Source organism: Falco peregrinus, chromosome 7 (genome assembly GCF_023634155.1).
Source record: "Falco peregrinus isolate bFalPer1 chromosome 7, bFalPer1.pri, whole genome shotgun sequence".
Taxonomy (NCBI): Eukaryota; Metazoa; Chordata; class Aves; order Falconiformes; family Falconidae; genus Falco; species Falco peregrinus.
Genome location: NC_073727.1, coordinates 68312741 through 68456919, shown reverse-complemented (window position 1 = coordinate 68456919; position 144179 = coordinate 68312741). Strand labels below are relative to the sequence as shown.

The 144179-nt window shown below is 39.4% G+C and overlaps 3 protein-coding genes and 1 long non-coding RNA gene across 10 annotated transcripts; 2 read left to right on the top strand and 2 right to left on the bottom strand.

Moving 5' to 3' along the window:
• Positions 1–36202: 36202 nt before the first annotated feature.
• On the bottom strand, positions 36203–86475 carry SH3YL1 (SH3 and SYLF domain containing 1). Of its 3 annotated transcripts, none has more exons than XM_055809592.1 (10): positions 86331–86475; positions 73939–74049; positions 72823–72936; positions 72273–72337; positions 69475–69587; positions 66799–66927; positions 64834–64996; positions 64087–64159; positions 63313–63369; positions 36203–36794 (listed from the first exon to the last, which is right to left on the bottom strand). In XM_055809592.1, coding segments are annotated over exons 1-10 (1026 nt in total). In that variant the 5' UTR covers positions 86332–86475; the 3' UTR covers positions 36203–36594. The 3 variants fall into 3 exon arrangements, with proteins under 3 accessions (XP_055665567.1, XP_055665569.1, XP_055665568.1); XM_055809594.1 differs by having other exon boundaries at positions 64852–64996; XM_055809593.1 differs by lacking the exon at positions 86331–86475 and adding an exon at positions 85690–85924.
• On the top strand, positions 86028–111786 carry ACP1 (acid phosphatase 1). 4 transcript variants are annotated; one of them, XM_055809596.1, is made up of 6 exons: positions 86028–86239; positions 97073–97146; positions 97427–97540; positions 101978–102039; positions 104298–104403; positions 105301–111786. In XM_055809596.1, the coding sequence occupies exons 1-6, from the start codon at positions 86059–86061 to the stop codon at positions 105376–105378; spliced, it is 615 nt and encodes a 204-aa protein (XP_055665571.1). In that variant the 5' UTR covers positions 86028–86058; the 3' UTR covers positions 105379–111786. The 4 variants fall into 4 exon arrangements, with proteins under 4 accessions (XP_055665571.1, XP_055665570.1, XP_055665573.1 ...); XM_055809595.1 differs by lacking the exon at positions 97427–97540 and adding an exon at positions 97258–97371; XM_055809598.1 differs by lacking the exon at positions 86028–86239 and adding an exon at positions 86570–86724.
• ALKAL2 (ALK and LTK ligand 2) lies at positions 108835–124314 on the bottom strand. The gene is made up of 6 exons (XM_055809599.1): positions 124029–124314; positions 122808–123132; positions 120309–120362; positions 120117–120197; positions 117706–117772; positions 108835–109763 (listed from the first exon to the last, which is right to left on the bottom strand). The coding sequence occupies exons 2-5, from the start codon at positions 123064–123066 to the stop codon at positions 117708–117710; spliced, it is 459 nt and encodes a 152-aa protein (XP_055665574.1). The 5' UTR covers positions 123067–123132; positions 124029–124314; the 3' UTR covers positions 108835–109763; positions 117706–117707.
• Positions 124315–124390: 76 nt separating this feature from the next.
• LOC114012372 (uncharacterized) lies at positions 124391–131417 on the top strand. Of its 2 annotated transcripts, none has more exons than XR_008748259.1 (4): positions 124391–124438; positions 127230–127366; positions 129968–130048; positions 130926–131417. It is a non-coding gene; the product is annotated as an uncharacterized LOC114012372 (long non-coding RNA). The 2 variants fall into 2 exon arrangements; XR_008748260.1 differs by having other exon boundaries at positions 127230–127379.
• Positions 131418–144179: the final 12762 nt, after the last annotated feature.

The following is a 144179-nucleotide window of genomic DNA, read 5'->3' as shown; positions in this document are numbered from 1 at the left end:
TCTCTCTGGACCATCTCGAAGGAGGGCATATCTCAAAGTGCAGCAACTGGAATTTAAACAGTGTTCCAGATGGGGACTTAATGCACGTTGAATCCTTTGGAGGCTAACCTCCTGTTCAAACAGGAGCTTGCTTCCCTGACAATGGCAAGACACCACTACCTCAGCCTGTGAGCTGCTGAAGCCTCTGCTCTACTTTTGCAGGACTGCTGCATAGCAGCACAGGGCCTCACCTGTATTTGTGGACCTGGTTATTTCTGCCTCAGTTCAGGACCTGAAATTTGTCTTCAGCATTTATACAAACACTTTCCAGGATGTGTTACAGGTCTCCAAGGTTAGATGCTCGGTTCACAGGTAGCATGAGGCCCAAAGGCACAGAGATTTAGAAACTGCTTTTTGAAAAATGCTCATGAAAAATGTTGGTGAGGGGCAGAAAGGAGGCAGTGACAAAAATGTGTAACAACACAGACTTGTACTTTTGCCTTTATTCAGCTGAAATGTCAAAAATCCTCCCCGAAATATTACTCGGGTTTAACAGTAGCTCCTTGCCACGAAGACTTTTGATGCTTACCTCAGCACAAGGTGTAGACAAAGCATTTCATCTTACTCTAAGCATGCCTAAATGGAGTGTTTATTATTGGTAATATAGGAAACAGTATTAGTGCTGAAATAAGGCAACATGAGCAGTAGTTTGGCTTGTATGGGCAACCACCGCAAACATCTTCTGCCATCACAGCTTTTGTTAGGTTAATGGGAAATAAGATGCCACAGGAACTCTGTAAGAGGCAGGAATGACCTGGGGCTTTCCGTGAGCAAAAAGTCAGAAAACCAGGTTGATTACTATATAGCCAAGAGATATGATTTTCCTTTCTTTGGACTGATTTACAGTCATCTTATATCCACTTACATTACATAGTAACATAGAATTATCTTAGTCTGTTTAAGATAATGAAAAGGAGGTCCAGTGCTGACTTTGCAGCTGTGTCCGTGTGATTATTCTTATCTGTAGATGCTATAAAACAAAAAAGTTACCTAAATGAGGCAAGATTTTCTGCCCTAATAACACCATATTAAAATGACCCTTTATTGGGGGGGGGGGGGGGTGTTCTCACTTTTATGCTTCCTTTCATTACATATCTATAATTGACTGCATACATTTTAATCATTATATTATGTATATTTTATATGCCATAACTATATTGCAGTGTTCTTTATTTTTTCATTGTACTGTATATTTAAAATATGAAATACAATTTATTATATGTACTACCAGGAAACTTTTAGGACAGATTTCCTGAACCTTTTGCATCCTGAACTATGTGCAGAAGATCAACAGAATGAGATGGAATGCAAGAACAAGGTCTGAACTTCTTTGGTGTTACCAAAAAAATCTTGTATTTATTTTGTATGTAGAAGACTGAGTTCTGGGGAGGAAAGTCTCCACTCATATTCAAGTGTCTGTGACTGGTTGTTGTCAGAGAACTGGATGTAAACGTGCCAGAGTGACAACTGCAAATACCTGGTGATCTTTTCAAATCACTCTCCAGGGGTTGGCAGCATTCACCAGCTGGCAAATGCATCTCAGGTTTCTCACATAATCTCATTTTTCAAACATGTACACACAAATAATTTTATGTTCATGAAGTTACCTAACTGTATGCTGGAGACTTAACAGTTTCATTTCTCTGCTTTGCAGCTTTTCTTGCTTGCTCAGACTCATAACTCAGATCTTTTCAGATCTCCTGGGAATATATAGGTGTCAAAAATCAATACAGCCCTTCCCTTCTTCCATCTTCTCCCTTAGTCATTGGGAGCTCATCTTCCCTATCATTCAGGCCCGTTAATACCCATTTTCTTCCACAACTTTGGATCCATATGTTTATACTGAGCTTGTCCCTGAATTTTTGTGACTCTGCATCTGTAAGATAGACCTGTTGTGTCCATCCTTCCAGGTAAGATTTTAATCCAGCTTCCTACTATATCTCAATTATTACAACACTGTCATCTTTAATACATTAGTAACATACTGGTTCTTCTATGGCCTTCCTCAGCCAAAAACAGCAGTCCTCATCACCTGCTTTTTATATTTTTAAAGCAAACACTAACTCATGTTCTCCTGTGATACCTTCATCCTACCTTACCAAGACTCTCTAGAAACCCTCAGACTTGCCCTGTTGCTCATTAGATGCTTCATGAGTGTTGCCCCAGGGACAAACAGGTGAGCTGTCAGTATTAACAGCAGCAGAGTATCTGCAGCTGCAGTGCTAAGACCCTGAAGACCTCAGAGCTTATTGGGTTGAAATGGCTTTTTGTCCTCTGTAGAGCACGTAAAGCAGCTCAGTCCAGCTTTGTGCCTGGGTTCTTAGGTGCTGTTACACTACAAAAAATAACTACTCTTAATAATTGCAGTGTCCCAAGGGCATGATGGCATGAAAGCTATAAAGCAGAGTCATGCTTTGTGTATACTCCTGCAGCACTAATGTTTACAGTAAATCAACGCCTATGAATGTGAGTAGCTTTGATTTCCTATCATTCTCCCATGCCTACTTCTTCCCAGCCATTTACTGTATTGTTTTATTTCCGTTTGATAAAGAAATAATACAAGAACTATGTTACGTTGCTCTAATTCTGTCCACCTAGACACAGACTTGTCAGAGACAAACTTAAAAGCTTTGCTCCAGCAGGGCCAAATAAGCACAACCAGAGGTAGCTGAATTATGGGTGAGAGATAAAGGAAGAAATGTTAAAAGGGAGCTAAACTTGTGCCATCCCAGTATCCTGAACAGAGGGCTTAAGTAGTCAAGACAGTATAAGTTCAGGTATGATTTAGTATACTCTACAGAAAGTTGCCAGATGTCCTGACCTTGAGAATAAATCTTCAGACTGGTGTGTTTTTCTGGCAGAGAAAGCAGCACCGTCTAACAGGGAGCCTGTAGCAGCAACAGCAACACCTACCTGGATTTGCTGGCGGAGCATGTTTCTGTAAGCACAAACCCCATGAGACTTATTTTTTTTCTGCTCTTCTTTCTTACTTTACATGTAATCTGTTCTCACTTTCAATTTTAAATGCAATCTCTTTCCCACTTGGGAGGATTTTCAATATTTGCAAGTTCTTTTCATTTTTATAAGGAAAAAGCCATTTGACTAACAAATTTAATGCCGAAAAGATCACTCCTTTTTGGGCCGCTTTGGGAGCCCAAGGAAATGCTAGATGTCAATAAGTGATACCAGTTTACAACATTCCAATGTAAAGGCAGATGATCAAAAACATCATCTGTCACATCTACCCTTGAAAATCTTCCCCACAGGACTACTGTTTTAGTTAACAGGCTGTTTGTCAAAGGCAGCCTAACTAAAATTCTTGGTATGAAGGGGAGTTCTCTGCAGAAAATACATTGAAAATATACAGATATAATTCCACAGAGAATGCAATTAAAACAGGTGGGCATAGCAAGCTTTTTAGAAAGGAAACGTTACCAGGAAACACCAGGGATTAGCTGCTGGATAAATGAAGTGTTGAAAACATGCTTGAAAAAGAACGTAATGATGAACATGCATGGTTATACATAGCCTTTCCACTTCCAAGCAATGAAAAGCTTTAAAAGTTTAATCAACTTTTTAAATAATTCAGACATTCCTCCCTCTATTTTATGTATTCCTTGTTTGGAAAGCACAAGGAGAAAGTATTTCCACAGCTATAGGAGTAGCAGCGCCAAGTCACGGTCTCACGAACAGCAGTGCAGTTACCCACCCTGCTCATGTTTCAGAACAGTTGCTGATAGAATTTTGGTCTGGATCAACCAGAAATCTTCTAAATTATTTTCAGGAGTTGGGGCGCTATCACCAGCTGGGGGATGCTACCAAACAGCAGCTTGCGTGCACTCTTGGTGTGTTGGAGAGAGCAGAAAGTCTGGGCATGGTTGGCTCAGAGCATGGTCCCAGCAGCTGTAACTGAGGTGCTGGGGCTGGGTGGAAAGCACTAGCATATAGCACCACTAACTTACTGATTTTTAGAAGTAATATGCTTACTGAGGTGTTTTGTGCAATGAGTTATATCTAAATTGTTCCACAGATAAGCAAGGAGGTGAAAAAAGTGCTACATTATAATTCTGATACTCATCAGGTAGCCATGGTACTGAAGAGACTGCCTAGGTCTTACCTGAGCTGGTTTCAGGTGGTAATAACAGGCATCCCCCATGGCCACCACCCCAGGAAACTAAGGCAAAACTCAGACCAGATTTAAAACCGAACACAGCTGCTGGGAAGGGCCATGGCTGGTGGCCCTGGCCACTGCTCCCACTGCGCTCAGCCCCCGGGGGCTCTTACAGGACTGGGCACCTCTGAGGAGGAAAAGAAGGGCAGGAGGTGCGGGCAAGCTGCAGTGGAAAAGTAACTCCATAAAAGAGAGGGATTTTCAGAAGCACTGAAGGGACAGGAGTTCTCCCTCTCAGCCGAGAAGCTGCTGGGCCAGGCCCTGGGTCCCCGCCGGCAGGAGACACAAACCACCTGGTGGGTCTGATGGAGCTTGGAGCAGACCCAGCCGTCCCCACTGACAGGCTCTAGCTTTCCTGATTTTCAATATGCTATTTCAGCACTGAAATGTAAGGAATAAATTAAAAAAAAATTTTTTTTTTTTTTTTTAATTGTAGTTTTCCAGCCGGTAGGAATACACCGGGTCTCCGGAGCGGAGCGCTGGGCTGGTGCGAAAAGCCCCTCGGCTGCTGAGGAACCAGCCGCGGTATTTAGTGACATCTAGGGACTGTCTGACAGCACTGCAGCTCCGCAGTGTCACCGGCTGTCCCCAAACTGCGGCCGGAGGTTTGAACTCTGAAGGCTGCAGATGGACATTTCCATCTCTGCAGGGATGAGCGGTGAAGTCGGTCATGATCTGTGGGGAGCGACAAACCCCGAGCCACTACTTTATGTTTTAAACGAAGCATTCCGAATGACTTAAATATCGCAGGTTTTGACCAGAATAGGTTTTTTGCTATAATTCTGTTTACACCCTTTTTCTCCCATGAAATTACATGCCTTTCACTATTTGTGGTTTATTTTCAAAAAAGTGCCATGATAGTGCATTCTGACAAAGGCTGCACTGGCAATTTTTTCGTAGGGATGAACATAAAAATAGATCACTTCTCATAAAATGCTAAAACTCTGTGGTGATGAATTAATTTTTTTCTACAACTAAAACTGCTACCAGAATTTGGAACTGCACGGGCATGCTGCTAGGCTAAAAACACATATCCAAATATTTGGTTACGGTGCATCCCTATGGAGAGTTGCTATTGCCTTATCTTTCAGTGCAGAAAACAATACTACTAAATGTAATGGTCTTGAGACATTGTTTGCATTTATTACTGTGCTAAAGAACAATCATTATTTATTTTGTTATATTAATTAGGTGTTATTGACTTAGAAAGTGTTGCTACGTTAGATACTTCTAGTGTAAGATTGTAAGGACTAATCAGCATTCAACCTATATTTAAATCTACACGACAGTTATTTAAAAACTCACAGTATTTTTAAGAGTGGCAGTCTGTTTCTAGGAGCAAAATAAAGACCAGTAGCCCTTAGATCTAACGCCAGTGCTACTGGTGATCTTGCTAGACTGTGAGGATGACATTTAACCTTTTTTGCCTAATGCTGCTCTCCTTGACATGCATGTCAGAGAACAGGAGCCAGCCAAGTGTGACTCAGAGGAGGGGACGGCGGCTAACTGCTCAGATCCCCCAGTTCTGCAAGCTGGAGTACTGTGTCTCTGGGTGGGTGTCAGTGGTGGCATCTGACTCTTGGTGGCTGTGGCTGGCCAGGCAGCCCCCGCGAGCAGTGACTCAGCCTGGACAGCCCAGCCTCCAGTGGGTTTGCCCGGGGCTGTATTCACCCTTCCACCAGGCACTGTGGGCAGGGGGGGACTTATTTACTCAATACCTGGTAAATATAGGGTTCAGGGAGAGTGTGCTTGATTACATTTTAGAGTAGCTAAGTTATGGAATAACTTAAGGCATTATTGGTTAAGAAGCAAGGTTCTTGATGCATTTCTCATTTGTGTGTATCCAAGGATTGTAAGTGAATAAACATCAGTTTCTTATTAACCAGCATTTCTACTCTTTCAATCCCACTTTGAAGAGCTGGGGAAGCTGTTTTTAATTCAGTTTACCCTTTGAGTCCCCTGCCATCGGAATTTCTAGGCATCAGCCACTCGGGAAGCAACTGCTGAGCCGGAGGACCATGTCTGTCCACCACTTAACCTGCAGCCTCACACTGCACCGCCAGCTCCTTCAGACAGCACGGGAGGAGTTACGCTGGGTATTTCAGGGCAAGAGGGAAGGGCTAGCACTTCATACTTAGAGTAAGATGCTTACTCTGAGTGGTGGTGGGGCTGCTGGGGGACCCAGCTGTGTTTGTCATGGGAGTGCAGCAGCAGCAGATCATGGGCAGCACAGGTGTCGGGGTGCCATCAGCACCTCCCTTAAACCATGTGGGAGCCAATGTGGACAGGGCAAGGTATGGCCCAAAGTAAAACACCTCTACTGAAAATTCCTCCTTCTCTCCCACCCAAACCCATTTGGAATTACAGAAATGAATGCAAACCCCAGAGATCTTTAGTCATACTGTTCTGCACAAAAAATACTCTGGAGGTTTAGCTCTCATGACAGGATTCTTTCAAACTTGGGATTGCTTTGCTAAGAAGCCAGCTGCACTGTAAATGCAAACACGTCCGTGCTTGGAGGACTGAACAGCAGGATGAGCCACAGTGGCATCGGGGGACCTTGCAGTGTCACAGTAATTGTGTTGCTAGCACCTGTGATCCCTGGTAATCATTCCAGAGGCGGTTCTTGCTAGGAAGTCTGCTAGTTAAATAAACAGAAAGAAGGGCAATAAGAGGCACAAAAGGACCTTGTAGTCTAAGGTCCCAGAGTGGGCTCCATTTAAGAGCACTAGAACCCATATCTACCCTCCTTTCCAAATTTAGTGAGGGATGTCAGAGCATTTCAGTGGTTATTAGCTATCTCAGCTGTGGAAGAATATCCTCCAGAACCTGATTTGGATATGTGGTGGGCAGCCTTTCCTCTGGCTATCAAAGGAGCTCAGCTGAGGTCATGTGTAACTCTGGCACCTCAATCTCCAAAAACATGGAGTGAATTTCAGCCTATATTTCTGGTGTGCACATCTAAATAACCAGCTTTGCTGACAGTTAATTTCTCAGTAAGAGATTATGTACCGAGGGGTGGTGGAAGGCAACATGCTTACTTGTTTATTTCCTTTATTTTTAAACTCAGATGTGTTTTTTGAAGTTGCCTGTAATAGTATGCTGCTGGGAGGGTTCCCAGTGCCTTTCATTCCTTGAGGTTCTCGGGTCTGTGGTTACTCTGCTGGTCTCTGGAAAGCTTTTACTGCACATGCTTATCACTAAGGAGCTGTTTGCACTATTATGAGCATATTGCTGATTAAATAACCCTGATCCATTCTGAATTTCATGTCGCACACCTTCACAGGATTAGCCCAGCTTTCAGTGTGCACCTGGCAGACCACGGTGATGCTGTCCGCTCCTGGTCTACACAGCTAAACAGCCCATACCCCAGGGGTCCGTGCAGCTGTGCGCCCCTTTTGTCCTGCTGCTGCTCCACTGACAGCCCCACCAAAAGAGTGGCTACAACATGTGAGCCTCCACTCTGCATGGATGTGGCTCCTGCACCTTCCCGAGCAAAGCAGCTTGTGCCTGGTTGACCTTGGATGGAGGCAGAGAGGGCATGAGGCTGCTGGCACCAGTCAGCATGGCCTTGCCCTGCTGTTTGGCGGTCACTTGAGGTTCCAGTTCTTCTCCCTTCTGCCATCTGCTTCATGTAGGCTTTTCTCATGTTAATTACTAACCTACTTATTTGCTTATGAATAGGATAAATTATGTTTCTCCCTGGAGAAATCAAGTGCTCCCACTCTGAGGTTCCTTCAGAGAGAAACCTGTGCCCAGGCTCAATAGAAATAATTGCCTTTGCCCCAGTGTAATGATGAAGAGATAAGCAATCTTGCAGCCCAGCAGTTTAGTGAATCTATCTTCTCTTCCTAACGGCTGGATTAGAGGCTTTGTGCTCCCAGGCTCTGGAATAGTTTCCATGTCTCAGAGAATACAAATAATTGCTAAGAACAAACCATGCTATCACAGTTGTTATATATTTCTTGGTTGAGTTATCAGCAATAACTTATCTATTATCTGAGGTTTATTGTTTTGGCACCTTTGGGAAACATATATGAAGCACAATGAATATAAATCACATTGCATTTTGACAGTATCTTAAGATTTATGGAGAAACAAAAGAGAAAACAGACCCACTTTGTATGTGGAAAGGATGGGAAAATTATTGATTCAAAAAACTCTTAGAATGGTCTCAGTCTGGTAAGACAATGAGAGCATAAGTTTAACTTTAGATCCATGGAATAATGCCAGTGACTTGAAAACAGTAAGGGATTTTCAAGCAGCTTACTGATACGGGGCAGGAAGGGAAATGCTTTTGTTTTCCAGAGTCACAGATAGACTGACAGAGAATGCTTTTGAACATCCTGCCTGCAGTTTGTACTGTTTATAGTAAGTTAACAACCACGAGAAAGTCTTCTCTATTCAGTTTTCAAGGAAAAATGTTTGCCACCAGAACAGGGGGAACAGCTGAAATACAGGGAAGCCTAATTACACTCATGAATCTGTTCAATCCAGAGACCCTGAAGCAACAACACCATTGCCATTTTCCCTGAAAAGTATTTGATTTTCAGTCTCTTGTACAAATTATTTATTTCCTCCTAGGTCCTGTAATATGCCTCTAATCATTAAGGTGATTCCCAGAGCATGGAAGTGAGTAACCTAATTCCTTATAAACTTTATTCAGCCCACCTGAGTCCTAGGCAAAATTTCAGTTTTGAATCAGATGGAAAATACCTTGTGGCAGAAGTAGCCGCTTCTGTTGCCCCAACGCAATGAGGACAAGTTGTCTGTCAGTCCTGCCCCTGGTTGCTCACCCAACTAAAGGCACTGGTCTTGTGACATCCAACCCTGATGGCAACACAAATCTGCATCCTCAGAAAGACATATCTCATCCTGACATTGACATCTTACTGGAGCAACACCTAGAATATTAGTTTGGTGCATTCTGATGAATTAAAATTTGATTCCAACTGAAAAATGCCACCATGATAAAACTCAAATAGTTTGAGACAAATTAAATTGCTTTAGATTGGGTTAATGCCTAGTTTGAGCAAAAGTGTTATTAAAAATATGCCAATATTTCCACCACCACATTAGTAATTACATTAGCCTGGCCATAAACTTTCATCAACCAATATTTTAGAGGTCATCCACTAAACCAAGTTATTAATTATGCACATAGACATAATTCTTAGTTACTTAAATAGTGACAAAGTAATTGGAGTTTATAAAAAAAGCAAAATGAAGAGACCTTGATTAGGAAATTCCTAGAAAACTCAAATTGGAAGAAACAAATATCTTAGTGATGTGATTTTCACAGAAAAACATAGTGAAAAATGACAAGTCCAAAAGTAAGAAAGGATACAAATCAAGGAAAGCATCTGCACTAACAGATAACAGGCATGGGAGATTATTGTGCTAATAAAGCTTTAAACACATATACTTCTATCTTCTGTCCTTTTAAAAAATACTGATGATCAACAACAGAAGAAGTGACATTATGGATTTCTGGCTAAACAGGCACAGAAGCATATGTATTACTAGGTATGGGACATCAAATCCCAGTATAACAACTTGTCCAAAGGCTTTTGTGGTGCATGAAACTAGCAGTTTAGAAACACAAGACTAATGCTCCTTCGAAAAGAGATGATGATTGATGGTTCATTTAATGTACTATGGGACCAGATCTTTGATCATCAGTGACAGAAGGTACAAAAGTTTTCATTGCCTATAAAGGACAGCCTTAAACATCAAACATCACTTTGCCTACTCAACGGCAGCTCTGTTTATAAGATTATTCCCATTATTTCCACTATTTTATAATCCTTAGGTATTATAAGAACTAACATCTAGGCTTATCTAGGCTCTCTTTCTCACGGAAGATTGGACCAGATGAACTTTCAAGGTCTCTTCTAACCTGGGCTGTTCTGTGATTCTATGTTTTTATGAAAACATTGTTTATTCATTTTTGTTCTTATATGTTAAGAGGTCCAGTGTGATATGTACTATTAAAATAACGATATTCCTCAAAAAAATGTAAAGATTCCGGTTATGTGGCAGTCTGCAAACCTCTGCACAGGTGAAACACACAAGCAGCACTTGGGATAAATAACCCTTCTTTGGGTCTGAGGTAGGAAAAGCAAATCTGAAGTTGAGAGGTCAAGAACAGACTGAGAAAGGCTGAGAACAAAACAACTGTTCTGAGTTTAATTTAATTATTTTAATGCATTAGACAATTTGAAAAAACGGAGTAGAATGGTAGAGGATTTTAAAAGAGGGTAGATGAGGTCAATAGTCCCAGTGGAATAAAGAGACATTCGTGGAAGAGAAAGCTTAATAGGAAAAAGATTTTCTGTTGTCTATAAAACAAATGAAATAATGAATTTTAATTTTCCAGTTCAGCTTTTGAAGGGGAACAGGGCAAAGAGCTCAAACTTGAAGTGTCTGCTTTATGAAAAATATTCTCCCAATGCTAACCTGATGCTTATGTACATTAGTGATGATGTGTTCAACTTGTATACAACTTGGTTAATTTTGTCCTTGTAGCACCATTCTCTACTTGATACCTGGATGAAGCACATCACATTCAGAAAAGGACCACTGAACTGTCTATACATTGCGTTAGCTCTGTTGGCACGGGACCCTTACTGTGATGGCTGCAGAGTGGGGGTGACTGGTTTTAACACTTAACAGGCATCATTTGGCATATCAAAAGATAGCATCCCTGCCTACAGATCTTGCCTCTCCTCTGTCTTCAGACTGCTAGGGCTGTTACAATACAAAAGGCCAAAATGAGAGTAAGTTATTTAGTATTTAAAGAGAGCAAACCCAATTATTTTCAGACACAGCAACCGACTTTTGGTCCTTCTGCCTCACACAGGCAAAATGAAATGTGATTTCACCTACATATTGGACTTTTTTAGCTTTCGGCATACTTACACCAAACTGTGGGAGCTTTCTGACTCACTTTACTGCTTGAAATGCAGTTATAGGACTTTCTTCTCATACACAATTTACATTGTTAGCAGCAGAAGCAGCCCAACTGGGAAACTTGGTCTAAGAGGCTGCCACACTTTGCTGGTGGTCACTAAAGCTCAGAAAGATGCTTCAGGGCTGATTATGATGGGGGGAAACTGTTTATTGCCCTGTGCTAGCCTTCTGAAAAATGTCTTTGCTGTTCAGCTCAGACTGATAGTCTTGTCTACTGGAATCCTTACTGCACCATCTCCATTGAAGTCAAAGGCAGGCATTAATATTTGAGTGGAGCCTGTGTTTGTTAAGCACCCATCATCGTTAGCCCCTGCGTCTTAAGCTGAGGTCATTAGATACTTCAACCCATACAGAGTGTCACATATAGCTCCAGCTGTGTGTGCTCCCTGCACCTCAGCTCCTTACTGTATAAAGAGCTCAGGTACGTGTAGTAAAGTTGCAGTGGCTGACACCCACTGATGTTACACTGTTGTTTCTGTCCCCCTACTCCTAGAGGATTTGTTGCAGGTACCCTGTAGTGCCATCTCCAGCCGTTTGATCTCTTCTTTTCTTCACCTATCCAAGCCACCTGAGCCACTGGGACCTTGGAGAAAAGACAATGGGTGGCATTAGGCTGCCCTTACTGGGTGAGGGTGTTGTCAGCATTGTCAGCATCTCACTGTGTCATCAAGGCATTCCAAAGATGATACAGGAGGAGCCAGGATATGTCCTTAAACATTTGGTTTGTTCCTAGAGAATACAATAATTAAAGTAATTAAAAAGCAAACCTTAATCTAAGACAGCCTCATACACTGTCTCGTTGTTTTAGGGGAAAACCATATTTGTAACCCTTTTCATCAACAGTTTTAGTTATAATGACTGCACGGCTCTTCACTAAACCCCACACGATCTATGCATCCCATGGAGACTGGGTGCCTGTTTAAATAGCTAAATCTTTCTTTCCACTAAACAGCGCTAGGGAACCATGCTGAATTTGAGATAAATGGAAACTAGGATATATAAAACAATTACTATCTTATATTTTAAAAAGAAGAGTTTTGCAGTGGGGGAAAACCCAACCAAACATAAGTGGCGCTGTTCAGGGTAGGCTGTACATTTCTGACAGAAACACTGTCCGTTTACTTGTAAATCTTATCAGAAAATCCTTCTTGTGATGCAAACACCATACTTTTTAAGTAGTTGAAGCCTTTTATTTACCTATGCCCACAGTATACGATTTTTTTCAGTCTTTTTTGCACCTTCACTTCCATTAAACTGTGGTCTCAATTAATCCTCCTTAATTTTAGGCTGTCAATCAAGTGAATTAAGAACTAATGTCTTGAGATGCTCTGAGGCCACTGCAACTGCCCTCTAGACATGTCTTTTTCCCCGTGAGGCCATGGAGGGGAACTCAGATGCCTCAGACACAAGCCCAAGCAAAGCTGGATGACCGGTTTAGTGTTGAAGTTACAAGGGAGGAAGGGCTGGGGGTTGGGGTTTATTTCCATTTTCTACAACAAAACTTTTCCTTTGACACTCTTGATTAACTCTGTAGTTGACAGCAGACAGCATTTTCCTTCTTTAGACAATCAAAGTAATGAATTTCATGTGATCACTGATACCTAACTATTTGTTTTCCTTCATTACCTCTCTGAAATTCGGACTCCTGATTTCTGCTGGAAAGGAAAAGGAAATGGTGAAGAAGGGGGAAAATTTAAATGGACAGATGACTCTAAAGACTTTTTATATTCATTTTAACTTGACTCTTTCCAGATTAAATAAAAGGCTACAAGGTAGTGTTGACTGTGTCTGCATACCAGCCTGCAAACTTGCAACTTTCATTCAAGCTATGAATCAGATTGTGAAAGCTTATGTTCACATAACTAAACGTTCTCCAAGCCAAATGCCATCTGTGGCTGTTGCCTGTCTCAGCTTGCTGTGCTGGAGGGGATATTCATAGCACTGACCCCAGGAGGGGCTTGGGGGAAGACACTCCCCAGCAGCTGAGGAATAGCAATAAGAGAATTTCATGGCATGAACAGCAATGTTGATGCCTTAGACCTCTGAAAGGAGGGAATGACGGTGAATTTCTGTAATATTGGGTCCATTATCTTCTTTCTTTGTGACCTGCATTTCCTCCCACTTACAAAAATGATCTGAGAATGGAATAGCAGTAAAGCATTGCCATAGCTTGCCTTCTGGGATGGGTAGATTTGGGTCTCATTGCCCAGAACCTCACATTCTGGATGCGGTGTTAGCAGTGCCTACAGTGCCCTCTGTGCTCAGGAGCTGTTGGCAAAGCATCACCAAAAATACATAGGATTCAAGCATGTGATACAAGTTCTCAGAAGTGGTCGTGATGCTTTGGTGTTCCTCTGTGCCTGTGGTTCCTGAATACTCTCAAATGTCAGGATTCTCTTTGTTAACGTTCCTTGTTCTTGTTGAGGGGACAGGAGGCAGGAATTCGGGGTGCAGCCAAATGCCTGAACTATGCTTTAAACTAAGGTCATCTGAGTTAAAGCTAGGTAAATAAACTGTCTGAGGCTGCTAATACATCCTTTGAATTTTGTTTATTTACCGCATTCCGGTGGTATGGCTTACACACTATCAAATCTACTTTTGTCAAATGCAGGAAGAAAAGAAAACCATTCTCCTCTGCACCAAGAGTCTGGAAGCCAAGTTTCTGTCTGGAACAATCTTAAAGGGCTGATTTATATAGACATCCAGAAATACAGGTTTATAAAGAAGAGGCAGAATGTCCCAGTGCTGTGCGTGAAAGTGGGGATTGCTACATTGCCTTAAAAAGCAGAAACATACACAAACCAAAATCCTCTAGAAGATGATAATAATAATTTTTTAATCTGTTCTCTTTGAAGTAGTTCTTTTCCTTAAGTGAAAACATGTGTGGGAGATCCAATATCTTACTAGGTATCAAGCTTACCTGTCTGAAGAGTATTTTAATAAAATTTGTGTTAGGGTTTACATATCCTTACAAGTGTAACTACTTTTCTCCCCAAAGTGCAGTCTTTGGTAGCAGTCTCACACAATTCCATGAGATGGTGTACGTGAACATAAATTCAGAATTTAATTTTCCCATGTTGAGAAATTTCTACTCCTAAAATGAAGTGGCTCATTACTTTTCAAGGGGAAGATTTGGTAGAAAATGGGGAGAGCTGACTTATGGTTGTGAACATTACTGTATAGAAGATGGCAGACAGTCTTAAATAGTTCACCACAGTTCAGCCAGAGGAATCAGATGATCCCAGAACACTGAGAGAACTGGCACACAGAGCTGGAAGTCTGGTAGAAACTGTTATAAATATACCCATCACACTGACTGTGGTAGCTTTTGACTAGAGAATAATAAACTCACTAGCTATATTTAATGAAAGAAAAACATAAACCAGGCATCTACAGATCCATTTGTCAGTATTCGTAATTTCAGAACAATTTTGAAGAAAAACATAAGTAAAGATGTGGAAGAACTGCAACAATACTTACCAAATAAGGGTTATGCAAGGCTTATCTGGCAGCTTTTGTGATAAGCTATTCCTGGGTAAGGGTGATGAACCAGAGCCAAACTATCCAGACCTGTCTAAAACACTTGCTATAGCCTTTGATCATCTCCTACGTGAGAACTGAACTGAAATGAAGAAGATGAGGAAAACGGAAAGTGATCCTCAGGATGGAGATACTTAACAGGGAACAAGGGAGGGGTTTCTTCAAGCACATATATCCGGAGCTGAAAAGGGCGCTTTTTTGACAGAGATCGGTCATGAGATGGGGCTCATTTAATATTTTATTGATGGCCTTCCCACACAAGGTCTTACAGACTTTGCTAAAAAGCAGAGCACTAAGAAGCATTACAAGCTCACAGGGGGGTCAAGATCTGGACAGTCTTGAGCCCTGAATTTATAGAAATAGGGTGAGAGTTAACAGCACAGAGTAGAAGTTAGAGCACCGGGGGATTATGAATTAGCTTCAGAAGTAATGTCTTCTACAAATTAAGCAGTGGAAGGCCCCCAGTGTTCTGATGACAAAGTGTAAACTGACTTTAAAAAGTCCAAAGGCGTGTTTTCTTTCTTGCCCAAACTCTTCTCAAAAATGTGGTTTTGCTGAATGAGACTGCATTTCACGATGCATTTACCTGCTATCCTACTTTCTTTCTTCAGCAGTGGGTTGTTCTGTTTCTCAGCTTCTGAGTGTTTGCAAGCTATTCTCATGGCAATCACTGGGAAGGAAAATGAAACCCACAAAGAAATAAGAGGAAGAGCTTTTGTGTTTCAAGACAGCAGCAAAAATTAGTAACCTGCTCACTGAATTTTCCTTTGCCTTTTGGCAGGATTATGCAAAAGGAAGAAGAGAGGGATATTTTTAAGAGGTAAGGCAGATGTTTGCTAGAAAAGATATCTCCTACACGGGGTTTCAGACAGCTCAACAGGGTTGTGCATTTTGTCTGATGCACCAAAAGAAAACCTCCGCAGGTATCAGTAACAGAGTTACTGAAGGATGAGGGCGCCAGCGATCACTGCTGCATGCATTTGGCTTGCAGCTGGGCTTCAGCAGCAGCCTGTGCAGGGTGAGAGTGAGGAGGGGGGATGCTCTGGCCGCATTGTCCAGCTCTTGTGTAACACAGTTCCTGGACCTCACTTGTGGGAAAACTAATTTTTGGGGGTACCCACAGGCAGTCAGGAGGATTACACTAATCAGTGCAGGTGCAGGGGACAAGGTCTGAGTAGTTTATTGAAGAACAGGCTGGGGAAGAACCAAGGGGGTGTGTTTTCTTCTGGTGGAGATTTTTTAAGGGCAGCCTGCCAAGCATTTCAGCAGCTAATTATATCAGGAGTTTATTTTTTGAAGTGTTTATAAGTGATCCAAAAAGAGGGAGGTTTGATTCTTCCACTTGACATGTGCCAAATATAATTGGAATGATCACACACTGGTCAATCTGTGAACAAATTGGATTTGCAATTTTGGCAATCACCCGGCTTTTGAAAGGCCCTCTGGAAATCAGGATGGTTTGTTTCATACAACGCTGACAGTTTGTGCACAAAAAAAGAACAGAAAAATAAGCACTTTCCTGATAGGCAAATAAGACCTAGGATGAAATCTTATTCTTTTGAAGTTGATGGCAAAATTCCCATTGGCCATGATTTCACCTCAAACTTTTCAGCAGTGAACCTACTAGTTCCTAGTAGATCTGCAGAAAAAACACTATGAAAAGCGATCAGATAAAGTTATCTTTTCTTCTTGCAAACATTCCCAACTGTAAACACTGTGTATGATCAAGCTGACATTATCCTACCTGTAAAAAACCCATCATTTATAGAAATTAGGAAGTGAGGGAAGTCATTATTTTCTTTAGGTCAATAATATAATGGCAGGGGAATTTCTAAAGATGCTTAAAACAAAGGCTGAGGACTTTTCCACTCCTATCTTCAATATCCTTTTCTTGTCCATCTGGTCCCTTGACTTTATCAGCCTGTTATTCTGAAAGACTGGCTCAAGGTCAGTTGCTTCTACTAATTTGTTTGTACTTCTTATGTATTCTTCTAAATTGTTTTCATCTTTCCTGTTTTCAAAGTCTGTGGGGCTTACTTTTTAAAAGCCTAGAAGGAGAAATGGAAAATAAGTAAGAATTTCTTGCTTTGAATTTTGCCATTTCATCTTTTCTCCCAATTTATCTCTTTTTTTTAATTATTAAATTTTAGAACTTTCCCAATATTTTAATTAGAGATGAAAAAACTAAAAGAGAACCTTTTTAAATTTAAATTTAAAACTGCTTCATTTAGGCCCTAATTCAGTAAAGAAACTTAATTCCCTGTTAAATTTAAGCATTTCCTGAAGTTCAGTGTGACTTAAGCATGTTAAATGTATTTCTCAAGAGAAACAGAATATATCTATATATATCTTTCACCTACACAGCATGAGACCGTGTATTTGAGATTGCCACTATCACTGTCCAGTAACCTTCACTTCAGGTTCTCCTACTACCAGCTCAGCCATTTTGACTCCTGTGGGAGCAAGATACGTTTCTTTCGTTGTTTCTCTCCGTGTTGGGTGTTAGTTGTTAGAACTTGTAAACCTTTCTCATTGATACATATTCGTGTTTGAGACAAAGAGCAAAACCTCAACAATTACTTATCCTTCCTAAAAAATGTCATTTATACATGGTATGTTCAAAACCAAAGAAAAATTACAAGAGTTTGTTCACAGAAATAAAAGGATTCCAAACCAAAATGCACTGTTGTAGATGCTGTGTATGCGGATGCAAAATTCCTTTCTAAATCAGACTTTCAGTTTCAGTGATCGTAAGCTTTGGGCAATGTAACAATGGATAAAATAATGCTTTCCAAACTGTTTATTAACTCAACTGACTACCAAGAATCTCTATCTATCAAAATCCAAGTTAGCTATTGCTCTGCTGGCTGCCACTGATGACAAAGTTTAGACTGCCTGAGAGCAAGACTCCCACTGAAACGAACTAAGCCATCAGAATTCTGCATTTTTGAAAGGCAGCCAAAATATACTTAAAATTTGCTTCTGTCATGAAGACTTTATCCATTCTATATACTATTTCCTTGGTAAATTTTATCCCATAATGTGAAGTACAGATACTCAATTAATGACCAGGTAAATGTAAAATTTTAAAAGCATATTAAAGTCTATGGAGCTCATACTAATGTTAGCATTTTAACATGACATAGATTTGCAAAAAGGACTATCAGGTCATGTAAATTAAAGTACTGTGTCAATTTTTTGTAGTTACAGAATCACCTGAAATGTCAAGCTATTCCTTGTGTTTCTCTTTCAAAAAAAAAAAAAATATCTGGGTAGCTAGGTGTGGCCCATGTAATCACATTAGTGTATCTATGAAGAAAAGTAACAGTAACTGTGGTTTTCCCCCTCTCCCGTGCTAAATTTTGTATTGAGCTTAAAAGCATATTTTTCTTTGATTCTGCAAGGAACTGAGTTGATGTACCAAAAAGGGGGATGGGGGTGGGAGTGGCAAATTCCAGGACAGTGAATGTGAAGGAATAATTTTTGTACTTAGTTTTGATGGGTTTTGGAAATCACACGCATTAGGGACAGATGCGCTAAGGCCAAAAGGAGAACTGCTTCATTGAGATTTGCACAGTCCATTGCTTACAGATCTGCTCACAGCTGAACGCTTTCTACTTACTGCTCATGCCATTGCCGCGGCAGGCTCAGCCTGAGACCAGCGCTTGGGGCGGCTATTAATAATCCGCAGGAGGGAAAGTTTTGCTAATAAAAATTACAAACAGCTTAGCTTGCAACATGATGTTTCTTGAGAGGGCTTCCAAGTTTTAGCTGTATTTCTGGCTTCGCAGAACACAGATTTTTGTGTAATCCTTGGGTGGGGGCCTTGCTAATATTTGTGTTGTGCCAATTTTATGCTTTTGGCTTCATGGGAAGAGGACAAGTAGAAATAAAAAGATATTTAATATCATTGGGAACTCGATAGAACAACAGGCATCTCTTCCATTTATCGTTAGTTTACAGGAGCAAATGGACTGTTCAGTTCTGCCTTCCTCCTCAGGCCTTAAAGAGGACTCTCAAAATAAAAGGGGGCTGACACACCAAACACAAAACATTTGGATGAATTAATTGGTGGTGGAAGTCTTCTGATACAATTCTTTTTCACTCTTTCTATTCTACAGCTTCTTCCCAAGTTCATGCCTTCCCTTCTTATCTTGCCCAGCCTCTCATTTTCTCGCCAATTCCAGTGTTGACTGGTAGTCCTCTTTACACCGCAGCTCCTCTTTACTGAAGCAGACCGATAAGACCATGTTAGCTGGTTAGATAGTTATTTATCCTCTCTGTTTATCCCCTCTATTTATCTGGAATTACAAGATCTTCTTCCAGGAGTGACATATCCCTTGCTCCTTTCCCTTTGCTCCACGTGACTTGGGCTTTGACTCTTCCTGCTCATTGTACATGAAGAAACCGATACCTGGGCAGTAGTGTCTTGTATGTCGCACAAACGCTTAGCAAGAAGCCTTGATCCGCTTCTCATGTTTTCCCAATTATAGTAATTTGATTTAGAACATTTAAAGGATTAGGAAAAATACCCCAGAAGATAAGAAAATGGTAAACATGGGTACTCTTGAGCTAATATAGAGCCCACCATTGTTCTTGCTGACATTGATCGCAGAATCATAGAATCACGCAATGGACAGGGTTGGAAAGCACCTCTGAAGATCACCTAGTCCAACTCACCCTGCAGGTTCAACTACAGCAGGTTGCACAGGGTCACATCCAGGCACATTGTGAATGCCTGCAGAGAAGGAGACTCCACAGCCCCTCTGGGCAGCCTGTGCCAGGGCTCTGGCACCCTCAAAGGAAAGAAGTTCTTCCTCATATTCAGATGGAACTCCCTGTGTTGCAGTTTGTGCCCGTTGACCCTTGTCCTGTCGCTGGGCACCACTGAAAAGAGCCCAGCCCCATCCTCTTGGCACCGACTCTTAAGATATTTGTAGACATTTGTTATCTCCCCTCTTAGTCTTCTCTCCAGGCTAAACAGGCCCAGCTCTCTCAGCCTCCCCTCACAAGGGAGATGCTCCAGTACCATAATCATGTTCATAGCCCTCTGCTGGGTCCTCTCCAGTAGTTCCCAGTCTCTCTTGAACTGGGGAGCCCAGAACTGGACACAGCACCCCAGATGCGGCCTCACCACGGCAGAGCAGAGGGGCAGGATCACCTCCCTCCATCTCCTGGCCACACTCCTCCTGATGCACCCCAGGGTCCTACTGATAGCATCTTTTAATCTGTGATCTGCCTGGGGCTATGTCCACTGTAATTCTATGGATGTTGACACACTAGCTAACAGCTCTATAAATTAAATGCCCTTTACCTCAGACTCTTCAAATATGTTCAGTGAGGCAGCTCATTTCTTAAAAGAATATCCTTAGGCATTCAATATAAAACTCTCTGAAGTTAATTCCTAATGATTTCAAAAGCAATTGGATCAAACCTTTTTAGCATATAAGCTATTTTGATCTGGTTTCCTGTGGGTTTGGTTTGATTGTTTGGGGTTTGTTTTGGGTTGGGTTTTGGTTTTGTTTTTTGGGTTTTTTTGGTTGGTTGCTTGGGGTTTTTTTGCATTTCAGCATTTACTAAAGGACTTGGACCACAATGGGAAAGCAGTAAAAATGACCCTTTTCTTTCTTACATTCTTTTTAATTGCAGTGAGAACCTCCTATTGTGTATTCATCATTCATGCAATACTTCTACTTTTCACAGCTGTTTCAAGTCAGATAAGATATATAGCATCTGTATACTCCCACCAGCAAACAGCCAGCACCCAAACTTGCCAAACTAGAAGGTGCATTTTCTTGGCCTGGTCTCCTGTTGGCTTTGGACCTAGTGAGCACAAACTATGGCCACTTTTAGTGTCTCTAAGACAGACCCACTTGCTGTCTGTTTGCTTTAGGGTAAGCCAGGCAGGTGTTCAGGTGACAGTGCCTTTCTAAACAAAAAGGACATGTATGCAACAGAACCTTGCACAGACTTCCACCCTGCTGCGAAAGAGAGCTGCTGTCTTCACCACTCTTCCCCCACCGTGTTCCCACAGTACAGATGCTTATTTTAAACTTTTTTTTTCCTTTTCCCACATTCTCAGTTCTTTTTGATAACATACATATAATTGTGAAAATATAAAGGGGCCAAAGGTTTGCTTTTGGAGCAATAGATGCCCAGGACAACCAGGGTTTACCCAAGATTGCAAGTCTTCTCTGGGATACAGCTTCAATTATTTTCTGGGTGCATAGCAACATTACAACTAATTTGCTTTCACTTTCTTTAACACCATGGAGACCACAGGGAGTTCAGCATATTACTGTGCTGTCCGCTATAAGTGACTAGTCCAAAACGACTGCACACAGGCAGTAAGTTGAACAGAGCTGCAAAGGTTTCAAGATGGAGAATCTAACAGAAGTGGCTTAGAAATATACTTCCATCTTTCAAATGTAGCTGTGCTCCATTCCTGCTGTATAACAGTCCTGGAAGTGTTTTAAACACAGGATATTCTTCACATTGCACATGGAAGAGAAGTGGGAAAGGCTGGCTCAACCAAGAGATTGCATCAAGCAAGTGGCAGATGAGTGAGCTGGATGGACACACACAACCAGCTTTGTCTCTGCCTGCTGCTTTGCCATTTTCCTGGCCTGGCAGTCGGGTCCTTGATCACCTCTGTTTCCAAAAAAAGTGTGACCAAAACTTTATCTTCTAGTTTAAAGAGATGACACTTTATCTTATGCCACTGTCTCTGATGTGAAAGCTGTCTGTAACACCTAAATTCAGGAGTATAAAAGACAAAGTTGTCAGACTTTGAGAACAAACTTACATACATTTGCCCAGAGAAGACATCATTTTAACAGGGGTTACTTACGTGTCTACGCTGACCTTAGGAAATCACTTTATTCTTACTCAAAGGGAAAATTTTTCTGTGCCAGTTCACTCCTTGGCCTCCTTGCTGAGTGTGCTAACCTGGAAGTTTGTTTCATCTATGAGTACAAAATATACTTTTTTAATGATAGGAAGCAATATTATTTGGTTTGGTCCTGTTTTGGATTCATGGGGTAACATCGGTGAAGGAATCATACCCAGGCACTCAAATTAAAATCAGGCCTATATCGTATCTGCACCCCCCGAGTTATATTTGGCAGTGTACAAGTATTTTGAAAGTCATGGGAAGTGAGCAGACCTTGAAAAAATACGGATACTCCAAATGTTGATATCATTGCTGTAAACTGTTTCATGGCTTTGGTATTTGGAGTACTCTACACTGTTTAATTTGGGCTATTAACATTCCAAATGAAAGTAGCAAGAACTCTACCAGAAGTTTATCTTTCTTTGGCTAATCTTAACATGCACCCAAGTCTCTGTCTAGCTTTCCAAGAACCACATGGTATGGTTATATTTCAGAAGCACATTATCTATGCTGCCTGCCTTAGCTGTTTCGCTGATACTGCCGCAGTGCCCCCCCCGGAAGCACTCACCTCTCTCCAGTGACTATGTAGGGAGTCTGCTCTTCTAGTTTTTCTTTCCTGAAACTAAACAAAATTAGATCTTACAGTAGACTAAATCAAAGAATGCCTATAAGTCCACCAGTGTCAAGTTAGAGTTTTGATCCTTTAAATCTTATTCAGGCAAGTAAATCAGCAGTGCTGCTTGTGGAGTGGAAGAGAAGCAAAGCTATGTTATTAATGGTCACAGACCAGGGCTTCAGAACATCTACGGCTTTTGCTCCACTCAGCCTTAAAATTCCCATGCTCAGATCCCTCCCTCCATTGCTGTATTTCAGCCAATTTCTAAGTAATATTCCCAGCACAATATAATCCTGAACTTCAAAGCAGACTCTTAGTTTTTTACAGATATAGTAAAAGCATAGTTATGAAAATAAACATTAGCTAATAATATAATGATGGAAAGCAAGACACAATATAATCCAATCAAAGAGGTTCAGTCCAGCATTATTCCATCAAATACTACATATAGATATGCACACATGAAGAGGCACTCATAAAATCTGCTGCACAGGATCTACCTTTAGCTTACCCAGACCCTCCACTTTATTACCTACTGATGCAGTAAAGCCTATTGGAATTAACTTAATAAGCGCAATGAACAGATACCAAAGAACAGGATTTGTAAGAATCTTCTTTCTCTGCAACCACAGTTTCAGCTGGCTTCAAGTGTATTTTCCTTTAACATTCAAATCTGACACATCAATAGGGGAAAGTTTGCATTTGCTTTACTACAGACAATTACTAGACTGTTGTACTGTTAGTGCAAGAAAAATAAGGCCAGGTGAAGAAAAAAGGAAGGAAAGGATTATAATTATACACTGCATATTTAAGGTTTTCTCTCTCTGATGAACACATTCTACTGCAGAGATTCCAATCTCCTTTTCTTTCAGTAGTTTCTTTGCTCTGAAAGGCCATGAAATGCATAAACACAAATGTAAGGCAATATGTAGGAAAACTACTGAAACACTGTAGGATGACATAACTACTGGGAAAGTAGAAGAAAAGTCTCAGGGGGCTGGAACACCTGAAACACACTTGAAGAAAATTTTATTTTTCCTGATTTTTATTGAAATTATCCTTCAACACCCCCACCCCCCACCCCCCGGTTTGGGATGAAAAAAATAAATCTAAACATTTTCTATTTCAAACAGTTTAAAAATTGGACAGTTCTTGTGAAAGGGAGTATTTCATAGATAATTCCATTCTACTGAAAGAATTAATTTTGTCAAACCCCGCCCCCCCCCAGCTGTGATTCAAAGAATTAGAGAAGACCACATACTAGGAGGAACACATTGCCCTTTCAGCACCAGAAACTGGGACAATGGCCTCCATACACTTCTCGATCCTGATGCAAGGATAATCCCTTGCTGCCATCATTTCAGTTATGCAGGTCTGTACGTGGCACGTGGATAGCTGTACGTGCTTAGGTGCTTAGGTAAAATGTAATGTAGGGAAAGAAAATTCTTAGGAAAGCTGTGGTGCTTAGGTAAAATGTAATGTAGGGAAAGAAAATTCTGTGGATAGTTAGTGTAAGCGCTTATAGGATGATGGATTTGTAATTGTATAGTCTTTATTCTGAAGGAACTAAAATTTGTGAGCTGGAAAAAATAGATCTGAATAAACATTAATTAATGTACCCACCTTTCCCACATAAATAGAGGAAACTCATACTAACATACTTGTTTCACGAAGCATCGATACCATTGCCATCCTTATGTGTGCAATGCTTCACTTATGGTTATCTTGTTCCACTACCAAGTCCTGTAAGAGATTCTGCATAATCTTTTTATTTAAGTTTGGCATTGTTTGAGTGGTACTTGGGCAAGTTTCATCCTGTTTCAATAAAGGCTAGCTGTTTTGTACCTCCTGAAGCACGTATAGGAAGAAGATACTTCCAGCTTCCTTGCATTCAAGAGTATCTGCTGACCTCCTCTGCTGCACTAAAGACCTATTTAAAATATATTGTCACTTGGATTAAAGCTAATTCTGACACAAAAGAAAATTATGCAATATCCCCATACTATTTTAGGTTTATCGAATTCATTGATCTTACTAGGAGCTGGCCATCAAATTCCTTTCAGCAGTAGAAAGCAGTGGGATGCCCACAGCGTTACTCTACACAGTAGGCAAATGCAAAGGTTTTGTAGTGAAGAAAAGATAAAGACAAGTATAGACAGTTTAAGAGAGTTAAGTGCATTTGGTAGATTTAAAAGGGCAGATGCTGTTTCAGAATGCCAGACATGTTATCCAGCTGTTTTTACAAGACAGGAACGCAACAGTCGAAAGGATAATACAAAATCCCCTGGGGAAAGCAAGGTGAAGTGAATGCTTGCCGGCTGCTTGGGAGCAAGCGGGAAGCACACTGAAAGAGCAGGGGGAAGGAAAAACCGCGGCCAGGCAGCCTGCCAAGCACAGAGGCAACACTACACAGACTCTGCAGAACATACAAGCACAGAATAGAGATATAGTTGAGAGATGAATAATGATTTCTTGACTTTTTAACCCTTTCCTGCATGTATTTCTGAATAATAAGAGACTGAAGAAAGCCAATTCCGCATCACTGTTGACAGTTTTCTTAGATGAAGGGATTATTCTTGTGGTGTCAAATACAGTTGAGTTTATCTTGTTGTACTGTCTGGAAGCAAAGAAGTGCAACCATGAAATTCAGTTTAAGATTAAAAGAACTGGGATGATATTGCTGGCTACAAAAGGATGACAGTGCAGACCCATTGTGGAGCCCTGACAATTTTCAAAAGCTTCCCACCATTTTCATTTATCACATTAAAAGGTTCATTGTTTCCTTAGACTTTCAGGTTTCAGGTCATGCTCCAGAAGAAGAATTCCCTTTTCCTTCCTTATTCCAAAAATTACTAAGGGACGTTATATATATTCAGAAGCCAAGGCACCAGGAGAGACTAACCACATTGTTAATGCTTTCGGTTGATTCTACTCACCTTTCACTGCACCGTGTAAGCAAATATAAATACAGGTTGCAAAGGATGGACTCTATGATGGAAGGCAGACCCTATAGGCAGTTCCTCAGCCTCAAAGAAAACAGCTGCATAGGAAGAAGATATCTTTGTGGTTCAGTAAAGCATTAAGTTCTCAAATTTTTGAGCAGTGCACAGAACAACTACAGAAAGGACATATAGACCTCTGACAACCCATTTCCAGGAGGAAAGGTCTTGAGAAGAACCTGAAAATTTTATTTTCTTCCAGGAAATCAGTTGGAAATGTCTTCAACAATTTTTGAAATAAACTTTGATGTGTTCCACTGCCCCAAATCACATTTCCACTGAAGCCAATGGCAATATTCCTGCAGATTTCAGTGGCTATAAAATCAAGACGTCGCTGTTGATACAGAAAATAGTGCCTCATAATTCATTTCATGCTTAGATGTCAGAACAGATTTGTTAAGATGTTTTAATTCCTCAGCTGTCATTGAACTAAGTAGAGGCAGGCACTATAGTAATACTCTTCTATAATATTTGAATCAGAGGACTTAAAGCTATTGCATAAATCCATACAATCAACTAATACTTCAGATCACTTAAACTGATCATGTTCATATTTTTAATTCAAGCAGTAGCCTCAAATGTACAAAGATTTTTTTTCATCTTAAGTTATTATGTTTGCTATCAATTGGTATCTGGTTTCTTGGTTTAGCTTTTGCTACCTGCAGAAAACTCTGAAAAGGAAACACAGCAAATCTGTGGAAATTATGCATTTTAGACATGTCAGAATTTTAAGGCTTATTACTCTGCTAACTCCATTACCCTTTACTTATCTCCTAGTCTACATTGTTCAGACACCTATTCTGGTTTTCACAGCAGCTTGTAAGACACTTTCACTAGAACTGAGAAAGGAACTCTCCATCTATCATGGAGGTGTACAACTTTCTTTAAAAACAACAGCCCAGGCTTTTCTAGGGCAGAATGACTTTTTATCTGTGTGACAGAAATCCCAGCTGACAGCCCTGTTTATGCTACAGAAAATAATGACTGCTGACAGTCTCAAGGACCACCCGGTGCATTATTTACATTTGAAACATTTGAAATCAGCTCTGTTTAGATAATGCTTCAGTTTTGCATCTGGCTTGCCTGCACATGTTGCTTGTATGCTGTTTTAAAGTTAGTACATCTCATTTGAACGGTAATCAATAATGTCCAAGTTTCATACTGTCAGCCAGGATCTTTTAACGTGAAACTGCTGAGTTTCATGTTAAACACTTTATTCATTTGGATTTTGGAGCCCAGCTGTTAACAGAAGACTGTCCATGTTTAAGAAAACTGGCATTTTAAAAATGTGGTGATTAATGTTTAGGCTTTTTATTCTGACATCACCAGCAGGAGAAGTACATTAATATAATTATTTAATATTATAACATGTAAAAGATAGATATTCCAGGCTACCTGAGGTTCTTAGGCTTGGTATGTACACTGTTTTTAGATATAATCAACAATTAGTGTTGTTATATTAAGAGCCCTAGATTAAGATGTATGATTTGAACAGTTTTAAAAAATAACAGCCTTTCATAAGATCTGTGTTTTCTTCAGTTCAGGAAGTTCTCTTTTCAGCTCACTATTTTTCATCTCTGTTTTGCCGAGAATATTTCTAAACTGATCAAAAGAAGAATAACTCGAAGGGTGTTCTGTTAATCTAAAACAATTCTCTGAATATGAAGTTGAATAGATATATATTTTTGTCCAGCATTTGTCTTAGTACCAAAAAAGGCAATGATGAAATAAGCAGATAGCTTGAGTGTGTCAAAAATAGCAGCTAAGATTAATAACCCTTATTAATTCCTACTACCGAAGTAAATATGAACTTATATTGCTGCTAACTGTATCTTTCCCTTGCTTAGATTTTCCATTCTTCATTCACAGTGTCAGTGATCCATAGTTTCAGTTCATGTTCCAGTTTGGAAACTTTTGTTAATAGGATCTGAAATTGTGTCTTCTTGCTTAATTTAGTAGGTCATAGAGAAATAATCATACTTATTTCTGAAATGCAAGAATAAAGAATTTATATACAAAGAGCATCCTGAAGGATTGCCAACAAAATGACATCAGGATGACAGTTTCAAGGAACAAGCTTATCTTCTCTACTACAGACTCTAGCAAGTACCCTGGAAGGCATCTCATGCAAGCTACCTTTCTTGACTGCTTTGGAAAATGCAGACATCTAGCTTGGGAGGATTCCTAAACTTACCTGAACAGGTACATGAAAGTAGATGGCACAAATCTAGGTATATTTTAAAAACTAAAAAAGCTCTTTGGATGATGTGTCGTTGATGCTGAATATCCTTCCCCTCCACTTTTGGTTGTTTTTTTGCATTTATCAGCAGCGTGGTAATGGGTGCTACTCTACAGAAGGGGACTTCTGTGTATCACAAGAAAAAGCCTTGCTACAAAAGGAAAGTTCTTGACATCATGAAATACCCTAACTTAAGCTAAGGTGATGTTCCAAACCTTGATAAAGCAAAACAAGGAAATAGCTAGAGGATTTTACCTTTTCTATAGCAAATTGTTCTTTATGCTATCCAAAGAGCAATTGTGATCTGGGATCTTCAGAAAGACAGGCTGTTTCCTTTGGCTGCCATGTGCATGACCAGACTCCAAGGCATCTACAGGAAAAGATGCTGGCAACCCACACAGGAATCTGCAAAGAAGGTCAGGGCTGCTTCAGAGCTTCACTTGTAATTGGCTTAAAAAACATGAGATGTATGCGGTGGCTGTTTAAATACAGAAGTAACTGACCAGAAGAACACACAGATGGTAATATAGGAAAAAAAATACTTAGCATGGACTGATGCAAAGTCAGTATCCTTTCTGCTAGGAATGTGAGCTACTGGAAAACTACACTAAGAGTATGTATTGCTTGAGTGTGATGCCCATGAAGAAAATACTGACTGAATTGTTTTCAGAGGCATATAAATACATCCATAATCTCTGTCTTAACACTGTAATGTAAGCTCAGCCTGGCTCCTAGCCAAGGCAGCAGAGTAACGCAGTTTTTAAGTAAATGTAGCACCATTTAACATTTAAAGTCTACCTCAAGCTACCAAAAGAATCCCACTGATGTAAAATCAGCTGGAACAGGCCCAAGCATTTTCAGCATTGCCAGAAGGGAACAAGGGGTTAGTCTGAAAAGCATGAAATCAGATATGCAAAAGAAGCGATCCAAAACACATCAAATACAATCTTCGGCTGTGAAATCTTAAAGCAGCTTGTCCTGGCTCATGTTTGTAAGAATCTGATGGCTGACAAGAAACCAATTACAATAAAAGACTGCTGTTTTGAGTTTCTGGCTTAACTGTGGCCTTAACTTTGACATCAAATATGACAGAAGAAAACCGGGAACATTAAAATACAAGACACGTTAAAGAGAATAGCAGGTTGAGAGCAAGTAATAGCCTGAGGCAGGTTTTAAAAGGTAATGGGCGGATCTAGTTTCCAGAAAAAAAGACCACCACAGAATGTATAATTGAAATTAAACCCATTATTTTAACAGACATCACCTCTGCTTAAAAAATGTTCATTTTGTCCCAATTTTCTGCAGTTGATAAAATATTACAGAACAGCACCTATTTAAGTGGCTTGATGCTGTAGTAATCAAAACGGTCTCACAAGCAGCTGGGACTGCTGATCAGCAACAACACTTTTGCATCCAGTTGCTTTATTCATTTCCCTCAACAGCATTCTCTAAATTTACTGCTAGGCATAACTCACATTTAATTGTGTGAGTATAAAATGATTTAAAACCCTTGGAGAAAAAGGATTTGACTAGCATTTGCATTTGGAAAATAAAATTGATATGTCTGAAAGCATAAAAGGCACTGCAAATACGGTGAAAACAGAGGTTCAGAAACCCAGAATTTTAATGAAGTTTGTTGTGACACCATGTATCTGATCTGACAGAATAACAACTTTCATTTACAGGAGTGACGTGAGAATTTAGGCTGCCAAAGCCAGTTACCTAGTCTCTTCTCTTTTTTTGCACATAAATCCCCCTGCCTCCCCCCCGGCCCCAACTCACTCTTTGGAACAGTAGTTAGCATTACTCAGATGTTTGAAGGCAGGCCACAGGAAGGTTAGGTTTAATTGCTCTGGATGCTGTCAAATACAGTCCTCGAGCATTGCGTTTACCAAGTCAGATACTTAAAGGCTGTGCATAGCACAGGAATAGTGCAAGACTTGAGAGGGATACACAGGTGGAAGAGAAGAAGAGCAGAGGGGAAATTATTTGCTTCAAAAATTCTTGAGCAATAAAATCACTTTGACTATGATTATTGCTTTTGTGAATGGAATCAGTTGTATTCAGGTAGCTTATAGAAACACTTCACATACTTAAAATGACCTTCAGGCTCATTATTACCACTACAGACAGTGTTCCCAGGTTCAACAAGCAAGCAGCTCCTAGACAGCTACGTTTAGCTCCTCTAGGCACTGCCCAGCCTGTTTCTCTGCCTCTCATATAGACTTTTATATAAAACAAATTCTCAAGCTGAAGGCTAGGAATACACATGCTAGGAGTATTTGCCTTTTCCATGTTAAATGGATTTGAAGTTTGCCAGGTAAAAGGTTTGAAAAATGTTGAAGAGAACTCCAAAGCTGGTACTACCTATAAGCTTTATAAAGGCAGGTGCAAAGACTCATCTGAACGATGTAGATGGTAGAATTCCTCTGTAGTCTACAGTTACCGGAATTTTTATTTCTACTGTTAAAAAAACAGATGTAGGTAAAGAATTACAGGATGGACTGCAGATATAGAAGAACACATGGATATCAACCGAGTGTTAAGAGTTAGCATGCATTACTTCATACGCTCCTGACATTTAAGGAACTATTTGCACTTAATTTTAGATGAAGTTAACTAAAAACTTTTCCAAAGAATGAAGCTTGCTATTTCTTTTTATTTATTTTTCTTACATTAGTTATGGCATGGGAAAGACCCAAAAGGTTTTCTTTGCAGTATTTCTAATTCAATTAAGAGCAAGAACCAATTAAAAACTCACAAATGGTTTCCCATGAACTTTTAGACTGAAGTGTTGGATATATTTAGATTCTCAATACAACATAATACAACCATCTGATTTCAAAATATTCTGGCCAAATTTTTAGAAATAGATGCCTATAGGTAGGATGCTGTGTTTATATTTAGGTAACACAGAAGAAAGGTCTGCATTTCAAAAGGTCTATGCATCTAAATACCCACAATAAATCAACATAAATAGTTGCAGGTCAGCTTGCTTTAGATCAAACGATTCTTTTAAAGATCTACTGCAAAGGCTATGTAAACGACTTTTTGTCTTCCTTATGATCCTATAGGCATAAACTACGCACAGAATTAGTAGAAATACATGCAATGTGGATTTGAGAATGTAAAGTTTGACACAATTTGTAAAAATCTGGTTTCAAAATTTGTGCAAGCATGATTAAAGCTACTCTAGAAATGTATTGAGCTTTTCAAGGGGAAACTCAGTCATTTTTCAAGGAGATGCCAGTACTCAATCCTAAGGAATTTCTGCCTGCCATCCTACTCCCACTTTATTAAAGCAAATAGAACAAAACATCACTGAGGAAGACATTCAGTCAGACTGTGCTCGTCTTTATCCAAACATGGATCCAAAATAACCACTACCGCGTGCGTGCGTGCACACACCATAAGAGCGAAACATAACAGTTAATCAGGAAAGATCAGCCTGAAACATTTTGGTGGAAGGTTCAATAAATGGGAATGTTTGGCCTGATAGAAGGGAGAGTGGGATTACATGTTTACTTGTTGCTGAAGAGCTGGAGATACTAGCCACTATGGAAATTTACATCTACACCTACCAGAAATATTCTTTTGGTCAGCAATGGCCTGCAAGGGAAAAAAAAGAATGAAGGAAAATGTCAGATCAAAAGTTTTGCAGTTATATTTATTACAACAGTTATTCCTAAAATTATGAGATTAGGTTAAACTACTAGTAAATTAAAAGATTTTTGCAAACCAGATATTACAAAGAACAGAATCCGAACACACTCTAATTGTGGTTTTGGTCATGTACTTAAAAATATTGCAAACATACATAAACGGAAAAAATTATGTAAGCTGTCAAAGAGATGCTAGGAATAAACTGAATAAGGTTTACAAAACTTTTAAATTTCTGAAAGCATAGATACCATTTTAAATAGTTAATTAAAGTGGAGACTAATTAAAATGGATGTGGAAGAAAGATTTGCTAATTACAGTTGCACACTGTCTCTGTCTTAACAACTAGCTGATAAAACAGCTGTAAGAAAGCAAAAAACCTTTCCCCCCCCCCCCCCCCCCCCCCCGCATTTGGTAACTTTGGCTGGAATCAGGTTAAAATGAGTACTTTGGTTTTAAGCTTATCTTAATGGTTTAAAGATAAACTTTAAAATGTACCATTATCAAAAGCTGAACACTTTTCTTATTTACATAACTTGTTGACAGATGATTGCCTAAATATTCTGAATATTCAAAATTGTGGAGCGTGGAACTGTCATATAGTATCGTTCCACCATTAAAAACATTGTGTAAAACTTAGTGTATTGAATAATTATGGGGTTTTTTTTTCCCTGAGTTTTTTTAAATGGATCCTCCTTGCAAAACTAAAAGATCCTGTAGTCAACTAATGTAAATTTTGATAAATACCACTATAAAACAGGTAGCAAGCCTTTTGAAGAAACTAAACTGTCACGTGACTTTTAACCACATAAAACACAGGAGGAAAGAGAGTCTCGATCCAAAAGCTGATGAGAAGATTCCTGTGGAATTCCACTAGGATCTTCCTGTGAGCTGAACTCCTGCTGGATAGACTTGGTAGATCGTCTTGTTACCACCAATATATATTCTCCAGTAAGCTTTTATTGTGGAAAAACAGAATTAACTAGATGACAGTGGATTGGGCAGTGACCAGCCTCACGAGGAAAAGCTTGCATGCACTGAACAAACTTGAGGCCACTGGAGAAGCTACATCACCTTAACATGTCTAAGGCTCCCGAATTACCTTCCTACGGGTGATGGACAGAGCTTAGGAACTAATTCAAAATCAGGTTTGAAAATAAGGGTAGAGGAAAATACAGCTTAGAGAGACTATGGAAACTGTTAAACGAGGAACAAGACTAACTTCTTCCCTTTATCTTTCTCCAGTTTTAAGCAATGAAAGCTATCATAAATGGATATAGATAGTAAGGCTTTAACCATCTTGGACTTACCTTGAAAAAACTTTAGTCCTCTAAACTGTTATGAGGAGTATCTTTGAGTCAACTAGAAACTAAGCAAGACCCAAACTCACACTGAGGGTGAGAAAAAAGTAAGATTTAGTTCTTTTTGTCTTTCAACTCTGACATTTATGCAAGCATCTCAGTTTCTGAAAGGGTGAATAGACACTGACAGCATGGAAGATGCATTCAAATGCTTGCAACGAATAAATCTTTTGATATTTTATAAAAGGCCAGAGACGTGGGGTTTTCTTGAAAGAAAACTCTCTTGCAAACCTGCCATCAGTATGTGTACATGTTAGTGAATGCACACCAGCTCGACAGGTCAGAAGATTCTTTATAGGGCACCTTGCAATATTGATCTGCCACTCCAGTGACCCATCACGAATCATATCCTGAGAAAAATGCTTAGGCATACAACAGAAAAAACTATTTCTGGGCACCATGAAATTCAAAATTTGAAGCCTATAATACAGTAAGACATATTTCCTCCAAAACATAATTCTACCTTGACTATTCAGGATGGTGAAACATTTAATGTGAAGATGAATTATGATTACGTTACCTGATGATGTTGAAAACAGAGCACACAGTCCTAACTATTACCCTTCGGGAATTACTTCGCTCAAAACAGAGCTTATGAAGACTTCCAGGAAATTGGGCTGCCATATATAAAATATAGTCATGAAATAAATAAAGTACCTGTGTTATATATATCAAAATCACCGTTGTCTGATTAACTATGCTTCAGCAATAAAAAATAGTTCTTTTATATGCTGAAGATAACTGCTTGTAAGAGCAAGATGATGAGCAGAACCTTCTGAACACCACAGCAGAAGTCCTTTGCCCATAATCTGTACCTTTTACTAAGTACCCCCTTGAGGGCACCCTATGGCTCTATACCTCATTTTTTTCTCTTGCAGTATAGATACCCAGTGATTTGGCCCTACAGACATCTATTCTTGCAACCCCCCACTAACACCTGGATGCCAGGCACATCATAACTGGTCTACAAACACATTTAATACTTTCTGCTAAAGGCACCATCTTCAATATCTTTGCTTTCTTCTGGATCTGGGCCAGGCACCCTGTAGCAAAGGAACATGTACATGGACTTTCACGAAAACCTCCCTTACCAGTACATAAGCGTCTCTTGGGTGGGCTCTGTGTATCTCTAGGTTTTTTTGCTTGTAGACACACTGCAGAGAACTTGCTGTATAACTGCCTGTTGCTTACAGACCTCTTCGTTTACAGATTTGTGCAGACTGCCTTACACTGTAAGGCAGTAATAAGTTTGGAATTAGCCTAAGCCCACTGACATGAGTTGATTCAGCCTGCATCAAAGGGATGTAGAATCAGGCAGCAGAGTTCTGCAGGGCTTCAGGAAGGTTTGTTTTTGACAGCCAATGGCTTTTCTTGCACTAGGCTAATCCACTGAATATTTTCATGAAGAAAGAAATGTTCCAGGTACGAGATATACTTCCCATTTAATATTTCTCCCTCAAAATGCAGCTTGGATTTAGTAATTAATCAGCGCTATCCTGCAGAGTCTAAAGACTATCATGAACACTTCGATTAGACAACTCTCATTTTCCCCCAAACTCAACTAAGACAATCCAAGAAATTTACATAAACACTAAAAAGATTTTACTGTACAAGTTCATAAATTCTGACGTTTTCATGGAAGAAGACACTTGAGATGAGTTAAGAAGCTTTAACAACCATACATAAAGCCAAGTACACTAGCAGAAAAAGCAGCCAGCATTCTGAGAATGACTAATGAAGTACTACAGCACAATTCTGCCAGTGGACGCTTCAGCTTGCACTGCGTAACTGCTGTGGTTTAACCCCAGCTGGCAACTAAGTACCACGCAGCTGCTCACTTACTCCTCCCCCCACCAGTGGGATGAGGAGGAGAATCAGGGGAAAAAGGTAAAACTCTTGAGTTAAGAAAAATATAATAATTGAAATAAAATAATAATAATAGCAATAACAACAACAACAACAGTAATGAAAAGGAGGGAGAGGGAGAGAAGAATAAAATCCAAAAGGGAAAAAAACCCCAACAAGTGATGCACAATACAAATGCTCACCACCTGCTGACTAATGCCCAGCCAGCCCCTGAGCAGCGACTGACAGGTCTCGGTCAACACCCCCCACCTTCCCCCAGTTTATATACGGAACATGATGTTCTATGGTATGGAATATCCCTTTGGCTAGTTCAGATCAGCTGTCCTGGCTGTGTCCCCTCTCAATTTCCCGTGCCCCTCAGGCCCTCCCACTGGCAAGGTCTCAGAAACTGCTAAGTCCTTGGCTTAGTATAAACATTACCCAGTAACAACCAGCCATGTGCTACCAACGTTATTCTCGTACCAAATCCGAAACACAGCACTGTACCAGCTTCTAAGAAGAAAATTAACTCTATCCCAGCTGAAACCAGGACAATAACTAAAGTGCAGCAACAGGGTGTAATAAATGCAGGAGTGACTCTTTGTGAATATGTGGCATATCTAGCTTCTGGGTGTATTATTATTAATCCTGTTCACTGAGTCTTGATATTGGATGATTAAGTGTTTTCTTGCTTAATAAGTTATAGCTGCAGTTTATGAAAGATAGGTAAATGCAGGTTTTCCTTTCTCATTTCAAACTGGCAGATGCTACAACAGTCCATCTTAAGGCATATATTAACACTTCCACTGCAGCTACATAAGGTTATACAAGTCTTTCCAACTTGCGGGAAAATACCTTCTAAAAAAAGGTAACTCCTCTATACTAGGCTTAACCTTGCCATTCAGATGGGATAACTTAAACAGCATCTGGCAGACTAGTAGATCATAACAGCAGATGAACTGCAACTTTGTTGCTGGAAAGATCATCCATACTGATTTTCCATCTGATACTCAAGGCACTGTTGTAAGAAACAAGGACTTAACAACATACATTTTCAAGTGTGGGAAAGCTGAAACTGAAGAAGCATAATTATCACCTTGGCATTAACTCCATGTTAAGAGGCAAATTCAGCACACCCAGCAACGAGAAGGAAGCTAAACTGGTTCTCAAGAATGCCAAGTGTCATTCTCACCTCTGCTCTGATTTTTCACATCAACTTTCATAGCATAAGCATATGTATCATAAGCATCTGTAAAATTAAGTTGATTTACAAAACACTCAAAAATTAAGTTGAAATCTGAGAATGCTAGTACTATACATTATTACTACATATATCCCACAAGTATCTTCCTTATCTTACCATTAATAATTTACTCTAATTACTCTGTAATTCACTCTACATTGCTCTTTTCTTAAAGAGTAAACATTAAAAAAATCTTACATGGGAAGAAGCATGAAGATTTGTGCAAGCTCACTTGTGAACCAGGCAGAGATTTCTCTATATTGCTTTCCATCTATGGAACAAGTTCCTACAGGAGCATCATAAGCCTACATATTTTCTGGGAGGGACTATTCATGCATTTTATTAAATATTAAATATTAAACTTCCACAAATGCCCTCAAAGATGAGGGCAATATAAGACAAGCTATCAGAGAAGCTGAACTGCTTAACTATTAAACAGTTGTTTATGAAAAGGTCTTTGTACACCTAAACAAGGACAAACATCGGGGACCAGACCTGAAGTAGTTACTAAGAAAAACTGCAATGCCTGAAGTGATTTTTAAAACCAAGTATAAAAGTAATTTCTTCTGCCATACCTGCAAAAAAATTCTGTATTTAGTAAAAGTAAAGAACTCCAACTCAGAGATGGTTTGAAGCAAGTCTGAGAGCATTTATTATAGAAAGAGACCATAATTTATAATTTAATAGAAAACAGTATTTTTTCAGTATGTCTAGTTTTAAATTGTTTGTAATCTGTCCCTCATGTAAAAAATAAACCCATATAAGCAAGACAGAAGTGAAACTAGATACAAATTGGAGTACTTTTTATACGGGAACTTGCTCAGAAATAAAACCTCACCATAAACTATCACCTACTGTTTATTTAAGAAATAAGTTTAAGGGAAACTTAAACTCATTTAATGCATTTTAATTTTGTGTTACAATAGTCTTGATCAAGAATCTCATCTTAAAATCTGAAAAGTTAAAATATATTTTTCAATGTAAATATATTACTGCTTCAACATCTTCTATACAAATTTAGTTGTTACTTATGGCAACGTAATTGGCTGGAAAGATGCCAGTTTGTCCTCCTATTCTTCCTTCCCACCAATCAAACTGGCAATCTGTTTTGCTTGTGACTGTGATTTTGTCTCCAGCTTTGAAAGTCAAGTCACCTGGCTGTTGTCCTTCAAATGAATAAAGTGCTGTGACTTCTACTGGATTACTCCAAGAGTTACCTGAAGTGAAAGAAATTAAAGAAAAGGGAAGTTATTAAACTGCATATACAGTAAATCCTTAAATACAATATTCTTAAATGACAGCAGAAAACAGTAACAAAGACACCAAAATAATTTATCTGAGCATATAAAATGCTGATGAAAAACAACCTTCCATTTCCACTACATTCTTAAGAAAGTGAAATATGAATTCTACCCTATCAGCAGAGCCTATGTAATAAAGTAGTAGTGTATACACAACCAAAGATCAGCATTTTTTTCTGGATGCATAACATGGTCACAGACAGTGGGAACAAAAGCAGTGTGTTGAGGAAAGCGCAAGTGCTCCCTAAAAGACTGCTTAACAGAACCACTTTTGGGTTTTAGTTTTGATATGTGTTCTCTGTGACAGTTTCTTTATAGAAACTGCAAAACTTAAAGCAGGGATTGAATTTTTTTATCAATACTCAGGATATAGGGTGGTAAAATACATAATATCCACAGCACTTCAGTTTCCATAGGGTTTGCAGCATGTAGGATTTTGCTGTATCTTGCGTTTTAAACAAAGCACACAAAACATGCTAGTGGAAAGAACTGATTATGCTTTGATGTAGTGGAAGTGACTTGGCTTGTGCAGTTGTATTTCAGACCACATAGACAAATGGCTTTTATTCTTTTTCTGCCAGTCTCTTACATAACTCTTTCAGTCCTTAGCTGAGGTTGGAATCATGCCGTGAATCTTCTGATCTAGTTTCAAAAACATCTGAAGTCTGAGGCACCATTATCCAGTCTCCATTCCTGTTGACACTTTCTTAGCCAATGTTTATTACTACTGAACTTTTAATCCAAGTGAGTATTTTCAATTTGCTAACAACTATGTTTGCTCTCAGTTTCTTTAACTGTCTGAACTATGCGAGGTAGTTGCATTTGTTTAATGTTGATTTACAAAACAAATCTATTGCATGAATGAATCTAAAAGCGAGAAATGGAAGGTGCAATGGAAGACTGCTTAAAAGGAAATAATGAAGATGCTTACACAGTCAGGTGGAGAAGTTTCAGCATGTATGGCTCATACGGACATGATGGCTGCACAAATGTTCAAGCATGTAAGATTAAAGGCTTTTAGCATTAGCTGTGCCTGCTTGCTGCCAAAACTGTGTTGCAAAAGGGGAAACCCAAGCTCTCGTTAGTCTACATGTTGCAAGTACGGAGCTAGAAAGGATGGTGAGACAAGCATTGATAGAACCCGCAGACTTTTCTTCTAGTTGCTTTTATCACTTTAAAAGAAAGAGGAAAAGATCGTCGTCCCTCAAGCCTCTCAAATACAAATTGTAGCCAAAACAGGACAGACAGAGAATAATGGACTACAAAAGTACGCATAAACAGCACAGATTTTTTCCCCAGTATCTGTCAATATATATGTTCATTCCATAGGCCTCTTCGTTCCCTTCATGATCTGCATTTGTAGCAATCATCAAAGATTAATACAAAATTATTTGGCCACGTGCTGGGAGAGTGCTGGTTGCAAAGAAGTCAAATGCTGTCTTCCTTGATCACACAGTTTCTATCTACTGATATCTATATACATGATCTAAAGTCACACACCACTATTTCTTTGATGTGAAAAAAAAAAAAACACAGACAAGAATACCCACGTTTATCAGGTCTTATCTCCACCAGTTACTCCTACCAAAAAAAGGTAGCAATACAGCTTTTCAAAATATCTTTTGTACTTTGACACCTGACAGAGTATTCAGCAATTACATGATCTTCCCCCAAGAATTCAAGCATTTGATGCAGTTTGGGTGATACAATGAGTGCCTATGGAAAGTGTGGTTTGAAGCTAGGTATTTTGATTGAGGAAATCATAGCAAAAACCACAAAAGTAAAAGATGCTTTGACTTCTTACTCCTAGTATTAATTGAAGAACAGTAAGAAAACACTGTGGCTCAGGACTCTTTCCGTGCTGAGGCATGAAAACACGACTCAGCTGCATATAAAAAGGACGAGGAAGTGTGTTTTATTCCTGTACCACATTCAGGCAGCATGTATGGTTAAAAGTGCATTTTTTAAGTTACGATGATTGCTACAAATTCGTATACCTTGAGTTCTTAACTATATGTGTTTCCATCACCTAAATGTTCAAATGGGTAATCAACCAAGGAGAATTAGTTACCATATATATATATTACTGCCCAAACTATGTTAATATACTTGAAAAATTAGATAATTGACAGCACAAAAGAAGAGACTGGAAGTGCTAAAAGTGACGGTGAGAGCTTCTTTTCATTACATTCATGTCACCGTCACTTTAATATGCTGGACTCATAGTAATGGCAGCAAGTAATAGTTACCTCCTCCATGGCTGAACATGGATTAAGAGTAAGACTTAATTCCTCTTACACACACTCACTGGGTCAGTAAAAGTAGGAAAAAAACCAAAGGGAAACTAGATACAAATTAAAGCAGGAAAAGATGGAACAAAAGAAGTGCACAAGAGATAATAAAGTGTAGGAGTGCATTTGATGCATGTCAATCAAGCCTCCAATTTTTTGCTGTCATATGAACAAGACTGTTTTATGCATTTCCCTTCCTACTTTTTGCCCCTGTGCATATGTATCTTTCCAAACATACAGAAACCTCAAAGTAAAACTGATTGTGAACATCGAGTTCTGTGTCCTTGTCCCATTTGCTACCTGCTATCATTTAAAAGTGTTTTCCAGTTTTATTCCTGCCAGCTATTTCATAACAATTCCTACTTAATTTTCCCTAGCAGCACTTTCCCATACTATAGTTTCATTTTATTTCTTACAAAGATTCTAATCTCTGTACTTTAATTCTGTATTTTTGTAGCATAAACCAGATAAAATGTATATTTATTGCCTCCAGATTGCAGCATCCCACGTCTCATATTTATACAGATCATCCTCACAAATACATAAATTAATGCAGTTATGAAATCTACCACATATATTATAAGGGGGAGCTATTTCATCTTCTTGTTTCCTGATTTCAGTTTTAAATAAAAGGGTTTTAAATAAAATTGTTATAGTCAAGGTGAAGATTGCTGAATGCATATACTGAAACTACATTTGCAGCTCACACAAGATGGTGCTACAGTGCTACATACAGCATAGGATACTGAAATCATCGAGATTTATGAGTATGCACACTGGAATAAAAACAAATTACATTGTGGAAAATCCTTAATTATTGGTATCTGAATACACACAGCACACTTCTACAAACACAGTGGTCAAAGCAGAAATACAGAAATTTTGGCTGAAGATCAATTAGTGCATCAGCCAGCATACATATTCAACGTTTTAGAATACCTGGGTATGGCGTATGCTTGATAACAAACTGCTCTGACCACAATATTCTTTCATTTTTATTCATCTTTACGTACCATAATGATACGAACAACTTTTTGCTAAGGACTACTGCTATGGATTAAGGACTTGATGAGGTGTAAACTAGAATGAATTTATGGCCTCTTGGGCGTGCTGAAGTACCAGCCAGAGAGTGAATGGAAGAGTGATAAAACCATCTTTAATTACAGCACATTTACCATAGAATGAAAGCATGCTGTAGAAAGTTGCTACAGAACAGATACACAAGCTACATTTCTATTAATCAATTGAAGAGTGTCAAGGCCTTTCCTTGCCTTTGAGGCCAACTGGCATAGACTGGCCACATACACACTAGTAAACACCATCCAGAGAGGAGAGCACATCCGAACTACCTACTGGTTTCTATACTGGAGTAACTCCTAAACCACATCTATGAAATATCTGGGAAAGTGCTAGGCAAGAATGACACCAAGGAGCTTTCTAACAACACAACCACATAGGTGACTGAGTTCTAGTGCTTGGGCCCATACCTTCACACTGTTTGATTTACTAGTAGATATAACTACTAGTTTCACAGTTTTATGTGAACCTATACAATAAAAGTAAACCCATAGGCTGATTCTAAGACTGGTTTTTAGAGAACAGGCATTTTACATCATTTTGCGTTCAGCTTTTTATGCTTTCAAAAACTGTAACTGAGCCAGAAGACGGAATAGTAGAGTCCAGCTGTGGGTCCCAAATTTAATTTTACTGGCATAGATAACTCTCTCCCTCCGTAGCCACTGAGCGTCTGATGCCGAGAAGCTTGCAGAAGAATTCTATAAAAATGGTAAAGTGCTGCTTTTGGCCTTTGAAACAGCAGTAAACCTGAAATAAGTTTCATGTGCTTGAGGTTAGTGGTGAGACTGCTAAACATCCACTTTGCAGAATTTGCTGACTGTGATTAGAGAGCTAGCATGATTTTGTGGGACACGTGCACCTATGTCATAGTTTAAGCCCAGATGACAACAGAGAATCACACTATAGAAATAAAAAACAGTCTTTTGCCACCAGTTGACTGACGCCCAGCCTGTACCTGAGGAATGGACTCCCAGTCAGCTTTTCCCCTAAGTTTATACGCTGAACATGGCATCATATGGTACGGAATATCCCTTTGGCTGGTTTGGGTCAGCTGTCCTGGATGTGTCCCCTCCCAGCTTCTTGTGCATCCCCAGCCCACTAGCTGAGATGCTCAGCAACAACTAAAACATCAGTGTGTTCTCAACACTGCTCTCATCCTAAATCCAAAACACAGGACTATACTAGCTACTAGGAAGAAAAACCCTATCCCAGCCAAAATCAGGATGATGCACGATAGAAACTATAAGTGAACTAACACAAACTATACTGCTGGTTTGGGGTTCATCTAAACCATGTTAAAGTTTGCAAAAAATGAGCCCTGTGACTCAACTGTCACCGCCAATGAGCCATCTGATCAAGGGTACTGATGACTGACAGGGTAATCCTGTTTTTCACTGTCCATACATTATGCACTTTCTGCTAAATCTTTCCTTTGGTAAACGGGCTGTGGGTCTGGTTTCTTTCGAAGTTGAAAGGTTATAACATTGCTTCTACTGGGACACAGCACACCATATGAAAATGTGATTGTCTAGGTAGATATATTTTTCCTTGAAACCAAACAGTCTATCTTACTCAAATTTTTGTGCAACCTTTAGAATGCATGCTACAGGTTTTTTTTATTTAAAAATCAATCTGAATGAGCAGCACATTCAACGTAACATTACGAAAGTAACTTCTACTTTCTCTGTATTCTGTAAAGAAACAGAGAGAAGTGACTGGAACTGCCACACAAAGTGTTAAAAGTCATATGAGTTTCCAGCATTAGAGATGACAGAAGTTGTATAATGCTGGCATAAAAGCTCCACAAAAAGTGTAAGCTTACATGAAAGCTGTAATAGAATTCTCACTGGTTAAATAAAACCTAGAAAACTAAGCAACAACAGGAACCCTGTTTGTGCAGCAGAAGTAAGAGAAAACCGATAAACAGACCAAATGATGGAAAACTACTAATGAATCTAGGCAGATGCAAACATCTATGCTTTTAAAAACAAATATATCAAGTATCAAAAAGGTTTACTAGTACATTGTGCAGAGGCATTGAAAGCCTCAGGTATTGCTCATAGGTTTAGGATGAGAGCTGTAATTAACAGTGAACAGACAGAAATCTTAGTTATTTAGCCATTACGGGACACTAGACTTTTGTTTGGAAAGGATTAGTATTGAGTTTATAATTAAAGTTCACAAAACAATCTAAAGTAGGTTAAAGAACTAGGTTAATTGCTGGGTCCTGCAAATCTCTGAGTGAAAAATTATAGTTGGTGTCAGCAACAATAAAGAGTTTATAGGAGATTTTAAAGGCCACCCTTAGCAAATGGTCTGGACAACACCACCTGCTAAGATATGATTGTGAGTGTAAATACCATATGTGGATACATATATTTATATATTATTTATATTTATGTACATAAACTGCCTGAAGGATGTTTGCCCCAAATTATCATATTAAAAAGGAAGACTATTGAGGAAGACAACCATTAGCTTGATTCAACAGCTTTACGTGAGCCAGCAACATGCCATGCAGCAAGAGCAGGCAAACAGTATCCTGGGATGTGTTAGGAAAAGTACTGCCAAGCTCAAGGGGGGTGATCCTTCCCCTTTAGTCAGCACTGGTGAGGCCACACCTGGAGTGCTGGGTCCAGTTCTGAGCTCTTCAGTACGAGAGAGACACAGACATGCTGGAGAGAGTCCATGAAAGGGCCATGGGGATGATGAAGAGATTAGTGCATCTCTCCTATGAGCTGTCCTAAGAGCTGGGACTGTTCGAGTCTAGGGAAAAAAGGCTCATCAGCGTCTACAAATACTTGAAGGGAGGGAGGAAAGAGGACAGAGCCGGGTGCTTTTCAGTGGCACCCAGTGGCAGCAGCATAGGCAATTGGCACAAACACAGGCAGTTACCTCTGAACATCAGGAAACTTCTTTACCATGAAAGTGACTGAGCACTGGAACAGCTTGCCCGGAAAGGCAGTGGAGTCCCCATCCTTAGAGGTATTCAAAAGTCATCTGGACATGGACCTGGGCAACTGGCTTTCTGCAGCCCTGCCTGAGCCTGAGGATTGAACCGGGTGATGTCTACAGGCCCTTTCTAACCTCAATCACTTTGTGATTCGGTGGAAAACTTCAAAGAGACTTTTGAAACAAAGTTACCTTGAATCATAAAAGCACCACCGAAATTCGTAACCGGGAGCTGCAGTGTGGACTGGAAGAGCAGTCATCAAAACCCAATTTGATACAAATGGAAGTCACCTTGCCAGCCTCACCTCCTGTCTAGGCTAGGCAGAGCAGCCTCCCCGTCAGACACTGGGGACTGCCAGCACTGGGTGCACCTAACAGGGTGTCATGGTTTAACCCTGGCCGGTAACTAAGCGCCACGCAGCTGCCTGCCTGCTCCCCCCTCACCCAGAGGGATGGGGAGGAGACTCGGAAAGGAATGTAAAACTCAAGGTTTGAGATAAGAACAATTTAATAACTGAAATAAAATAAAATGAACAACAATAAGTTATAGTGAAAAAGAGGGAGAAGGGGAGAGGAGCAAAATCCAAAGGGAAGGGAGAAAAGAAAACAAGTGATACATAATACAACTGCTCACCGCCTGCTAACCAATGCCCAGCCAGTCCCCAAGTAATGATAGGCAGGCCCTGGCCAACACCCCCTCCCCCAGTTTACATATGGAACATGATGCCCCATGGTATAGGATACCTCTTTGGCCAGTTCGGGTCAGCTGTCCTGGCTGTGTCCCCTTCCCCTTCCCTGTGCCCCTCCAGCCCTCTTGCTGGCAGGGCCTGAGAAACTATAAACATCACCCAGCAACAACCAAAACCATCTGTGTGCTGTCAACACTGTTCTCACACCAAACCCAAAACACAGCACCGCACCAGCTACTACGAAGAAAATTAATTCTGTCCAGCTGAAACCGGGACAAGGGACCCACATCTCTGCGCATATGCGACTTTGTGGTGGGGCTTTAAACATATGGACTAGTGTGTTGTATGTGTGCTTGTGCAGCTCCCTAGCGCTGCAGTACCCACATCTCCTAACAAAGGGTTTGTGCAAGCAGGAGAACCTGCACTGCCAGAATAGACAGCATGTGCTCATAACCCATACTACCCACGAGAGGGGACCGGCATGAATGTTAAGCTTTGTCCACACAACACTTTATGTGCATGCATGCCTGGAAGTGCAATTGAAACTTTGGAGGTTGCATTTAGAAACTTCAGGTGTTTATTAACTTTTTGCAATTGTCATATAGTGAATTATTTGCTGTAATGCTGATACTGAAACTGAACGTATACTTCATAGATTCCTAGCTAACTATCTGTCACTAATGATTTAATAAAGCACTTAGATCTGATTTTGGTCTAAGCTACATGAACTGAGCAGTCCTTCCCTGTGACAGTTCTTGCAAAAGTGTCTTCTCCCCACAGGAAAGATCTGGGTTCAGGCTGAATGGCTCATGGCCATTGATGAGCTTTAACCAATAATTATAATGAAAGAACTTCTTTAACTTCTGGTCTAATAAGGAGGACAACTATGTGTTGTGATGACAAAGCTAGGCTGAGAGCAGGATTTCAAATATGTAATAAAAAGTTATGCTCACTAGCAGTCCCATAAGAAGCTAGGATAACTTCATTTTTTTTGCAAAAATGAATCAGGGTAGTCTATGACTGGCAGAGCAACTAGGTTACTGTTAGGGTTCAGACTAGGATCAGAGTTTAATAAGGGGCTGAAGAGAAAGATTCATTGGTGCAAAAGCAGTATTACTAATGAGATGAGGCATTAAATGGGAAGAGTAAATATCTTGCTGTGCTCATCAACTGATAGAGCTAGATCTGGAAACTAAAAGATAACACTAGATTCTTGCAGGACATGTGAAGGATAGAATAAGAGCAACAAATGACTTATGGTTCATTCTGAGGTAGATACCAGTTACCGCATCACAGTCAAAGTCAGCTTTAAGGGTAGAACCAGAATTTGAGCACAGATCCAGTCAGCAACAGTTGACTTCTACATTCACTGTTAATAGGAGTTTGAACTGGTCCAGTTCCTACAGTGATAACTGCTGCCCCTCCTCCTTCATATTTTCAGACTCGAGGCTTATTGAGCTATATTTTGGGTAGGAACTGCAAACAGCAGAGACACCTTTTCTGCTGGATCCACCACACTGCATCAGAATGTGGAAGGCAAGGAGTGGGCAAAGGAAATAGCACATAGTAAATTCTGAGGGCATCAGGGTAACTATATCTATATATATGATGCCCATATATATGTATGAGAGCATCAGGGTAACTATATATGACAGGGATATCTTCTGAATTAGTGCTAGGGCTCACAATAGTAGGAACTAAAGATGTAAAATTTTGACTTGAGGAATGCGGCAGCACCTGGCCATGATGATGCCTAAAGGCAGGCAGAGAAATGGCTTAAGCTTAACTTTGAAGTAGGTACGTGAACCACTGAATCCAGTCTGTAGTACCCATGAGAACAGGATGAAAGCTGGATCTGGCAGGGAGGCTTTTGGTTCTGTTTGAGCTCAAAAGATGTATTTAACCTGAGAGTCAGTGGAGGAATGTAAAAGATGGGCAAAGTGATAGGTCAGGAAATTAAATCTGAAGCAAGAACTAAATCTAGATGAGAAGAAAGGAATATTGAATTTGCAAAGGTCAGAGAAGGATGCTGCAACAATTGAATCAAAACAAGAAAAAAGCCTGGACAGAAGTAGAGACAGAAAGAAAAGGCTGCATCTGTGAAATGGTATTCAGAGAACAAGCTATAGGACTTACTTCTCAGAAAGTGAGAACTTTCAGATCTTGAGAATCACAGGTGTTCAACACTCATCAGCAGCAAACAGTTCCATATTCCATTTGATCATTTTTAGCTTGAATTCATGATTAGTTAACGAAGGACTACAAGAGTAAGGGAGGAAGAGATGGATCTGGAACAAACGTAGCTGTGAGTTGCCTGTAGAAAACATTACATAGCAAATGAAAAGGGACAAACAATAGCTAGCTGGGAAATCTGAACAGAAAAATAAGAGGGCTGATAAGAATGCCTTCTCAGTGACACACTGCAAATACAGAACTAAAGGCAACTACAGACAGCCCAGCAAAGGAATTCAGGGAGCACAAACATTATCAAAGAAAACAGATGACAATTAATCTGTCGTGTTAAGGGATGATGGAATACAATTCCTAATATGTGCTTATAAAAAGGTCACTAGAAACTTGGAAGTAACATTTACACCAGTGAATGAAGCAGTACCAAGACCAGCTGCCAGTCTGGCCCTGTCCAGTTAGCACACGCTAACCTCCAAACTGCTGAGGACATCCCACTAACTTTCCCAGATCAAAATCATACCAGGAATCCAGTAACAATTTAATGGAATAAATGATAAAGTTTCAGTGCTCAAGCACATTCCCTGGCAATGTTTAATTTATCAGCATAGACAGAGCCAATGGCTTGAACTGGGTGCAAGAGAAACTGCTTTGAAGAGGGTCCAGCATAGTACTGAAGAACTCCAAAACAAGATAAAAGAAGTCTGGGTAACAGCAATATGATCAGCTATGGTCTTTATAAGATGAAAGAGGACGAGATGCTAACAGTGGGAAGAGACGTTGCTGGATGAGACTGAGGGTCAAAAAGAAGCGACAAGATAGAATTAATACCTGGGAGAAACAGAGACAGACGATAAAACAATGAGAAACTTCTGCAACTGTGAAAGCTATAAATTTTACAGAAGATATGAGCTGAGGGCAAGCAGAACCATGATATCTGTATTAGGATCCTCCTGAAAGGTACCCGGTACAGACTGATAAAAGGGGACCGACACTGGCTAGGATCTGAAGAATGATCTAGTAATGCAAGACCTCCATACAGGTGAGACTGGGAGCATGTAACTAAATAAAGCACATTCTCTGAGACTTGGGTGGGTATTTGGTGTGTTGCCAAGACATTAAACCATCTTCTTGGCCACTCCTCTTTTTTCCCCCCATTAGTCATCTGGGAAGACTATTTCAGAGCTGCACTACCCCAGCTGGTAAGATGGTTTTCTTAATGTCCACCTTCAAGTAATTCACTACTAGTTTACATTTATTTTTTTGTTTGTCGATACTGGGCTTTGGCTGAAACCTTTCTTGCTTGGCATTTACCTTCCCTTATGCTTTTTATAGTCAAAAAAACATTTTTTTTAAACTTTCAGACTTACACTAAAAATAACTTAGCTACCTCATATCAGTGGCTCCTTGCTCAGCTTATTGTACTTATTCTTCTCCACAGCTATTCAATTTAACCTAATTTCTCTTGAAAAAGAGTAAACAGAATATTACCATTAGGTAAGAGGTCTGTAGATAACTGACTTCTCACACTCTACCATTAAGCATAGAGCTGTTTAAATAGAAGGATGACAGAACTGAAGGAACAGAGAATTAATTTTGTGGAAATCATGGATTTATTTCTGAATGTGAAAATAAAAAAGAAAAATATTTGGGATGAATCACCACAGGAAACTATCAGAACAGATTTTTTTGATGAGGAGATAGCCATGAATGAAGAAATTAGCAAAGAAAAAATGGAAGGGGAAGGAGAACTGAGAACACTGGAGGAACTGGAAGCCACAGAAAGTTGAGGTACAGGAACAGGAGAGGTATTAGTGACATAACAGAGTCACTCTTTTAGCTGAAGTCTGAGCTGAACCAAAGCTGCAGAACTGGTGATAAAGTTAGAAAACACAGAGCTAAGGGGTCAAATGCATTTAGAAGGATGATAATGAAATTACAAAAACTAGAAAAGAAGATTAAGAGAAATAAAAATAAAGGGGATGTATACATAAAAAAACTTGAATATAGAAAGATATAGATTTTGATTATGAATGGGTGTATTCCAAATCACAGAAATTTAAACTCACAGCCATATTAGAATTCAACATAACACAATATTGAACACACGTTAATTATTAGTCTAACATCAATCTAACAAAAAGTCATTACATCTATAAACTGTTTAAATATTACTAGCTTTTGAAAGGCTAGAAATCTCTGTGTTACAACACCACCACCACAACCTTTAGAATAGGTTCCCAAAGACAAAAAAAAGGAAGCTAGCAAACAGAAGACGAGAGGATGCAAAGTTAGGAAGGAAAATAAAGATTTGTGATTAGTGTCTTTATCTGTTTCATGACCATAAGAAGAAATACCAGCATGTGAATTAAATGGTGCAGCTATTTCAAACAGACTGAAGAAACATGCCTAAAATTGACCTGTTGATATTAATTTAGAAAACAGTTAAGAACAGCATTAATCAGGTTCAAGGCAAAGCACTGTGTGTTGGACTACCAATATGGAGAAAGAAACTGCATGGTGTGTTCAATATAATACTAATTCTTCAGTTCTTTTTTTCTCCAAAGAATTATGAAGCTGAAACTAATAGTCTCAGTGACACAGCACCTTTTTCAAGAAAGAGGAAACCCTATGTCTTGGTTAGGTATGATCAGTTGTACTGGGGAACATCTACCTTTTACTACATCTAAACTTACGCTCTTGGTTTCAATTACATTTTACATCTACTTGTGAACTAATATGTAAAACAGCAGCTATGAAGATAACTGATGAACATGAAGTTATGCCCCACAGAGATTTGATTTTTAGGTGAATTGTGTCAGGGATAGTCAAAACAGCATTGGAAGGGAACTGAGAGGGAGTGTGTGGAAAACGTAAGGCTTAGTTCTGGATTTTTGAGGAAATCACAAATTATTCCTACATACCCTTTCCTACAAGCTGTTCAGTCCTTTAAAATTAAGCATCTTATGTCTTATGTCATTACTAAATTTTAAACTTTTAAACAAGAGTTTTAAACCAAGAATGGCTAGCTTTAAATTCAAGATATGTGAATTAACAGTGGGTTTGATCATAATAATTCTAAGGGGTTAGAAAAAAGAAACAACTGAAGACACACTTTGTTGATATTCTAAAACACAATCTTAGTTGTCTGAAAGCACGTGTGCATGTGACTAAACTTGTCTCCTTAGAAACAAAACAATGGAAACTATTACATCTATGTTATGATAACAGTAAAAAATGCACAGAATACCTCTGAAAACACAGAAAAACACATACTCTAAGATGTAAAAAAATAAAGCTACAAAAGTACGTAATTTTATGATTATTAACTACATGCACACATACAACAAAAAAAATATCTTTCGTTACCATTAATTTTTCCACTTGGAGTTTAGAAAGCAATCAAAAATATTGAAAACTGCAACAGAAATCAGCATTCTGTTATTGAAATAGAAAATCTGTGGCTTGCAACAGATATGACTACCAGTTTGAATATTTCTTCAAGTTTAAAAACCTCTTGCATGTATTACATAATTCCTTTATTAAAAAATGACTGGCTCATTTACTTGCTAGAATGCAAACAACGAAAAAAAATTTCCACAGTGATGTTACAAAATATTGCCTCAAAATACCCACTTTATGGCCACATGCAATAATAAAAACATGACAGATACAGTGTCTTATTCCATGTGACTTTTGGAAAACTGGTATAAAAATTGGAGGTTAAGACTTCATTAGGTATAGTTCACTGGATACTGAATACTTATCTTTGTAATGCTTCATGGATATAAAAGTTTAATGCAATTAACAGTCCATGCTTTGATGACATTTGAAGTCTGAGGCTTTACTATTTGTAAGTACTTTTTAACGAATATTGTTTGGCTCAAAGTTGGGACTCAGACCCACAAAGGTGATGTTGAGTTCACGTTCATGGCTAGGTTGCAAAAAAATTAAGTCAGATCACTGAATTTCCTAGGTTACATCATCATGATAAGGAGAAACAAAAAACTTCATAATGTTAAGATTCACTTACTGGGCACTTATTGGGCAATGTCCATTCTCAGGTTTTATCATTCCCTATGCCTGTCAAAAGGCCTAAAGCAGCAGCATTTTTAGAAAGTGGCAACTGGTCTGTGTTTAAAGACTTAAGATGGAAGTGAAGTAAGGAGAGTCAGGATGAAAGGAAGTGCCATATGAGTTATTAAACAAAGAAGGCGGCAGTATACTAAAGATGTCATGTCTGTCTTCTCTCAGAGAACACGAAACATCAGCCAGTGGGGGTGAGGAAAAGGGGAATAAAGCAGCAGTACTATGTTACACACTAAGAATCTCTGAAGATACTAACTTTTCAGGTCCTGTATGGCAACAAGATACTACATGTGTTAATGCCCACTTCGGAAAAATGTCTCCATGCAACTCTCATTCAGAAAGAAAAATAGTAGACCAAGTGTATCCTAAATACTACTACAAGCCATGAAAATAATTTCAGTTCTTGAGTCACACCACTATACATATCAGTTCTTTTTTCAAACTAACGTGCTTCATCTTCCATATTCTTAGATCACACCTCTCAGCCTTTAACCTAAGAAGAAAGGATTTTATCTCAGCTTCTAGAGGGGAACAGCTACTTACAAATTTTATTTTAGTTGTTTCTGGACAAATTACAAACCAAGTGTTTCTTCAGTCTTACAAGTGAAATCTCAAATGTCCCATCCACGTTAAACTACTAATTTCCTTAATGACCTTTTAGATTCTGTTTTTCAAAAGTAGACTCACCTCAGAAAACCCTCAGTATACACAAAACAACAATCTCAGATCTCACTAACAGATGTCTGGGGAGGCCTACATATGCACACTAGATTTGACATTTTATATCTACAGGTATTAATCTGCTATAACCAGATATAAGCAAAAATCTTTCTGTACAGATACTTGAAGTATGTCATATGCCACCGCTGATCCAATTAATCTCCAATAATGTTAATCTGATCAAAGGCCAGGAGACACGATATTGAGCAAACCATGCTCAGAACAAATAATCTCTTGCTTTAGCTGTTGTTTTGCCTCTAACTATGGCTTGTTTTCGGTAGGTAAACAAAACCACTTGTCTTTCTCTACTTTATGAAAAAAGTTTCTTAAAATTTTCAAAGTATTTAAATTCAACATTGAAATCTGAAAACAATTCCTTCTTCATAATTAAGAAAATGAGGATGGACTTTTTGGGGTAACTGAGCTCCACTGACACTGCAGTAAAGCAGTGCTCATTAAATGCCCCCACAAATGCTGCTTTGTGCAATCAGTTACACAAACCTGCTCTGAACAGGGAGGGCAGGCACCAGTTGCTTTGCTCTATTCTACAATCACTTACAGGCAAAGTAGTGTCCCGCATTGAGAAGATCCGATGTCTATTTTGTTAGAGCAGCTGTAGATTTAAGGCAATTTCAAAATGTTCAAGGTACCTTGGATAACATCAAGGAACACCTGTATCATTCCAGGAACTACACTCTTCAATACCTCTCGGTATTACACATACACCCCAGTCCTAGAAAGGAGTGCAAACCCAAATGTTAAGCCCTCTTCCACTTCCATGGGAACCATCTCAGCAAAGCCCATTTTCTGAATTAGTTGCAGAGCTAGACATTATGTATTAGTTTAACTAGGTACATTGTCCAGGTTTCCAGAGTCACAAAGCCCTCTGGCTGATTTCCGCATAACTTAATAACTAAGTTCTCCATTAACAAAAAATGGTGGCTGGAAAAAAACTATTTCATGTTTAATACTTGTTGTTAAACGACAGTACAAAGCAGAGTCAGCTACAGACATTCTGTACAACATATGCTACCCTTAATTTTGCTCCAGAGCTCCAACAGACAGTAATAATCTGCTACAAATGTGTGTGCATGGAATGAAGGTGGTATACACATATCTAGAATAGACTCACAAAACCCAGAAAAAGGCTCAAGTATTTTTGACCTCTTCCACACAGACTGGAAATGGACCATTTCAGAGCAGCTTCCATGTCACCAACTTGTGTCACTACTGAACAGTGTCATGTCTAGCAAACAAAACTGGTGGGTTTATTGGCGGTTGAAACAGAGCAGACTATATTTAAAGTTTAAGTTACTATGCAAATTAAGCTCATTCAGTATGAAATGTATTTCACTGGGTTTGAGTTTCTGGCCTACCAGGGAACATGCTGGCTCATCATCTTCATCTGCTGATGGAATGCTTTCTATCTTTGTTTCAGCACACTCAGCTTTTGCATTAAAGAAGTGCCTTTTTAGTCAAGCATCTGTGGATGTATTTGATATTTAGGATATAAAAAACCCACCTCCTGCTTGCAAGACTCAATTCCATAACAGTACTTTTGCTGATTACTTTTTGCATTTTTCTGCCTTTAAAAAAAATATTTAAATTTTCATTCAAACTGAAATGGTCCAATAAACTATATCAATGTCAAGGGCTTTATTATGTTCAAGACTACATCAATGCAAATAATGCCAGTGCTGAAATCATACTGCAAAAGCTGAGATGCAATGCCAAGCATAACTTTCATACTCTGAAAAATACAGTACAGTAATGAGAACCAAGCACTGCTTTATTTAGGTAAAACTGATGATTTGCGGACTTTTTATTATGTTGATAAGCTTCTCTGTGTTTCTTCTACACATACTGCGTTAACACCTCAACCTGAAAATGCCGTCTCTGCCTTTCGCTTCTCAAATCTCTGTACTGTGACATTCAAAAGTTCTACTAATGTGTTACTGGCACATGAGCTAGTTCACGTGATAGAAGTCTTAGCTTTTAGCCCAGTCTGGAAAACAATCTACAGCCTCAAAAAAAAAAAAAAGAAAAAAAAGGAAAAAAAAAAGCAGTAAACCCAACTTAATTCTATAAAGTTTCTGCCAGGTTCTTAGCATAATGTTTTGTGAAATACTAATTGAAAATTTATTTCAGCCTTGCAAGGAGAAAAACTTCTCTGCACTGTTTAGAAAAAACAGTTTAAAAGAAAAAAACCTATAGGAGACGAAGAGGTATCTCATATGGAAACAGACAAAATAACATTAGGCACAAGGCCTCATTTGAAGTGTTGTTGGCAAGTCTCGTCACTGATGTTTAAAACTGGATGACCAGGAATAGAAAGCCTTTTTTCAAGGGGAAATGAAAATGAGTTTCACAGAATAAAACTCAGGTGAAAGAGGTTACTACTACCAGACAAAGGAGTAAGACAGAAAAGTATTTTAGCTAAAGAATAGGAAAGCATGAGACAAAACCAATTTAATCTTGCTAAGAATAAATTCAGATGAAAATAAGAAAGAAGTTTCAAGTCACTAAGAAAGATTCAGAAACTGCTTTCTGTTAAAAAAACCTGGTATCTCCTAAATATTTTAATACAAAGTCTAGCACTTTCATGATAACATATTTATACTATGTGAACATCTGCAACATATAGAAAATTCTTGTTAACTTTAGATGGATTAAAGGGCTCAGGGGCTGTTGGAATCTATGCTAGGATTTATTCTTGCCACAATTACTTATTCTCATTGCCGTTATGTTGCTCTGCTACCCATACAGCCACTATTAGCTCTACCTATACCACAGGCTCCATCAGCTTGTAACTTCAAAAGGTATTCAGCAGATGTTCCTTTCCTCTGCCAAATGGTGACCCAAGCAATTGCACTTTCACTTACAGTATCACGGGGCACACGCCTGTGTCATCTGATCACAGTGTAAACTGGTAGGAGAAAGGTAGATACCCCTAATTCATCACTGAACAGTTTCAGTAAGAGCTAGAAACAGCACAGATCCATGAACTAGAGCCTAAACTGGTCAGTGAAAATCTGCAACTTGCAACAACCGCCCTCATGAGGATGAAGTAACTTAGACTGCCACCATCACCACACCATATTCATGTTATGCTTCCCAGGCTAGCACAGCCAGCCTTCACTGAATACTCATTACAGCACCCCGGCCAAAAAGTAGACAGTTATGATAAAGTCCATGAAATGAAACAGTAAACATTCTGTAACTCTCAGTTACAATTTAAGAACAGTATTGACAGTAATCTTCATAATTTTATGAACATGATGCAAATGCTATGTATGCTTTTAGGTCAAGTGAAATACTGGATGTGTAGATGCTCCTTCACAATAAAAAGCTTATAGTAACTACATTTGTGACAAAAAATATGCCTTAGTTCCAGTATGAGGAAATTCTGGCTTGCAGATGGGATTTGGCCACTAACTCTATTTTGTCCAATGTGCAACAAACATGAAGGCGGATATTTTCCCCCCACAACAGTACCTCCAGACTCTCTCTGCTGCCCCAAACTCAGCTGTACCACTGATCTCAAATCCTTCCTCATCCTTCAGTAGTAGTTGACAAATGGCAGAACTGGTGGAAGAAGTAGCAAAGAGACAGTCTGAATCTCATGACAGGGACCAAACCATGAAATTGTGTAATAGAACAACTTCTTCCCTTCTATTTTTTCCTTACAGAAGAGTTTTCTTTTTTCTTATTTTTTTTAATCTTTTTTTGACACCTTCCTTGCCAAATACTGAAGAATTTGCTAAGAACACAGACATGTACCACTGAGAGGAAAGGGAGAAGAGGGGTGCAACTCTCACAGTGTATGAACAATTAATAATACCTCACTTCCAGAAGAGTAGAGTTGAGATTCTTAGAGAAACAAACAACTGGAAAAAAAGAGGGTGTGAAGGTTGCCTAATATAAATAAAATTGTTAATGAGAAAGAGAGACCCAATGGAATATAACCAGAGATGCCTCAACAAAATCCTTGCCAGACCTTTCCATGAACAGGTAAGACGTTTCTTGAAACCATATATTTTCATAAAAGTAAGCATCATTACACCATTTCTAGAACAGCTATTTGTCATACTAATTCAGTTTATATTGGCATTTGCTTTGTTGATTTATTTTTGCAAGGCCTCGTCTTTCTTATTCAGGAACTAACAGTTTTTCCACAAAATGCGAATGACCTTGGTTCAAATCAACAATATCCAGCTGGCTGATCTGCACGATGTAAAACTGAACTAGCAGAGCCAAGATACATGCAGGTCCCCAGGTCCCTCCATGACAGAGAAGACATTGCTTTTTGGGGAAACCATAGCACTTAATTTTACTGCTCGTGGAAAATGTGGTTGTTCCATCAGGGTAAATAAATAAATAAATATATATCCCAAGAAAGGAAAGTATTATCGGTCTTCTTTTAGCACATAGTATAAAGTAGATGTTCAGTATCTTTCCAGGAACAGACATGCAGCATTTCTTCCCATCTCTTTCCTGTCCCTCACCAGAGATAAGGGGAATGTTGGGGACAGGATGTAGTGAAGTTTCTAGTACCTAACTATCAAGACAGATATGTAAAGCACCAGCCTATTGTTACTGCAAAACAATCTCAATTTCTTAGACCAGTGTTAACTTTCATCTCAAGTCAATCAAGCACAGGGTATTTTGCCGCAGTCTGGATAGAAATCCTGTATATCTATCACTTCCTTGAGGTACTTCAATGTTCTGTTTGGCTTCTATTAGTATTAATGAAGCAGAATCTCCCATACTCCCAAAGGCTTTTCTAGATAAAAGATAGGAAAGCAATTTAAACTTGCCTTTGTCCTACTATTTAAACAATACAGAAAGAAAATACTATCTCAAGCAGTTCACAGCTTTGAAACAACTTTTGAAGCATATATTTCATAAATATGCTAAAACATTGAGCCGCATGCTTTACAAGGGCCTCAGAGAAAAGACTTTTAACCTATACTATTTAACAATTTTATATTTACATGAACAATTTCACATTTTTACTGATGCCAATCAGAATTATCATCTTAATAGTGCTTTACACTTAAAAAAATAACTAGAGATTGCATGGAGATTTTTCCTATGATTTAGCTCTAATTTCCTAATTTTTATTCTAAGCCATTAAAAAATGCCAAGAAAAAAATATTGTTCCCTGCATCAGTATATTTGGTTCATACTTAGAATAACAGCTCTCTGCCACTGCACGCAACACATCAGAAAGACCCCAATTTCATTCTAGCACGTCTGACCTCAATCTCTCTGTGCGGCGTTGTATTTTGAGTTAGCTGATTATATGCAGTAAGTTATTTGTTTCAGTGTGACCAGTGAAGTCCTGCATGCTACATATTTTCCTCTCAGCTTGCCACAACATAAGCCATAAGCAGCTTGATTATCTGACTTATTACATTCACAATAGTAACAGTACGATCCTAGTAAAAGTGAATCATGGATAAAAACAGTCTCAAAAATAATTTCCTGGGATTTCCTGGGTTTGGTTAGTATTAAGAAAGAGCTCATAATAGCAAGAAAATTAATACTGTGGGGGACCACCAGATGGATGTTTTATTTTTCTGGTAACTAAATATAAACATGTCACAAGCCTTGCCACGAAAAACACAAAAATAGACCAAGCTTAGATAAAACTCTTAAAAAAAAATACACACAAAAAGGCACTTTACTTTCCAGGGGGTTAACTTCTTCACGTTTACTGAAGTAGTAGACAATGTAATGAAGGATTATGACAGATACATCATATATCTCACTTTGTAAAAATTTTCTAAAACAAATATCTATTAGTCACACTGGGCTGTCTTACTGATTCTACAGTTCATAATCTGCTGGAGTTCCTCCTCAAATTATAGTATAGAAGGAACAGATTACTGCACAGCTTGACAAGGCTTCTTGCTTACAATGTGAAATAGTTCTACTTGATCCTATAGCAAATCTTTGCCTTTCTTGGAAAGGATTCATGAACTTAAGAATGAAAGGTGGCTTTTTTTCAGTTCCAAATACATGGCACAGCACATCCACAGCACCTAAAGGAATATGCACACATGTGATTTTATTGGAGCTTGTTATTTTAACTATTTTATTCAGTTTTCAGTTATTTATTGAAATCAGTATTTTTTATTCACGATAAAAAATGTCTACTCCACTTCCCCATGAAGGCACACAATGGGAAAACAATTTCATTAACCAGGTAACTTTCTTACCTACAAGGAGTAACACCTCAGAAATATCACAGGAAAATACAGGAAATTCAATTGAAAGAAGGGCTTCCTTTATCAGCACTCCATCAGGTGGAGCAGACTATTCCATTTATCTCCAAGTTCTCATATTCCCATTAACGAACACACTTTTAAAAGTGTACACTCTACTGCCTATGAAAATGACTCACGGCCAATATTTCTGAAATATCAGCTAGTCTCAGTGACAGAAATAAATCATGTTTCCATGGATGCTTTCATTTGCAGTTCAAAAGCAAAACACATTTTCCCCCTCATTGTTAAACATGGAGTCTTCCTCCGCTCTTAAAAACAACAGGTTTTGGATCCCTTCTCCCTTCCAGGTCTATGCAGATAGTGTGGTACAAAAAACATTTTATAATCTTATGGAACTAAAAGTTAAAAGCTTTTGATTAATTTTTGCTACAATTCAAGCTGCCAAATAAATCTTCAGAATGATGACACCATTTAAAATCATCTTGATCCAGAACAGACAGAAGCAACAACTGCAATATTGACAATATTCTAGGAAGACAGACATTACACATGTTTTCTGACAACAAAGAAAAAGCAAAAATTCAGGTATTACACTGGGGAAAAAGTTAGCCTGAGACCACAGAGATACCTGAATTTTATTGGCTCCAAAACTGATGAAGTACTTTTACTCTACTATTGTGGCTTTTAGTCTTAATTACAATAAAAATGCCCAATTCAAAAGACACTTATCAAAAGGAGATCTGGGCACACTTACATTTCTCTTACTGTGCAGTTCTTAGTATTTATTTTTGTCAAGGGTATTTCTCAATGTGGAACTGCATAGCTGATATAAATACCTGTATGTTAGATTTCTAGTTAATTTTGAGTTGTTCCAAGTAATACTAGTTTGTTAAAATTAAGTCGAGAAGCATATCAGAAAAATAAAGTGATTGTTGCAATACACATTTAGCCAAGCAAGCCTATTTAAATTTGCATGCACATAGGGTAATGCTCTCTTTCAGCAGCTCTATCTAAAATTTCTATTGTTTCACTACATTGTGTTTAAACAAGTTCAGCTGTACACTTAGAAGTACAGAGGTATTAATTAATGCACAGACAGCTAGAATCACGTTCACGTTCCAGGTTATATTTTGTCTTTTCCCTGAAATTGATCAATATCTTACAGGGTAGCAGCTCTATAAATAACAAGATCATAAGTCAGATGGAAACTGAGCTGCAGAACAGGCATGCAAGTAAAATAAGTGAAACAGGAGGTGGAGTCACAAGTAAGATTATGCTATTGCCCTCAGAGAGCTGCAAGATACATTTTTATTTTTTTTAAAGCTTTTTACTTCAGAAGCATTCTATGAATTCTTAGTTCATGTAATTGTGTTGGCTTAGTTAACATGTTTGTAACTGGCCACAAAAAAACGCAAACCCAGCCACGCACACCACACTGTACTAACAAAAAGAAATTTACACACAGACCCTCAAGTTTCCTTGACAAAAATACACTTAGGGAGGCATGAAAACCTGTCTTGAAATTCTCACTGCAAACATATTTTCATAGATTACTGAACCATCTGGCATTCATAGGTTACCGAAAGAAACATTGAAATCATCTCTGAAATTATAGAGAATTGGGCAAGACCTGACCCCTGGAGAACTGTAACCATGAAAGGCAGCAGCTCTGAGAGGGATTTAGTCAACACAATTAAGTCTACCACAACCTCATGGTACCACCTAATCAAAAAGGGTTGACAGTATCTCAACTGTTTTAACATAGAGTAGCAATATGTAAGGTTAATAAATGAATAAATAAATAATATAAATGGTAAGGACTGGAGTTTAGTCCAAATTCATTATAGCTTTTAGGAGCCCAAACCTTATTGATCTCAGTGAGCTCACATCTAAGTATTCACTATTTGTAGCGCTACTTAAAATCTGAGAGGAAAGAGAAAATGACTTATGACAAAGAGCTCATCAATCTGTTTAGCAATCAAAAGAAAGATCAAGGAAGATCAAAAGGTGATTTGATTACAGCACAAGTGTCTCAAAGGGAACAAGAGGTGAACAAAAAAAAACCCTCTGGGTAGGAAAGGGCTCTTTAATACAGTGAAGAAAGCCACAAACATCACTGTCTGAAAGCTGCAGACAAATTCATATGGGAAGGCATGAATTTTTAATAACGAGTTGACAAATCACTCAAACCATCATTGAAGGAAGGAGGGTTTTTTTGGCTTCTTAAAAACAGTGACAAATTTCTCATCTGCCTCCGTCTTCATCAGTAGGCTTGACATGGCACTTCTTTCAGTATGTAAGAATACAAATATATGCCTAATGGGGCAGTAACAATCTGTTAATATTTTAATATAATTTTCAAAGTGAAAAGTTTCTGCTGAAAAAAATAGTTACAATTCATATTTCGTTTGGTTTTTTGATAAACGTTTACTGCAATCAAGTTTGGGTGTGATGATTTTATGCACAATAGTCCTAAGAGTTCAATGTCTGCAGACAGATAATTTATTCAGTTCAAAAAGTCAAAAGAAAAGGGCTCACATTTTCCCCCAAGATAAAATTTAAAAATATTTGCTTTGAGTACTTGTGGAAGGTAAGAAAACCAGTGTTTCTGAGAGAAATATAAAAATCTCCATTCCTGCCTCAATCTGTTTCCTGATTGTTTCAGCATCTTAGCAGTTTTAAGTGATTCTTTTCCAAACACGTGAACCAGTCCTTTTCTGATTAGCTGAGCTGAAGAAAAAGTGAAAACAATATCTGACTTCTGATTCTGAACAAATTGCCTGTTAATGATTCAGTTCCTGCCACTCTACCTCAGCTCCTACATTTACCAGCAGATCGCTACTCCTGCTACCAGTTCAACTGGCAAATTGCATCACTGCAACGTTTCCAGAATTGTACAGTATTCAGCAGTTAGGAGGACAGACAGGTAAGTCAAGTAACAATTTATCGACATTTTTGATTACTTGCTGCTCCATGGCAGAATCCCAAGCAGAAATAACTAGAAATCATGACACTAATGAAAACCTAAGTATTTAGGATTAGATATTCTAGTGTGACAAACTATCAACCTCATGTATCTAAAAAAATTGTCCTAATAAACTTCTTTTGACTCTACAGTGCCCAAGTAGTCCACTAAAGAACCACAAGTCATTGATGTTACCAAAGTAGTACAGAACTCCACAGAAACCTTCTACCCTGATAAAGCTAGATTGTGGTAATAAAGTTTGGAAGGACATTTTACTAGCTTGTACAACATGGAGGGGACAAGTAGAAAAATGAAGCCAAAAGTCCCTAATTCTAGTAAGGGAGGAGGCATGAACTTTCATACTCATAAGCAAATTTAATTTGTCTGAACGGTCTCCAGAAAAATCTCAACTACTGTAGAAACTTCATACTTCATTGAATCACAATAACTGTATCAGCTATTAGTTATTGTTGTTGGGTTTTTTTTAATTGTAAAAAGTGTCTACATATTATTTTTTTTCATTTTTTTTACAAATATTTGTGGTATTTCCAAGGTTCTGGAAACATTTTAAAGCATTACTGAACCTGATTTTACAACTAAGTGATTTACCTTAAGTATTATTCAGTTATATGAAAAACATCTACTTGCATTTGAGTTCAAGTATCATACTATCAATTTAGAAAAACATGTTTTTCATTTAACATCCTTCTTGCATTTGACATAGGTTATATTACATTACCTATCTAGATAATTCAGGTCCACATAAAATAATTAAAAATGTTTCATCCACAAGTCTAGCTCTTCTTCCAACTAATGAGAAGAATTAATTATTTCAGCCTTTCTACTACTTTTGTTACTGTTGCAAAACCAAAGCCTCATAACACAATGCCAAACAGCCCCCTCTCTGCTCAAAAGCAAGTCTAAGCTAAGACAGTAAGCTACTGGCAACCCAGACAGGCTTGTTACTCAACATCAAGATCTATCCCTGCAGCAGCCACTACACACCAAATGTAGCTTCCTAAAGATTAGTTCCAAGCAGTCTTTTATTAGTTATCTAAAAACTTTTTTTAAAAACTAGAAAGACACAAAAAAATGTTGAACTTTTTTTTTTTTTTTCAAATTACTGCAGAACATCCGTTGCAGCAACTAATCCTGCAATAAAGATTGGCTAGTACGAGTAACAGCTTCTGTTGAAATCATCTGGACTATAAGCAGGCAGGAAGAGATTATTGACAGGAGGTATGGCCTTAAGGCTCCTTGTAGTCTATCACCCAGCATTAATACACCCTTTGTTACTGATGTGAGAGGGACTGCAACCCTCTTCCAGCCCCCCACCAACATGCATGTAGGCTACAGTATTGAGACACTCAGGGGAACTGACTTCAACTTTGATTTTTTCCCTCTGATAGACCAATTCCTCAGCCTTCAGAAACATATACCACTTCTGTGGATTCAGACAGCATTTGAACTGTTACCTATGGAAATAGAGTCTGCCACAGAAAGCAAAATATACCATGCCAAGCTTGTAAGGTCAACAGAAATTTACAAAACAAGATTTCTTGCAGAAAGTGTCATTTACACAAGATCCTACTGCCTCTTACACTGCTGAAAGATAAACTTGTGTATTTCTAGAAATCATTAGGAATCCTCAGTAGCAGACTGATTGAGTCTACATTTTGACTTCAATGAATCTTGAAAGCCATCAACAAATGACACTAGAAGATTTTTACCTTTTTACTTGCACCTGAATGGAAGAACACTCTTTTTAGTATAGCAAATGTGTGTGCAAGTTTTTCCTGCTGCTTTAGAAACAACTTCTCAGTTGGTCAGGTTTTTTTTAAGACTGGGAAAATTTAGTTTTAATGACCAGAAGACCAATTTTTCTTTGTTTTTGGATGACAGCTACTGAGTACAGATCACTAGAATCATCACACTTTTCATGGTAAAAGTGCTACAGCACAACAGCAAATTTTGATTCTCAGGAAGTCTCTGATCTGCAGAAGTCACATCAACAGCTCAGCTTAAGATCCTCCTATGCTGGTGCCCTCAACAGACACACACATCAATGCCACACATAGAGAGAAGATATGAAGGAGAATATAAAGACAATGACATATATAACATCTTAATTTTTAGTGAAAATCTCTATTTACATGAACCAAGAAATAAAAACTGCGTTCATGATTTTGGCCTTCAGACAACAGTGTTTAAATACTGTGTTAAATCACAGTACTCTGCCTGAAATACTCTTCACTGTGATCTATTATCAAGCTTGATTTTAGCTACATTTTCAACAGTAAAAGAAGAGAGGTTTTATTTAATTTTATTTCCAAGTAGTGCATGCAATGTATGAAAATGTGTGTACATATTCACATACATATAAACATATATATAAGTGTAAAATATGGAAGGCCTTGGTCATAGTAGAGACCACTTAGAAGAGACCACTAAAGCATTTATTTATCAAATTGAGAATATATTTCATGGGTGAATAATTTATTTCACCAAATTTGAAACAGCTAACAGTCTTTTACCTGTGAAAGATGAGACTCCTGGTAGGAGAGAACACTACAGCAGCCAAATGAACATAACCACTTTTATTATAAAATTTTCCCTAACAGGTCACAAGTTTGCAGATGATGGGTCTCACAGTTCAAGAGTTACATTACAAATACTACAGAGTAAGATTCTCCTATTAGAGCTGAAACTGCTTTAAGCTTAAGAGAATCAGAACTGAACAATGAACAAGTAGTATCTTTGTAGTATAATGCAGTTACCTCAACTCAATACAAAAACTTCAAGGAGTGTAACTGCAATGGAAATCTATGTTTATGCCAGCATAATCAGATATGACCTGTGGAAGCACTTTTAATTAGAAGAGGAGTCATAGTACCTTGCATAAGGACTTGGACACAAGCTTGTTACATCAGCTTTCTTTTTCACTTCAATTAGGTGGTAACATAAACCAGCATTTTTCAAGCTCACCGAATCAAGCAAAAGAACTTTGCTGTTCAGAAAAAGAACATGGTTGTTGGAATATAAAGCCTGGGAGTAAGATTCACAGTTACGAATATTTTCAGGAAAGCATACAAGGCATGCATCTTATTTTAACACATGGACAATAAAGAAAAACACACATGGCCAGCTACTGTTAGATGTCTTCTACAGTACTTCTACGTCTTCTCAGATTCCACACTGCATTAATAAAGTACGTGTACGCTTAGTACTCACTCAGAGAGGCATAATCATTTGGAAGTTCAGGATACAGTTTGTTTGTATTCTTTTTAGCTGAAAAAGAAAATAAAGTAGCAAGTTATATGATATACTAACATATTGCTTATTTCATATGCTACTTTTCTAATACATGTTCAATAGTTACAAAATTATTGCAGTTATCTAAGGAGCAGTACAGAAGAAACAAATAAGGGCCTTGCCTTATATCCTTGTCCACAGAAATAAATCAAGTTAACAACAAAAGCTGCACAGTAAAGCCTCACTTTCAATGAGAGCACTTAGGTAGACAAGTAACAAACCGTTACAGAGCCAAAACTCTGCCGCCTCTGCTCTACTGGAAGACCTCTACCTATTGAAAGGTAACGACAACCTAAAAGAGAAACTAAGTTTCCTAGAAGCCAGATGTTTCTAGAAATAAGACTAGCAGTTTCTAGTAGGACTACTGTTTTTACTAAGAAGTTTCATTGAACCATGGGGCTTTTACATATTCAATAAACATGAATGCTTCCTTTGAACTATTACATGCTTCTGTAACTATACATACACTGTATCTATAGCAAATCTGTCAGTGAGAAAGTTTGTTAATATGAAACAAACAAAACCTTTACCCTTTATCATTCATGGCACTATTCCAACATGCTTCCCAAGGAAGAGTATTAGCAAAATATTTTTAGAGTTAGATACTACTATAATAATTGTGTAACATTCCTTATCTTTAATGCTTTATTTTTATATAGGGAATAAATTAATTATTATCAAAATGTTTTTAACCTGGTGGTGTTGGTCTAACAGCAGGTTTAGGTGGCTCTGGTCTTGATGATGGCCTAGCAGGTGGGTCATTTACCTAAAATATACAAATTTTTTTACAAAAAGTCGTATCAGACCTGGAAGTAGATTGCAACTTCAGAGACTAGAGGTATGTCAAGTTACACTGAAAAAACCAAAATAAAACCACTTTCTCTACTGAAACTGTACGAACTTGAGAAACATACTAAAGAACTAGTGACATATGCATGACTGTGAAGTAACTCACTACAGGTTTAACAAAGATAAAGGTAAATGACTGCCTGTAAGTAACATCAGCATCTACAAGAAAACATGTTCTACAGTCTTAGTATTGTATTGTAAATGTGATTGAGTGAAAGACAGAAAAAGTAGGAAAATTAAAATATCCACGTCAAACCTAGTATGCTTATTATTTGCGGATTATCTTGATTAGGAATAGTCAAACAAACTTTTCTAATCATCACCTCAGATTTTATTATGCACTATTATAAAAACAAGGGTATACTTTGTTATTCTGGAGGATGCAAAGCAAAATCAATATCATTCATGTCCAGAAGAGCCTACAAGGGCAATACTTGAACGAATGTATTACTCCCATGCAGCATTTGCAATGTGTTCTGCCTTTAAGCATCCAACAGAGATGTTAAGAATGCCACATGAACATCAACATTACTCCTAGCAAGGAACAGTTCAGTAATAGAAAAAGCCTATGTGAAAAAGAGGTGCACAAACCCGTCTTTGTTCCCTTACAGCTTTTCCTGGATTATTTTTTTGCTCTTCATTTTCATATACTTCAGTGAAGGATGCTAGAGTTTCATAAAGATCTTCTGCTTGAGCAGGAAAAGGCACATCACCAAGTAAGATTGCACTAGCACGAATATCCTGTCCATAAAACCTGATACAAAAGAAAAGTATTTGATTATCATTACATTTCAATGTCTAGGTAAATTCATCTCGTGCCAATGTTTCCCCCAGGTCCCTGGCCCTGCATTTTCCTACTGATCTTCTATTGAGAAAAGACAGAACAAGTTCAATGCTGTACATTTGTAACAATAAATAATTGTAGCAAACTTGAATGCCTACCTACCACCTTATTTCAAAATGTTCTTTACGAGTAGTATTTTGCTCCTGGTCATGCAAGTATGCATCAACTAGACCATTTGAAAGCCAATCACAAAGCAAACTGAAGAAACACAGACCACTTTTCAAAACACTGTAATATATTCCTTAATGACATAGCAAAATGCCTTAATGGAAACACTGGAGCCTTAATCTTATGAATGGAGATAGCTAAAAGTTATTAACATGCTGTCATGAAGATCAGTGTTAGTCTTTGCTGCTATTAGCAAAATCAAAGTTTTCATAAACACAGAACACCGAGTGCCAGATGCTCAGAGACTCCTTATATTTTAAACTTACCAGGCTGCACCAAGGAAGCAGCATTCCATAAGCTGGCTATTTTCTCCAGTTCAGTGGCACTCTACACCAATTCTTTTTTTGTTGTTTGTTTGAAAACAGTATTTCTTATTATGCAGTGCATACCTCAATACCTGTCTTCTACAGTACTGTGTTGGGTTTAGATGGCACAGTGTTAGTAAGGGTTAGGAACTGGTAGGGATGAGTAAGAATATGTGAGTGAGACAACTCTGTCAGTGCAAAAGGAGGGGGAGGAGGCACTCCAGGTGCTGGAGCAGAGATTCCCCTGCAGCCCATGGTGAAGACCATGGTGAAGACCATGGTGAGGCAGGCTGTCCCCTGCAGCCCATTGAGGTTAACAGTGGAGCAGTTATCCACCTGCAGCCCATGGAGCACCCCATGTCAGAGCAGGTGGATGACCAAAGGAGGCTGTGACCCCATGGGAAGCCTATGCTGGAGCAGGCTCCTGGCAGGACCTGTGGAGAGGAGCCCACACAACAGCAGGTTTTCTGTGAGGACCTGTAACGCTGTGGGAGACCCATGCTGGAGCAGTCTGTTCCTGGAGGACTGTACCCTGTGGAAAGGACCCACACTGGAACAATTCATGAAGAACTGCAGGCTATGGAAAGGACCCATGCTGGAGAATTTCACAAAGGACTTTCTCCCGTGAAAGGGACGCCATGCTGGAGCAGGGAAAGAGCATGAGGAGGAAGGAGCAGCAGAGACGTGTGATGAACTGATCGCAACCCCTATTCCCAGTCCCCCTGTGCTGCTCAGTGGGAGGAAACAGAAGCTGGGAGTGAAGTTGAGCCCAGGAAGATGAGAAGGGTGAGGAGAAGGTGGTGGGGTTTTTTTTTTGTTTGTTCTTATTTCTCATTATCCTACTCTCATATTAACTGGCAATAAATTAAATCAATTTCCCCAAGTTGAAGGTTTTTTTGCTCAAGACAGTAATCGGTAAGTGATCTCCCTGCCTTTACTTCAACCCATTGTCATCCTATTTTGTTTCCTCCCATCCTGTTTGGAGGAGTGACAGAGCAGTTTGTTTGGTATCTGCTGAGTAGCCAAGGTCAACCCACCAACATACAATGTCTAAACATTCAGTGTCATCTCAATACCCACTGCAAGATGTCTAAATTGAAGAAAACTTTGTCCCTCAAGAAACTCTAAACTCAGCACACTCAGTATGTTCTGACATCAAACTTTTTCCAAAGTGAATGTGTCCTAGTTAATTTTGCCATTATGCCTTCAATGAATGTTGTAGATTTGAAGAGAACTTACTTGCGATTTGTTTCTTTCCTTTCAATTAAACATGTTCCTTCCAGAGATACACCTGCAAACAGTCCTCGAGATTTGCAGTATGTATAGACAGCAGCAGAGCTTCTCAGGGCAACATCCCCTTCTAAGTTTCTAGAAGGAAAAACGTTTTGATTGACATTCTTCAATATGGCTTTGCAACATGAACAGCAATTATCTTTTTGTGTTAATCCTACCAAAAGTCAGCAAGAGCTTTACTTCCCTCTGTTCTTACAAACTCTACAGAATATATTCAAGTGGGCCAGACCTGAAATCTATTTTCAGTTCTTGTTTCAGACAGGACCCAGTTCAAGGTAATTTAAATTGTTTGGTAAGGTTTCCTCTGAAGCACAAAACAATGTTGCCTCATGTGAACACTTCACGTTAGAATTTCTCTTGCATTCAGTAGTCTAAAAATGGTTAACCTGTGTTTTAATATTTTTTTAAAATGTTCTGATTATGTTTGTGGTGACTTGGAACTCTACTCAATATATCCAAATCCTCCTTGAGTTTATGGTGCCCAAAACAGCAAGTAAGGCCTTATCAGACCTCAACAGAATTGGAAGGTTACAAGTTTTGTCCTACATATGATCAGAAAATGTTTTCGGTCTGAAAATACCTCAGGCAGGCAGCCAGTCCAACCTCCTGCTCAAAATGGATACATCAAACTGATATCAGGTTGCTCTGGCCAGTTTTTGAAGACTTCCAAGGACATAGATTTCAGACATTCTGAGCAACCTGTGTCAGTGCTCAATTATACTAATGTTGAATTTTTTTTTCTCTCATATACAGTCAGAACCTTCCTTGTTTCAATTTATGACTACCATCTCTCACTGTCTTGCCCTGAACGTCAGTAAAGAATCGGTGTCTATCTTCTTGGTGATCCCCTGTTGGGAATGCAGTTCTCTTAGAAGACCTAAAGGTCTTCTCTCCTCCCAGGTTAAATAAGTCTCATTGTTCACGTGCTCTGTGTCGCTGGCCACCTTGATAGCCATTCACTGCATGCAATCAAGTTTATAAACACCTTTCTTGTACTGCAGGGCCAGGACTGAGCACAATATTCTAGGCACAGTCTATGAAGTGCCAAGCAGAGGAAAAATCACTTGCCTTATCTCCTGGTTACAGCTCTGTTGATGCAGTTCCTTACACTGTTCACTGCCTTTCCTGTTAGGATGCACTGCTGGCTCAGCTTACTGTCACCAGGACCCCAGCAACTTCCCAACAGGGCAGCCACCCAGCCTGGCAGGCTCTGCCTATGTAACTGCAGAGGGTTCATCCAACCAAGGGTGCAGAACTCTGCATTTGTCCTTGTTTAATTTCATGAGGTTTCCTGTTAGATGTCTCCTCTACACTCTCTAGATCCATAGCTCTGAAGGATGGCCATACCCTGCAGTGTATTAGCTGCAACCCCCTGATTCAGTGTCATCCACAAACTTAGAATATTTTGCATCTGCTCCTCCAGATCACCGATAAAAATATCAAGCAGAGAGGTACAACATGAATCATTTACCACTACTCTTCAGGCCTGATGGTCTGGTTTTTCACGTGTTCGCTAGTCTGCCCCACCCTGACACTGCGGCCACAACGTCCCAGCTTGGACACAGAGATGTTGCAGAACAGCATACTGAACGCCTTTGAAAGGCAGATGACATTCACTGCTCTCCCTGATCCACAGCTCTCTCTCTCATCTGTGGAATAGGTATCATCTTATCCTTTTATTTTGTCAGGAAAGGTGAAAAACTGCCAGTAAAAACTTAATCATTAAAAAAATAAAAGGCATAAGGAAGCACATGTCCCATGAGCACAGCCTGAGGCAACTGGGCTTGGTCAGCCTGGAGAAGAAAACACTTAGGGGGAATCTAACAGCAGCCTTCAAGTAGCTGTGAAGAGGCAACCAAGAATATAAAGCCAGGCTCTGTACAGCAGTGTACAGTAGAAAGATAAAAAGCTGGACATGAATTGAAATGAGAAATGTTTTGACTGGATTTAAGGCAAAACTTTTCACCATGAGGACAGATGAACAGTAGAGCAGGTTGCCCAGAGAGCCTAAGCAGTCTCCATCTCTGGAGGTTTTTAAGACTCACTGAAATAAAGGCCTGAGCAACTTGATCTTCAAGTCGCAACAGACCTTACTTTGAGCAGGAGGCTGGAGTAGAAATCTGATAAGGTCCCTTCCAACTTAAATTATCCTATGATTATATCATCTCATCCTACAAAGCAAGCTAACTTTACCGCTTAAGGTTTAAAAGTAATTATTTGGTGTATTTTATTTACTATCAGGCAGACCTGCACAGACCCATAGGTTAATGGGAATAATAGGTTAGTCAGGCACAGTAGCACCCGTGCTCTTTATTGAGCCTGGCCAAGCAGTCTCCTGTCTCCCGAAAAAAAAAAGACTAAACCTCAGAACACTTTCCTTCTTCTAATAAATGCCTTTATCAGGAAAGTGGAAAAAAAAACAAAAAAAAAGGCCACAAGTGACTGAAAAGGTGTAAACTACAGAAACAGTATGGTCCAGTCAACATACAGGTTGCCCAGGTTGTTTTGTAACATATCCAAAAAAGCCACATCAATACCTATGTATAGCTTTAAAAGCTATCTTCCATATTTAATTCTACCACATATATATATCTACCCTATATTAGGAAGCATTTTACTCACCTCCCCAGAGGTCCAATTGCCACAGTAAGATTTCCTCCAAGTGTAAGATTCCCTCCTTTGGCAAAAGCTTCTACTGCTCTTTCATGATTCAATATTATCACTAAGTCTGAAACCTATAAAATATCAAATAAAAATACTACGCTTTTTAAAGACGACCGTGAGAATGGCACAGGATTTTGCAGGAAAACAGGTGGGAGTATCGAAGATATTCCTTTCAGCAGATGAAAACTAGCTCCAGATTTATCAAGGGTTTAGTTCAAAGAGAATCTCTCATTCTCTCAGACAATTACTTCATTTCTTGTAAAAGTTTCTTTTGAAACAGTTTGATTCTTTTTCTGCAAGGTATTTTGAAACATTTTAAATCAAATTTGACTGAATTTTTTTTCAAGTGCTGATATGGTCAGTATGTGATAAACAACAGCTGCAACAGAAACCCTATTTTAATTCAAAATTTCCTAATTAATTGATTTTTATATTCTGCACCTTTTTCAAACAGTTACAAAGGCATTTTCAGATGTGAAGAGGGATCACAGAAAATAATTTTGATCCTTCCATAATTGAATTAATAACAGCAAGACAAAACTTAGTAAACAGAAATTAGAAACAGTAATAAAACTCTCCTAATACTCTTTTCCCAAACTAGGAAGCATTTCAAAGACTGGAAAAGTCTTTCAAAAACAGGCATGATCCTCTAAAGATCACTCTGTCTTACCTGAAAGCTCAGTAAACACACTACACATATTAAACAAAATAAAAATACTGCATCAGTACCAGCCTGTTCGACAGAGTAGATTACACTTCTGTAGCTTACTGTGATAGATTATCTTTTCAACAATATCTTGACTACCCAAGGACTATTGTGCTTATCTTTCATCTGAAGGACTTGAACGGAAAGCCAGGTTCAGAAAAAACTTTCAACTTACCCCAAATTCCAAACAGTGATAGCAGGGAATAGAAGAGGAAATACCAGATTATTTGCAAATCAAGGCTGGCCCAAAAGTATTACACATAGTGTAAGAGAGGCCGTTGTTATCATCCCCCTAGTAACCTCCACCCCATCCCAAACAAAACATGGTTGACGAGCACTTTCTAAATCATCCAGGGATGGAGAGAAAATTTCATTCAGGATGCTGCTACCTCCCCTTACCCACAGCTAAAGCTAAATAAATCCATAGTAGGAAAACCTTCAAGGAAAGCATTTAGATAAAATTAGAGACCAATTTTAAAATTCAATTACCAAGTTGTTTACTATGACTTCTGAAATCTGTGATTTCCTTCTTGTTGTGTAAAACCACCCATAAGTACTGCTACAACTATGCCAACTATAACCTCTCCTACAGGAATAAAATTCAGCCTGTTTCTAGAAGGTTTAAGTTTATATATGACTAAAAGAATGCTGATATTGGACTCTTGGCTCCCAAGCCACTTAGTTATTTCTGAACAGCATCTCTTGTCTAGAACTAAGTAAGATTGTATTATAATAGTGCCAGCAAGGAAACAGTATTTTGTAAGCTGACTAAAATTTCCAGTGAAGGGCACAACATTGCTCAGAAAAAAACACCCTCTCAGCAATAGCTTCTGTATTGAAATTATTGAAGTATCAATAGTAAGTGCTTACATTATCTAAAATATCAGATAGAGATGACTAAAGTTTAATAATCAGAGCATGTGAAGAGTCTGTTTCATTGTCATAAAAGCAAAAGAAACCCAAACAAACCCTGGGCCTCAAACCCAATGTTTTGTAATGCATTCAGATCCTGTAGTCAGGAAAACCAAAGAAAAACCCTCACAAAAATTAATATTTTTGCATTCACAGCATCCTCCAAAAAGCGCATAGCAATAATGCCTGAGCTCACACAGTGAGCAATAAGAAGACAATAAAATACTGATCCGTTGCTCATTATGTGAGTGCCGCCTGACTGGCTGTCAGGACAGGGATAGCTGGTTAGTGGTAGGAGACACACTGGGAACTGGTGTGGACCACCCCGATCAGCTATGCATGGATTCTGCTGAAGAGCTGAACACCCACAGCAAGAGAACTTGATGGCAGCATACTGTTACTTTGATTTTCTCTGGGAATCAGAACAGAAGCTGAACAGAAAGAAAAAAGGACAGGACTGAAGGCTAGGTGGGAAACAGGAGAAGCAAACAAGGGTGAAGGAGCTGTGAGGAAGAAGAGACGAGAAACAGAGGAAAAACACTGTCAGGGCTCAGATCAATAGTATTTCTCCGAACAGGCTGAGAATCCCATACTTAAACCATTTCGGCTGGCTGAAGAATGGCTTATTTTCTGTAGCATTCCTTCAGAGGAGGCACCATCAGTTTTGGTGCTTCCAGACAGAAGGGTGAAGTCACAAGTTTGAGTGGGAAATGCAAGGGGTACAATAACATTAACTAGGCTTCATTCTACTCCACCTTCAATTCTTTCACTGTTTTTTTGCAAGATGGAGTCCTCTTTAACAAAGCATTTGATACAGTATGAAGCACAGGATATTTTTAATTAGCTCCAGTTGGATTTTATGTGAACAACTACAGGAAGCTTTCCATCAGGGAAAAACTCAGTCTGCTAGAAGTGAGAAATTGAGGAAATAGCTGTTATGTCACTTCATTTAAATCTTTCCAAGCAATTAGACTGATAGTATCAAACCCCTTATTTTGTTTGTCTTGTATAAATGATTTCTACAACAGCTTTTTTTACACAAATATTCTGCTACTTCCCCAACTTTTAGATCTTTGTCAGTGCATTTTAAATTCTTGCAAAAAAGTTACCAACAAGTATTTCAAACGCAAAATTGTACCTCAATTCCAATTTCAAATCCACCACCAAGGCCAGCAATTCCTATCGCAGAAGGAGCAGACCAGGCTGTCACACAAAACAAGACAAATACACATACTTTTTACCATGTTACAAGAAATACTAATTTTATTATTACAGTAGAAAAGTGCTAACAAATTCTCTATTTAAAACTATGTTCAAACCCACTACAATGGAATCACGTAACTATACTGGTTTATCCCACAAGAAGGAATTAAGGAGTACAAGCTTTCATGATCGAAACAAGTCTTTGTTACAAATAATTTATCATAGTTGTCCACATTGGATATAATTCATTCTTCTAATGAGTTTTAAACTATATGCTTTTAGATTTTGTCTTTTTCTGCAAAGATACTGAAAGCATTTATATCTGGTCAAAAGTAGGTATAAAATTTTGAAAACAGCTTTCAAGCCAAACATTGTCATCTACTGACTTGATTCCTGACACAACTCATTTTATGCTATGAAAATAAACTATAAAGAAATTTTCTTTTCATTCTCCCATGAAGTACGAAAGGAAAACATCCACTTACTTCCATTAGGAAGACGAGCTAATACAATTCCACTTCCACCTCGAGCTGTCACCAAAAATCCAGCTTTGATAACGGACAAAACTGCAAGGCCTTTGGCTTTTGCTATCACATGAGCTGAAACAGCAAAAGCATTTATTCAAGATCTTGCAAGAGAAGTTCTAAGAGAAGGGAAAATAAAACTCTACATTTAACAATCTTGAACATATGAGTCAAATAACTGAAGCAAAAGCTTAAAGAAAACTGCAAAAAACCTGAACTGATTATGATGACTACTCCACAGTCAATCACAAAGCTAATCACAAGTCACATCAGCCTGCACTGATCTCCACATCATCACAACTGCTTCACCTATTCCGGTTAGCTCATACTGAATTAGTTTGCTTATTGCCACGAACACTGTATGTGAGTACCTTTAACAAGATAAACAGGCAGTGAATAGTTGACATCCACGTCTCTACAGTTTTTTGCAGGAGGGGATTCTGAATTTAAATCACAGTGACACATAGCAGCCTAATCAGCTTATACCATTAGACAATGTTTGTGGCAAATAGTGTCATCATCCTGCAAGTCTCATTACAAACCTTCTGGTACATAATAGTTATAAATGCAAAGCCACAAACAGCAACACCAGATGAAGGAAGATACTAGGAGAAACACAGTACAACAATTGCAAAAATAAAGATGACAGCAGCAAATGAGAGTACTTAATTACTATCATAGGAGAAATATACCCTCATCTCTTTCTTTCAACTTATTTTCATCTAGCCAATTCTAATAAACACAGATATTCAAGAATTAGAGCTACAATTCCAGGTTTTCTCTTAAGAACAGATATTCACAGGGTGAGCATGTCCATCCACCGCTCAGGGAAGCCTTTCTGTGCAGATACCCTGTGGCTGTTAACATGCAAAAGATCTCTCCCAGTAAGTAATGTCTGCCTAGAGCACGGCAAACTGAACCCCTTCCAAAATGTTTTCACAAGTTATGGCACCCCAGATCTTCATTCCTCTCTATGTTATGGTCAGTGAAAACAGAGGGAATTGGTAGAGAGACCATGAGTGCAACACAGGGGAGTGCCGGAGGTTTTAGCTGAATAAAAACATTTTCTTTACTCACGAGGTATGATTTTATCAGGTCCATTTCTGGAAGTTATTTCTGTAAATTCTCGTAATATTTTGGCTGCCTTTTTAGCTTCTGACTTCAGGTTGGAAGGTATAGGGTTATTCACTGTAAAACACAAAAGAAATAAGAAATTGTATCTATGGTCAGTTCAGGATAGCTTACATAAAAATAAAACAGTGTAATTTAGATGGGAAAAGTGATTTTTTACAAATAGAGAGTAACCCAAACGAACGGCAAAACAGCAAATGTAAGTAATGATCTTCTGCATCAGATCCACATTTTGTCTCTGATTGCTGTAACAGAAGACACCACTAAGGAAGAGCACACAAGCCCGGTTCTGTTCTGCAATCTGTTCCTGTTGTACTTCCTAAGAATCCACACTGGTTAACAGCAAGGATATTGGAGATACATCCTCAGTTGTTCCTGTCACTATTTATTTATTGGCTTATTGCATATGAATTTGTCTAATAACTTCTCAAACCTGCTGATACTCTTTGCCTCCAGAATTCCTGCAGCAGTGGTTCACTTCCTGCTACTTAAAGAATACTTGATCTATTCAAAATTAATCTAGTAGTTACAGCGAATGCCTGCTTGTTCAAATCTCATGAATTCTGGTGAACAGCTACTGCATTCAACTTATCCACTACCTTCATGCTCTTACAAATATCCACAGCCCTGCACAGCCTTATCCACTTCTTCAGGAGTCCCAGCTTTCTTATCTCAAGGTAGGCTCCATCACTCTGATCACTCTAATTGCTCTTCTCTGTACCACCACAAACTCTGCTGTCCTTCAAAATGGTAACTGTTGACCAATGAACACCAAAAGGCTACCATCTCTTCAGACTTCTCTTACAGAGCTAAACTTGCAGCATGTTCTGAAAGTGAATAAAATTCTGTTTCAGACCAAGAAGTTTCCTTTAGAAATCTGCTTCCTGCTGAAGGGCTTATAATTTTTTTTCTCTCCAGTGTGATGCAGCGTAATCACCTCTGTAGATTTTGACTGAAGAAAAAGCAGGTATTAGGGACAGATTATATTTGCTTTATAAAGTTGTAAACTACAGTAGAAAACACAAAAAAAAAATCTTGAAATTTACCCTCCAAATCCACAAGATCATAAATTCTACAGAAGACTGCTGTCACTAATCAACTACTGAACAGAATATAAGATATTCATGTTCTGCAACAGTAGAAGTATCACTTTATGTATGTATAGTAATGTTTCACCTCTAGATTTGCAAAAAGAGGCCTTAGTGTAGATAAAAAGATATGAGTTAGCCTTAATTTCTACATCTACTAAACCCCCTCAAAGCTATCACTTAAATTATTCTTGTTTTCCTGTCTGGACATATCAACACCCACCATTTCCAAGTTTATCAGCAACAAATAGTCCCAGTAACACATGAATATATTGTCAGACCAAAGAGGCATCTAGCCTCATGCCGTGTCCCTGAAAAGAATTAGCAACAGCATATTCATAAAATTCCACTGTTCTTAAAATCACAAAAAACATAGAAAAGACCATGCAATGAGAAAAAACTCAGTTAAAAGTGGCCTCATTTTTAAAATTGGTGTTCCCTGAATATTCATTCACCTCTTCACTCTGGGCAACATTCCCACCCATAACCAAGAAGGTGCGATTAAATAAATGAAGCTTGGACAGCAATTCAGCTCAGAGTAAGTGAAATGTTCAGCGGCAAGTCAGCCAAGTTTCTGTCCAGGCTCCACTGACTAGAATAAGAATTACACCTCTACTTTTCACAGTGAAGTATATTCTTTTAGTATGTTCTCCAAGCAAGAAGGAAGATTCCCAGAATATGAGATTTTGACAGCTGAGTCTCTGAACTAATTTCCCTGTGAAAGCTTCCAGCAACATTCGGCTTTAGTGAAAATGCAGCAGGTTTAACATTGGAGAGTTTGAAGTGACAGCAGGCATCACAAGGTTGTGCAGAAATACCAGTCTCTCTGGGAACAGGAGAAAACAGACGCAAAATGCAAAAAGAAAAAAATGCAAAAGTGTCTAAACTCTATTGCAGGAACAGAGAGACGACACACTAATTCTATCTCTTAATTATCCCTTCTGTTTTCAGAAAGCTAAGATGATGGCCAAGTCCCTGTGTGTGAAAGCGCAGGGGAAGGTGAAGCTCTAAGACCTCAGGACCTTCTGAAAAAGCTATTGGCATGTGCATTGTCTCTGACTGTTATGGCACTAAAACTGTAAGCGCGGCCGCTCCCGCCGCCCCGGCCATGGCCAGGGACTACGATCACCTCTTCAAGCTGCTCATCATCGGCGACAGCGGTGAGGGCGGGCGGCGCCGCCCGGGGGCGGGGGTAGGCCGCTGGCAGGGTGGCCGCCCCTCGCCAGCTTGCAGGAGTTTTGAACGTGTGTTTCTTCCTTGGTTGGTCAGGCTGGAACCTGGCTACGCAGTCACAGCAAGATGAAGAGACCAGTGTAACTCAAACAAAACATGAACAGACAATTGCTTTTGGTAGATCAACAAACCAGGCTGGAGTAAATGTCTCCATTACTTCTGTGGTTTGTACTTGACATTTCATTTTCAAGGTCAGGGGGGAAACATTATGAGCATGTTGTAAGAGAAAAACAGGAAGATTTTTGCTTTTGTGTGGAGATATATTGTGGTAGTCACAAAAAGCATGTTGCAACACCATTCTTCTCAAAAAGGCATGAATAGTATGCTTTTAGCATGTTATAACTTACAATTAACATTGTAACACACAGTGCATGTCCATTTGCATATCAAGTGAACACTTTTGTATGAAGGTTTTCACTTAAACTATTTTCTATGTCTAGAGGTCTTGATTTTGTGGAGGGTCACCTACCCAGTCTACCCAAGACACACATTTCTTGGTACTTAATTATTCTTATGGTTCAACATGATTTAAAGTGGAAGATAAGCTTCATTTTAACGGTGGTAATATAGACAGTTACATGCCTGACCTTGCAGGACTCCTGGCAAAGTGATCAAGACAATGAAAATAAGACATGTGTACAGCAGAGATAAAAAACATTGAGAAGATAAAAACTTTACGTAGCAAAAGCAAGCATTATCCAGGTTCTAGATTAGAGAGAAATAAAAATCTTCTCCTCTCATTATCCTCTTCCTCATCTTTGTATGCATTCCTTCCTCCCCTTTGCTTCTCTTTGGCCAATCTCAGAATTTGGAGGAAAACCTCCAATTCATACTTCTTATTACTAAAAAGGGGGAAAAAACCACAAGTTCTATTTCAAGCAGATAAGAAGATAAATCCCTTAGCAAAGTCCATTGAAAAAACATGGGATGCTTTCAGACCTAAAAGTCTGCAAACAAAAAGAGATTAGTAAAAACACTGGGAAAAAAATAATTGCTTTACAGTTTTCATATGCATTTTCAGATTCAGAATTGCTTCAGAAAGATTTGATGGTTACCAGAAGACAGTGTGTGCATGTTTATGTGCGTGCAGGAGTTCCCGTTTCATTGAAGACAATTCAAAGCTGAACTTCATGAGCCAGTAAAAGTAATAGTTACCACCTCACTGTTCCTTCAACTCTCAATACATAACTGGTTTCAAAATCAGGTTTTGGTTGCAGCTTAGGGCAGGAGGAAGAAAGTAACCCTTTTTGGTGTTTACTTCGAAAGTTTCACAAGATACCTAGGAAGACTCAATGACTTCCCTACCTCACTTATTTTTATCCTGTTGTTGCTATTTAGGATGAAATTAAGAAATTTTTTTGGCTGGGTTGTTTTTTTTGGTTTTTTTTTTTTGTTTTGTTTTGTTTTGTTTTTTGTTTGTTCAGTTGGGGTTTTTTTGTTACAATGAGGATGGTGTTATTATGAACAGGTTGCCCAGGTAAACGGCACATGACCCATCCCTGGAAACATTCAAGGTCATGTTGGACAGGGCTCTGAACAACCTGATCTAGCTGAAGATGTTCCTGTTCATTGCAGGGGGGTTGGATTAGATGACCTTTAAAGGTCCCTTCCAACCCAAACTATTCTATGATTTATCTGCACTAGAACTCGAAACATGGTATTCCCAAATGCAAATTTTGCACAGAAAAACGGTGTTACTCAAGCAAACTGAAAATTATGTATTTCCCCTCCAATCCCTCTAAAAGGGTATATTTTTTTTGTGCCAAAGGGGGGTTCCTTTATCAGTATTGATTAGGAGAGATGGAGAGAGATCCCTCATCCAACTGTACACTGCAACAGTATGCACAAGAATAACCTAACTTCCCATCCTCAAAATCACGGCAGAAACTTCACTTTCTCTCTGTATTATTTGTTTCCTACATCAATATTGTTTCTGCATTCCCTGGGTATCTACATGCATTCACACTTCCATTGTCCCTTGCTTCTTCCCTTCCTGCCACAGACTGAAGCAATGCAGGATTATTTTGCCGGACTAAAAGAGCAGGAGGGATTTGACAACAACATTCTGCCAGTTACTTTGCCTGGAGCCAGATTTGTGTGCTTTCAGAAGCGGGCTAAGAAATGGGTGGTATTTCTAAAGCACAGTAGAAATACATAGGGGAAAAGAGAGAAGGAAAAAGGGAAGAGGTTGAACACACTGCCACCTGAAGAGCTCAAAGCTACACCTCATAAAGAAGGGTTACAAAGTAAGATGACTTGCATCCAGACTTTAATTTAGACAGCAACAGGTATGGAAATTAAAGTGACCTTAATTGGCAAGCAAGCATGGCACAGAAGAGGTTTAGTAACAATGGACAGTATCAACAAGCCAACTGATTAACACTTCAGTTGCTGAAAACCACCACAGTTACTCAAAGTGGCTACCATATGATTCTTTCCAGAGTGGCTCATTTTGAGTTCCTTTACTTACTTCTATAATGTTACACAGTTACTAAGGAACTGGCAGGATGCCTACAGGGGTCTGGAGGAACTGATGACAAAACAAGTCCACACCCTAATCTTAATTATGTATAATATGATGCTTGGTGAAGCTCAGCTAGACTCCCATTTTGCTAATATTACTAGAGCCATAGCAAAAGAAATGTAGTATTTTTGTCACTGAGGAACGGGAGAGATTTGGCTCTCCCTCTTTGGCTATGCCACATGAGAATTTGTTGACAGAATTCAAGTTCAAATAAGGACCCAGACAACAATCAACACTAAAAATGCCAAGTTTAATGGTTAGCTATGTAGCATGGGTGAGGCCTCACTCTTACTATTAAATTTTAGATCAATCTGCTCCGTAAAACTTTGTCCAAAGGCAAAGCACATAATGCTTTTTCAGTAAAAACCTAGTAAGTAGAAAATTGCACAAATATGCCAAAGAATTAATAGCTAGCTATTTACATTTTTAAGGAGAAAAAAAAGGGAAGTACAGGGAGGTGTGCACTATAAAATGGTGGTATCTGTCTCAAAATACGATAGAAATAAAATTGCTAAAGATTATAGTTAAGGTTAGGGACAAAGTTGTGTTTGTATGTACTTTAATCAGACCAATTTTAAAACAGACAACCAGAAGTAGAATTTCTGTGACATCAAAAATGGTTTAAACTTCTGTTCACCTATCAAATTGTCCTCCCTCTCCCTCAAGCTTACTTTAGGATTTGAACTGTAAAATTATTTTCCTAAAAACCGATTTAATATTGCAAGTCTATTCAACAGATGTTGTAGAAATATCTGATTTTAATAAAAATACTGTTTGAAATCTTTAGAAATAAGCAGAAGTTCCATGTTCCATTTACCCCTTCAAGAACACAAGGAACAATCCTGTAGCACTGTCTTCACTATTAGCTTTTAAGTATGCATCTATAATTGTCTGTTTTGTATTCAAGTAATGCTCAGGAAAGAGGTAACCAGGAGCAATACGACAGTAGTATCTATCAGGAGGATACACTGACTGATGTATTTGGAATGCCATGACCGGCAAATGCTCAGCTGGGAGCAAGCTTCATTTGGACTCCTGCTTGTTGTTGAAAGAAGAAGATATTGAGCATATGTGAGTCAGCAAACACAAACCCCATGGGGGAATATCACACCAAAATTGATTAACTGCTTAATTTGTAAGCTGATGAGGCAAGTGCGTCAGCCTCTAATTTACATTCTGACTAACAGTAATAATGTGTTGGCTGAACATTTGGTGAAATTATCTGAGCAAGGTGTAATAAAGAATAAATAAAGCCTTTTTACTTAAAAGCTCTAATTCTGATATAATCAAAATGCTGCTGAATATGAACAGATGAAATAAAGCGTGGTGGCGTTATGAGAACCTGAACATCAAGAGTACAGTTTCAAAGAAGGTCGATGGTACAGTGGAGAAAAAGCCTCATATGCAGATTTCAGATATATATGTTGCACATGTATGTATGAGCTTTGAAGTATTTGGTGGAAGGCAGTTTGGGGCTTTTTTGGTTACAAAAGGAAGAAAAAACAATGGCAAATACCTTTTACAAGGCTCAGTAATTCAGCCTTCGCTTTCACTTCACTGAAAAGCACAGAAACAGCACAAGAATACATTAAAGCATCGCTGATTTGCAAATACCCACAGTTAAAGCAGCAACATCAATACTGAAAAGCTTGTATGAACAGAGAACATTCAAAATTATGATTAAGAACATTCACAAACATGAGAACTAGCCCAGTCAAAGAAGAACGTCTAATGAGAAAGAAAAACCTGAAAAGCAAGACATTGCGGTGTTGGAAAAGAGCCTAAACAAGATATTTCAATTCAGAATTACAGCTGAATGCAATTTTGGTTTCAGAAATGTGTAACGTTGTGGTACTGTGGTAGCCAGCGTTAGCCTTGGGATCCATCTGGTACTTGGAATTCCTAGAACGATGTGTGAGACGTGTTTCAAAAGTATTTTACCTAACTTAAAGAAAAAAGTAGCGTTGAGTTATGCCAGGGTACAAGTAGGACAGCAGGAACTACACGGCCTTGCAGAGTTGGCAGCTGAGCTGTACTGGAAGACTAATGTGTGCTTTCACAACCTTAAAGATTTTTGTAAATTAGCGTAACTACTCTTTCCTCCTTCCCTACCCTGGATAACAAGAAGTTTACTGGATGGCACTGCATTAAGCTGCTGCTGGTAGGGAAGGGAGAAGAGAGCAGAAAAGTCCACAGAACCTGCAGCCTTCAGCATACAGAAAACAAGGAGGTGGAAGTATTTTAAGGTTTACCCAAGACTAATGGAAATATAAGAACAAGGAGATTTTTCTTTGCAAACACTGCATTGAAACCAAAATGGTGCTTACAAATAAAGGTGAAAATTTAAAAAAACCAAAAACCAAACACTCTTACCCATGTTAAAACCAGCTTGTTTTTCCTTGTTTCACCTGCAATAACCTGCTAAAGTTAGCTGTTAATGACAGCCTGTGCACAGGGTAAACCTCATCAGCATACGAAAGTTACAACTACATTCAGCCGTCAAGAACTCAAGTATGAAAAAGGAATGCCACATAAAATAGCACCTTCTCTAAAAGGAAAATAGCCAGTTATATTTCTCAAAGACAAGAATCTCACAGACATTTCTATCACTACATGAAGCTATTTAGTGTTTTGAAGATTTATTTTTTTTTATTGAATTGGGGAGAGGGTTATAATAACAAACCATTCTTAAATTTATGAGGTTTGCATTTCCAAAATTACATATATATATTTACATATTTAAATCACAGCAATTTGAGGAGGGAGAGAATTACAAATGCCATTTTAAAGATTAGTACTTCTGAAAACCTGTACGGAATCTTGCATTGCATCTGTATGTTTATTCCAAGACAGAAAAGAAGTCAGACAACAATGATGGGAAACCCAGTCATCAACATTTGGATTTTGGTATGCAAATACGCAGTATGAAGTCAACCCAAACCCTACAGAATCACACGTCTTTATTCAAAAAAGAACAACTTAAACACAGAAGCCTTTCCATTTATGGAAATGAAATAATGGAGACAGACAGTAGATTTCTTCCTTTGTTGTCATCTGTGGGTTTTGGATTTTGGTGGGTTTTGTTGTATGTTTTGGTTTTGTTTTTTTTTTTAAACCCGGTATTATTGTGAGTTATGGAAATCAAAATACCTCTGAAGATAACCTGAAGGAAGACAGTATTATTACAAGCATGTAACTGTGGTAACTCTGAACCTGGAGAGGGAAACTGCTTCACCCCCAACTTCCTGCACTTGTGCACTTGTACTGCTTTTATGATTAGCTGGTATTTCAAGGCCAATTGCTCTCTGCAGCCTTCACAAGCACCTCACTTTGACTTTGGGCTTTCTGCTATGACTGTTTTAAAGGAGAAAACTTCCTTTCTGGTCAAGTTTTTAGACTGTTTTCCTCAAAGCACAGGATGTTGTAAAGTCAAGCTTAGAGATATAAACTAAGATGTTAGCTGATGACCTTTCTGAAGGCAAAGCAAAATTTCTTTGAAATGCTGTAACTACACAAAATAACACATCCAAAAACAGCCTCTGCAGAGACTAAGCTTATCTAAATAAATCAAATTGTATGGAATATGATAAAAGTATTTATGTCTGTTACCTTTGTCAGTGTGAATATTGTCAGGCATAGTGTCCAAAAGCATACAGGATTTTTGGTCAGCTGCTAGTGTTGGCAAGCTGCCTTTTCAGATTTTGCTACCTGTTATGTATGGCAGCTCAATATTTTTCATACGGAATACCCATGTCATTAAAGCTTAAAAACCCCCACAACGTGCAACCCCCCAAAAAAACCCCAAAACCCACAAACCAACAAACCAACCAAAAACCTCACAGTTTCATTGTGTGCGTATTTTTTATTTTAGTTTTCTGAACAAAGAGGAAAGGAATTAACTAATCCAAACACCAAGTGTATCACTTGGTAACTCAATGAATATCAGTCCTCAATCCCACAACTATTTCCTTGAGAAAAGTCAAGGAATTTGAAAATAAAAAAACCCCAACCAAACCTGTAACACACAGAAACATCCACATTATCAAAAGCATTTGATGAGTTGGGTTCCCAGCAGTTTTTGTACTGAGGTCAGTTTGGAGGAAATTCTAATTTGAGATGCTGAATTTCCTCTTATCTCCTAGAAGGATGAACTTTCTGATGAGAGCTGGAATACATGAGGTTAAAATCATACTGACATAGCTGAACAACGCACTTCAAAGAAAAAGGTATTCCCTTTGTATATGCAAGGTGTTTCAACTAGGTAATGCCTCTTTATTTCTAAAGGACCTGTTGCATGTGAAGACAGTCACTACCTGCCTGAGGTAACAGCTGAATCAGAGGATTTGTTCCAAAGAGCACATCAGACATCTGTTCAACTGCACGGGAGGCAGAGCAGGAGAAAACCTGTAGCTACAAGTCTTCAAAATCCTTGTAACTTTTAGCAGTTACATGACTGCTAAAATCCCAAGTCCACAGTTCTACAACTTGAGTTGTAGCCTTTGTACTATGACAGAGGATAAACCCAAGGGGCATGGGGAAGAAATCACTCAGTTTGTAGAAAGTCAGAAAACTACATGTTCAAGAATACAGAGACAGTGGTGTGCTCTACAACATACACCGAAGGCAGAGTTACCCTGGGGGCTGTCTGAGACTAACAAGCGAACTCTTACAAGAATTTGTACTATGAGAATTGCAGGCTTTTGCTCAAAACATGCCACCGCATCTATCCACCCTGCCACCCAAGCCCTGGAAAACTGTTGACCTAAAACACTTCTAGCAAGTCTTTCATATGCACTTGTAGTATGTTTGATGTGCAAACATTGGTACCAAAGGGTCTGGGTGCTGCCCACCAAGCAAGGCAAGTAGCATGACCGAAGCTAAGTCAGAGTTAGGAATTCAGTTCTGCCTATTTCTCCTCATGTTACTACAAGAGCTGGTATGGTATGTGAAATTTAGGCAGGGGGGTAAGGGGAAAATCCCAAAGGGAATCCCAGCTTTCGCTCTCTAACTCTATTTTAATCACAAAGAATACACTTCAAGACAATCCAAACAGGTAAACAAGTACATTAACTTTTGTACAAGAAAGCTTTAACTAAAACAAAGCTGTGTTTTTTATAAAACCCTAAAAGCCATCTTGTTCATGTTCTCACCAGGGACAGAAGCACAGAGAGAACAAAAATGTTAGACTACAACTCCAACGTGCACTACAATAATAACTATGTGAAAAATATGTGGGTACCTTAAAACATTCCAGCTACTTCCTGCAGAATAAATATTTAAAACTTTATCAGTAAGACTGTCACTATCATTCAGACCCTCTTATTTCATCATTTCATAGATGTCCCACTTCCCTATGTGCATTCAAAGTAGTTACTAATTCCCAAAATGAATTAATTTCTACAATTAATCACACAGGAAACATTTGTTCAAACTAAAAGGAATAAGCATTAAAAAAAGAGAAGTCTAAGTGCTTGGCATTTATTAGTCAAGAGTTTGAAGAGCCCTAGTTCTATCTAAACTCTTTGACTGTCTTGTTCACAATAAAATTTCTCTCCCACAGGGTCTCCCAGTGTATCTTAGCAGCCTCACATTACAGGCTCTTTTACAACAATGTAATGGATATTTTTAAAAAAAACACCATAATATAGACAGCTTAGCACATGAGAAATAGTAATTTTTAGTAGTGAGAAACTATGATACAACACAAACAGTGAATTCTGTTAAAGTTCATTTCAAAGGTATGAAATTGATGTTAACTGAAGAAGGTACACTGACTCTTCCATTACTGAGGGCTGAGAATGCAGAACAATGCTTAACATAATCCTGCACACGACACAGAAAAATGAAATACTTTGAGTCAAAGTTAAAGCTTGGCACATACCTACACGTAACATACATACGTACAAATACCATTTTTCATATGAACTCTAGAACAGTCTTTCAAAGCACTCACTTCTATGCACAGCCATGCTTTCCCCTGACACACAAATACACGGAAAGGTGGTGGTAAATTTGCTTCCTATATTGACACCTCAAGGCGCTCCACTTGATAGAAAGCAGGAATAAAGGCACTCAGCACTGCTCAGGTTATACAATGTGGCAGAGCTACATGCGAGAATTTTGCAACCCATCTTGCCATTCTCTCCTCCACCGAGGCAACATCTGATGCCATGGCACCCTTCTGACACCCCCCTTGGCGCTCCTGGCACCCACAAGCTGACCTGCGCCATAGCAGGGTGCTGCAGTGCGTATGGGGTACTCTGCATAACGAATCAAGGTTTCTGTTTACAGATTATTTCCACTGCAAAGTAAAATAAATATTTAAAAAATGCAGTTGCACAACTGCGCTTACAAAAAAAAAAATGGCGATGTATGCAAAAAGCGATGTATGCATGCCAGCATATATAGTCACATGAAATGTGCTATTTGTTCAACTCCACAGAAAATATGTTATATACTGTTTTGGGGTTTTAACAGTTAGTTAGCCATCACTTTCATTTGAAAGTTAACAGATTTGACACAAAATTTAGTATGTGATGTTTTTATTTAACGTCCAAAGCGCTGCATCTTAACTGAAAAACCAGGCAAACCAGTCTTGGGAGCAGCAAAGGAATCCTGCCAGGCCCAGCCCCGCCAGCCCCAGGAACCCAGCCAGGCGCAGAATGGCCCAACAGCTGAAGCCAGATACAACAAATAAGCAAACAAACCAACCAACCCCCCCCCCCCCCCAAAAAAAAAAAAAAAAAAAAATCCAAAAAACCCCAACCCCCCAAAAAATCAACAGCCTGGAAACGCAAGCGACGAGTGCGTGTGCTCAGCTTCGCCAGCAGCCTGCTGAGGCCAACAACGTACTCGACGCTTCTTAGGTTTCTGCACGCAGGACGCGGCACATGCCCAGCACCGGACAAGAGGCGGCATTAGCTGGGACACCAAGCGCTGCTCGCACTAGGAGACCGCGTCTGCTTAACTGCGGGGAGAACCCGCCCGGCTCGGGGCGCCGGAGCCCCGGGGGCGGCAACGCCAGCGGCGCGGAAGGGGCCGGCCGGCCTCGCTCCGCCCTGCGCCCGTCCGGAGGCTGCCGCGGCGGGGTCCCCCCGCCATGCCCGCCCGGGGGCTTGCCGCGGCGGGGTCCTCCCCGCCATGCCCGCCCCGGGGGCTTGCCGCGGCGGGGTCCCCCCCGCCATGCCCGCCCGGGGGCTGCCGCGGCGGGGTCCCCCCGCCATGCCCGCCCGGGGGCTGCCGCGGCGGGGTCCCCCCCGCCATGCCCGCCCGGGGGCTGCCGCGGCGGGGTCCCCCCCGCCATGCCCGCCCGGGGGCTCGCGGGACAGGCGGCCGGCCGCCCGGGTGGCCAACGATGAGACGGCGGCGGCGGGCGGGACGGAGCGGGCAACCGCCTCAGCGGGTAAAGCCCCGGCGGCAGCCGAGGAGGGCGGGAGCCCTTCGCCGCGGTTCCCCCGTTGAGGAGCCCACCTGCCCCCCGCGAGGATACTCACTCCTGCCCGGGCCGGGGCACCCCCGCTGCGCTGCGCTTCCACCACCCGCCGCCGCCGCACTGGGCCGTGCCGCGGCGCGCACCTGCCGCAGGTGAGGCGGGCGGGGCCGCGGCGGCTGCCAACCGCGCCTGCCTGCGGGCCGCCCCCGCCCCCACGAGTGGCCCCGGCCCGGCCCGGCCCCGGAGCGCACACGCTTGTGCTTGGCAGAGTGCCACAGTTCGCCCCTTTTTTTTCCTCAAATCAGGCAAAAAACGTAGCCGGCTGTAACGGCCGGTGCCGTAAAGCGAGGCGCAGGCGGTGCGACAGCCGGGAAGGCCCCTTCCCTGGGTGGCTGCCCGGCCGTGAGCGAAGATGGCGGCGGGGGAGGCGAAGTCGGTGCTCTTCGTGTGCCTGGGTGAGCGGGGCGAGGGGAGAGGCGGGCCTGCTCCTGCCCTCCTCCCGCCGCGCTTCGGTCAGGGGCGCCGGGCGGGGGTGCAGGGAGCGTGGCGAGGCCAGGGCCTCCGCGGGGCAGCGGTGGGGCCCGGCGGGGCTGCGGGTAGGCCCAGCCCGGTGCGGCGGGCGGGCCGGAGCAGTGTGTGAGGAGGGAGGTAGAGAGCTGCATCCTTCTTCTTCCCGTTTGTCTTTGTGATCGGTCGGAGTAACCAGTGCGAATTAAGACGCGAAATCCAGTATTGGTAAACGCGAAAGTTACGGGTGGGGAAGAGCGGCACCTAAATGCGCATCAGCCGACGTGAGCTGTGAATGAAACCCAGCTGCTGAAGAGCGGCACTGCCTGGTGGTTGGGAACTGCTGTTGGGAACGGGCTGCTCGGTGCTTAGCTTGTGAGGCGGCAGGGAGGGAGCGGAGATCCCGCCCGCAACCGCCCCGACCCTGCGTGCCTGCCGCGGTACCGCCTGGACGCGGTTCGCAGCTGTGAGCACCCGACCCTCAGAAGGGAGAGAAACGGTGACAGGGATGGCTTACGGTAATGGAGCAGTTACTGTAGGTAGAGGGAAAACACGTTAGGACTTTAAGTAAGAAAAAGATCTTGTTGGAGGGTGGAGGTGATTTTGATCTATGTAATTATGGTCTTCATGAAAGGAGTAAAAAGAATTAAGACTTATTTTTGGAGGGTCACCCAAATGAAAAAGTAGGAAGAACTTAATTTTGTTTTCGAAAGATACTCGCTGTATTGTGTATCTCGTGTCATGAGAAGTCAGACAACAGAAGTGTAAATGGGATCAGAAAGGGTTTGGATGTTTTCCTGAAGTTTAAGACAATTGATTACGGATAAGCAAGATGATCTTCTCCACCTTCACAATGAACAAATTGCTAACCTGACTAGATGGATTACAGTGCCATGCCCCATTTTGTATATGGTTTCTCTACACATCTGCTTTTGCTCCTTTTTGGAGATAAGTTAGATGGCTTTTTGCTCTGATCTGGGCTTTAAACATCATCTGCTTCCTAGCCCTTGTAATCTTACCTATGTGCTGAGAGTTGATCCCTGTGAATCCTTGGCATTTTTCCAGGTTTGTTACAAAACCATTAGTAAATACAGGGGGTTTTTGCTGTTTGCTTTCCTGTTGTAATAGGAGAAATGCAGATTAATTGAATAGCAAAACAAGAGTATAGTTTTTTGAAATATGTTCAGATGTTTACCCTGGAGTAAAATTAGCCCCTAATAATAATTAATGGAAAACATTCGTTATTAAGGGATTATCAGTTGCTGTATGTTTGGGAGCCAGGGGCCTAGACAAACATTTTTGTATAAAAATACTAATTCATATGCATCCTTCTTTCCAAACACTGTGCTCTAAAGGCCGTAGTAATCGCCATCTCCATGTGCCAAAAGATGAGTCGGAAGGGAAGATGACCGGCTTGGCTGAATAGAGAGCTTTGGCTGGAACTCATTGGGAAAAGAGAGAATTTATGACCTTCAGAAGAAGTGGCAGGCAACTCTGGAGGACTGCAAGGATGTGAGGTTTTACAGGGAGAAAATTAGAAGGGCCAACTTAATCTGACTATTGCTGTAAAAGATGATAAATATGTTTCTATAAATATGTTAGCAACAGAAGGAGGACTAAGGAGAATCTCCATCCTTTAGTGGATGTGGGGGGAAACAGTGACAAAGGATGAGAAAAAGCCTGAGGTACTTAATGTTTTCTTTACCTCAGTCTCTTAATAGTAAGACCAGTTGTTCTCTGGTTACTTAGCCCCCTAAGCTGTAAGCTGGGGTCAGGGAGCAGAATGAAGCCCCCATAATCCAAGTGGAAATGGTCAGCGACCTGCTACACTACTTAGACACACACAATTCTATGGGTCTGGATGGGATCCACCCAGGACTACTGAGGGAGCTGCCAGAACTGCTCACCAAGCCACTTCCAGTCATTTATCAGCAGTCTTGGCTATACTGGGGAGGTCCCAGAAGACTGGAGGTTAGCAAATGTGATGCTCATTTTGAAGAATTGCTGGAAGGAGGATCCAGGGCACTATGGGCCTGTTAGCCTGACCTCCATGACAGGGAGGGTTATGGAGCAGATCATCTTGAGTGCCATCATGTGGCATGTACAGGACAGTCGGGTGAAGAGGCCCAGCCAGCATGGGTTTATGAAAGGCAGGTCCTGCTTGACTGACCTGATCTTGTGTGGCAAGGTGACCCGCTTAGTGGATGAGGGAAGGGCTGTCGATGTTGTGTGCCTAGGCTTTGGTAAAGCCTTTGACACCATTTCCCACATCATTTTCCTGGAGAAACTGAATGCTTGTGGCTTGCATGGGTGTACCGATTGCTGGGTAGAAAACTGGCTGGATGGCTGAGCTGAAAGAGTGGTGGTGAATGGTGTAACATCCAGCTGGCGGCTCATCACAAGTGGTGTTCCCCAGGGCTCTCAGTATTGGGGTCAGTTCTGTCTTCATCATTGATTTGGACAAGGGAATTCAGTGCACCCTCAGTAAGTTTGCAGATGACGCCGAGTTGTGGGAGGAGTGCTTGAGGGTAGGAAGGCTCTGCTGAGGGATCTGGGCAGGCTGAATCGATGGGCCAAGGCCAACTGTACAAGGGTCAACAAGGAGGAATGCCAGGTCCTGCACATGGGTCACAACAACCCCGTGTAATGCTACTGGCTTGGGGAAGAATGGCTGGAAAGCTGTGCAGCAGGAAAGGACTTGGGGGTGCTGGTCATCAGCTGGGTGAACATGAGCCAGCAGTGTGCCCAGGTGGCCAAGAAGGCTAATAGCATCCTGGCTAGTGTCTGAAATAGTGTGGCCAGCAGGACTAGGGAAGTGATTGTCCCCCTGTACTTGGCACTGGTAATACTGGGTCTCGAGTACTGTGTTTGGGTTTGGGCCGCTCACTACAGGACATTGATGTGCTGGAATGTGCCCAGAGAAGGGCAGCAAAGCTGCTGAAGGGTCTGGAGCACAAGTCTGATGAGGAGTGGCTGAGGGAACTGGTGTTGTTTAGTCTGGAGAAAAGGAGGCTCAGGGGAGACCTTATCACTACAACTACCTGAAAGGAGGTGGTAGTGAGATGAGTGTCAGTCTCTTCTCCTAAGAAACAAGCGACAGGATATGAGTAAACAGCCTCAAGTTGTGCCAGGGGAGGTTTAGATTGGGTATTAGGAGAAATTTCTTGCTGAAAGGGTTATCGAGCGTTGGAATAGGCTACCCAGGGAAGTGGTTGCGTTAATGTTGTTAATTACCTTTTAAATTTCCTCTTCTGTGTTACTGGGTTATAAAAAAGATAACCATAATGGTATGTGGCATGTGACATAGAACCTAATTAACATGACAAGCACTTCTTTTTCCATACAAATATGTACTCTTTTCTGTTAGGCTTTGAAAGCAACTTGTTTCTTCTCCCTGCTTTAAGTTCGCCTAATTTTTATTTTTTTTTTTGCTAGTCATGAAGAGTGATACTTTTGCTTTAATAGAATTTTTTTCCTTCCTGAATTTTATTAGAAATACCTATGGTTATTGCTAAAAAGAGTAGTAAACGGATTTCTTGAACTGCATTTATCTGTAGTACTCTGTGCTGGTTGTCGAAACACATTAATTCTGAAGTTTGGCACATTCAGTGAGAGCTGATCCCCAAAAGTACCAGCCTTCATGAAAAAGTACATCTTCTTTCTGCATTATTTTGAAAGAAATTTATTACTGAAATATCTAGTGACTGTTTTCTTTGTAATAGGATAAGCAGGTATTCATTACACAGCAAAATACAATCTAGTTAATGTGCATAACTGTGTTAATGATAAGGGTTCCTCATCACTGAGAAATAAATAAACCCAGCAACATATGTAATTACAGTATATGAAAAGGCACTGGGAAAGGGTTTTTTTTTTCTTTTAAGGCAAAGAAATAATTAAAACTGGAGGTGAACCAAAATGCAGTTTGCTCTTTTTACACTTAATGTAGCTCATCTAATTAATGGTTGAGCTCCAGAATGAGCTTAATATGATGCTGAGTTACATAAGTCAGCCTTTTCCTCTCTGATGACTTGTTCCCTATAACATAACAAGCTGATAGGCATCTTAGACCAGGCACTGGCTTACAGATCTCCTTTGGAGGAACAGTTGTGAGATGGGTGAACAGTGAGCAAAATGGTTTTGGCTGGGTCCTCAGAAAACTGATGCTCATTGTGAACCACTGAGTAGGAGTATTGCCTTCAGAGATCTAGACTGCATTCTAAAATGGCAATTCATTTTGTGTGAGGATATTAGGTTGCAGTTACAGAGAGATTTGAGTTTCCTAGTTCACTTGTCACATTCCATTATATGTGTTTATATATTGTCAAATAAAAGATTTTGTGGGATAAAATGCTGTTTATAGCTGCAGAATGGGAAAGCAGTAGGTTGGATAAGACATTGAAGAAGTCATGGAAAACAGCTGCTATAATGAGGGTTCTTAGCAAGCCGACAGAAAGAAGTAATGCCATTTTTTGGATAAAGAAGACAGTGTTAGATAAATGTAAGGAAAATTCCTTTCTTCTGCACAGAATTGGGAAGATATTGGTAAGAATATAATACCTTACTTAATCTGTGTTTCAGAATGATGCAGAAGTACTAGAGGATTGAAAGCATGGTTGTAAAAGCAATCTTGGAATTGGAAAATACTTTTAAGATGTATAAAAAATGTTAACAATCTGATTATTGTGAGTAGGTGCTTATGTGTTGAAAACTTTTATTTTTGTTGGGGAACCTTTCGGTTGCTCTCAGAAAAGCGTAACGTTCCAGTAGTTGGTAACTCGATATAATTAACCTTGCTGCAAGGCAAGATTTTTAAAATGTGAACATTCAGCTAATTAGCTGATGATTTGACTACCATGAATCTTGGCAAGTCATATAGTTATTGACATTGATCACATCGACTAAGCCTTGATTGGCTAGGAACTTTGAAACCTAGTGCTCCTGTAGACATCCGTATTTAGATACCTTGAGCTAAAATTGAGTTCTGCTTAGATTTATGTATATATATATATGCACACACAAACACACCCTAATACTCAAGAGAGAAATCCCACTGTATATTGATAGTGGGGAGGATGTATGGAAGTTGGATGATTTCTTTTAGGTAGCTATATGCTTAAGTGTTTCAGATAAAGAGTGTAAGTATTCAGTGAAATTGATTGTGAATGGAAGAGCCAGGGAATCTGGAGTAAATTTAGAGCCTTGAATAGTTTCTTACAAAGCTAATTGAATGCTGAGTGTGACAAGATAGAATTAACTAAGAACTAGGACTTACAATGAAGTTCAGACAGGAATTTGCATACAGTATGGAATAGAATAGTAAGTTTTAAACACTTAAGATGACCTGATGATGGTGTAAATGATACTGGGAGGTTTTATTACAGTTACTCAGATGAACTGACCACGCATAGAAAGATAAGTAGAGTTAAAAGCAGATTTTTAAATGTGATAGGATGAAAGCTAGTGCAACATCTGTTACAAACAGCAGACAGAAAAACAAGGGAAGAAGAGGAAAACATCTTTGCATTTGGGGAAGTGCTGAATAAGGAACAATGAAGATACAAACCCGACTGAGAGAATAGAGGATTAGATCAATAGTACCTAAAGATGAGCTATAGACCTGAGCATGAAATGGATTCAAGTTGTCTTTCCTGTCAGTAGAAGCAACGCTTCCATTTCTGTATGGAGATGGGTCAAAATTAATGCAGAGACTGGAGTAAGAGCTCAAAAAATTAAGCATTGGCTTGGAAGGCTGTCAGTGAAGTCCTTGTTCCTAGAAAAATGAGTGAGAAAGCATGACTGTAAAAGTGATCAACAAATGGTTGCAGTACTGATTCTGAGATTGAAATTTAAGTTTCTTATCCTTGAATCATCATGTTTGGAAATGTTTGTAGGATTTCTTTCAATGGACAGGCTCTGTCTGGGTACCAGTTTTCTGTGATTGAAAATGTCAGTACAACTTAGGGAGTTTGAAATTAGAAAAATGAAGGGAGAAGATGGAGATTCAGAGAACTTAAATACTGTTATCTTCTGTACAAAAAGAGTGTGATCAGATCAGTCACAGAAATACAACAAAGGAGAAAGGAACATCAGAGGATGATAGGCAGCAAAGATAAGGTATAGATAACATTTAAGGTAAATATGATTCAAGTCAAAGGAGGAAGGTAGTATCTCCATGACTCTCTTTCTGAGATTTCCCCCCTTCGTTCCACAAGTATGGCTGTCAATCCATAGCTTAGGAAATACTGTGCATCTGTGAGGAACTTCAGCAAAGCCTGGAAAGACAAATGTGGGATGTAAAACTGGATATGAAATAGATTGAAATTATAGTGGGAAAGGGATGTTGACTGGAAATAAGGGTTGAAGTTTGCATGTGTCGGTGAGAGAAGATGGGGCTTTGCATTAATGATGAGGTGAATGATAACAGTCACAAGGAGTGGCGTGGGTAAACGGATTTGGTTAGGATGCAGATAATACTGCAGAGAAAAGAGCTTCTGTTAAGTCATTTCTGGGATTCTGTCCATAGTCCCCAAGAATAGATTTGAATGGTGATTGCAGTTCCATAATAGTGTTAATACCTCCGGTAATATCTGGAATGTGTCATCATGGAAGACGTTAAATTTTAAGTCACAAACTAGGTTATGTGTGTGTTCCAAAAATAATATAACTTCACTTTCTAGTTATTGCTAGAAGTGGTAGTTAATATATTTTATCAGTCAGTGGTCATGGTGTCATGCATGATGATATTTGATATGATACTATCAAAGATGATATTCATGGCATTTAAGTCGTGAGCAGGTTACAGAAGAGTGAAAATTTGGAACAAGTCATTCAGCCTAGGTAAAGCAGAAGGTTAAATAAAAAAAGCCATGAAGGGTTTATTTTAAAAGTACCATTTGGAAATTGGGGGAGTGAGTTAGTAGGACCGCAGTATTAATTATTGTTTATTACTGAAATTTTGACTGTATTAATGAAACTTAGTGTTCATGCACAGTTGTGTGGGATCATTCATACAGAGGAAAAATACTGTACAGGAAGTGGATGGCCTCAATAGCTGGTGTAATGGAAACAGAAGACTTAAAGGTCACCTGTTTGAAGCAAAAGAGAAAGAGAGGGAATGGACAACTAGGAATAGGGGATTATGGTCACACATTTGATACTTATGAAGGATTTTAAATGTGATTATAGAAGGTACCTCAGGTTATTTTCAAAAGAGCTAAGTAAATGTTTCAGACCTTTTTTCTTTTGTAAAACAAATAGGTAAATTTTTTTTTCCTGCAATGTGGTCTGTGGTTTTATTTGTTGGTATTAAAGAAACATAAATTCAAATCAGAACAAGTGCAGAGTTGGCCTAACTGTAGTGATTAGATAAGGGTCAGTGAACTTCATGAGGAGATGAGAGCTTGGTTTGGTTTAGTTTAGCACAGCTATGGTTGACAAGGATCTGTATCTGTTGAAGGAAAGGTTTTAAGATAGAGTGATGTTAACCATGATCAGATGAGCATAGACTTCCAAGAATAAATATTAAGTGGGAATTGGAAGGATTCAGACTACCACAGGAAATTAATATCTGGAATAACGTTTTTAAATAGATGATGCTTTTTAAAGAGAGCTTGATGTGTTTGTAAGAAGTGATGCTGTATATGCCTGCAGTATCGAAGGATCAGGCTTATTGATCATGAAGATTCTTTTCTGTCTTATGCTGTATGTTACCATGCTCCCTCTGTTTCCTAATAAAATTATATTGTTTAATTCTTAACTTACTCAATTGAAGAAGTAAAGTTTTTAATTTATTACCATATTCTTTTATAATTAGTAAGTACTAACCTGTTTTCTCTCTTTCTTTATAAATAAACGCAGCTTTTTCCTGCTTTGTTTTTCTTCCAAGACTGATTTAGTTTCTTTGCTTGAAATAAGCTAGTTCAAACGAAGGAAATAGTATGCTTTTTCCTTGAAGATGATCCGCTGCCATCAGAATTCACTTAATGTTTCAGCAAAATCAGTTTCTCAGCCATTTCCTTTTGACCATGAAGTGATTCGATACTCTCTAAAACTTTCACAGCAAATTTGTATTACTTCAGTGGTTCGCTTCCCGCTTGGTTTTTTTGTATAGTTGGCATGCCTGACAACAAGTTACTAAATGCCTGGGTAATAGTAGCTTCTTTCTCTTCAGCAGTGAAGTATCTACCTTGATATTTTGTTTGAAAATATAGGCATGAAAATGAGGCCAGGTGCCTGATGGGAAAATTTCTTTTGGCTGCTGGAAATTAAGCTTTGTTCATGGGCGTTTCATTTTTTTACTGTTTGAGATTTGGAAAGAATTTAATCAGTAGTAGAAGAATGATTTATTTAAAAGTATAGAAATTAGTGTTGCCACTTGTGATATTTTATACTTACCTGCTCAGAAGTCAGAGATGAGCAAAGTCATATATTCTCTTTGGTGGGAAGCGAAGATTTGTTTGCATGATGTATTGTGCATCTGGGTGACATATCATATATTATGAATACCTATCTAGTTACTCAGAATTTCTGAAGGATGAAAAGGTAGAGTTAAAGTAATAGCGGAATAGACTTTTTATTGTTATTGAGACATTTCATTCTTTTTCAAAAAATACGTATTTTTTTCATAAATGTTTGAGAGGTCTGTCTTAGATGGTTAACTTAGTTACAGCTTCACAGTGGAGCAAAAATGCTGTAGATCCATAATTTGTACTTTTTATTGGAGCACTGTTTAATTGTTGAAATAGGTTCTTATTGAAATTAAGGTCAGATCAAGTGGCTAGTGCAAGTGGAGGCCATTGGAAGTGAAGGTTGATTACATATTTATATAATTAAGTACCTTAGCTGTTTGTTGGCTGATGGACAGCACTTCAGTTTTGCTGTCAGTTACGTTTTATTGCTAACTCTACATATTTTGGACAAAAAAAAAATCCTGGAAGATTTATTTTCCTGAGGTGTTTTTAGAGCTTGTGTAATTGATTTATTTTTTAGGGGTTTGGAATTTGTATGTGGAAGCTGCTCTTGATGAGGGTTCAGTTTGACCTGTAGTAACTTCATTTCAGTGATCAGGAGCATTTCTGCTACAGGTTGTTCAGCCATTTCACTACGTTGGTTCCACAGTGGTGGTGGCTGTGTTTTGGAATTGTCCAAAAGTTTTTGTTAACAGGTAGGTAGTAATGTAAATACTTCGGGCAAATACTCGTGGTTCTTTGGTAAAGCATTAGTTGAAATTTGTCAGTGTATAGGAAGATTTGCAGATAAAGATTATTTGCTGCTGTTTAAATTCAGTAATTTTGTCTGGTCCTCTGTGCCCGTGAATTCTTTGTGGAAGGAGAAAAGAGCAATGTGCTTACACAATATTCCTTCTGTTTATTTTAATAAGTTATATCTTTCCATATAATGATAGGCATTTCAAGAGACTGATGGATAATATAGTAGAATGGTTTGGATGGGAAGAGACCTTCCAAGATCATCTAGTCCAGCCCCGCTGCTATGAGCTGGGATACTTTCCACTAGGTCAGGTTGCTCAAAGCCCTATCCAACTTGACCTCAAACAGTTCCAATGGTGGGGCATCCACAGCTTCTCAGGGCAACCTGTTCCAGTGTTTCACCACCCTGATGGTAAAAAAAATTCCTTTCTTATGTCCGATATAAATCTACCTTCTTTCAGTTTAAAATTGTTGCCCCTTGTCCTGTCATTACAGCCCCCTTTATATATAGAAAGGCTGCAATAAGATCTCTCCAGTCCTTATCTTCTCCAGGCTGTACAGCCCCATTTCTCACTCAGAGGTGCTCCAGCCCTCTCACCATTTTTGTGGCTTTCCTCTGGACTTGCTCCAAGAGGTCCCTGTGTTCTTGTGCTGGGGACTCCAGAGCTGGATGCAGTACTCCAGGTGGGTCTCACCAGAGGGGAGTAGAGGGGTAGAATCACCTCCCTTGACCCGCTGGCCATGCATCTTTTGATGCAGCCCAGGATACAGTTGGCTTTCTGGACTTCAAGTGCACATTGCTGGCTCATATCCAATTTTTCACCCGCCAGTATCACCTAGTTCTCTGCAGGGCTTCTCTCAGTCCCTCTGTCCTGCAGTCTGTATTGATACTGGAGATTGCTTCAACCCAGGTGCAGAACTGGGTTTCCACCCTTGCAGAATGTTTTGGGTTATAATAACATAAACAATTGGCATTCAACCTAAGTAAATAAAAATCTTTGATCTGTGCTGACAAATCCACAAAATTATTTTTTTTGTTGTTGTTTTTCATTGTCTGAAATTGCTCTCAAATCTCTTGTTTCTGTAGGAAATATTTGTCGCTCTCCAATAGCTGAAGCAGTTTTTAGAAAACTTGTAACTGATGAAAAAGTTGAAAATAAGGTAAGTTATTTATATCTGTTCCTGCCTAAGAAATAACTGTCTCCTAGCCAGTTAGTAGAAATGTAAGCAATGAGAAAGAAAATATAAAAATACAAATTTGTTTTTCTGTAGTGGAGGATAGACAGTGCAGCGACATCTGCCTATGAAATAGGAAGCCCTCCAGACTATCGAGGACAGACTTGCATGAAGAAGCATGGCATTACCATGAATCATATTGCCAGGCAGGTACTGTACTTTAATTTTCTTTAAATATGTGTGTGTATTTGTTTTGTTGTTACAGTGGATGACAGACAGTGCTGCTGTTTCAGACTGGAACGTGGGGCGCTCCCCAGATGCAAGGGCTTTAAGCTGTCTAAGAAATCATGGCATTGAGACAGCACATAAAGCACGGCAGGTAGAAGAGAGTATATTTTCTTTCTTATTCATACCCATGCTTTGTCTAGTCCTAACCATTACAGTCACAGAAGTTATTTGACTAATGCATGGTTAAGCATCAAATAATAATACAGTTTTTCAGAATACTCCAAAGTGGTCTAACTTTTCTAGTTGAGGTTAGAGTTTCTTAAGCTTCACTGGAATTATAACCAGGAAGCGTTGGAGCAGTTTCTGCATTATAGGAAAATCCTGCATTCAAATGTTTAGTATTTTGGGTATTTTTTTGAAACATTTTTGTAATACTTCTTAAAAATGGATGTACTCTAGTAATCTGTGATGCTTCTTTCAGGAAGGGATTATATTTTTATTTAGCAGGACCAAAAAAGTAGAATACTTGTTCACCCATCACAAAAAGCTTCTGCTATCGCATGAAGATATTTTAAAAACATTTAGTGTGTTGAATTAGTATGAAGGCCCTCAAACCCAAGATTAGTAGCATGCTTGGTGGTAACTTCAGAGGAAAATGAACTCTTGAAGCATTTTTAATTAAAAGCCAGGTTTGTCACTTAGTGAAATCCTCTAAATTCTACCAAAACTCCTCTCAGTTTTTTCATTAACAAAAGAACCTGTATTTCCATGCTGCATTTTAGAGAGACTGGAAATAAATGCATCTGCATCTAAATCATTCAGACACTCGACTAAATGCACATAACTTCCTTCAGTTAACTATTCTCTGGATATAAGATAGTCCTTTAGGGCTTGACCTTTACTTAGCTTGCATTTATGCCACTAGTTCTCATACTAACAAAGAGATCAGGTAGTCTTGTTATTGTCTTACATTTCTGTTCCCTTCAGAATTTTGCTAGAACTTACTGAGGTCATGTTTACTTTCTTCACTTTCAAAGACTACATGTTTAGGTTTTTAAGTTTTTAAAATAAATTCCCTCAGTTAGTCAGTTGCCCTCTGCTGAATTCTCCTGATGCTAATCTCCATTATATAAGACAAGCAGGATTGAGCACAACATTGTTTCAGATTTTCAATGTTTTAGTATTAGAATCATTATTAGAAGTCTGTTGTGTTCTTTTCCTGTTGCAAGTTCTGGATTTAGTATTTACCAATGCTTACAAACAGCATTATTTATCATTATACAAGCTAAATGGCATTGAAACTATTTAGTCAGTGTTTCAGTCACAGAAGTGTAACATATTTGTGTTCGTAAAAGATGAGCCTTGGAAACTTGAGAACTGTTCTTGGGTATTACTAGAGTGGTTTATGAGCAGTTAAACTAGAGCGAAACATCCCAAACAAACTGATTTTCTGCCTTGAAACAAATCCATATATCCTGCTTTGGCAGAGGGGGAATGAAAACACTGTAATGAAGGCATTTGCTTATACGTTCTGACAAATGAAGAGAATTTTAAAGCACGAGAGCCTAAAATGTTACATATACAGGGAGAGAAAATTAACAAGAATGAGACAATAAAAGGAAAGATTAACAGGATGAAAATTTGTCTAAAGCATCCCAGTACAAGCAGTTTCTTCTATATATTTTATACATATATATTTTATATAAAGAAAAATTTCAAATCCCTAAACTGCAGGAAGCTGTTCATTTTGCACTGATGTTATGTAACTCAAATATTTTCTTTCAGCTTTTGTCAAATGGTCTCTGCTGATTAAACTGTGGACCTGATACGGTCTTGTAGTACTTCTGGAAAGAGAGGGACTCAGCAGTGTTGGACAGGACTTTTTACAGTGGTCAGGTTATTACAAGTGGAAGTGCATTTGTTTCATTATTGGAAACAAACTCAACAGTAGAATTTTGTGGGTGACTTGTTTTAGAACAGATTAAGAAAGATTTAATACAGAAGCTCTAGAAATAGGAGGGATTTATCTTCTGTTGCCTTCGAAATACTGTCATAAGATGAGTAACTCATGCAATTACCCTCTTCACTCCTGTGGAAAACAGTTACCTACCCAGTGAAAGGCACTTTCTTTCATGTAATTTTGTGTGTAATTAACAATAATAATGCATTGAGTAATTTTTATTCAAAACTGACATAAATGCTACAAGAATAATTTATGTAACGGAGAATGTTAAATTGGTTACATCCTACCATTGTATACAGTGATCATTTAGGTGAATTTTAAGTGAACAGTGAAGTATAAAAATAAATGCATATATTTATATATAAAATAAAAATTTGTTAACATTTTAGTTGATGGTAGGTTTTTGTATATTTATGCACCCATTGAAAATCTCTAAGCTCTTAAGTCTTTGTGCACAAACCAGATAGATACTAACCAGTTTCACTTTTGTTCACGCTGAGCCCGAAATTGATTTTTGTATGACTCATACCGTGCACTTGCCTTAAATATGAAATTGAGATTAGAGGAAGTTTGTATTAAACACTGTTTTACAACAGGACACATTTGAGGACTACTGCTTCTCTTTGGTTTTTAGACAAAGAAAAGCAGATTTCCCTTCTGTAAACAGAGGGAAATGTTTAACAAATAAATTGGAATGATGATGTGTTTCTACATTGATAGTCTTTAGTAATGGTTATATGCATTTTTTTAGTGTTAAGTTATTGTTGTTTGTGTAGTGCCATCCAAAGTGAACTACTTGAGCTCCTTCACTACCATTCTCAAAATGTACATAAATTTTTATGTCTGCAATTTATTCCCCCAAAATACTAATTTTCGTAGTTTTGAGGAGTATCTTTGGTTCAGTGGGGTTTGTTCAATTAAGCTTTTTGTGGCTGATATGACTGTAGGGCTTAAGAGCAAAAGCTAACCAGTAATATTTTTTTTAGGGATGCATTTGCCACTGTGTTACTGCTGCTTCGTAAGATACTAACTTTAAAGTATACTGAGAGTGTGGGAAGGATGGGAGGTGTGTTTTCTCTTTTCACTGTTTTTTATTTTATTCTTACATATCTGTACTGCAGAGAAATCTATGCCCAGGTATTTTCATAGGGGCCAGTGTTCAGCTGTGTAGAGCAATCAGAAGTTTGTAGAGGTATTGCTTAGAGTTGCCAGGAAAACAGAACTATTTCCACTGCAAAAATATTTTCATAGGTCAAAGGCACTGCACGAATACAGCAAATATTTTTATAGTGCAAATAAACAAGTCTGCATTAGTTTCCACCATTAACCATTTCTTTTCCAATGCTCCCCTCCCACACCTCACCCCTTCGATCCTCCTTGTATGGAATATTTCATTTACGGCTTTAATCTAGTGATAATTTCTGTATGCCTTTTCTAACTTCCTGTTATGGGAGCTTAATCAGTATCTATTTGCTGTTTGCACATAAAATAAGTGGGTGTTTTGCCATCTAAACCTTTTTTTTAATATATAGATTATTTTTACATGCTGAAACTGACTTATGGGATAATGTGTTTTGCCTTTTTGTTTGTTCACTTGCTTACTCGCTTCTCTAGCCCATCCTTCTCAGACGCCTGCCAGAGAAACCTGTACTGAGCAGACTCCAAGTTTCTTGGTTATGGTGCTACACATAGGACTATATGTGAAATGCAGTCTTAATGTGAACTCATTATAGATTTTATTATCCTCATTATGGACACTTTTTCAGATATACTAGTATATTGTGGCTGTGGTCTGGGAAGATTTTACCCTAAGCTAAGGCTTAAATGTAAACTAGGATAGAATTATACTTGTAAAAATCTGCAGCCATCCTTATTCCAGTGCAGATAACATTAGTACGTAAGTTAGTGGTTTATCTGCAATGTATGCCTACCTGACTCTGAATTCAGATCTCTGAATTTAGTTAATATTCATGTTTAGGAGTCAGTAAGCTACAGGAAAGAAAAAGAACAGATGGTATGGTGATAGGAAGATGTACAATAGATGACAGATTTTTTCACATCATACAATAAATTCTGTGAACTTATATGGCCTAAAATACTGTGAATGCATTATTTTTTTTTTTAAGAGATTGTAACTCATACATCATACTTCAGCTTTGAATTTCACTTGGTATCTTTTTCTGTGTAGTGACAAATTTCCAGATTGGAAGAATTGCAACTGATTGCAGGTTACCTATATTTTTGTTTTCCTATGAATAAAATAATTCGCCTGTATTTTTATTGCATGATTTCCACATCTGGCAATGAGCTTTAGTTTTAGTAATTAGAAAGCATTAGAAATACCACTTGTAACAATGTTCTAAGTTGACGCATAAGGTGTTTTTTAATAAAAAAGTATAGCTGACTTTTTTTTTTTTCTGGAAAGCTTGCAGAAATGGATAAATAATCATGGCAGAGTATATTTAAAGTGCCTTAAGTTATTGTAAAAGTTGATGAAGGTACACAGTTTTATTCTTTCCACCTGTGTCTCAGTAAGTAAAAAATGCAAAATCTGAAAATACTTCTTTTCCTGTTTTTATAAATCAAACACAGTTTGTAGGCTAAAGCACGTATTTTTATTTCTAGATTACTAAAGACGATTTCCAGACCTTTGATTATATACTTTGTATGGATGAGAGCAATCTAAGGTAATGTATGAAGAAACTGAACAAATTCCTATGGATTACTTGTAGTGATGTGTCATGAGTCACCTTGAAGACAAATGTCTTAGCTTGTCTTGGAGTGGGTTTTGTTGTTTTGGGTTTTTTTAATATGTCTGTATATATGAGATTCTAATAGATGTATTCTTTACTTCTGACAAGTTTAATGAGCTAGAACTCAATGGTTTATTTACATGATACATGCCACTCGGGGATTAAGGACGTGGAAATTTAGTATACTTTGCGCAGCAGATGCCTGTATAGTTAAGAATGAGGACATACTGTTTTCATCAGAGATCTGTTTTCCTAATTGCATAGGATCTAAAAGACACTGTGGAAACTTGGAAGGGATTAAATATGGTGTGGGTTTTTTTTCCTTTTTTAATAGAAATAGAGTGAGCTCTGAAATAAGTAAAGTTGCTGGCTGGAGGAAATATTGTTCGTTGCTGTTAGCCATGATCTAATTAAGTGCTTCTTTTGATGCTTTAGAAAGATTTGGTGAAGTAGCTGCCTAGTGTGAGAATTTAGATATCATTAGAAAAATTCTACCTAATTACATACATATTTACAATTGGGATTAAGCAGCTGAGCTTTAATAAACTACAGGTGTCATAATTCTTGTAAGGACTATTACTTGTAGAGTTATTTTTAAAAAACAGACAAAAAACCACCACTACCAACAGCAAAACACAACCCAAATAAAACCCTATGAGTAACGTAATTTTTATTATAGAATTTAAAAATTTTAGAAGCATCACCACTTAACTGAAGTAAGTATCATTTTGTTGAACTTTCTAGAATGTGTTGAATGACCTCTCTTACACAGCATGTATGAATGAAGGCTATATAACACTTGGCTTGATTGCAGTGTGTGAGGCAAAGACGTGGCTAGTTTTACTTCTATTTTCACTTGATTTCTTAAACAGAAATTTCTGTATTAACAGTTTATATGATATAAACTGGAGAGCAGAAGAAATGTCACAACTGTAATAGGGATAGTACTACCGCTACACTTAAGTTCCACCTGAAACTTGCACCCAGTTCAACTATTTTCCCTGGCTAGTTCCCTCATAGCCCTAGGAGGACAAGCTGATTCCAGGTGTTGATGGGGTGCCTGTCATATCAGAAAAGGAGGATTTGGGGCATTGCTTTACCCTAGTACCAGAGCCACCTGGCCCTCTCCTGTACATTCAGTGGTATGCCAAAAGCCTTGAAGGAAATAGTTACGCATTTCTTTAACAATGAAAGGGTGGAGAATTTATTGACAATCTGTAAATTCAAGCAATAACTTCGTAGCTGATAGAGGAGTCCTGGTTTTTCTTAAAGGAAAAATGGTATTGTGGTCTCACTGCTGAAGTTAATTTTTTAATCAGACAATAATTGGAATTTAATTTCTTAAAACTGATTATGCTTGTGACTAAGTATTTACAGAGTTTTCTTTGCCTTTTTTAATGCTGGGTAAGTAAAATGATGATTTGGTATACAGATGTGTAATACTGAAAGAATTTAACAAGTTCTGTCTGTTCAGCATTGTGAAAATCACAGTACTGAGCTGCTTTTAATCTGAAGATGATGAGAGGTACATTTTAACTGCGTTTGGGATAATGGATGGCCATTTGTAAGTAGATGGAGAAAATACCATCTCACAACTAGTATGTTTTATCAATGGGAGGCAATGTACAAGAAAGAGGATATGACAACTGATGGAATGTTATAGTATGTCAAAGAAGGTCTTGCTCACCGATTTACCGTTTTCTGTTAACTGAATGCAGTATGACTTCACGTGAGTTAGAGGTAGTACTGAGAGAAATTTCAACATAACAAATTAAAACACTGGTTTTGAACAGATGGCAGAAGCTTTCTTGTGCTTCTAGATAATTTCTGTTATTTTTGTTCAATACAAGCTACACGTGGATATTGAAAGTACTAATGATTGATTTGAGGAAGAAGTTGATGAACTTACTGTTACAGAATTCTGTTAAGTCATAGGTCAAGTACCTGACTGCTTGTTATGTATGCTCTGAATTAAGTTTATGTACATGTCCTACATACTTAATTAAGAATAAAAAACAACACACAAGAAACAAATGAAAACAAGGAGCAGCATAGACCATTCACAGAACGGATTGAGTCCAGAGGCACATTGTTTTCCTGTCTTCTCTAGAAAGAGTCATGAGCATCTCATGCTGATGCCACAAAAGATCTGAAGAAAAATTAATGGGAAAACGTTATTTTCTCTTTTTCAGAGATCTGAAAAGGAAAAGCAACCAAGTTAAAGACTGCAAGGCCAAAATTGAATTACTTGGAACTTATGATCCACAGAAACAACTTATCATTGAAGATCCGTACTATGTATGTATAAGAAATTCTTTGGGTGGCTTGATTAAAAATTGTGTATGTATAGTATATAATCTTTCCAGATCCCATAGTTGACATGTGACATATAATCTGATGTTATACAAAGCCAAGTGTAAACATGTTTTTTAAAACAACTTAATATAAATTATTGGGATAGGAAAGGAAAACATGTCTTTATGCTTATAACAATTATTTGACTTTAAATTATGCATTCCACCTATATGTTCAATATTGGGTGAAGCCCTAGTTGGTCAGCCTCCTTGTGAAGAGGAGAGATGTAATCAGGAAAGATGGAGACAAAGGCATGGACAGAAATGGTTAAAGTTGAACAATACCAGCCAAGAGCAATCAGTTAGATTAAGATTATTCAGTTTAAGAAAGGTAAGTGGATGAAGATGCAGTAGGATTCTATAAAATCTTGGTATCATGGGGAAAATGTGAATAAGGAATTGCTGTTCATTATCCAAGAAGTAGAGAATATCAAATGGCATTAGTAGGAACCATGTTCAAAACAAGAGTTCTAGTTGGTTTTTTTGTCCACACCGTGCTTCATTAAACCATGAGATGCAACATGACAGGTTACTGTGAATGTAAAAGAAAAAAAGAAAAGGCTTATAAGGGCTCAAAGAGTGAATGGAAGAAAAGTGTGAAGGAAAGTTCACTCGGGACTGTTGAGTACAAAGTCACAGTGTTTGTCTGTGGAAATTCCTAGCTGCAGGTAGTTCAAATTAGGGAGAAATACGCAAAAGCTATCCCCAAGTATTTATGCTTTTCTTACTGTTCCCTAACGTGTTACTGCCCATTACTGACAGTGGGAAACTAGTTTGTAAAATTTTTTTGTTTGAGCCAGTATTGCTATTCTTACTTTCTCTTTCCTCTGTTCTTTTCTAGGGGAATGAAAAGGACTTTGAAACTGTTTACGAGCAGTGTGTTAGATGCTGTAAAGCATTTTTGGAGAAGTCTCATTAATGTTTCATCATCTTATTTCTAAAAGAAAATACTAGCTTCTCCTGAAATATGTAAGGTTTATTTCATTGATGTATTTAAATTGTAAAATTATGCCTCAGTGTTCAAAAAATTTTCAGTTTAATTTTATATTTTAGGTGTCATCTAATTAAAAATATAGAAGAGTTTTAATTGAATTAGGTGATCAACCATTTTGTCACACATCAACATAGTAATAAAAGTATATAATTCAGAATAAATTTATCTGTAAACACTTCCAGTGTTTTCTCACAAGCACTGCAAAAGTAATGTCTTGTTTCTTTATATGCTGTACTAACTAAACTGAGGTCTTTTCATTGTGCCCTTAATGAGTTAATTTAAATGAACTTTCAGTGGGAGTCTCTGAGTTAATAGTTCATGTATGATAACTTAGGTGTGTCATGCTAGTATCATGAGACAGCCTTTGGATTGAAGCTGTTTCATATTAAGCCTGCTAGACTGAAAGAACTGCCTGCCCCCAGACGGACATTGCTGTTAGCACTATTTCAATGCTTAAGCAAGCAAAACCTCTCTGTGTGTCATCGGGATTGTGTGGAAATGTTTTTTTTTTAATTAGTTTAAATGCTCAGTTATTCAAAGAAGAAATATTTTTTGTTCTAGTACATTTTTACACTAATTGAGATGAACTTAGTTCAGAAATAGTGATTGCTCTTAATAGGCCTTTTCTGGCTAGTCTTCCTTTGGTCCTGTAGTCAATCTAACATAGCATTTATTTGAGGACAAAACAGGTCACTGTCAAAGCCTGAACATGAAACATACATTTTGTATCTCATAGTAGTAAAATACTCAAATCCATGCAGTATAATCAATGAGAAATTTGCTATAATCCCAGTCCCTATGTGGGTGTCAGACAATATTTTCAAATCTACTCAGGAGAATGGATAGCCTGTCAAAAGTGTTTTCTGACACTGTAGTTCAACCTGAAGACAGTCCACTGGTAGTGTAATACAAAGTTAACAGGCAGCCGGGAAGTAGAAAGCTCTGCTCTTGGACAAATATTGAATACTTTGTAAAAGTCCACACCTGTTTGTCTGAACACCACCTTTCATTTCTGCCTTAGAAACATAAATGTACCAAGGTCAGTAACGTAACTGATACCATAATAATCTTCCTATTTTGAATAATACCAGCATTGGTATGAACTAGCATTACCATATGATCTGTAAAACTTGCTTTCCTATTTACTTAGCCTTGGTTTTGCTCCTGTCTGCCTTCCAAACTAGTAGAGTAGCCTCTGTATTTGTCACGGGCTCTCCTTTCTGGGAGAGGGATGCATTTCAATAGAGGGCCTTGTTATTCCTGGGGAGGGAGGAATCCTGGTGTCACTTTGTGTGTGCTGCAGCCTGCACAATGGGGATGAAGTTCCCTGTGGGACTCTTGCTGTAGAACAGCTGTGTTTGTGTTAGTGAGGTTTGTTTTGTGCTAAAATTTCAATCAGACATAAAACTTAAGAACCTGCTTATAAAAAGGCAATTGATAGATGAAACAAATATCTTTGTGCATTATTGCATTACCAGTAGTTTTGACTTTTAAAGAACAAGCTAGAAACTTGCAAGTTAACAGCTGATTCACTTCAGGGACAAAGAGTAATAATATTTTAGGTCAGATCAAGCACTGACTCAGGAGTCTTTATGAATGATTTGACAAAATAAGTAAGGGAAAATGATGGGCAGTTAGGTTCAAACCACCTTAAATGTGGTTTTATGCACTAACCTCAGAAAGGAACTATTTAGGTGTAATTTAATGTTATTCTCTGCCAGAATGACCATTTAAAATATTCCAGTGAAAGCAGAGTAACTCAGAAAATTAAGAACATGGTGGTTTGTGCTTTCCCATTCGTGGCTGACTAAGAACTGAACCTATAGTTTCTTACATGTTAAAGTTAAGATTTAAAGGTCTTTCATCTTTGAGCTGTTGGGTTAACAGGAAGGACATGAAAGGGTATGGTTGTTTACCTTCACTAGGCTTAGGAATCTTCCTGTAAAGTGATACTAAGTCAAAACTATTTGTGTTAAATTCAGTGCAGATTTTAAGTTTCAGCCTTGAGGTGTATTTTCAGCAAGTAATCTATTGGCTAAATAATTCACTAGCTCCACTAGGAAGAAAAAGCCAATTGATTGATTTTTATCCTTAGTGGGTTTCTTTTGGAGGAGGGGAAGGAGAGCACCATGGTATTTTAGAAGCATTTGTAGAATACAAGAATACAGAACAAGAATTGTCTTCGGGAAGGACAGTTGCATAGTACCATTATTTGGGTTCTAAGAGAAACAGTGAACGTAGGATTAATGTACAAATCATGTATCGTATCGATGACTACGCTCTTGCAGATTTAAAATGCCACTCGTGAAAAATGTTACGTTGAATGAAATAATACAGAACTGAGGAGTCCTTCTCTCTGTCCCCCACCATGGCTTATTTTAGTTTAGGTAGTATGGTTATACTTAAAACTAAATAAAACCAATCTGCTACAGTATAGCTGTATCTTCTGTCAAAGCATGCTGACTTCTGCTAAACCTAGAGAAAACTTCCATGGGATTAACTTATTTATATTCATTTATTAAATCGTTAGATAAATTGCTGTTTTCTTTTTACTAGGAAATTTTCTGTGAAGTTTTTATTTAACAAGATTTCAGGTGTCCTACTATAGAAAGAAGGATTTTATACTAATTCAAACTCTCATGTTAAATAACATGCTGTGATCTGATTTCAGTCAGTGCAAGCACAGAGCATAGAGTTCCACCCACATGTTCACTGCAGAGAAGCAGCTAAGTGAATCCTGTAGCAGTAGATTCCTTTAACTACCAGGTTTTTGGTCTGCATGTATTGCTTCCATTGAGAAATGAAACTTTAGCATTTAGTGGTCACTGAAAGCAAATAAAAACATTTACTTTGCCCTTACTAAATACAGCCATATTCTAGGATGGAGTTTTGTACTTCTGCCATTTTTTTTTTCTTTTTTTCTTCTGAAGAGCTAGATGCTGAAGGTTCTTAAGTGTGAATATCAAGAATCCCAGCTCCTAGCTATTTCTCAGGGTGGGGAGGGGTGTGTTTGGTTTTGGTTTTATATTGTGGTCTGAATTGATTATAGAATGGAAGCTAATGGCAGTATTAAGGTAAAAGTACCTGAGGTTCATCTACAGATCACACGTAAAAATTTTCTTTTGGTTTGAGCTGTTTTATTACAAGTAGTTTCAACATCTGATTTAAGGAAGAAAGGGAAATGCATATCAAGGCTTCTTGAGTAAGTGTTCACTGACTCCTTAAAAATTTTATGATACTAGAATGATTTGTTGGACATTTACTGATTATATTCCCTTGCAGTATCATGAATAGATTACAGATAACTTTTTTTTTTTTTTTTTTGGTAAAAAACAAAACCCAAACAAACAAAAGACCTAAACCAACCATTTGTCATAAAGAAGATTCAAATTTATAATGCTCTAGAGAACTGCAGTAGCCTTGTGGTCTGGGCGTTTTGTGGGACTGGAACACACAGATCTGCCATCCTCACAAAATACATAGTCCGAATTACTGGTCTCTGAGGGTGGTACCTTTCTTTCTTACTCAAGTGAACTCTTACTGGAAAGAGGTTTAAGTGTATATAGGTGATAGTAGCTACTGGAAGATAGCTTGTTTATCTGGAGTCAGGGAACAGAAAGCAAATGTAGAACAACTTAATACCAAACACTTTATTACTTATGCTTGTTATTTACAGTATTTACATATTGCACGTTCGCTGGAATGTTTTATACATTTGTTATATAAAGTAAATTAATGGCAGCTTGTGTTTGTGTACAAAATCCATGCTCCACTGTCCCAAAAATACGTCTACTTGAATTACGTTCCTGTTTGTCATGCAATTTGTACTCCTAGGGTACAATGTGACCCCAATGCAAGTCTGTTTTAACCAAACTTTTAGAAAATTGCATAAGCATGAAGGGTATCAAGTGACCACAACTACTGTGGAGCAGATCTTTAGTAGTTCTAGATATACAAACAAACATTCCTTAAAATTGTAGAATTAAGCAATAGAACATCAATTTTCTTGGTGAAATACTTGTGTTTACATAATTTTTGGCAGCATTACACATCAGTTGTAAAGTGTGTTTTTAAGTATGGAGCATTGAGTACTACTGGCAGTTATGCTACTGTAAAGAATGTCAATCTGCAAACTGTTGATGACATACAAAATGCATGTTAAAAGAATTATGGGAAGTAGTCTGTCAATCTGCAAAAATAAATCTCTTGTTCACAATGGAATATGTTATAAAGGTAGTAAGTTCTATTTCCCTGTTGGTTTCCAAGGCACTTCTCTTGGTTCTTGGTGTTTCTTTTCATGGCAATAACATCTGGTGGATTAAAAGAAAGAAGAAAATAGCCTTTCATCATTTTTATACTCACATGCATGTGTTTAAGAATGTCTTCATCATACTGAAAATAGTAAATAAAACTGGAGAATTCATTATTAACTTTGGAAAGATCCAGTAGTGCATTTCTGATCTAGCTCAGTTAGTTCGTAGAAGCCTGACTGCTATATTACCATTTTGCTTGTTTAATCAAGGCTGAAATTTTGGAAAGCATCCCTAAATTTGGAAAATACAGTTCTACCTATTCATAATGTGCTCATAGTTACATGTAGCCTGTTCCTAGGAGCGCTGTGAAGTCAAAAAGTGAATAAACCTCAAGGACAGTACTAACAGATTGCAAATTTTGGTCTTAATGTCTTGGAGTCAGGAAGCTATTGATATGATGTCCAGTAATATAAATCTGTCAAGGTAAGGTTTGAAGGATCCAGGAAGGGTCTGATGTTTCATTGGGCCCATTACTGAAGAAATTTGGACTTGTATAAACAAGAAACAAAAGTAACTTTCTGAGAGTAGTCATATAAATAGCCCCTGCAACATGCAAACACTGAGGCAACACAAATGTGAGTCGGAGCTGCAGTGGTTCAGTTTGCTGCCTGTTTTCTTCCCAGAGTAGCTTCTTGGAGTGAAATCAAAACTATTTCTGTGACACTGGTATCAAAATCACTGATAAGAAGTTATAGGTTTCCACATTGTTTATGTTACATATATTGTCTATACTCTAGAAATGTTAATTCAAAGGCTGAGCAGTGAAGGTTTCCATGACCCTCTTCCCCCACACCTTTAAGCCTTCTGAGAAAATGTAGTGTCACCGTCTCTGCGTATACGTATCTAGAAATGTAACTTCTCCAGTAACTATGGAGTTGGTTTTCTGCTACCAGATTTTCTAGACAGGTGACCATTGGATGCTACAAGTTTGTCTACCCACTTTCATGTGTTTTGAAGACAACCTGTTAATGCCCTTATTTTGAAGTAAAAAATGCACTGTCTTATTAGTTAATACGAACTGCAGGGGGTGAAAGACATGCAAACATTCAGCTGAAGCTTGTGTGTCTCATAGATGCCCAAAGTCCACGTGAGAGAGAAAAACCTGGTCCTTTGACACTAGAGTTCTGCGGATCTTTCATAGTCTGTCTGAACATATGTAACTCTCTTTCCCGTGATCACTGTGAATTCTCTGATATTTTGAGTTTCTCTGCAAATTATACTTAAGCAGTAGAAAAAGTAATAAATCATCTGAATGCAAAGTCAGTCAGACTTGACATAATCCATTGGAAATCAAGCTATTGGTGCATACAGAAATACTTGTTAGTAGTATTTAAACATACTTAGTTTTGCAATTTTTTTAAAGCTATTAGGAAATGTAATAATGTTACAGAGAAGCTTAATGTAATTTAGGTTTTTTCTGGCTTTGCAGATAGGACAAATACCTTTTTTTCTTTTTTTTTTTATTAATATTCTTCCTTAAAGGGAAACTCATGTAAATTTTCCTTGGCTTGTATTTTCATCTAGGCTATTTTCTGTATGTGTGCCCATACTGTACTCTATTTAAGCTGTGGTGTTTAAAAGTTACGTTTAAAACCAAATTAACATGATTTTGGTTTGATCGGTCTGTGGTACAACTGATACAAAAAACTGTGAGAATTTAATAAACAGTTTTTTCATTGCTAATACTAATGGGAATATGCAACTCACTGAGAGTGAAAAACTGGATATGGATAGGATGCTCATTTGTCATCTCAACTGTATGTGCTTTTGTATGGATATCTGATCAAAAGCTGTGGGTCTTAGATTTCCAGCGCTTAGCTAAACTGCATTTCTAAATGTCTGGTATTTTCAGAAAACCTTGAAAGGGCTCCAGATTTTTAGTACTGATTGGTCTGTTGTTCTTTTTTATGTCACATAGTCTATGTTATATGCATCAGTCTAGGAAAATTATACTGGAATTTAACTGAAGGATGGCAGGTGGTCTTAGTGGAGATCTTCAGTGCTATTTGTCTGCAGTCTGTTGAAAACATAGGTAGCTATGTAACTCCTTTCTCCTCTTTTATTCAATTCTTAGTTCTCCTTTGCTAATGCAATTTTTTTTAAAAAAAAGCAAACCCCCAAAACCACAGACCCAACCAGCAATATTAGCTGAAACCAACCAAACAATACAATTGTTCCAATTTTAAAAAGCACAAATGAAAGCTATTTTAAAGGCATATTGCAGCTTTCCAAACATGGTTCTAGTCATTATCTGTGCATGATGATAGATATAAACTCTCTAAGAGAAGGCTAATCTGTATAAGAGTTTAGTGTTTTAAATATAAATACAAACTTTAAAATATGGTGCCAGTAGGATCTAGTAGCAGAACTTCCTTGTGCTAACATCAAAAACTTCCTTCCCCAAGTGTGAACACCCGGGTGGAGTCTGCTCTAGTGTCAGCATCAGATCACGGAGATCCATGCATTGAAGAAGCTCTTAATGTTACATCTGGTGCTAGCCAGAGATCCCATAATAAGAAAACTCAGAATTGCCTCTTAACAGAGTTGGACTATGCCACACTAGTAACCATGTACACTGGCTGCCTATTTAACTCAAAGCAGTAGTTCTGATAAGTCTTAAATTAGTTACCTTGGAACTACTTCCTCTCTCCAAGTAGAAGTGATTGAACGTGTCGTGGGAAGTCGTATATAATGGATCAAGCTATATTTTCTAGAAAAAAAGGGTCTGCTTTCACAAATGTGCAAACCCCACATCTTAATTCCACCTTCTTTTGTGAAATTAAAGCGTCTGATGTTTCTTGAGTGCGCTCAATGTTAGTCTGAATAAGAAGCTGTGTGAGACAGAAAGCGACTAAGGGCAGTTTCCATTATTACAGACCACTTGAAACAAAACTTAAGAGCCCAAATATTATTTTGGTTTAAGAATAGTTTGAAATAATGGATATATAATACGGTGTACAGGAATGGGATATTTCATGTGGTATTTTAATTTTCTCTTTATATATTTAAAGTTTCCAAGTTTATCTTGTACTTTAAGCTTTTGTAACGTATATTACTGGTATGGTCAATATATCTTGGGGAGTTTACACAGGTTTTTCTGAGTTCCAGAGGAAATCTCAGTTATTGGTGTGTTTAGGCTTATTAGGAAATTTATAAAGAAACTTTCACCTTTGTATGTATACATATTTATTCTTGCCCTATCATGTACTTTAAGCAAGAAATACTCTATTGCCTTTAAATATTGTTAATTATATCTGCTTCTCTAGGAGACAAGCAACTGGTAATTTGTTCATACGCTCTTTATAGTATATAAAGCTCGTTTTTTCTGCTTAGCCTGAGATTCCTACTACTTGCGCTAGTCTTGTATTTATTAGTGCAAGACCGTTTGTTGCCTCTAGTTTTATTTTGTTCATTTGAAATAGCTGTGGAAACTTAATAAAAAAGTTTAAAATATGTAAATGCTTGTAAGTACAGTAATTAGAAGAAATCTTCAAAATGGAAGTACATAATCACGCGTGATAATGCAGTCCTTAGTCCTTGAACTACTTATGGTACAAGGAGGTTTTAAGCATACATTATGAGATCAGTGTTGGTCTCTAGCAAATACTTAGAGGATGGGTAACGGCAAGGGAAGGCACCAACAGTAGCACCTGCAGTTTTCAAACAAAAGCAGGAAAATCCGTATGACTGTAGCCAAAATTATCATGACAAATGCTGTCCAAGAGGCCAGATACTCTTTCTTAGATTCATCACCACCTGTTACAAGAAACCCACAAGATCTGAATTGGGAACCTTAGATGAAGACTGCAGGAATTTGTTCCTGACTTTTCTTATCTACTGCAGATACAGACAATGTAATGATTGTTGGATGTATCTGCATGGGGTGGAGCAGAGCAAGCACGGAGTATGGGAACCATTATGAAACTTGGAGAAAAATAAGGCTGAAGAACAGAACAAAAAAGAGCATCAAGGATAGGACTCCAAGTACCTGTGCTGAACATGAGAAGGTATTACAGAATAAAACTAGTCAGAGATGGTGCTGGTGGCAACCAGGGAACATGGCTTAGGTTGCTGATTTGGAAAGAAGAAAGAAAAGGGGGAGCTACTGAGTTATGTGGTAATACAAACATGCTGCTCCGGCTTCACGCATGCAATCTCAATAAGTAAAAGGGTTGTTGCTGGGTCCCTGCATTGCTTCTGTCTGTGGGACAGGCAAAATATGAACATATGCTCGAAAAGAGACAATGGAGCCCAGTTACAGAGGTGTAGGATAAATGAGAAAAAGTGAAGGCTCGATAAGATGCATTGTGTCATACACCCCCCCCAACCTCGTCAGGTATGTATTGTGACAGTAATAGATGCCCAGCTCCTGTTTTCTCATCTTACTTTCTTGTTTGATCTTAGCACTGAGTTTCAATGTCATGTGCTTTAAAGCCATGATAGTCCAAAATGCATTTTAAGTACAAATAAAAACCAAATCTGTTCCCTTTTTCTTCCCCACCAAATTGATTTCTAAACATGGACAGATGCCCATGGATCTGAAAAATGCACCAAAACTACCAGTTTGCCAAAGTATCAAAAAGTAATAATTCATCTATAGCCCAGCCCACTCATAAGCCTCCAATGAAATGAAAATCAGATACTGAGCAAAACAGGAAATCTAATTTGTTGGGGAAAAAAATGTAGGTGTGGCTAATTAAAAATGTTATTTTAGCAGTTTATAATACAGGAGTTACAAAAGAACTTTCTAAAATGTATTTGTCATAACAATATAAATTTTCAAATTCTGTTGGTGAATTTAGACCTTTTTGGAGTAGTATCACTTAAGAAATTTTTGTTACCCGATATTCAGGAGTTAGCCTGAGCTTTAGAACTGATACTAACTGGTAGCTTTATGGCAGAAACCAAAAGTCTTTACCTATTGCCAGACTGTAAATAAACTTTTTGTACACTAGAGAGCTATCTTAAGTAAGAAATGGCTTTGAAATCTTGTTTTGCTATGTATAAGCGTTACTATATTCACAGCTTTGCAACTTCTTGAAAACACCTTGGACTAATGATAACTATACACTTTGTAGAGGAAAAAGGATGGCTTGATAAGTGGAAAAATACAAAACTCCCTTTTTTCTACAGCTTAGTCCATGAAATGGTGAAAACAAATAAAGCCTGTATTATACTCTTCTGTGAGAGGGGATATCTTACCCACACAAATTGAACTGATGAAGTGGAAAAGCTTTGAGGAGGAAGGAATTTTATGGAGACACCTGTGATCTCATGGCATATGTGGCAGAGAATAGCCTTCCTTTCTGCTAATAGAGGTTGCTTAAGAGTGCTGATACTATTAATGATTTGTCTGTGGAGAGCAGCACTGGGGGCTTGTTACCCGCCTTGAAACACGCTGCTAGCTGAGCAAAGGAGTTGTTTGGCAAAGTGAGATGGACTTTTTTAAAATAGTCTTCCATCTTGAGATGTTAACCGCTGTAGTTATTGTTCCTTCATATTATGAGTTTGTGTTTACGTGACAGGATGTAAAGATAACAGATCAATGTTTGGAAGGAGATTCCAATGTAATGAAAGGGAGAAAAGAATTCTGTACTCTGATATATCTGCTTGGTATCGGTAGTAACATTATTCACCTGCCTTTTGCAGGTAAGTATCATTATATACTCACATATATCTCATCACATGTTACATATGTAATAGCTAATTTCTTAGGTGCTTTCTAGATTTTACAATTGAAAGGTTGAATCCCTTACATTTCTCTGAGTCAGATCAAAGGATTTACCTATTTGCTGACTTACATTTGCCCTAATACTATATGCAAGTGTTTCCATAATTCCTCAACATGCGATGTATGAATAGAGATTCCTCTCCATGGCTGCATGTTCCAAATTAAGACAAGAATCATAGAATCGTTTAAGTTAGAAAAAAAATCTTTAAGATCATCAAGTCCAGCCATTAACCTAGCACTGCCAAGTCCACCACTAAACCATGTCCCTAAGTGCCACATCTACAGGTCTTTTAAATGCCTCCAAGGACGGTGACTCAACCACTTCCCTGGGCAGTTATTGGACGTTAAAAACATTCTGCATTGAAGCTGGGCTAGTTTAGGTTTATTTTAGGAAGCCAAGACAGAAAATACTTAAAAGACATTTTGAGGAGTTTAGCGTAAAGTTAGGATGCTGAATTACATCTAATGATGTAATATATTACCTCTGTCTTTGCCACTAGAGAAGTCTTCTCTTAACATGTAGCTGGAATCCTCTCTTGTTGCAAAGTTAAACTATGTCTTTATTTATCCAACTGGATAGAGGGAATGGCTTCTGGTTGCTTTTTATGAAATTGAATAGCTCCATCATGGTTTCCTGCAGTCGTCTTTTCTTTAAATTAAATAATCCAAATTCCTTTTAGCTGTTCTTGTAAACCAAGTTTTCTAGGTCTTTGGTTATCCGTGTCGCTCTTCTTTGGACTTTTACAAGAAGCACCTGTATGTTTTCCAGTATTGTGTCCTTAATTAAGTACAGTGTTCCAGCAACAGTATTTCAGGTGCTTTATAAATAATCATTCTATTTATAAATTCCAGTGTGTGTGTTTTTTGTCAAGTGTGACATTGTTGACATGCTTAGTTTGTGATCCACTACACCCCCTACGTTTTCTACAGAACTGTCTGTCTAGCTGTTCACAACATGCTCTGTATTTCTGCAGCTGATTACTCCTGCGTGACTTCATAATTCTGCTCTTTCCTTTAGATTTTATCCTGGTTTTAGACTATTCAGCTAATTTTCCAATATTATTTTCAAGATTGTACTCTGTCATGGATGTTTCTCTTACACTACTTTCATCCATAAATATACTGTCTTCTATCACCCAAGTTGTTAATGAAAATACTGCAAAACGCTATACCCATAGTGATGCTGTGTGACTCTGCTCAATACGTATTTCAGTTTGACAGTGAAGCACTAGTAACTATATTTTCCTAGCCATTTTTACGTTTATCTTGATCACATTTCCCTAGCTTGCTTTTGAGAATGCTGTGCAAAACAGTGTCAATACTCTAAAAAAAAACCACAAAACAACTAAGGTGCTTAACATTTATTGCTTTTTCTCACTGAGTCTCTCTGCAAGATGTGTATTGTCCCAGAGCTAAAATATCTTGGTTTGACAGCATCTGTTACTGACAAATCCATTTGGGTTATTTATCCCTTTGTCAGAGATGACATTTTTGTCTCGGGTAAAGGTTGAAGACAGGGTGTAAATCAGCCCTTTTGTATTCCTATGTATCAGTTTTCTAGAAATACAGATAGTTTGTAAGTAGTTGGTTGGTTGGTTGGCTTTTGTTTTTATTTTGGTGCATGGAAATTCCCCAAGTAATTGTGGGAATTAGAGGTACATCTAGGTAAAAAGGGAGGGATTCAACCCGAAGACATGAGAGGTGAGCACAGTGAAAATCCCAAGAAACCTGAGTAGCTTGAAGTTAGTTTAAAAAGTTAAAAGCACCTGCAACCTATCTGCATTTATAAAGCTTTCATGTGTATGGCTATGTATATATTAACTCTTACTAAAACGTACACCGCAGATCTACAGCTGCACACATAAAAGGGCTGCTGCTGCCAATACAGGCAATTGTGTACTGAGTCAACCCTTGAAAAAGCAGCTACAGCTGTTGCGTTTTGTTCTGTGTATTTGCTAACTGTATGCGGCTATGAATAATGCACAGCTGATGCATGTGGACTTTTATATAATGACTTCCAGTAGGGGGTACCCTTCATTTATTGCCAGTAGTTGCCAGATTAAGCCAGTTACTTCAGGTACTTTGAAAGGGGAATACCTTAGCCAAAGGACGATTGTTACTACACTCCTATGAATTTTCATGTATAAAACACAATATCCACTGCTTTGCTATGTGTTAGAATGTCATTACTGCTACGAAAAAGCTTACCTTTATCCTTCCATGCACATTGGGCTTACTGCCAACCGAGTAAGAAGCCTGGCACATCTTTTATAGTCTGTCATGAAAAAAAGAGCATAAACGGATTACTAAAGTAACCAATTTTGACTTTAAAAATAAAAATTGGTAATGGTGTGCAAATTATTGTTGTAATAAAGTTTAGTGAACACTTTGCAGCAGTACAGAAATTGGCTCCTTAGACTTCAAAATGAGAGTGTGTAAAAATTGCATAACTGAAAGCCATGTCTAATGGCACATGCAACTATGCAGCTGACTTCTGTATATGTAGTATCTATAAACCAACAGCATGAATGTACTTGGAGGCTCTCCAAGTGTGTGTAGATATTTATGAAAATCTATACATTTGTGCCCATGCTTAAATGTGGGATCTAAACATGTGACTAGTATTTCCATACTAGAGGAATAGTAAGTAGTACGTATCCATCTTTGAAATCCAGCCCCCAGTGAGCAAGTCTATCAACATTAAGTAATGCAACTCTCCAATAAATTTTTCTTCCTGGAAAAACTGTTACATTAGACAAATAACATCTAGTCACAGGAGTAAGTCCAGCCCAAGTAGGTGACCTCATCATACAAATTCATTTAGAACTGTATCGAGTTTAATCTTGGAACTAGTGAAATTGTTTTTTCCACGGTAGTCCTATTAGTAGTTCTTACTTTAGGTACCTTCTGCTTTTTGATGCATTCACTATAAGGGGTAGAACCAATGCAAAACTAAAAAAATAATCAAGATTTTTTTTCTTTAACATGGCAAACTGAAAGCAAATATTGTGAAAGTTTAATACGGACAGACAGCAGAGCAAGTTACTTTTTAGGTGCCAATGCTACCATGCTGTACAAAATACTAGAAGGTCTGGCAACAAAATGCATTTGTACTGGCTACTACAGTGTTGCAGCATCATAGATTCTTTTAATGTCTTTGTTGTTTGGCCTTTGAAAATCAGAGTATTATCTAAAAGTAATGTCACATTGTGCATAAGGAATTAAAGCAGGTGGTTAAGCTCATTTTCCTAGAAGAAAGTGACTTTAAGGAGATGCTAGTCAGTCCAGTCCCGTGACTGATGCTGATTTTTGTTAGGCATTATTAATGAGTAACTACATACAATGTTTCCTAGAGATGCAATGTTAACAGTCTCTAGCTCACAGCACAGGTACGCTGTAATTGCCATTCATACAAATTATCCTCCATTACCCAGACATTATGTTGGTGGGTATGTCACCTCTCAGGAGGAACAGGCTAATTCAGAGTTTAAGACCAACTAGTTTTTAGTTTAACAGCTTGGAGCACTCATCAGTGCTGAGTCAAATTATATTTGTGTTGTGTTCCTTATGAAAAAGGTAACATGACTACTTGCTTTTCAAAACAGACTAGTTATGAACACCTGCCATCACCATCAATGTCAACAGACTGCGATCTGGTTAGCTCTTTTCCAGAAATCCTTATCTTTCCAGGATATTCCTAATCTGAAGCCTACAAATGGAGAAAAAAGTCTGCAATTCCTACCAAATAAGCCTTTAAAATACATTGGGCTGAAATATTTAATACTCGAAACTTGGAATCTGTAACTCTTGTTTCTATTCCCAGCTCTGCTACTGACCCAACTGGTTGACCTCAGACAAGTAAAATAAAGTGTGCTTCTATTCTGAAAAGGCTGTACTAAAATAGCATCTACTTACTCAACAGATCCACCTCAGTATGAATCTGGAGTCACATCTACTGACTGATAAATGTCTATGTTTGATATTTTTTAATTTGCTGTGCTGCCAACAGTGATGAGATATCGTGAGCTGCATTTCCTTATTTGTGTCCATCTGCACCTTTTTTTTTTTTTAATCTAGGCCTTAGGAGGTTATACTTTTATAATTCACTGAGGACAGTGGCAAAGATTCACTGTTGACATCATTGGTAGACTGGCAGCTGAACAGTCAAAATATAAAATTTCTGTAAAATATGTTCTACATCAATAATCAATGAAAAGGAAATAGCTCCACCTGGGTTTCTGATCCTATCTTGAATTTTAAGCACTGTAAATTTCATGATTACAAGCAGGTTTGTGAGAGGAGTCACGTGTTCCTATGAAAAGCAAATGCCTTTGATTTGGAACTAAAAAGGCATATACATCAGTACCTATGGAAGCGGTGTTTACAGCCATTCTATACAGTCTATTTGCGGTGAAAAAGTTATTTTTCAGTTTTTCTCACTGTAATACTGACACTGTTCTATCAACACTGTAAAGTGTACTTAGTATGTTTTGGAGCACTCCAAATTCTTCATTGCGAGGCAAGTATTCTAATGTCGTTTCACTACTGGTACCTCACAGGGCTATTAAATTTTAGAGTTGTTTGTTGTTTTATGAAAGTCGCTGGTTTTTGGCACTTACATGCTGGGATGGTGCAGTCCCTTGTATTGTGATAAAGCCGATGAAAGTGTTTACTACATTTTGGGCTGAAGTAGAGTGGACCTGAAATATAAAGAAAAGAAAAGTTATGAATTATGACAGCTCACAGGAAGAGTAATGCAGCTTATGCTATATATGTGAAATGATGGATACCAATGCAGGATTAAAATATACCTGTTAAATGCTTTAAGAACTTGTCTTTCATCCGCAGATCTCTGGGAACTATTTCTGTTGGACAGAAAAAAGAATAGTCACTGTGCTGCACTGGAATTGCGCTTGCCAAATATTGTATGAGATGCACACAGGTCAAAAGTCCTTTGCATACAGCAGGCCAAGCTACAAGTATTTGTTTTACATTAGAAGCTACTGTAAAATGCACTATGAAACACACTGCAATGATTAACTATTAGGTGTGTGGTCATTAATGATGATGACAATTAACTAAGAGATTGTAGCTCTCTATGAATTACATTACCATGTTTACCTAGATTTAAATTCATCCAGAAATTTTAGTTTCATGGTTGCTCAAAAATAGCATATTCCACTAGTGGTAAAGACCCAGAGATACAGCCAAGTTTGGATTTGTGTCTTCCAATTCTCTTATGCAAATGTATCCACTCTTTTGTCACAGGTATATTTGTACAAACACTGTCCTGCTGTAATCATGAAACTGGATTGATCTACTTACAGGAATCTTCCCCTCTGCCTTTAGCAGCAAGTAAAAATTCACAGGAAATGATCCCAAGCAAATTGCTCTCTTCTGGCTCCCTACGTTTGTGGTTTACCGCCTGGCGTTTTGTGTTCAGCAGATGGCAAAATGAAACTGGTTTACTGAAATCCATTTTAGCCCTAACCCTTGCTTGTGTCTTCCTGATTTACAGCTATCCTTGATTGCTTTCTGTTACGAAGTCTATGCTGATAGCTTAGTGCTGATTGTGTACGATACACTACATGGTGCTTTATTTATTTGATGATAAATGCCTGAGCAGCCTTTTTCATTCCCCTGGCACCTCTTACCAGATATAAAGCAGAGAGCATTTCCATCCAGATCTGATTCACTTGTGAGGATAGACACTTCTCGAAAGTCATTCTTCATTTACTTCTAACTTTAGTCAGTGTAAGTAAAATTGACCTTATCATATTTGACCTAATTATGTCATGTAGAGCATTAAAAACACACATGCTTCACTCAGAAATTTCCCATGGGACAGGCTCACTGGGAAAGTGTTGCCAAAACTGAAATGGAAGATTCTAAGCAGTAGTTCCTTTTTCAAGAGTTGCTAGGAATAACTCCATTGTAATAACAGAATGAAAAATCCTGCTCAGGAGCCAGGAACACTACTACTAACCAATCTGCTCTGAAGTAAGTTTATTATTTACATAGATAACTGCTGAGCACCAGTCAGATGTTTTGCACCAATATGCTGATGTAGGGTGGCCAAAACCTATGCCCATGTTCCAAGCTGAGATTTAGAGTTGTGCAGATGAGAGTTCCCTGCTTAGTCTGGCCTCTTTAACTTTTCAACATAATTGTTTTATAAAACAATGTTCTCACTGTGCTGATCTTAAGTGGAACAGAATTGTCTTCCTTTGTATATTCATTAATCATGCAAATAGAGAAGTAATATTTTCATGACAGCCACCAAAAAATGCAAATTGTGAAGGTATTTGAATATGAATGAGAACGAAGAAAAGGTACGATGAAGCTTTATGAGATCAATAAAGGCAAAATAAATAGCATACTAGCAAAATGAAAGCCAGTTTTGAAAAAGTAGTGATGAGTAGACATCAGCTGGAAAATATTCAGAAAGTCACTTTCAGTGGGAGGGGTAAGATGAGCAGCAGTAGTGCTGTAGGGGTTTGGGAGTGACAGTTAACAGTAAATTAGATATGGCAGCAGGAGAAGCCAAATCAACTTTCAACTGGATGCACATCACGAAACAGCAGTAACTGTCCATCACTATGTGGCTTGGTACGACCACTTCCAGACTGCTGTACACAACGCCAAACATCTTATGAACAAGCCTGGGCTTTCACTGCAGGTTAGAGAAGAGCCATTCAAACAAGTAGAGGGATGACAGCAAGAGCATCCCAGAGGGATCATAGCTTGTACAGTGACAGAAGAGTACTCTGTTTCAGTTCCTTAGTATTTCAAAGGTGCTACCTCCAGAGTACAAAAGGGACTAGTAAGCAGGGCGAAAAGTTTAGTGAAGCTGAGCTGCAGGAAAGGCTTCTAGATGGGAGATCTATAAGAACATACTATAGTCTTGCAGGGGAAAATCTTGCTAGGGTCATTTCCACGCAACACTTAAACCAAGCACGTTTTAAAATGTGGTACACTTCCAGGAAAAAGAGTGTTTTCATCCCTTATTTCTTTGAACTCATCCCATTTCAGTCATTTCCCTTATTAACGGGTTTCATTCAAAGCCAATACACAGGAAGCCGGACTTTCAGTTGAGTACATTATCCAGAGAGTAAGAGGCTCTGAGATGTGAATGGAGTTTTTCTATTCCAGATTTGCTGTCTGTGTCTGTTTCTGATATCAATGGGAATCTGCAGGTATTTTGAGCGGTGAATTCTTGATACAGTAACCTGATATGATGTCTCATTCACCAAGGCACCCCAGAGGAAAACAAAAAAAAAGGATCTCCTAAGTCATGGACTGTGACTTACCAACTCTCTGCTCATCCTGGTATCCTCCATAGTCGGCCACTTCCCTTCGATCCAAGTTATAGTCGTGCTTGGAGAAGTACTGCACCCCACTGTCCTTCTCCAGGTGGTACCTTTTCAGTTCCTGAATGATCTCCATGATCAGATTTAAGAGACTTTGCCTCTCCTTCAAATCTGTGGAGTCAGTTTTCTCTTTGCAATACCCTGCTGAGAGCATTAAGAGCACCAGCCCCAGCAGCCCTGGCGACCTCAGTCCACTCATTGCAGTCTGACCTGAGGGGTGCAAGAGCAGATGAAGGATCCGCTGCAGTGGGAGGCCGCCTATTCACTGGAAGAGAAAAACGGGCTCATGGGGGTGAAATCGAAACGCTACAGTAGGACAGCGCGGAGACCGCTCCGCAGGTCGCACACGGCGGGAGCGCGGCCGGCCCCGGCAGCCCCACCGCCCCCCGCAGCGCCCCGCCGGGGGAGCGGCCCCAGCGCCGGCAGCGCCCGCCCGGCAGCCTGCGCCCACGGGGGCCCCCGCGGAGGGCGGGCTAAGCAGCCGCGCAGCGGGGTGCGGCGCGGCGAGGGATGCCCGACGGGACCTGCCTCTCCCCGCGGCCCGGCGGAGCAGATCCGCGATGGCCACGGGCTAGCGGCGCGCCCCGCCCCGCCTCGCCTCGCCCGCGGCCGCGGAGCGGAGGGGCGCGGACGAGGGGCGCCAACTTTTTCCCCGAAGTTTCTTGCCGGGGAGCCGCGGCAGCCGCGCACCGAGCGAGGCCCCCACCCTGGCTGCGGGGCTCCGCGCCGGGGCCGCGGGCAGGAGCGCCGGGACGGGCGGTGCGCGGCTGGGGGGCGGCCGTCCCGGGGCAGGGAGCGGCAGCGCCAGCCTCCCCTTCCTCAGTCCTTCCCTCCCAGCTCGGGGACGGGGCGCGGGCGGCCGCGGCCACCTCCACGGGGAGCAGCAGTGGGCGGCAGCCCGCCACGGCGGGGGACGCCGCTTCCTCGCCGGAGCCGCTCACCTCCGGACGGCTGGCTGCCCGCTCCGCCGGCGCGAGGGGCGGCCGGTCCCCGCCCGCCGCGGCTCCCCCCGCCGGGGCTCCCCCCGCCGGCTCCGTGCGGGCTGTCAGCGGCGCGGCCCCGCCGCACGCCGCGCTCCGGCTCGGCGGGGCGGGAGGGGTGGGGTCGTGGGGAGGGAGACGGGGGGGAAGGAGGGCTGCTGGCCCTTCACGGCTGCTTTACCTGTCTCTCCGTCTCAGGAGCCGAGGCGTCTTCCCCCCGGGAGCCGCTCCCCGGCTCTCCCCGGACGGCAGCAGCCCGCGAGCGGCGGGGAGTCCAAGTTTTCCGCGGCTGGCCCGCCCGCCCCCCTCCCGTCCCTGCGCTCCCGCCGTGCCCGCGAACTACTCCATCGCCGGCAGCCCCAGCGCAGCCGCTTATATAGGCTATAGGATGGACATGAGACGGCAGATAGTATCGACTTGGAAGTGGGTGGAAAACAATAAAAGTCCACTTGGCAACCTCGGGAGCGTCGCTGCTCGCACAAGCCCCCCCCTTCCCGCCCTCCCTTCCCTCCCGCCCCGGCCCCCCCCCGTCCCTCCCCCTCGCTCGGCTCTCCCGGGCAGGGCTCAGTCACCCCTTCGCCTCTCTCCGACGTAAGGAGACGGTCCCAAGCGTGCGTGTGTGTGCGTGTGTGTGTGTGGAGCGGGAGGGGGCGGCGGTGGGAAGATGGGGACGGGGGGTGGCGCGCCTCGCCCGAGCCTTTAATTAGAAACGCGCTGAGGAGCCTCTGAAATATTCATGGCCTCGGCGCGGCTCCCCGCCAGGCGGGTCCCCGGCCCCGCGGCCGCAGCGCTCCCCGCAGTCCCCCGCGGGGGGCCGTGTGGCGGGGGCGGGCGGGGAAGCCGCCTGTTTACCGGGAACTCCGGGCCGGGCTGCGGCGGGGGAAAGGGAGGTGTTGGGGCGGGGGCGAGCTGCCGGGGAAGGGGCCGGCGATTTCCTGCGCCCGGCGGCCGGGAAGGCCGCGGAGGAGTGGCAGGAGCGGGGTGCGGGTGGGAGACGCGGGCGCGCCGTCCTTCTCGCCGCTGCTTGGCACGGGCGGTCCCGAGGGGCCAGGCGGCTTCCTGGGCTCGCGGCGCGGCGCTGCCTGGAACCGCTCCCGGCGGGGCCCGGCGGGGTGAGGGCGGAGGGCTCGGGCAGTGCTGCCGGCGGGAGAGCCCGGCCGGCTCCCTCAGCCGCCGGCTCCCTCGGAAGACTGACGGCCCGAGGAAGGGGAGCCAGCGGCGGAGGGTGAGGGGGCCGACGGCCTCCCGGAGGCGGTGCGCTCCCCTGCGGACGCGGTGGCCGCCTCCCCGACATACGCCCGCCCGGCCCCGTACCCTGCGCTGCCCTCCCCGCGGAGCCCCTCGGAACGTGTGGAGCGGGGCGGGTGAAACACGATCCGGCTGAACTTTTCTGTTTACTTTGATTGTGTGGATAAACCTCTCCCTTGGCAGCCGGAACGGGCAAACAGGGAGCTGCATCGCGTGGCGGCCGTACTTCCCAGACACCGAGCGACGACGCGGTGGCAGCGGGAGGCGCTGGGGACTCGCCTCCCGCGGCGGCGCCCGGACCCGCGGGGGGGATGGCGGCCGGGAGCGGCGGGCAGTGCTGCACGCCCCGCCGTGCCCCGCCGCCCGCCGCGACGGACAGGTAGCGCGCGCCGCCGGCCCCCCCTCAGGCAGCGGCAACAGCGACCCCCGGCGGCCGCCGCCGCGCCTCAGTCCCGCGCCGCCGCCGCCTGCCGCCAGGCGGCGCTGAGGGGCGCGGCCTCCGCGTGGGCCCGCCACCCGCGCGTGAGGGGCCGGCGGGCGGGCGTTAGCGGGCGGGGCGAGCCGCGGCGGCAGGGGCCGGCTGAGGCGGGCTGAGGGGAGAAAATGACCGTTTCCCTCTCACAGCGCTTCCTGCACCTCTCGTCCCCGGTGGTATTCCCTAACTACTACTGTGTTATTTTCATCTGTATTAGCGGATTTATCTTGCCTTTCACACCGACATACAAACGGCATGTATGTCTGTTGCTACAAAAATCTTAGTCCATGCTGTCACAATGAAGTTACTAAAAAAAAACCACCAAAAAGGTAAAAAATGCACCACATGATGAAGACAGGCACCCAAAGACAAAACTGAGCAAGAACACCTTGTCAGGAGTCCAGAATCCTTCCTCCCTGGTGGCTTCATGGCCTCTTTCCAGTCACCTTAAGACTCTAGGAAAAAGGTAAATTGAACGAGCAGTTCAACAGTGAGAGAGAGTGACCCTCTGCATGATATAACTTGATACGGCTATGTTTACAAGTTAGTCATACCAAATATTGACACATTAGGGTCACCTGGTGAAGATAAGGAAGATGGAAAACGAGCCAGGTAATATACAGCCTGCTGTTCTGTTTCTACAATTACATTTCAAGTAGTCTTTCACCCGAAGTAATTTCTTTGGAATAAAGTAGATACAGCTGCAGAACTGATAGATGTGTTCAGGAAGTCAATTAAACACCTGGCTGGATTCTCCTCTGGCTTACAACTACCGTTTCCCTGTCATTTTTGGTCACTGCCCCGTAAGGAAAGAGCAGCCTGTGTTTCGAGTACACACAAGTTCACCTCAGGGAATGTCAGGCTGCCTCTTTCCTCGTAAGTTAGATGTAGCCTGGCACAGAGACCAGCTGGCATGGAAGGACATGCGACTTGTTGAATAACATGGTTTATGTAGCTTTCTTCCTTTTGAAGAGACAGTGGACATTATCAGAAATTGAGTTAATCCCTCTTACGAGCTAACTCCACCATGAAACTGGGAATGGGATGACTGGCATGGGCCAAAACCACAGCAAGGACAAATTATCATCATAGACAATTTCATCCCAATGCTCAAGAGTATTCCCTTTAAATTTACTAATGTAGACTTAAACTCAAAGTACAGTGGAGATACTGACTGAGATACAAGGTAGATAAATAAACAGCCTGTTGCTTTTTTATGCATGCAGAAACTGAGGCAAGGATCTATTCTGATTTCTTTACGCTGAGTTATACGAAGATATGTAATAGCTCCCATGACTTCAGTGGAGTTAAATTCACACTAATAGATTCAGGATGATAATTTAAAGTGCCATCGGGCTGCATTTGCTTCAGTATATTTTCTCAGGGCTTCATCTAGATGATAACCACCTGAATGCTACCAAGCTCCTCCTCTGCACATATATTGCCAAAACCATGATTACTGAGACTTCCACCCACCCTCAGCCTGACTCCTGAGGCTTCCAAAGCGAGTAGGTGCACTGCTTGCCATGACCACTCACAGGTTCTTGGACTTCTTCCTGGATATGGGGAAGTGCCTGATTCTTGTCAACAGTAAGGAGCCAGGATGATGAAGAAATCATTCTTCCTGGATTTACAACATGTAAGTTTTAATCCCTTCAGGTAGAGATGAAAAAAGATGAACAAACCTTGCCAGCCAGGACAAAAACCTGCTTGCTTTCCTTGAAAGAGGGCAGAGAGGGAGATATGAGACCCAGTCTCAAAAAGCAACATCAACCTTGGAGAGCAGGTCATTAAAGGTAATGCTACACGGTGAGTGTTTTGGCTTGTCCCAGAGGGGTAGATTTCATTTAAAAACACCTGGTGTGATTTTTTTGTCTTATTTTTAGAGGACATAGAGTTAGTGAACTCTTCTGCAATCAAAATCTATGAATAGCTCAATGTACAATGTTATTAATAATGCCCTATATTTAAATATGGTGATCCTCAGGATATTGGCCTTGCGAAGTAAGCATACATGAAGGAGATCAAATGCAGTATTTGGTGGGCAGTTTTAACCAGTGTACTGTTCCGTGTTCCATTGGTGGTTATGAAACAGAGGCACTACATTCAGAACTCAGAATAAATGCCAGGCAGAATTTCTCGCTTTGTTAAATAACTCACATTAGTCACTGTTTTCACCAATTCCATTCTATTATGCCATGCTAAGACAGTAAAGGAAAGAGATCTTGACTTCTTTTACTTACGTGTACATGAAAACAAGAAAATGTGTTCTCTTTGGTTCTGTCTTCTAAGACTGGTGAAATTTTCATGCTAAGAGCCCTACAGTTTCAAGCATGCTCTTGTTTCAGCTGATTATAACAGACATAAGGGTTCCTATCTATATTTAATAAAAGCAAGTGCAACATTTTCTGAAGGGATTGCAGAGCAGAGCTTATTGTCTAAATCAGGCTCATAACCAATACATGAACTGAGTGTATGCTTAGGAGAAAATTCCAATGGACACTCATATGACTAGGCTACAAAAATGCCTCTTGCACGGCTCTTTATTGACCTCAGAACTTCAAAACAATATTTTGAAATACGTTTTCTCCTTAGACATCACAAAAACTTGCAAAAATCTTAAGAAGTCAAGTTGCACTGTTGGTTTAGAAAACGGACTTTTCGCTCTTCACAAGAAAAGCAGTATTTAATCTTCAGGTTACACGTCAATCCCACTAGAGATAAATATGATAGAATGAGATGGGGCTAGTAATTCTGTTGGGTTAATTGAGTGGGTATCAGTTTGTTGACATGGCAACCGGACTTCCAAATTATTGACTACACACATGGAATCTACATGCATGGTAGTTACTTTTAAAATCTGTACAGAAAAATACATACATTGCATCCAACAGATGATGCTTTCCAAAATATCTAGTCTAAGTGAGGAAAATGCAGAATATGTTTTCAATATAATGTATTGTACATAAGTATAAAATAATATTTATACACCTGGCTCAGTCATCTCTGTGAGCCTCCAACTCTCAGAGGCAATGCCCAATGACAGCTGCTGGGGAGTAAAGATGAGGCATTAAGGATTCCTGTAGCACTGAAATCAGCCAGAGAACATATATAACTAGAACAAAAACTTCAACAGATGTTAGGGGTATTAAAGCCAGTTGAGCATTTTAAGGGCTTTCCCCACTTCCTACCTGATGTGAATGTCAACAGGATTAAAATTCTATCAATCATTGTTGCAACCAAAACTAAGGAAATTTGATACAGTTCCCAAATGTTTCATCAGTATTATGGCCATGGCCAGCTTGATGTTTGGTAGAAAGTTTAAAAAAAAAAACAACAAAAACAACCCACAAAAAACCAAACCACAACAAAAAACTCAAACCATATTTCTGGCGAGAACTTTTATTTGCATGTAAATTCCAGACGGCTCTGAGTTGGCCAATGCAACCGTTATTGAGCTAGTTTCAAAATCATCTTCAATCAGCTTTGTAGTGCTGCACCAATGCAACAGTACTGCACCAGTGCAGAGCCACTGCAGGAATCCTACTGAACCAGCAGGAGGAAATTTAAGTCTTGTGAGATGACTGTCAATTTTTTTAGTTGCCTTTCATGGTCTGCAAAGTATCCCCTGAAGTCTCCAGAGACCATTTCTCTGAATTATTCCATATTTAGGTTTTCAGAGATTATTTATTTTGCACAGTAAATGTAAATGCCCCAGTGAAGCAATTCAAACCTCTCTTGACTGTAGAATGTTGCCTCAGGAGGACACTAACATCTCACTTCTGGGCAGCTAAGGAGGCTGGGGGATTAATTCCATTCTAAGAAACTATCTTTCAGGGGCATTGGCAGTTCTGTAGCTGGTGTGCAGCAGTGAGCCTACTGTATGTGTGTTCACTGTTCACTCCTATCTGTTCAGACTTACATAGCTGCAGCTGCAGAAACTGCCTTTCCACATCAAATTAAGATTATGAGCAAAAGCCCTAGCTGATGTCTCATTAGCTGAGAGAGTGCAGTACATTTTCTGGCCTGCTCTGATCCCCCTGTGCCAAAGGAAAGAGGATGGCTTCAGCGTACTTAAGAACTCGGTAGTTTTAGAGGCAGAGTAGCTTCCTCTTTCATTCTCAACTATGATTCGTAGCTCGAGGAGAGAGGAAGTGGATCACATGTGTTTTTTAGAGCCATTGCTGATAAATGATAATGTGTTTTGGTAGTGTAGCCTAGATTTGAGAATGTTATCTCACAGCTTGTTTGCACCACTTTAAAAAAAAATGTGTTGAAAAACAGATGCCATATCAGGCAACATAAGGATATCCCGTATGACTCACTATCAGCATCTGATTGCTAAGAACAAACATCAAGAACTTTAAAAAGTAAAGGTACTCTTTTTCCTTCTGCAGGTCATCAATAGGCAGGTGTGCTGTTCGTTTAGTGCGCAGGCCCCATGACTATCTGGTGGACATCTGGATGACTTTTTGCAGGTCAGATTCAAAGCAGGCCTATCAGCAAGGTCATGGTCTAGAGACTGCTTGTAGGCAAGCAGACTCTTTGGAAGATCATGTGCCTACAAAAGCAGCTAAGGGAGGGTGGGAGGTTAATTCCAATCTAAGAAACTGTCTTTCAGGTCAAAAGCAGTTCTATAGCTAGTGTGGCCATGAGCCTACTATATGTGTTCTCACTGTTGACCAATGGTTCTCTCCCAGAAACCAGCACTGCAGTCCAAACTACCCAGGCCAACTTCGTAATGAAATAAGCTGCCTTCCAGGGTAAAGGCAGAAGGTTTATTCAATAGCAGCAGAAGACTATAAAGAACAGTCTATAGATCTAAGATTTCAACTCCTAGCCTTTCTTGATTCTGCACTTGATGTGGTATAAACGTATGAAAATGCAGAATATGTTTTCAGTATAATATATCATACATCCATGAGCTCAGGGTTGTGAATGTTGTCTCTTATATTGGAAGTCTGCTGTCCTTTACAGAAAATTTAACATCCTGAGTCAGCCAAACTGTGGGAAGTCCAGGACCTGGCATACACAGGCTACATCTGCAGGAGTAAATATAATGTGCTTAAGAGCGTTGATAAAGTCTGTGGCACTTAAGCCAGCTGGCACAGGATAGGCCACATCCATTCTGTCCATTCTTCTTACTGCCTGTGAGAGGACAGCCTTACGCAAACTACTCATTAGGAACACTTCCTGGGCTGCCTAGCTTCCCAACAGTACCGAGGAATCGATCAGGAGAATTGTCACAGACTAACCACATGCCAGGGACTGCTCTAACAATTTAACAATATCGATGGGTGGGTGCCAGTGTCAGGAACCCTCTCTGGCAGTGTTCAGTTTTGTCTTTTCGTATAGGCACAACCTGGAGGTTCCAGCCATGTTGCAAGGCATAGAGACAGCTGCAAACCGGCAATCCCTCTGAAGACTCTCTCCAGTTGATAGAACTGACAAGAGCTTTTTTGCATCATGGCCTACATTGGAATGAAATAATCATCAGAGTCTGGGAACTGGAGTGGCTTCAAAATGCACCTTCACAACTTGAAATCAGCTTAAAACAAAATAGTTCCATGTCTTTATAGTTATGTAGCTGTACACAGCTTCCACTGGAGGCAGCCATGAATCAATATAAATTGTGCAGAATCGCAGTGAAGTCAACTTAGTTACAGAACAGAAAAAAAAGATTTTTTTTTCCTTCCCCCCCCCCCCCCCCCTCATGTGCATTGTCTGTATAAATGCAAGATCTTTTAGATCTTGTAAGGCCATGGACAAAAACTGTCAATATCTTTATTTTTAGCCCAAAAGAAAAGAAAAGGTTAAAAAAAAAATTTATTTGACCTTTGCCTCACATTACATTATTTTAAATAAGCTGTATCATACTTACTGAATATTTTACTACTGTGATTGTTCTCTTCCGCCTCTTTCCTAACCTGATTTTCACCCCAAAATCGCTAGTCTGTTTTTTAATGGAGCAATTTTCGCATGTAACAGAATAATACAATTTTGAGTCCAATGAAAATGTTCTATTCATTTAAGAGATTGATTATTTTTATTACTGTTATTATTCACTTCTTTTGTCTTATCCTAAGCTGTCAGGTTTGTCCAAATTTGTCTCACAGAACATTAATGCCAAAGGGTTCTGAGACTGAAAACTGACTTGGATTTGACATTCATGACAAAGTAGGATCAATCTTCAATTTTTATGGGTTGTTTTATTATTGGTGTTGAAGTGTCATATTAAAAAAATCACATTGTAGAAGTATTTTCTACAATTTTCCCTCTAAATTGTTTCTATTTAGCAAACACAGCTAAATGGAAAAAAAACCCAACCCTGCAAAAAAACAACAAACAGGTATAGCTATGGGAGGACCCTAAGTTGCTGAATTAGTACCTGTTTGTTATCATAAAAGATAAAAATCTAATTGACGATCCACTGGTCATGTTAATCATTTAGATTTTACATTGAACTGAACCTGAATAACAGAGGTAGTGCAATTGTTTTCACCTTTTCCAGCTGGCATAGTCATTGAGGAAGTCTTCATGCATTTTTGTAGTGAGTTAGTGACAAATGCCACAAGGGAAAGGTGTCTGTCTTAAAATGTTAATTTCTAGTTAAAATATTCAACCGAGAGGTTATTTCTCATGTATGCAAATTTTTAAAATGTTTTTCTGATATACCAGAGAATTTGTCTCTGTAATTAAAGGCATGCAGGTGGACTTCTATCGCTGCCATCAGGTACTGCAGATAGATATGGCTATATATGCCCATCTTCTCACTTATTTTGTAGTGCTAGTTTAGTGGAAATATCACTTTGGTAATTTCAGTTAAGTCATTTATTGCAGTCAGATGTTTCTGTTAGAGGCTGTCATAGAGAGAGAATGTTTCCTGGTCAGTGTTGCCCAATGCAGCTGTGAGCTCTGCAATTATTCTATTTGAAAACACAGAATTCAGAGTAAAAAAACAAAAGCCCTTGTTTCAGACAGAGCTATTTTTCTCCTTTTCTTTGTCCATTCCTCATTTGTTAGAGGATCAAAAGGCCAATAGTCAAAGGAAAAGGGCCATAGTAACACTAGTTAGGAGCTAGATGAAATCTGGAACTTCCATTCTCTGAAAAAGTCCAACATTTCAAAACATTTTGTGTTTGTTTTGAGACAATCTCACAAATAAATAAAAACCCTTCAAAAATATTGGCAGTGGAAAATAAATATGAAAAGAGGTTCAGCAAATCAGAATATCCTATGATTTTTCCAAAATTAAATGGTGCACCCAGCTAAATCAAAAGTGGGAGCACACTTGGGAGTTCCCCAAATTTAGGACTAGCACAGGGAACATGTGGAACAGGATGTCTAACAAATCAAGTCTTGAAGGGCCTTCCAGGGTCTGTAAAGCTTGAATCTAACTAGATTTCCCAAGGCTGCTATGTTCTTGGCTCCATGATGTCCTGCAACTCCTGACTGTGCCAAGAAACTTGATCTTGAGATAGGCTGTTCAGTCTGTTAAGTTCCCAGTTGCCTGACTCTTAAGCAATCTGTTTGGTGCAACCTACTAGGGAACTGCATTTGTGATTTGTCAGAGGTTGATAGAAAGTCGTATTTCTGCAGAACTTTAAAAAGCTTTTAACAAAGGAGTGCTCCTCTTATGAAATATTGCCATGTTTGAAAAAGTCTTACTAGCTCTTTTCCTTTAGTAGGAAGTTCTCAGTCTGAGAAACTGGGTGAAGGGATAGAAATTAAAGGGGCATGATCCATTTGGAGTATTTATCAGTAGTAAACCACTAAATATTGCTGCCTTCCCACCCCCCCCACCCCCAGACAATGTAAAACTTGCTGTGTTCAGTAAGCAAGTCGTTGTGTAGGCAAGCAGTTGCCTACTGAACAATGAGGCACAAACATCAGAAAAAGTTCTGGTTTTTATGTTTATGGCAAAAATAAGTATTTTCATCTTATTCATCTTAATCTATATTCAAGGTGAGATGGCCCTAATAGCAGTACAGTTATCTGTCAGCAGTGTATCCCAGAAGGATGGCAAATGGATCTGGCAGTTTTCTATAGCATACTTTAGAAAAGAAATGTTATTCTAATATTGATCACATATGTGTCCAGAGTTAGTGGATGCTGTGATCAGTTGCTCCAGATAATGTGGAAAACAGGTACATTTTTGTTGCCATGAAAGGGAAATTGTATGGTTTTTTCTTATCTTACCCAAAGGAATATGTACAGAAGATCAAACTGAAGTGATACTTAGTTCAGTAGAACCACATTAACCTCGGTCCTAGTTCTCTCAGTTGATGAAATATCCATATACTTTATGTCACTAGAAAAGTGCTTAATGAAGGCAGCCCCAATTAACTATTCAGACATCAGTGGATTAATCATAGGTTAATGGAAGATAACAGTGATTAGTTACTTCACTTACTTGCTCATTGTAACAGATTTTCATGTTATTCAAGGCAAGAACAACTGACTCTCCTTCCAATTTATATTGGAATGTTTCTTTTGACATGTTCTACAGTCCTTAAATTATTTTTATGCCCTTTTTTTTGTGATCCTTCCTCTTTTTTCCCCCACATCCTTTTGTAAAAGGAAACATCAGAAGAATTCGTAGCATGCCAGTAACAATCTCACCACCGCTATATCTGGTTTTACAGTTGTGTATATCTTGTTATCAAACTCAAGTGCCAATTCATTATGTTATTTTGCTACAGAATAGTATGGAGTTATTATATTAGTAGCACGTATTTAACTGCTTAACAATATATCTGTGTGGTTACATTTGTCAACAAAAATCTATTTTCTAAAAAAATAATTCATCTCTTCTTGTTTGACAAAATCCATTTTTTGTGAAATCTGTGTTGACTGAGATTGACTAGAATCCCATCTTTTAATTTTTTATTTATTTATTTTTAAATATTTTTCTCTTAATTTACCCCTGACTGGAATCAGACTAATCAATTATCATCCATATCACTCCATTTCCTCATCCTGAATGGTGACAAAAAAAAAATAATCAGTGTTTTCAGTCTTCTACAGTTTCATTATCACTGTAATAAATAAATAAAATTAAAATCAGGAGGCCACATATTTCCTCAGCAAACAATGAAGTGTTACTGGAAATATCTTACACCCCTGTAAGATGGTTATCTGTTTTTGATGTTGTCTAATAACTTGGTTACTAGTGAATTAAGAATCTTTCCTTTATTCCTATGTGATCCATGTATCTTATCTGGCTTTCTTCTAAAGACAGAACAAAAGTATTAATTGAATAAATGTTCCTTTTCAGCCCTATTAATAATTTAACAATTCATGTCTAGTTAAAAGGCCCGTTTCATTGCTATGATTCATTTCTTTTTCAGTGCATTAGAAATCCCTCACTCTTAGTTGTGCTGCAAATGGATCATTTTTTCTGTTGTTAGCTTTCCTATAGTTCAGGTGGTTTTAGCTACTTATCATTGTATTTCAATATTATTAACACAAGTTTTGTAAAGGAGAGTCATGACTTACATATGTATTGTGCTTTTTTGGAGGAATTAGCATGCATTAGGGAAATCTGGCTGATACTGTCAACAAATTCTCTCAAAAGGCTTCTACATAAATAAAGCATCCACAGAATAAGAACCAAAGTCATTACATAGGTAAATAATTACCTAGAATACAGAAAAAGGAGATTGGAATAAGGAGTAAATTTTCACACTGCAAGAAGGTTATCAACAGAACCCTTTAGGGATCTGTGCTAAGATTTTTAATTTCCAGCATGTTCATGTATAAGGCATTCCTTGAAAAATGTGATAGTGTTTACTGATATGAAGTTATTCAGGAAAGCCTGACTATGAAAAATTGGAGAAGAGCCTTGTAAGACTGAATGGCCACTGTAATGGCAGATGAAACTCAATATTGATACACCCAATGTTAAGCAAAATGTATGGGGAAAATAATCTAAGTTTTAGACAGAAAGTAGATCGAGCTGGTTACTGTTCTTCTGGAAAGATGTCTTGGAATTAGAAAAGATAGTTCTGTCAAAAATATCATCCTAGAGCTCAGAATCAAGACCTTTTTATAAAAGAACAGAGAACACGGTAGAAACCACTCCTTTCCTTTCTATGGAGCACGGTGATCTGTCTTTTATCTGTGTTTATCCTCCCTCCTGACTGCAGAAATATGTACTAGTACTGTAGGAGGTTCTGAAAAGTTTAACAAAGGTGATCAGGTGTGTGAAATAGCATCTGTACAGCGAACAGCTAAGTGAATTAGGACTTTCAACATGGAAATTGTATGAGTGAAGAGGTATGTGTAGAGGTCTATGAAATCAGGAGTGCCACAGGTAGAGTAGTATAGGGAATGATTGTGCCTTCCAGTGCAAGATTTGGGGTGTGTAGATTCAAAACAGATGATAGAAAGTGACCACAACGTGGTTTATCTGCAAAACACCCTTACACAGAATGCTCCACATGGTAAGCATTTAAATGTATTCAGAGGTGACTGGAAAAATCTGTGGAAGCAAAAACTAAAATAAAAGGCTACTAAATTATAAAAACTGACATCTTTGTTCTGTGAAGTTTGTGAATGAGCTCCTGGGGATTCCAAGAGTAATCTTTTCTGATGAATGTATCATTAAATGCATGCACTTCTATGCTATTTCCTATGTGCTCCCTTGTCAGACTCTGGATGCTCATCTACATGGAATCTTGATTTCAACAGGTATGGCCACCCTTCAGAAATGTTATGGGAGACAGCAAATAATTTAGCATGAAGCATTAAGAAATTTTAAACACATTGCAGTCCAGATCTGTCAGAATCAACATTTGCAGTTGTGATTGTAGTTTGGTGCTACATTTTAAGCCTAGCCAGAGCCTGTTTGCCTTTAATTACCTCAAAATGATGGTCAATGGAATTACATCCAGTTGGCGACCGGTCACAAACGGTGTTCCCCAGGGCTTAGGATTGGGGCCAGGCCTCTTTAATATCTTTATCAATGATCTGGACAAGGGAATTCAGTGCACCCTCAGTAAGTTTGGAAATGACACTAAGTTGCAGGGGGAGTGTTGATCTGCTTGAGGGCAGGAAAGCTCTGCAGAGGGATATGGAAAAACTGGACCGATGGGCCAAGGTCAGTTGTATGAGGTTCAACAAGGAGAAGTGCCAGGTCCTGCACTTGGGTCACAGCAACCCCATGACACGCTACAGGCTTGGGGAAGAGGGGCTGGAAAGCTGCTCTGTGGAAAAGGACCTAGAGGTGCTGGTCATCAGCCAGCTGAATATGAGCTGGCAGTGTGCCCAGGTGGCCAAGAAGGCCAACAGCATCATGACTTGTGCCAGAAACAGTGTGGCTGGCAGAACTAGGGAATTGGTTGTCCTCCTGTACTCCACACTGGTGAGGCTGCACCTTAATTCTTGTGTTCAGTTTCTGGCCTGTCACTACAAGAAAAAGACTGATGCACTGGAGCGTGTCCAAAGAAGGGCAATGAAGCTGGTGAAGGGTCTGGAGCACAAGTCTCATGAGGAGGCAGCTGAGGGAACTGGGGTTGTTTATCCTGGAGAGGCGACAGCTCAGGAGTGACTTTATGGCTCTCTACAACTACCTGAAAGGAGGTTATAGCCAGGTGGGGTAGGTCTCTTCTCCCAGATAACAAGAGCTAGGACAAGAGGAAATGGCCTCAGGTTGCATTAGGGGAGGTTTAGATTGGGTATTAGGAAAAAATTCTTCACAGAAAGGTTTATCAAACATTGGAACATCTGCCCAGGGAAGTGGTTGAGTCACCACCCCTGGAGGTATTTAAAAGATGTGGGGACGTGGCACTTAGGGACATGGTTTAGTGATGGACTTGGCAGTGCTGGGTTAACAGTTTGACTTGATGATCTTAAAGGCCTTTTCCAACCTAAATGATTCTAGGATTCTATGGAAATCCACTAGAAACTGTGTCACTGGCTTTACTTTTTTCTCCTGGCTCTGAGGACACTATAAAACATAGCAATTATGTTTCAGTCCCTATTTTTGTAACTATAATTTTATTTAAAACCCAACTATAATTTTTAACCAGTTTGGTTTATATCAACTGCAGAACTTAGTCAATTCACCCTTGCTGGTATACAACATCCTTTCTCTGCAAATTTCGTAGAATCTCGTAATAGATCTGCTTTCTCTCATCATTTGTAAGATGACCTTAATCATAATATCATGCCCAGTGTTTCATTTAATAGAAGTCAGTGAACCAGCTTTTCTCTATGATTTTCAATAAATCAGTTGCCCATGTTGGGTACAGTCCTCATTTTAATCCTGCAGGTTTTGAGGGGTCCTGGCATAACCTGAGATACCCGTTAGCAACCAGCATGGAAACCTGCAGTCATAAACGTTTTGGTTCTACCAGCACCAGCCCACTTCCTGTGTTGGGGTTTGGCTTCTCGCTAGTGCTGCTCTAACCTGTATTCCTAATCCCTCTTCTCACCTAAATTTTAGTTACAAGCCTACAAAGCAATATGTCTGCCAAAGTGAAAGGACTTGAACAGAGGACAGTTGAGCAGTCAGCAATGCAAGCTAGATAGTTTGTCTGCCAACACATGAACCTTAATGGATACATTTGCTGCAAAATTCTAGGCAGTACTATGTAGCCTCCATTAACAAGTTCTGTACATGATCTATGGGACCGATTTTTTTTCAGAAACCCTGTGATACCTGAAGGAGAGATACTTCAGAGGTCTGTGCACATTCAGTTCCTTGAAGTTCAAAGTGTTCACCGGTTAAAGAACATATATTTTTTGTTCTTGTCACCTTTTTGAAATTTTTTCCATTTCTTTGACTGAGGCTGGTCTCCACTCTCACTGGTTGCTGTTTCTGCACTGATTGTAATATTCGTTTATTTCTCTTTCTAAGGACACTTCCTCAGACTTACCATATTTTATTCTGTTGTTGTGTCAAGAGTATTAAACTACAAAATGGCAGCTACCCTACTCATTTATGAGGGGAGAGGGGAATAATGCAGTCACAGTTTATTTATGCTGTTACTCATGACAGGAACAAGTTATTTTATATTTAGAAGTCAATTCAGAAAATGTTAACCATAAACTATGCCTGTTAACTCCAGCCTTCACCTTAATCAACCAAAGATTTGAATTGTACAGACTTTAGCACTTTTCCCAGTTCTTTTCAGTCCTAGCCCATCTCCAGACCAAAGCATTTGCTGAAGAGTAGTCCAGGATCCCATTACATCCACTATAACTTATTCTGAGTTGTTGAAAACCAGCTGTATTTCTTATATGATATGATGAACATACTTGCTTCAGAAATAAATATCAGTTTGATGGCTCCAGACCTCCAGCTATTTTGATCTTGTAAAATCTATCTTTTTAAAAAATAAATAATATTTTCAGCAGTTTCTGTTGAGAAACCTTAATTGGAAGCAGAATTATCTCTACTGTAGGCCAAGACCCATGGCAGTTACAATCTCTGACGCTCATTATAATCCTCTAAGTGACTATGTTACCCATGTTACCCTTATAAACCACCTTACTGTACTTGGTAGAAAATAAAATAAACCCCATTATATGCATACTTGTTCTGGTTTTACCCTAGCTGTGTGAGCTTTGCAGGGTTCAATTTTAAAGCTAGTTAATCTATTCTTCCTGTTTGAATACTTTCACTTTACCAGCAATGCAGTGATGACTCACAAGAACTAATTTTGTTAGCTCTCTCAAATAGAGTTCATGTGTCTTTTTTTGAATCTAGAAAATTGACTGTTTGTGTTCCATAATGAAACAATACACACATGCATGCAATAAGCCCAGGAGGTTTAATTCCTGCCTCAGTGAATTAAGATACCTCAGGCTAGAAGGAGTAGGAGAGCTTGCATACCAATTTTTCAAGTATTTGTGGATTTTAAAAGAGTGGGGCTGCCATTGTGTGTGTCCTGATTCTTCTATAATAACTGAAAAATCTAATCTTCTTGTTTATTCAAGGAAGAAGGACTTTGTTGTTGTTGTTCCCTGGGTAAAATTGCTACATTCGCTTTGTGTTGAAGCCGTGGAGTGATACCAGCAGTCCTGCAATGACCATAGGCAAAGCCAGTCCAGAGCTGCAACCGTTGCAGCAAATGTACCTATAGCCACAGTTGCAAACGCAGAAGCAGCAGTCCTAATGGAAGCTTCAAGAAGAACCTGTGAGCAATTGCAAGAACTTAATGGCACAATAAGAGCTGCAGCTACCGGAGCAACATTGAAAACAAGACACTCCAGAACTAAGGAGAAGGATTAAAAGCTGTTGCTCTGATCATTAGACCATGATAGAAAGAAAACCAACACATACAGCAAGTATAATGATGAAACTCAGAGAGAATGGTTGACTTCCAATAAAATCAGCCTGAGGATAACCTAGAAGCATTGCTAGAGCTTTCAAGTGGCTTACTGAGATCCAGACACCCTTAGGTTGTCAAAGCATCCAGTTTGTGGAAGGCAGCTTAGGAAATCCCAGACTGCTGCAGGAATTCTTGCAGGAATGGAAGACCACAAGTCAAAATGTGGTAGATCTACTTACTTATATAAACATGATAAGAAAAACATTCTTAGGAGCTATTAGAGTATCCATGAACCAATACTGGGTTTTACCTCATTAAGAGAGAGGAAGTTGTTGAACTTTGTGGGCTTCTGTGGCAAGTTGTGAAGGATGACTGTAATATACAGGGCCTGGATATATATTCTATTTAGCAAGACCTTGATGCTTTCAACCGGCTCCTCATTTTCAGGACTGAGGCATAGTAATAGACATCCTATGCATAATAGGAGAAGAAGTCTGGAAAGTTTTCAGAGATGTTTGTTTTGACATCAAGGACATGCATTTATTTGGACATTTCTGTCCAGGTGATTGCACAACTTCCGAATATAGAAAGCCTGGAGCATACAGTAAAAGAATAGCAGAAAATGGGTGTTAACAACATTGAAAAGCTACTGGATGGGATAGCTCAACCATATTAGTTACAAAGTCTGACAGAGATCTGACTGTGTTGACTATGATACATCTGGTGCTACAATTATCTTTTATGGATGCTGGAACCTTTTGATGTCTTTATGTCAGGTGAGGTATCAGGGGCCTGCTGTTTCTCTCTTGCATGGGCTGAAACAATGTTAATTAGGAAATAGTACTGGAAGCATAACTGAGAAATGAGCTGAGAAGCTGATTTGCTTTCTTAGGTACCTCTTTCCTGTTGGCATACATTCATTCAGCTCTCATGGTAGGAGTTTATTTCTAAAACATTGGATGGGTGTTTCCCACCCACTCTTGCTACCAAGGACCTGAATGCACCAACAAGAGCCCCTGCATTCTTTTCCTCTCTCCAAGGCGTTTGACCACCTGTGGTCAAGGCCAGATCTGATACAAAGCAGCCATGTAACCTGGGACCAGACTGCTGTGAAAGGAGTGTGAAAGAGCTCCGAGAAGCTGTGTTGGAGGTCTCAACTATCTCAAGAGCTGAATTTCAGTTCAGGCCCTTGTCCCTGGTCGTTATTGAACCCTTACGTTCACTCCAAACCCATCTTTACCATATCAAAGGATATGCGTAGTAGCTAGAGAAACTGCTATAAACATTTACCTGTACCACATTCAGCACTCATCTCATTTTGAATTTATGTCTGTTATGCTCCTAAGTGGAACTTTTACTAAACATCTAAACTTATAATTTTCAATAAATCAGTGATTCTGGTAATTCAATAGATGGCAATTATAGACTGGAAATAACTACACTGAACCCATCCACTTCCGTCAGTTCAAGTTTTGTTTTTGCTGGCCTTTGAGAACTCAGGAAAAGTTAAGTTTTTACTGTGTCTTATGTAAGAACCTGACACCTTTTCCAAAAGCCTAGGCACTTAACTGTGGCCAAGAGATTTCATTCCTCCTTAAGTCCTTAGGTAAGATAATAGTGCCCACCAGTTTCATAACATTACAAATTGTTACGAAGTGAGACCAAATAGCTGATAATACAGTACTGGAGTAAAGGCTCATACTACTGGAATAAAAGCTGGTGCCAACAGGAGTGGGGGCGTCATGGATCATTCTGTGGCAGTTATGACTAACAGATGCAAATTGATAGCAAAGATCAGGAACAGTGATGCAGTTAATGCTGGCAGGATAGTTGCTGAAGAACCTGATCTTGCAGGCATCTTGCAAGCCATGCAGAGCTAAGATGAGTGTTGAAACTACCAGGGCAAACACTTTATTTTTGTTTCTGGCTAAAGGTAGAGGTATGCTTTGATATCAGGTTCAGGTTAAGGCAAAAAAGGATACAGGCATTCCAGACCCAGCCTTCATCCAATTTCTGCATGTTTAGCAAGATCCAGAAATAACCTTAAGAAATCAATCACTCGTATGCTTAAATTTAATCTCAAAATTGGGGAAGGGTGGGGGACAGGCACACGAGAAGTGAAAGGAGGGGAGATAAAAGCACCATGCATAATATGGTTGTATTCTCAAATTTCTATACTCTCCTCTTTCCAATAGTACTACCAACACAAACCCAAATCTTATTTTCAAGCTTGTTATCAGCCTACAGTAACCTAGAAATTAAGAGTAAGATACTAGACCTTGCCAGGCCCAGCCCAAGTCCCAGTTTGCCAAGTAGCATGCCTCAACAATATAATGCAGTATACTTTTCATTTTGCCATAACCCCAACCTTTTCCTCTGTCTTAACTGCACACTAGCATGCTGGAATAGCCACAGAGTTATCTTCTAGACGATACTCAGTAGCGACTTCTTCCTATGGATCAGACTGCTGCTGACAATTTTAAAAATAAGAAGCAAGGTTATGATAATGGGGACTACAGAGTTGGGATAATGGCTTTATCTTTTCTGCAAGGTCTGTAGAACCAGAATTATAGCTAATTTTGGTTTGAATGAGAAGATAGTTCTGTGAGGGAAGGCATCATAGTTCTATGGAAAAGGTAAAGTCTGGGGTTAATTTTATGGTACAGAGTAGTACTAACAACAGCAGGGACTGAAGTCTTTTAAGATGTATTTTACAGAGGCAGAATGAGAATGAATGTCGTTAGATAAAATTACTTCTTTTGTGTCTTTAGGTATGATGGTTGTGTTGGAGGATTTATTGTTTTAATGAGGTTTAGGAATAGAATTAAGTGTAAGATGAGAGAATCAGATGAAGAAATTGTTTATTGCTGGACTGAGCAGAGCATACAGGGCCAAGAAATTCTGTCAAGGAGTTTACAGACCCTTAAAGCACAGCTGAGGGAAGGGCTAGAATTGAGGCTAGGAAAGGGTCAAATGTGGGTTCTGTACAAGAGATGGTGAAAAGTTTTGACAATTTTGTGTTTTCTGATTCCTGCAGAATTAGGATGATCCCACATCTGGCCTGGGTAAATGGTTTTATTTCTGGTTCAGATATGCTTCACATAAATCTAGGATAGGTGCTGTAATGATTGTAAAGGAATGTAACAGTTCATCAGCGACTGAAAAAAGTTGGTTGTTGTAGCCCCTGTAGACTAAAACAAAGACTTGTGTTTAAAGGAAAACTGTGTTTAAGACTAAAGTATGGGCTGATGTCTCAGTTAGGGCCTGCTACAGAAGATACTGAGAATCTATGTTTATACTGGAGCTGAAACTACAAGTCTCACAGAGCTTGGATAAGACTTTAGTATTACAGGCAAGTGGGTTTTCCATAGGTTTGAGGCATATTTAGCTTGTGTATTTTATTTAAAGCTAAATTTATGCTTGTTTTAAAGATTAGGTGCTGTAAAGCGAGGCCTCTAGAGGTAAGCTGGTTACAATCAATATAGTTCAGGATCTTCTGAGTCAAGGTGAGGGATGGTCTTGGAAAGCCTAATGTCTAATATTAATGTGTACATCGATTGTTCGTAAAAGGAGGTTATTTATTACAGTTAGGGTTATTTTAAAGATAGGAGATCAGCTATAAGAGATTTGTTTCTACAATTTCCAGATCTCGTTTTCTGCATTTTTGCAGCTTCCAAAAATAGTCTTATCATTTAACACTTTCTGTCCCTGACTCTGTGAGTCTTATGGGTTAGATCTAGCCCATATCTTCAGTACTTCTTAATCTTCAAACTGAAATGAAATATAAATCAAACTTTAACAGTAGGCTTGCTGACCAGGTCCATCTCATTCTGAGCTATTTGACCCAGCTAATCATACCATCTTAAGCTTGCAAATCACAAATAACAAACTGAAAAAATCAGTTCCTGCTTTGCAAAGTTAAACTGCCAACCAAAATAGAAATTTTATTTGTACTCTACAGTTGTGCCCTATACCATGCCATGTACGTGAACCACTTCAGGCCTCTGGTACTGGGTATTCTAGAGTGCAGGGCTACAGGAACCTGAAAAGAAATCTTGTTAATTGCTCCCTCATATTCTTAAAGTTAAATCAAAGCTTTCTTCAGGTATGCTCCAATCCATACTTGCTGTAGGTGACATTGCTAGTAAACCCTGCAGGTGCTAGAGAATTCTCTATATTCTCACAACCAAACTTTACCCCTATTGATAACTATACCCAAAACCCCGTAGCATCTAGAAAACTAACCAGAACCACTTCACTTCTCCAGCCCCAGGTCTTTCACAACCTTTTCTGCTTTTCAGATGCTACGGATAACGCTATGCCCCTTCAT

Excerpts from the sequence above, each read along its gene's own strand:
- ACP1 (XM_055809596.1), top strand. The coding sequence starts at position 86,059 with ATGCCCGCCCGGGGGCTGCCGCGGCGGGGTCCCCCCCGCCATGCCCGC. Across the intron at positions 86,240-97,072 it reads GCGGGCAACCGCCTCAGCGG|GAAATATTTGTCGCTCTCCA; the intron begins GTAAAGCCCCGG and ends TTGTTTCTGTAG. Across the intron at positions 102,040-104,297 it reads ATGGATGAGAGCAATCTAAG|AGATCTGAAAAGGAAAAGCA; the intron begins GTAATGTATGAA and ends TCTCTTTTTCAG.
- SH3YL1 (XM_055809592.1), bottom strand. Across the intron at positions 64,997-66,798 it reads AGGAAAGAAACAAATCGCAA|GTTTTATGGACAGGATATTC; the intron begins GTAAGTTCTCTT and ends CTTTTGTATCAG. Across the intron at positions 64,160-64,833 it reads CTGTAAGGGAACAAAGACGG|GTAAATGACCCACCTGCTAG; the intron begins GTTTGTGCACCT and ends TGTATATTTTAG.
- ALKAL2 (XM_055809599.1), bottom strand. The coding sequence starts at position 123,066 with ATGAGTGGACTGAGGTCGCCAGGGCTGCTGGGGCTGGTGCTCTTAATG. Across the intron at positions 120,198-120,308 it reads GTTCTTAAAGCATTTAACAG|GTCCACTCTACTTCAGCCCA; the intron begins GTATATTTTAAT and ends TTTATATTTCAG. Across the intron at positions 117,773-120,116 it reads GGACTGCACCATCCCAGCAT|ACTATAAAAGATGTGCCAGG; the intron begins GTAAGTGCCAAA and ends TTTTCATGACAG.